The 144,179-nt window shown below is 36.2% G+C and overlaps 5 protein-coding genes across 9 annotated transcripts in view; 3 read left to right on the top strand and 2 right to left on the bottom strand.

Moving 5' to 3' along the window:
- The first annotated feature begins 23,690 nt into the window (after positions 1–23,690).
- Positions 23,691–27,799, top strand: si:dkey-175g6.2 (uncharacterized). Its single transcript, XM_051121821.1, has 2 exons — positions 23,691–23,863; positions 24,867–27,799. Exon 2 carries the CDS (start codon positions 24,900–24,902, stop codon positions 26,667–26,669), a length of 1,770 nt encoding a protein of 589 aa, XP_050977778.1. The 5' UTR covers positions 23,691–23,863; positions 24,867–24,899; the 3' UTR covers positions 26,670–27,799.
- A 15,092-nt stretch (positions 27,800–42,891) lies between these two features.
- Positions 42,892–50,467, top strand: slc25a1a (solute carrier family 25 member 1a). The gene is made up of 9 exons (XM_051120677.1): positions 42,892–43,249; positions 43,796–43,903; positions 45,542–45,641; positions 45,713–45,851; positions 46,806–46,890; positions 47,380–47,484; positions 47,585–47,700; positions 47,815–47,888; positions 49,658–50,467. Exons 1-9 carry the CDS (start codon positions 43,012–43,014, stop codon positions 49,770–49,772), a joined length of 1,080 nt encoding a protein of 359 aa, XP_050976634.1. The 5' UTR covers positions 42,892–43,011; the 3' UTR covers positions 49,773–50,467.
- A 176-nt stretch (positions 50,468–50,643) lies between these two features.
- Positions 50,644–60,902, bottom strand: nle1 (notchless homolog 1 (Drosophila)). The gene is made up of 13 exons (XM_051120676.1): positions 60,826–60,902; positions 60,505–60,645; positions 58,244–58,461; positions 58,042–58,121; positions 57,882–57,958; positions 57,703–57,800; positions 56,246–56,438; positions 56,003–56,138; positions 55,882–55,928; positions 55,597–55,799; positions 52,869–53,028; positions 51,221–51,291; positions 50,644–51,109 (listed from the first exon to the last, which is right to left on the bottom strand). Exons 2-13 carry the CDS (start codon positions 60,637–60,639, stop codon positions 51,097–51,099), a joined length of 1,431 nt encoding a protein of 476 aa, XP_050976633.1. The 5' UTR covers positions 60,640–60,645; positions 60,826–60,902; the 3' UTR covers positions 50,644–51,096.
- On the top strand, positions 60,866–89,869 carry ltn1 (listerin E3 ubiquitin protein ligase 1). The gene is made up of 30 exons (XM_051120675.1): positions 60,866–61,014; positions 61,439–61,645; positions 62,901–62,999; positions 63,383–63,613; positions 63,715–63,767; positions 63,916–64,096; positions 65,674–65,847; positions 66,277–66,467; positions 68,458–68,605; positions 68,679–69,413; positions 70,259–70,300; positions 70,403–70,589; positions 71,022–71,261; positions 71,397–71,550; positions 71,660–71,807; positions 72,137–72,344; positions 73,897–74,056; positions 74,210–74,314; positions 75,188–75,330; positions 75,438–75,573; positions 77,346–77,490; positions 77,779–77,992; positions 78,748–78,985; positions 82,006–82,086; positions 83,657–83,843; positions 84,116–84,287; positions 84,529–84,749; positions 84,840–85,034; positions 87,424–87,591; positions 88,950–89,869. The coding sequence occupies exons 1-30, from the start codon at positions 60,973–60,975 to the stop codon at positions 89,010–89,012; spliced, it is 5,268 nt and encodes a 1,755-aa protein (XP_050976632.1). The 5' UTR covers positions 60,866–60,972; the 3' UTR covers positions 89,013–89,869.
- A 42,644-nt stretch (positions 89,870–132,513) lies between these two features.
- Positions 132,514–144,179, bottom strand: part of cadm2a (cell adhesion molecule 2a) — a 572,131-nt gene continuing 560,465 nt past the window's right edge. For all 5 annotated transcript variants that reach the window (XM_051121608.1, XM_051121604.1, XM_051121607.1 and 2 more), the window contains 2 exons: positions 139,052–139,171; positions 132,514–137,503 (listed from right to left, as the gene is read on the bottom strand). In XM_051121608.1, the coding sequence (XP_050977565.1) occupies positions 137,385–137,503; positions 139,052–139,171 (239 nt within the window). In that variant the 3' untranslated portion in view covers positions 132,514–137,384. The remainder of the gene's footprint in view (positions 137,504–139,051; positions 139,172–144,179) is intronic.

The following is a 144,179-nucleotide window of genomic DNA, read 5'->3' as shown; positions in this document are numbered from 1 at the left end:
CCCACACCTAGCTATTGTACACACTGGATTATATAGATATGATTGAAATATTATTTTAAATATTATTTTAAAATATCAAGATGACAGGGTGGACCAGCACATGATGGGGTGGACACATAAAGCAGAACACACAAAGCATGACAAAATATGACAATGAAACATTTATTGTACTTGGAAAAAAAATAATATAATAATAAATAACATAATTACATTATTTTATGATTTTATTATTATTATAAATTTTAGACGATTTTCAGCAATGTTAACTACAAATGAATGCTATGTCCATCCTGTCATGTGTATATCCACCTTCAAATCTAAGTGTCCAACAGGGTGGACATTTTGGAACAATGACAGGGTGGACATTTTGACCTTCAGTTAGCATGTTAGCTTACTACAAACTGTGACTAGCTAAATAGTTAGTCTGGTTGTTGAAGAGAATTTGGTATATTTAAACATACGTATTTTGACAATACTGTATTCTAATCACTTCCGGTATATTTTATGCCGACAGGGTGGACATGAGTAAATAATATAATTACATTCTCAATCGTATTGATCCCCCCCCACCCCATTCATTTTAGTTTTTAGCAATATTACTTACAAATGAATGCTATGTCCACCCTATCGAGTCTAAGCGGCTGACAGAGTAGACATTTTGGAAGAACAACAGGGTGGACATTTTGACCTTCAATTATCATATTAGCTTACAACAAACAGTGACTACCTAAATAGTTCTATAATAGTCTGGTTTTTGAATAGAGTTTGGTATATTTAAACTTACATTTTGACAATACTGTATTCTAATCACTTCTCACATATTTAATGCCGAGAGGGTGGACATGTTAAGCTTTGGAAAAGCAAGTAAGCAAACTCATACGAAGAAAATTTGTCAGTTGAAAAACTCACCAACTTACTCACCTCAGCCGCTGAAACTCCCACCAATTAAGACACGAAAAAAACTGTTGTCCTGCTGTCACTAAAGGGGTGGATTCACCAATATGACAGGGTGGACAACCATTCAAGGGACATGGACAAACTCTTTTTTTTATTATTACATTATAGTATTATTATTAACTCTTTTAATAATAATTTATTTGTGGGCCTGGACCACAAAACCAGTCGTAAGTAGCATGGGTATATTTGTAGCAATAGCCGACAATTCATTGTGTGGGTCAAACTTATAGATTTTTGTTTTATGCCAAAAATGATCAGGATGTTCCATGAAGATATTTTGTAAATTTCCTACCGTAAATATATTTAAACTTAATTTTTGATTAGTAATATGCATTGCTAAGAACTTCATTTGGACAACTTTAAAGGCGATTTTCTCAATCTTTTGATTTTTTTTTTTTTTTTTTCAGATTCAAGATTTTCAAATAGTTATATCTCAGCCAAATATTATCCTATCCTAACAACACCATACATCAATGGAAAGCTTATAAAATCTCAATTTCCAAAAACAAAAAAATCCTTATGACTGGTTTTGTGGTCCAGGGTCATACTTGTTATGTAATTATTGGGATAATGTCAGCTGCTCATTATATTATATTCAGAGCAGTGTTAATTTTGACAGCAAATTTTGATTTAGTCTTAGTCATAGTCTTTTGACTAAAATATAGTTTAGTTTAATAATCTGAATTGTTTTTATATTTAGTCTAGTTTTAGTCGACAAAATATTATACAATTTTAGTCGACTAAATCTACAGCAGATTTAGTCAGCTAAAATCTAATAGGTTTAGTTACAGTATAGTTAATTTATTAAGCATTTCTTTTCCAAATTGTCCCTCCCTAAAATTTTCGACTTGCTTTTATTAGTTGACGAAAATGTTAATAGATTTTCGTCATAGTTTTTGTTATTTAAAACGAGTTTTTGTTTGGTTATTGTCTTTTTGTCTGTGAAAAAATGTTGTTGATGAAAATTATTAAACAAAATTAACACTGATTCAGAGATTACTTGTAAATCGTAATCCCTTACTGATTCCAAATTACATGACAAAAATTGTGTAAGGTAATATATTACATTACGCATTTGGGTAATATATATATATATAATCAGACTACTTTAAGATTACTTTTGATCTTGTTTATTGCATTGATTTCAATAGGAAAATCTTGTACCATACTGATATAAAAATACAAAGATTAAGAAAATACATTCCATTCATTCTTATTAATGACATGAAGTGGACAAAACTTTATATTACGTTCAAACCCCAAAATAAAAATAAAACACACACACACAAAAAATGATATATATTATTGGTTTACCCACATGTTATGTGACAATAACCAACAGCGAAGAACCATGAACATGCAAATGTAATACTTAATTATTAAAATATTTATTTTGAAATCTAAGTGGTACTTCACTAAATATATTAGGTGAAAGGGGTTCAGATGACAAAAAAGTTTCTAGAATTTTTTTATTTTATATTTATATTTAAAAAATGAAAAAAGAGAAATTAGGGAGAATCAATAATAATTTATTGTAATAATGTAATCCATAAAAAAGTAACTGAGTATTTTAAAATGTAATTTAATCTAATTACAAATACTTTACTTTTGTAATCGGATTACATAATCCAGATTACATACAATCAGTTACTACCCAGTTCTCTCCATCAAGAGTTTTAATAATTTTACTGTTTTGTGATTTTGTGTAGTTTTATTGTTTTATATATGTACATTTTGTTTTAGTTTTAGTCCTTTTAGTTAAACTAAACTAAAACTAAAGTTTAACTAAATTAAAATAAGAAACATTGTTTTATCAAAAAGTGTTTATCTTAGTTAACGTTTAAATTAAATGTTTCTTTTACGATTTAAATTTTTTATATTATATTATATTTTATGATATATTATATTAGATGTAAAACTGTCAAGAAAATAAGCACTATAGTAGACATAAAAATGAATTGCTGGGTCTCAAGAGGATAATTGTCATAAAAGCATTTAACCTCGGGTTCCTCCAGGGGGGACTGCTGCCGCTACACTAAATCACCTCAAACAAACCCATTGACTCTATGACAAGTATTAATTCCCATGGTTAATATTAGGATATAAGATGTTTGTTTGCATTTTCAGCGTCTGATTTAGAAATGTCACATGGGAAATGCAGCAGATGAAAGACGCAAGCGTATTGCGAAATATTTGTGACTTTCTGAATCTGCCTCCACATCATCATGAATCACTCAGGAGGCTGCAGTCCCAGGTGCTTGCTTTTTTTATACAGTAATTAAAAGCCACGTCGTATGAGCACGACAAAATTAATTGTTAAAAATTGGGGCTCTTAGTGTGCAAATTTGCCTTGAAACAACAGAGACTTAATTACTGGTCATAAATGAAGGAAAAGACCCAGTGCCATTAGTTGTAGGGCGGCGGGCACCGGGGCCATTAGTGATGGGCTAAATTGGGCTAATTTTCAGTAAGGGCTGTGTGTGATGGAGAGGGAAAAAGGAAGACAGAGACAGAGGGTGGGGGGTTTGGGGGGGCGGCCGGTGTAGATGGGGGCGGGGGCTCCGTTGGTTTGGAAATGGTGAGTAATGAATCCGCAGCCAAATGAAGTGTATGAGTCAAACATTTAGGAATTAGATGTTCTGTAAATTAAAGATGTTTATCATGACTGCTCTGCTTTCAGCTGCCTTTAAGCATCTTTTAAGCATGTGCCAGTGTTTCATTACAGGCCTGTCTTGACGGAGTCACATCGGCCGTCTAATGATAAACATCTGCTCAGTGGGACAATTCTAATTTATGCACCTTTGTTCTGAAGGATTACTGCTTTCCTGCACTATTTTTGAAAATGCTGGAGGATTATGTACACACTACTCCGAGAGTAATAAAATCACAAACGATTTTAACAGAATATTACAGTAAAATTATTGCAATAGACACTCAAAACCATTTGTAAAATAATTACAGCCCTTTTAAACACCTCAAAATAATGAATTATGTAATATAATATAATATAATATAATATAATATAATATAATATAATATAATATAATATATATTATATTATATTATTAATACATACAATACTCAGTACTCTATTAATAAATAGAAATAATAAGTGTAAATAAATAAAAGTAATATAAATTTAGGCATTCATAATATAATAAACAAATTATATAACTATAAAAAACTAATGGTAACAATGTAAAAAAAAATCTTTATATAAAATATGAAAAATGAGTCTAATGACCCAGTTAAATGCCTCTAATAATTCTATATTATATTATATTATATTATAAATACTCAATACTATGCTATACAATTAATAAATAAAAATAATGAATAAAAGAAAAACAATAATACAATTTGTCATATCCCTTGTTAAATTATTATTATTTAAAAATTTAAATATTTATAATGTAATAATAATTATAATTTAATAATAGCAATAATGATAAATTAATATATACTATTAATAAATAAAATAATTTATAATTATTATTATATTATATTATTATTTATAATTATTATTATATTAAGTATTTATAATATAATAATGCTTTAAAAAACTGAATAATAGCAATAATAGTAGATAAAATAAAAATAATAATTTAATAAGGGCTTTGAGACTATTACTGTAATTATTATTATTTTTAAGAATTTATAATGTAACGTTAATACTTAAATTTTAGAAAACAATAATAATTAATAAAATAAAAATATTCTTTATATAAAAATATGGAAAATAAGTCTCATGGCCAAAATGAACACCTCTAATAATTCTATAATATGTAATCTTATATTATATTTATAAATATTATTGTATTATACTTTTACAATTTATAATAATAAGAAGAAGAATAAAAAATAGTAATTGAAATAAAAACAACAAAAATGCATAAAAGATAATTATTAAACATAATACTGTAAATGAAATATGGAATAAAAGCAGAAAACAAGCCTCACATTCAAACGGCACACTTTCACATACGAACACACACATGCTTCTCACATGGGCTCGTCACAGACGGGCACCTGAGCAGCCAAACACGCATGTGACAGCACTCGCCCGTCATCTCGGCTTCCCAGATAAAGACTGTGCGCGCTGTGATAACGGCCATCGTCTCGGCTCTAGTGCCCTTAGGGTTTTAGGGAGAATGGGAGAGGCTAATCTCAGACACAATAACCAGCAGAGATGACAGACCAGCACACTGCAGCTGTGTCACGCCACCATGCACACCACACATTAGCCATTCACCGAGGGGGAGAGGAGAGAATAAAAACCTCGCTGAATACCAGGATTTGCCAAATGGCTGACTGCTTACGTGTATACGTCTCAGTTTATAGCCTACTTTGATCTAAACGCTCATATAAATTTCTCTGTTTTCATGTCCGTTTGGGCCTGTGACGCTTAGATCGGCGTGTGCAATTATTCCTTTATTGTGGCGTTTTGTGATCGTGTCAATTTTCTCCCATCACAGTCCTTTGACATCTGTCCCTTTTATGTGCTCTGCCTGATAGGAGACTGTGTGTGTGTGCTATAGTAATGGTTTTGTGTGCTTTAATCCTCGTTCTGATGCTATACCTCAAAGCTCAGGATGATAGACCAACTATATAAACAGTTTATGTGTGTATATATATATATATGTGTGTGGGGGACTAAGACGTTGCTCTTTTTCATCTCTTTTCATTCTTTGAACCTGTTTAACCTCCACATTATTGATCAAAGAGCCTCAGATGAAAGAGAAAATGCCTGTCTATGTGTATATTTATGTCTGTCTGTCTGTGTGTGTGTTTACAAACTCTGTTTGTTTCTGAACTCAGCAAGAAAGATTAATTTCTTAGATCTGTTAACCTGCACTTCAAAGTGTTTGAGTGTTGTTGTACGACAAGCGAAAGGATGACAATGAATGTTTGTCATCAAAAAGCCTGAATTCCCACTTAGTTGTTTCTGACCGTTGTTTGATGGTGACTCACCTGCTTCGTGCATATTTCTTTGTCTCTTTGTGTCCCCGTCTCTCTTTTTCTGTATCTGTTTTGTCTGTCTCCCTCTCTCGAAATGTAAAACGAGAGCCCGCCCCCGATAGGTCACTTTACTAATGTGAAAAGACACAATTTCACATGCGTGTTTAGCATCGGAATAACCCGCCATCCAATCACTGGACAATACACATCACCCCTCGCTCTGTCATCGTGATGTCACAGGGTGTGTAGAGCGTGTAAGCGCGTTGCGTAGCGAGTGTGGGCACGCGGCAGTGCGGAGCATCGGCTCAAATCTGAGATTTATTGTGAGTGTCGCCCAGTTCTCTTTTTTTTTTTCCCTCTTCCCCACTCCGCCCTTTTTTTTTTTCCCATTTAACGTCACATTGGCATCAATCATCACTTTTCCTCTTGCCCCCCTCATCCATCTCTCTGTCTGCTCTGTTGCGATTTCTTCTCGCCGTATCAGTCTGTTCATCCTCCCTTTTCCATTTATCACGTCTACATGATTGTTATTGCTCATTTGCACTCTGACAGTATTAAAACACCTCAGGCTTACAACAGCTTGCTGTGCCATTTCGTTTCTGGTGCCTGAAAGCGGGAGCGCGCAAAAAAACGTAAACGCGGGAATTAAACTGTCAGACGAGTAAGGACTATGTGCCAGAGCTGCTGCGCGCGGGTCTGTAATCAGCTTCATTATACTTGTGTGCTACTCGTCCTTTCGGTGGTCTATCAAAAATTATTTTAAAAGGACAGAAAATGCCTTTATTTCACAGCCAGGGGTGATTGCTGAAGCGTTTCAAAGCCATTTGACTGAAAATGAGTGCAGCTCAAGCGTGGAAATGGCAAGCTGTTTATGATGTCACCTAAACCCTGACTCATTCTGTAGGTTCCTATTCTGTATTTTCTGAAATTGCGTGTCGGCCCGCTAGCGCAGATCTCTTTTGAGATAGCGGCTTGTTTTCACAATTAAAAAGTCGTTTTCTTTCGCCGGCACCCTCCTCCACAATTCATAGCGAAATCTGCCTGACATTTGTTCGCCGCGTTTTGAGTGACGGGGCCAATGGCTTCGCACTCGGCTCACCCGTTTCTGATTGAACAATGACCAGAGCCTTGCTTTCCTAGGTCGCTCCATTGGGGTATTTATACTAAAGCACGATGATCCCTTCAATCCAATCAACAGCTGCCATATTAGAGCCGAAATGAAATGGTGGTGTGTTATGTTTTGCTCTTGTGTTCTTTGAGAGCGCGCTGCCGCATTGGCCAATCATCGGCGCAGCGTGCAGTCTCTTCCGTCTTTGTGATTTCTTTGGAATGCTGTTGTTTGCTTAAATTGCTCTCTTCTTGCACAAGAAAGCCGGAACAGAGCGCGCAGCTCGAGAAAGGGCGGCTGATTGCGGCTATTGTCTAGCGAGTGTGGCTCATGGGCACTCACGGGGTAATTGCCGCTCAAGGAGGCTGAGGCGTGCTCCGAAGGGAGAGACCGTGTGTGTGTTGTTTGTTTGCAAGGAGGATGAGGACGGAGCCGGCGAAAGGTTTTCGATTTATAATTTATGATAATTTTCCCAACGCGCTCTCTAGTTAGTAAAAACCCCCCAGAGGGACTCTCAAACGAAACCGTACTAACACACGCTCCTATTGTTTTCCGGAAGATACCGGGTGCTCTGTGAAGGGCGAGTGGGAAAAACAATCGTAATGGGTTTTATACCAGTCTATTGTAACCTGAAGTCCCATCTTTCACCTTGATGTGTGTCGCTGCCTCGCTTGAAGGCAATGTCAGCGAGACGGAAATGTTCAGAGAATAGCCTGCTCCCTCGGAGCCCCCGGAGCCATCATGATTTTTAAAAGACGTTATCTGTTAATGCGATGGTGATGATCTTTGAGGTTTCATTCCACTTGAAGTACGACTTTTGTCAGATGTTGTTTTGTACTATCTGGCAAGACGCATTTGCCTCTAAAGCCAGAGCTGTGATGGGTTTGCTTGGCTTTTTCCATCCATTTTAGTTTAATTTATAGTGTGACACCTGGAATTGTGAAGGTTTACGTCCTCGTGAACACTCTCTCTCTCTCTCTCTCTCTCTCTGCATCTGCACGGCTTTTGACAAAATGCCAAGTTGCCGGAAATCTACATTTGCATTGATGAGTGGTTTTGTGTGCAAATCATTCTGAACGTAGAGACTTTGTGGCCTGAAATGCTATAGATGTGGGGGTCTTTGAACGTTCGTGTTATCATATGTTGGGGGGCCAGCAAGGGTAGAGAGAGAGAGCGAGAGAGAGAATGTGTGTGTACACTGTATATAAATTGGCAGGTTGTAATTAAATGTGCAGACCTCTCTACTATCTCCTCCTCCAGCCCTGCGCCAGTGACGCACAAACGGCTGCAGCAAAGTGAGTCATCCAGCCCTGAGGATCACCAGCCCTCCCTCTATCTCTATATCCCCCTCTTCCCCAGTCCCCCCTTGTACCTCTTTCTCTCTTACCCTCCTCCATTCAGTCCCTGCCACTCCATCCCTCGTCTCCTTTCCCCACTGTCCCCCCTGATTTTTCTAGTCACGTTTTTTTTTCACTTATTGACCGATTCCCCCCAGTGTAAGTCTCTCTGCATTTGTCTTTTTGTCTCTCTTCTACAAAATTTTACTTTTTCACTATTCTCATCTTCGGTCCTTCTCAGTCGCTTTATCATTCTCGCACTCTCTATATTGCCATCTTTTTTCCATTCATATCAAATCAATAAAAAATGGATGTGTTAGATGAAAAATCCAGATGGCTGTAAGGAAGTACATAAAAATGAGTAAAGAGGAAGGAAGCAAAGAAAAGAAGTCAAAAGTGGATGTTTGTCTTGTATGTCACACGTCAAAGATGCGTCACAAGACACTATATACAGGTGTGTATGTATGCTGGCAAGTTACCTTATATGAAATGTTTTATCAGAAGCGTATTTGTATGTAAGAGAGATAAACATGAGAGCTAAACAAAATTCTGACTCAATATATGACTCACTTTTAATCACTACGTTGTCTGAAGTTGACAGTTGCAACCAAAACAAGCAAGAAGCGCTGTAGGAAACTGCACGAGTAATTGCACAGTTGCGTAAACAGGCCACATGATGACTACAAATCGATCAGAAGTGTTGCTTAAATGCTTAAACGCTGCTTAAATTACGGTATTGTGTGGATTTTTAGGTCGTACGCTACTATTCTGTCCTTCAAGAATTTTTGGAAGAAGTGGGAAGAAGGCCGATCACATCCGTGAGTCATGTAATTGTGAGCACTGCCCTGGTTGGCTTTGACTAAAAAAAGAAGTTCATCGGCTGAAAAAAAGCAATTTAGCACCTAACTTGCCGTGGTTATCCAATTAGCTTCATCTAAAACGCAGATATGCATGGGGAGCAACATACTGATGTCGCCATTTAAATGCTCTCAAAGACTTCAGCTGAAACACAATCAAATGGAATCTATTCTTTTATTAAAATGAAAGTGGCTGTAGAATAATGGCTGAGTGGGGAGCTGGCTAGCCATGTCAATGAAAAGAAACCGGAAATTTAACTTTTCGAATTCTCAAAGCGGATACAGCGCTGACTCATTCAGATTGCTCAGCCGTTGCAGCTGTGCCATGACTAGCTAAAGAGTCACGGTAATAAACTTTTGACTTCTCAAATTGTCTCTACTCTCAATTATGCATTAATTTTAGTTTCCTACAAGAGTTTGTGTGTACTTTAACAGTATGTTAAAATTTTGTTACATTCATACCATAATAAAGAATAGGGCTGGGTAGCTTTTTAAAGGGTTAATTCATTCAAAAAATGTTGTCATTACTCACCCTTATGTCGTTCCAAATACGTAAGACCTTTGTTCATCTTCGGAACACAGATTAAGATATTTTTTTATGGAATTTGAAAGCTTTCTGACCCTGCATAGACGCAATTGACACATTCAAGGCCCAAAAAGGTAGTAGGGACTAGGGCTGCCCTCAACTAAAGATTTTTTTTTGGTTGACTAGTAGTTGTTCATTTTAAGCATTAGTCGACTAATCAAACATTTATTAATAAACCATTTAAAACATTATAATTGCCTACATAGCATAATGAGCGCTCAAGCGTAGCGGCAGAAGTAATGATTATGAATGTGTCAGGGAAAAACAGTAAGGAGGTTGCATTAACATTTACACAATTAACAATTTACTGATACTAGTGCTTTCTTTGTTTTCGGCTTAAGAGATTTTTTTTTTTGTACGGTTTACATAATCTGAGAATATTTGCTTTCCATTTGAATTGGTTTATTTGAAAGTAGACATTTTGCCTTTAAAGTAAGTATACACAGAATTTTTCTTGACGTGCACAAGTTCAGAAAGGGCAGAAAGTGCATCGTGTTTGCTTTCATTATTTTACAAAAGCGCAACATTTCATTGTTATTCTGAGTGCACACAAATAAACATAGAGTCTTTACAGATTCAAAAGATGCATTACTGTTATCTGTATGACCAAAAATGACGGAGTATTTTAAGAGCAAGTGACCACACCGGCGTAACCATCTGTTATGCAGTAAGCGCACTACTGTACAGCTTCCAAACACTATAGCGCACATTTTTCTAGGTTAACATTAGATTGAGCGACCAAGTAAAGTTGCTAATACTAAGATGATAAGCCATATTTGATGTCGATAAATGATTATCCTGTCCGATACGATCTGTGTGTCACGGACTGAGTGACTAATAAAATCTTGATAGACCAAGCCTCTTCTTGTCGATTAAAGGTTAGTCGACTATTAGGGGGCTGCCCTAGTAAGGACATTGTTAAAATAGTCAATGGGACATCAGTGGTTTAACCGTAATGTTACGAAGCTACGAGGATACTTTGTGTGCAAAGAAAACAAAAATAGCTACTTTATTTAACATTTTCTTCTCTTCTGTGTCAGTCTTCAACGTGCAAAGGTCCGGGTTCTACATTATTTTTGTTTTCTCACAGCTTTACAAAATTAAGGTTGAACCACTGATGTCAAATGGACTATTTTAATGATGTTCTTACTACCTTTCTGGGCTTTGAACGTATCAGTTGCGTCAATGAAGGGTCAGAAAGCTTTCAGATTTCATCAAAAATATCTTAATTAGTGTTTTGAAGATGAACGAAGGTCGTACGGGTTTGCATCGACATGAGGATGAGTAATTAATGACAGAATTTTAATTTGTGGATGAACTATCCCTTTAATATCACTGAGATATTTACGATGTTGCTTAATTTTACATCGCCGCTGTCTAAACCTAGAAACTTGTAACTACTGCTTTTTTCATAATACTTACCTAGCAGATTTATTGTTTAATAAAGATACATAAGCATTTACAGTTTTTTTAATATTATGGTGATTCAGTATTATAATAAACAAGGGTTGATTTGTACAGTTATTTGCATAAATTATTTAATTAGCACACAACTTATGTGTAGCCTACAGTCTGTTTATTTAAATATTGTGTTATTTTGAAATCTGGTCTCTTTATCCTCCAGAGAGGTTCAGAATGGGGAGGCGGTGTGGGCGAGTTAGTGGAGGTGATGGTGAGATGTAGTGGAGCAGGTATGTCCTTATCAAAACATTATCTGGGACAACAAGGTCGTTGCTTGCCAGAGGACACCTTTCTGTACTTAGAAAACACTGTTAAAACCACCCACCAAGATACAGCTTAAAAAAATATAATCCGACAGCCTAGTCGATTCGGACTGTAGGAGAACACAAATGCATTACGTGCCAACATGTATGTATGTGTGTGTGTTTGTGTATGTGTGTACAAATAATACTGTTCAAAAGAAGAAAGAAGTCTCTTATGTTTAACAAGGCTGCATTAATATGATCAAAATACAGTACAGTTTACTATTTGTTTTCTGTTTGAAGTTATTCCTGTGATGACAAAGCAGAATTTTTAGCCATTTAGTCATTACTCCAGTGTCAGTGTCACATAATCCTTTAGAAATCATTCTAATAAGCTAATTTGGTACTCTAAGAGCAATTTTTTATTATTAGCAATGTTGAAAACAGTTGCTGCTTAATATTTTTTCATGTCTTTCTTTATTTAAAAAGAAAGTTTTTATAGGAACACATACCAGGATTTGTCTCCATATAATGAATTTCAATGGGTGTCAACAGGTCCCAACTGCAGTTTCAATGCAGCTTCAAAGGGTTTTTGTCTAGTGAAATGGTCGGTCATTTTCTAAAAAAAAAATTCAGTATACTTTTTAACCACAAATGCTCATTTTGCACTACGCTTGCACGTCCACGACTTCATGCTTTATGTAATCTCCAGTGATGGGAATAACGACGTTATAAATAAACAGCATTATTTATTTCAGTTTCTCCCGTTACAACGCTGTTACCGTTACTGACAATAAAATGCAGTGTTACTATAATTTTTTATAATATTATTGTAATTTATTTTTTTCAGTTCATCTGAATGGATGCGCAGCATACCTGTATTTGACTAACCGTAAACCCTAGTGTAAAGGCACACGACTAGCCGTTGCTTTGTCTCACACACACGCAAAGAAAGACAGACTGAGAGAGTTTTATAAACCGTGCAGAATTGACACGCTACATGTAAATAATATTCTTTGCTGTATTTTCCTGTCAAAATAACAGAGTTCCTTTGGAATTCTTCAGCTTTTAAGAACTGCCGGTTTCTCTAGTAGTAGGTGGAATTAATGTGCAAACGACAATCTCATTGTCTATTATTGTGTCTGTTTTGATTTTTAGCAAATCAGTTGGAGTGAATACAGACAACATGATTAATATTCATGAATCTAGCAGCTCATTAATCCTTGGTGTGTTTTTTTTTTGTTATTAGCAGTAGAATTCATAGTAGTCTTGTTCTTATCAGTATTATTTTTAGCCCCCCCCCCTTTTTTTTATAGAAACACTAAATTACAAACTATATCTGAAGCTCAGTCAACATGACAAACATGCATTCATAATATGCATTCATACATAGTTATCCTAATTACTAAAGTTTAATGCTAAATTATCATAATGTCATATTATAATGCTTGACTGACTGCTGCTAAGTGTACTTTTTAGATATTTAAAAAAAAACCTGTGCCATTACATCTATCTATCTATCTATCTATCTATATATATATATATATATATATATGAAGAGTCCAGATGCAAAAGCCTCTAAATCCATCTGATGCATTTATTAATTAGCATTTCTTTCTGGCTACTTTGTATAGGTTTCTATGTAAGTACTGGTACTTCTGATTGGGCTAAGGCTGGAATTTAGAGAGTTAAAAGTAAAAGTATTTGATGAACTTATAATATGAGTCAGGAGCATTCACTCAGTATCGTTCTCATTTTTGACCGAGATGGCTATTAGCTGGTTTTGCATCTGAACTCTTCATATATATATATATATATATATATATATATATATAATATAAAAAATAGTATATCAGACATTTAATATTGGTACTGGTGAATAAACTAAAAAATTGACTAGCCAATGGTGATTCTATTGCAAAGATGTCCACAAAATATTTACAATAATTTATTGAATTTGATAGGCGTCTCTCACATTGCCCCACAGCAACATTAAAATTGTGTAGATTAGAGTACAATATTTTATAATAATAACTTATTCTATTTATTTCCCATTTCATTAATTTAACATATTTGAGGCATCCAAGTTAATTGACGTATTTGAACATTTTTAAAAAGTAACACAATAGTTGCTTTCCCTGGTAATTAGTTACTTTAATAAAGATGTAACTCAGTTACTATTTGTGAGAAGTAACTAGTAACTATAACTAATTACTTTTCTAAATAACATGCCCAACACTGGTAATCACAGAAAGGTCACGTGTGGTTAGTTCCTCTGTCTACTTCAATTCAGAAAGGTAGGGTAGGTTGAAAAACTTCTCTCCTTCAACTTCAAAATCGCCCAACATCGTTGTTTTACCTTTTTTACTAAAGGCCGTTTGACTTTTCTTGCATGTCATGCGTGACCTTTCCAACGTGACTACGTAATGCGTGAAGTAAAGCTAGTGCAAGATGACTATTTGTGGTTAAAAAGTTGTTTTTAGAAAATGACTAATCGTTTTGCTAGATAAGACCCTTATTCCTTGGCTGTGATCGTGTAGAGCCCTTTGAAGCTGAAATTTGGACCTTCAACCCATTGGCTCCCATTGAAGTCTCTACATGGAGAAAAATCCTGGAATGTTTTTCTCAAAAACCTTAACTTCTTTTCGACTGAAGGACAGAAAGACATGAACATCTTGGATGACATGGGGATGAGTACATTATCAGGATTTTATTTTTTTTTTTTTTAAAATAACCTTGATGGATTTGTTTCTTACATATATCATTTTCACAGTCCACGTTTTAAAAGTTTTTGACAAAAAGTATTAAAAGGATTTTTTGATGGCTGAAAGATAAAAACAAAGTTACATTAAGTCCAACTCACTGAACTTCTATCCCTCACAGCTTGCTTTGCTTCTGCGTCAAATATGACATCCACGATATGGTTCATTGATATGCACCTGTTAAATCGATTATGTGAGCCTATAGCCAGAGACATCCTGTCTGCTAGTTCTTATTTGCTTACCTAAAAGTCCTACTTTCTATGATGGCATTTACATAAACGCATTGTATCCAGGAAACCTGCGAGGAAAGTTAAGAAGTCAGTGATCTGTAGACTAAACACCACTCATGGAGAAACAAGTAAGCATAGAGAGCATTATTCTGGACATGTTTACAAATCCTAAGAGCGAGCACTCTCCTATTCACATAAAATAAAAGAGATTATAATACCTTTAGAGTGGGGAGAAGAAAGCCATTGTAAATTGAGAGGCAATATCGCTACAGTGAATGCAGATGGAATATCGTGTTTTGTAATGCAGCTCTTGCACAGTGATGGGTGATATTCAGTCAACAGATGAGACACAAAGGCGACAAGGACTAGATGCTTTCATCCTCACAGACGCTGGCCTCCGTCTGTTTCATCGAAACATCCTCAATAAATCTTCTGTCCTTGTGCCGAGGCTTATGCGCTAATCTCCAGTCATAATAGGCCTCATTATTAAACATATTGCTGTAAACCAACACAGCCATCTGGCTCACTGAGTGTAGCACTGAATAGGACAAGAGCTACTGTTCCTTTCATGTCACCTAGTCGTTGCGCACTGTAAAAACACAAGCTGGTACGACGGCTGGTTGGGGGTTGGGGGTGGTGCGATTTGATTGACGAGGGCATGAATGACCTCATAATGGATGAATTTGTATGAGGCGATGCGGAGAGGGCTTTGATGGACTGAATCAGCCAGTGGTAATTAAACGATTAATAGTACTTAGCTCAACTCAGATCATCTCCTGCGCTGGCTCCCGTGGGGCCCGTCATCATGTTGAAATTACACAGATGTTATCGCTCTCCTCGCCTGTAGACAGACACGCAATCAGCGTTCGGTGCGGAGGCTCGCTCACGTACGTTCGTACGCCAAACCAATGTCAAATGACACAAAAACAGATAATGGTGATGTTAATGCCGCGCTGTCCTCATTATCTGATCAAGTCATCTCCGTTTGTGCTGTTTCACAAAGTGTAAAGGCAACAAACATTTTTCTCCACTGGGGCATAGTAACCATTATAACTGGGGGGCCATTAGGAAATATCCATATTGTTTGTTGATAATTTACTCACCCCCATGTCATGCAAGATTTTAGTTTCTGTCTTTTTTTAGTTGAAAAGAAATTAAGGTTTTCGAGGAAAACATTCCAGGATTTTTCCATATAGTGGTCTTCAATGGTGGCCAACGGGTTGAAGGTCCAAATTGCAGTTTCAGTGTAGCTTCAACGGGCTCCACACGATCCCAGCCGAGGAATAAGAGTCTTATCTAATGAAACTATCTGTCAATTTCATAAAAAAATTAAATAACCACTTTATAACCACAAATGCTCATCTTGCACTAGCTCTGCGATGCGTGTCTATGACTTCACACATTACGCAATCACATTGGAAAGGTCATACGCGGTAAGTTCTTCGCCTGTGAACTTCGGTTCAAAACGGTAGGGAAGGGTTTTCTCCTCCAACTTCAAAATCGTCCAACATTGTTGTTTTACTTTTTTGTAAAGGGTGTTTGATTTTCTTTGCATGTTCTCTTTGTAAACACTGGGTCCGTACTTCCTCCTATGTCATGTGTGACCTTTCCAAAAAAACCTTTTAAACAGTTTGCCACTACTGAAGTCCACGACATGGAGAAAAATCCTGGAATGTTTTTCTCAAAAACCTTCATTTATTTGCAACTGAAGAAAGAACAATATGAACATCTTGGATGACATGAGTGTGAGTAAATTATCAGGAAATTTTTATTCTGGAAGTGAACAACTTCTTCACATTCAAGCACACCAGCACATTCATCAAAGTAAAGGCTCCAAAAGTTTTTTTTTTTTCCAATGATGTCATAGAAGAACCATTTTGGGTTCCTCAACAGTTCCTGAACAGTTCTTATAGGAATAGTTCACTTAAAACTGAAAATTAGCAGAAATTATACATACCCTGAGGTATTCAAGATGTAGATGTGTTTGTTTCTTCATTGGAACAGATTTGGAGAAATTTAGCATTACGTCACTTGTTCACCAATGCATCCTTTGCAGTGAATGGGTGCCATCAGAAAAAGACTTTAAACAGCTGCTAAAAAAAAAGAAGAAGAAGAAGAAAAAAGTAATCCACAAATAATCCACATGACTCCAGTACATCAGTTTATATCTTGAGAAAAATAACCCAAATCTGTTATTAAGTTGTGTTTTTTTTATCTTCAAACCATTGCTTCCAACTAATATTGGAGTCTTCTATCCATAATATGCACTATTAAAAAAGCAGTAAAAATAGGGCAAAATGTACTGTATTAATATGAAAGTATTTTCTGTATTGGATTTTACCTGTATTTTGAATTTTGCACTTCATTGTGTTGTTTTTTAGGGTTAACAGAAATGTCCTTTAGATTAATGGATAATATCCTGGAAGAAAATTACCTGTATATTTTCCTTTTGTTGCTTTCTCCAGTGAAAATGTCATCTTGTCTGAAACAGGACAGAAATGCACAAATCAAGGACCGTTATTAGGGGAAACAGTTCTAAACAAACATTTTGGATTTGATGTGAGAGGACAACAGGGGATGGACTTGTTCTCTAGAGGAGAATTATTAGATTATTATTATTTTTTTTAAATGTGCAGTTGTTCACTTTACAAGACATTAATTAAGTGACTTGTGGATTGTTGTTTTTATCAACTGGACTCTCATTGTAATGGCACCCAGTCACTTCAGAGGATTCTTTGGTGAGCAAGTGATGTAATGCTAAATTTCTCAAAAATCTTTTCCAAGGAAAAAACAAACTCGTCGACATCTTGATGAATGACAGCACCGTTACCAGAACATATATAACAAATATTTGCATTATGCCTACACACTTCATAATCCAGACATGATTCTACGGGGGAGCTAAATGAAATGAAACCAAGAGCAACAAAAACAGTACATACCACACAGCAATAAAATACCTAATATGTAGCATATTAAAGTGCACTAGCCTACTCACCATTAAATAGCCGAAGGCGGCTGGTCTCAGTGTGAACTTTATCTTTCCACACACAAAGAAATTTTGTGTTGCAATTTAAAGGCAATTCAGAGAATTGTTTCTAAACACATTATAAATGTTAAAAATGTACTGCTGATAACATGTTACAAAGACTGTGAACTATGTAGTACTGCATTGTGGAGTTAGATCGCTGAACAGTTTTTCACCTTTTTTGTTCAGGATTTTTTTTGGGCGGGACTGAAATCATATCTCGATGACGCACTGGAGCCACTGAGCATGGACCCTCCCCTAACACTAGAATAACTAGAGCGCGTTAGCATCAGTGGTTCATCCGCTTAATCGTGAGTTACATTCATTCAGATTGTAGTGGGCGAGTGGGCGTGGCTTCAGTGCCAACAGCGGACACGCCCCTAGAGTTTGAGAGCAGAGAATACTGCTTATTTTTTCAAGATTTTTAAAACTTATTTTATGCACTTGTCGGTTTTTTATCATTCAAATTTGGCTGGGTGGTAATAACATTTTTCTGTGGTGTGACAAACACATATTTAACATTGCTTTACACAGACTTTAATGTTCAAAATGGATTGCAAATCCACAGTAATACACTGTACACAACTGACACTGTAGGAAAATGTTGGGAATATAGCAAAAATAATACTGTGAAAACAACTAAATCTACAGTAACAAAGTATGCCGATTGTACAGTATAGGGAACTGTCATTATTACTGTGAAAACATCAAAAATCATTTGCAGTGAACATAAACATTTTTCACTATAAAAAACTCTTGTATAATTGAAGAAATCATAGAAGCTAATATAAAAACGTTTATTTTTAGAGTGTAGTACAACATAAGTGATTCATCATTATAAAGAACGTCTTGATCAATATTTCTGCCTGGTATTGTCTATTTAAAATTGTACACGTACAACGATTCCTGTATTATATATGGATACATAATGGAGGGCACTTAATTACTTTCGGAGCTATCTGATCAATAAGAACACATTTAGTGACGAAATGTAAAACACAAAGTGTTGCATTACTAATATCTATGGTTGATTGTATAGAGAAATGTTTGACATGTTTCAGTTAAACCAGTGGTCATGTTCACATGTTAATATCACAACAGGGTCTTCAGACATTGGATTACCAGACATTTAGGGTGTTGAGAACTGAGGGGAAACATCTGCCTAGAGCTCCTCTTTCCTCTCAGGGAATTTTTAAGAAAACGTGACTCTACATTTCACGCAGTTATAAACATTTGTTTCTCTTTTTTTGGCTTAGGGAACGTATCGCATACTGATGGTCTGCTTCCATTCATCTTTTTGCGTTTTCTATCTGCCTCCCTCCCTGTCTCCCTCTCTCTCACACACACAAATTCGTTCCCCTCCCTCCCATTCGATTGATCAGAGGCTTGTGGGTGTCTTGGATGAGTCATATCAGCAATTTACCCAGTTTAAAGCATCTTTCAAATTACTTCCCTTCCAGTCGGGTACCGTGCTGATAACCGATAACAGTTTTCGTACCTACAAGGAGATTTGGAGGACACTTGTGCGCTGGTGTTGTCAGGCGCGCGTGTTTATGGCGCGTAACCGTGTATGTGGGTTGTGCTGAAATGCGCATGCGCGCGTCGCCTGCTCCGTAAACACCGAAAGTCATGGAACATGTGGCTGAGAACAAGAATGATGAAGACGATGCCCTGTTCTGCAGCTTCATAAATGGATTGCTCCACTTAGTTTGACACTGGCGAGTCTATGATAATTGAAGGTGACTTAATTTGTGGGGGAAAAAAACATATTTTGAATAATTCGTTTTTACTTTTTGAGGCTGTAACTCTTGAATGGCCACACTTTTTTCTTGTTTATGTTTTATTCTGCAGTTTATCTTTCTTTGTTTCATCTTAATCTTTATGATACTCAATTGGCTTGTTTGTGCATCCTATCGACTTCAAAAGGCTTTTCAGAAGACGCATAGCCCATATCTTTTTTAAAATCTGTCAACGATAAAAACAGTTTGATAGGCTGTTTTTTCTTCTCTCTCTCTCTCTCTCTCTCTCTCTCCTAATATTTGCCTTGATGCCAACTTTAAATGTGAAATGGGCAACATCACAGAGGAACCATAAGTCACAACGCTTGGAATAACGTAATAATAGCGCCCTCTCCTGGATTTATTTCCAGAAGATACTTATACTCAGACAAAGCAGTTTATTAAACCCTCTTTACTATACACTACTGGCAATATAATAAAGTATTTAATATTGTCTTTAAAGCTACCCACATGACAATACAGCTACAATTTGGAAATCTATCTGTATAGTCCATATGTAATTTTCATTGTAACCTTTCATTAAAATATCAGCATTCCGTGGGGTGTCCTTTGTCTTGAAAAAAATAAACAGAAACAAAGAAAAAAAATGCAACTTGGTTGCAGACCCAGGTATGACGAAACCAAAAATATGTCTAAACACCTAATGTACATTAAATATGACAAAACACAAGAATTATATATAGTCACTATTGTCTTTCCGACTCCATGTAATTTATAAATATCATTTGTAAGACACATATTTGAGATTTCAGCTAATATATGTTTAGAAATAATTTCCAATTTATTTTCGCATTTATTTAAAAGTTGGTCTTTTTTACATTTTGTGAACAAATTGGTGATTTATAGGCTACATACTGGAACCCATATTATCCATGAACCTGCATATTAAGGGATTTGTTTAGTAAATTAAAAATCATGACGAAATATATTAAATCTTTACGTATTATAACAATACACGTGATTTTTTCCTGTAATTTCTCTCTAAATTTAAGTCTGCACTAGTATTCACAACATATTATTAATAATATAGATTGACGACCGGTTAACAGAGGTGTTTATTTGCAATAATTTGTAAGGGGTGAATGCACAAAATACGTAAAATATTTTAAATGCGCTGTCTTGGGCTTTTTGTCCCTTTAAAGGTCGAGACATCACTATTTTTATTTTTTCAAAATCGTAATAACTGAACAAATGTAAATGCGAGTTTTATTTGAACATCCCTTGCACCAAGTCCAAATGTTATGGGCGAGCTGATCCATCCTTTCTCCCCGTGAAAGAAAGAGAGATTGATGGCAGGGAACCGATGACTCTCGCTGATATCAATCGGCTCATTAACTCCAAATACGAAGCCAACCTCCGACGTAATATGTCACTGACCAAAGGGTTTCATCGCATAAATCGGCGAAAATACGCTTTGGTCTGTTCTCTACACAAAAACGCAAGATGTGCTGAACGTAAATATATTTGGAAACAAAATGCAGTTTACAATGAGCATTATTGTCTTTTCAACAACTGTCTTTTTACAAGCGGGCAACCAATCGACTGTGTATTTATTGCAGCGCAAAATGTCGTTTTCTGCAACAGAACATGAGGAACATGTTGGTGTTATCATCTGTCCGTTTAGCCATAAAATATTTTTTGCTGACATAGGTTATCAATTAAAAACGCGACAATACAGGTAAACACTTTTGGTGAAGGAGAAGCGCGCAGAACAGCTGTATGAATGACGACGCGAGCGAGGACGGACTACGCTTCATTCGCAGGGTAACGAACTGTTCAAACTGTAAATATTGAGATATTCCGAGGTCAAACACTCCCCTGGGTCGACATTATTGAAATTGGCACACCGCACGGGATAAATAAAACAAACAGATGACTGCTAACCGCAAGTTAGTCCAGTGGCAGCGGTCAGAGAGCGCGTTCTGGCACAATGAACTCGATGGGTACGGTCCTTCTTTGTCAATATTTACGTGGAAATTAGCTCGCATAATTCGGTTCGAATCGTCAGCCTCAAGTGATTAAATGTGTCACGGGGTTCATTCCGGACTGAGGCACCTTTCAGTCAGACATTTTCGACAAATCAGAGCCTATCGCCTCAAGAGAGCAGTCGCTTACGAGAATTTGCCATCAAAACAGATGCGGTGCTCGTGTGTGGGCGCAAGGCTTGGGCTACACACCATTAAGCTCAAGCCGCAGCTGAGTAAAATGTGAAATGGGAGAATTAATCGATCCCAGGACGATGCTTTTTTTCAGTCCCGTGGGAGTATGAATTCTTTTATTCATGAGCGTGTTATGTCACTTCCATTAGGCGGTGGACATTTTTTGAGTGTATCTGAACATGCATTTTCATAATTGCAGCCAATATGTCTACAGAGCCCTCAAAAACTTGACGAATCTTTTCCTTGTGTAGGTGTGAACAATAACTCTCATCATCCCATGTACCCAGGAAAAACTTCAAAAGCGCTTTTATCTGCTATTTTGCCCATTTCTCTTTGTTTTACCTCAGTTTTTTAACATATAATGTATTCATTCTCTTCTTGAGTGGGCATTTTGGGTCCTGCATGAAGTGCATGGGCAGTTAGGAGGAGGTGAGTCAGCGCGGGGGATGGAGAGCGCTGGTTAAGGGTCGCAACTGCGCTAATGCTGAGTGGCAGTCGATAATGCCAAGCCGTATCAAAATCTGACCCTTGGCCCCTGGAGCTCTTAAATTATTCGCCACCAAGGTAGAAAAGGACACGCATTCACACTCATAGCTAGACGAGCTTTTCTCTGAACCCCTTTGTTGCAAGCCGCATTTTTCTTTACAGAATAAAAGGTCATTTTCCCCCGCCAACTTAAATAACATAAGTTATTTCTCGGCACCGTATATGTTGGAAAATATTGATACAATCAGGTCTTGCTTTTATACCTCTCGGGAGCGTAAAATGCAGCATTTTTTAAGTGCCACCTTTAAAATGAATGGTTTGGCTGTGAATCTGTGCATCATTTTAGTTTTAGCAAAGGTGGCTCTATATGTTTCCTGAACTGCTTATATGGTTATTTAGAATTTTTTTTAAGTGTTTTACTTTTCTTTTTTCAATATTTCGTTATAGATTCTTCAGATTAGCGTAATGGGTTCTCTAAACTACTGCGTACATAATATAAAGGTTCCTAAAAATGTTCTGCAGTGACATCAGAAAAACCTTTTTGGTTCTAATTCGAACCCCTTTTTATCAACCTGATTAAGCAGGCTACCTGCAAATAACAATAACAATAAAAGACAAATAAAAAGCAAACATAGACGATAATAGGGTTAGGACAGTTTCATGCCAATTCAAGAACACGAGTCTATTGGATGCAACCTTTGAAAATATTGAAATAAGGTTCCCACTCTATAATGAGACAGCTTTGATGCTGCCATTTCGAGTGTGGCTCGTGGGACTTCAATATCCGCACTGCAACTAATCCAATTACACGAATCATAAACTGTGATTGGCGGGATTGCTGTTGGCTCCAATGCCATGCGAACGTTTTCCAATTAGGCCTATTCCTAAAACCTACAGTATTCATGTAAAGGTTCTAAACCACGTCAGACGGAATTCTAATCTCGAAAAGCGTAATTGCAAGAGAGAGAACGCCAAAGTATGGCTGCACTCTTTACGAAACGTCTCGACTATTTCTGGATTATTTGTGGGTCAATTGAGTCAACTGAAGGTACCTGTACATGCGTATAATTAAAAAAAAACATGTTAATGTGAAAACATTACATGAGAATGACGTTAGAGACAGATGGATGAAAGTCAGGGGCGGCAGGAGACAAAGAGCGGAAAATTGAACGAGCTCGGGAAATTGAGCGGAAGTAGAGCAGTGAAGCTGAACCGCCTGCGTCACGGTGGGTGCAGCCGTTCGGTCTCTCTCCAGCTCTGATTAAGGCCACCTCACAAACAATCAACAGGCCAAAAGGGTCTACTAAGTAAGTGACAGTGTCAAATTATGCTGGGTACACGGTCTACCCTATAAATACATCCTATGTATTGCGAATAAACGGATATTTAAACTTAAATGTATAATGTTCAAAACAGCAGATTGCTAATGTTCAATCAACACAGCTACAATTAGATTTAGTTTCTGTATGAGTTAATTTAGCATTGGTGCTTTCACTGTGTACCACAGTGCTCCGTTCTTAATGGAGAGACTGTTTCATTCATGCAATCTCTGTTCATTCATCAGAGCACCGTAGCGTACCCTCTGAGTTCAAACGAGACACGAAATTCTTATCAATGGAGAGTCTGACGTCAGCAGCGGCGCGATGACTCGTGGATCACGTGTCCAGACGCGTCTATACAAATGGGAGTTGCGCTGTCCGTGGTGCTGAAAAAAATCACGCTCCGCATTCATCTCTCAACAAGACAGATCGAAGTGTGTTTTAAATAATTCGTGTGGGAAGCAAACTTACTTTAACTCAAGTTTTAAATGAACTTAAGGATAGCGCTTGTTTCCAAACCTCATCCAAGAAGCACAAGGCTTTGAGTTCCAGCTAATTTGTTCGGGAAATCAGGTGAGTAAGTGCACTGCCATTCCTACACGCACTCGATAAATAGTTTATAGTTCCCTGTAAAAACAAAGAGACGCTATGAAGGACTAGATATAAGTTTTCCGCTGATACTTAGCTTGAGATGATGTTGAATCTCAGTGCAAGTCATTCAAGGAGATGCAGGTCGACCGATCAACAAGCGTTTCATTCATAAATTTCTAAACGCATTTTTTCCACCTTTTTTTTCTTTTGCAAGAGTACAAGATTCGCATCAGTATCTTTTCGACAAAGTAATCTTGATATGTGATGTCTATGGTTTTTTTTTTTGTTTAAGCAAGAAAAAAAAAACATTATTTTGGGATCGTGTGCATAGGAATGAAGAATTTTTAGAAATCTTAAGACTAGTTCGCTGGGAGTTTATTCTTTAAAAATCTAAAGAAGGCAGATAACGTACAAATTTAGCCGTAAATGGACGACCATATTGCTTTTATATAAATAAATAAAAAGAAAAACCCATTGACTCACATAATAGGGTTTTTCTGCATGTTGCATTTTAGAAAGCACAGGTGAATTTATAAGGTTTCATTCAGGCATGCTTTCGATTACCTTGCAAGAAAGACAATTTACACTAAGTGTAGTTTTAATATAGTCATTAACCATATGTCGCCTTGCCGTGGTGTTTCGCTAATCCGACTCGAGAAGTAATAGGTGAAGAGGCAACCAGGGAATTCGCTCGCTATTGCCTTTATACATAGTCTCCGTGTGGACTCACTTAATTAAAACAGCGCAATTAATTGAATTTAAAAAGGATAATGCATTGTGTTGACAGCGTACTGCTGTAAAACAAGCGCACGTTGTAATGTTCTATCATATTAATTTAGTTAAACAGATTTCAGATCACGCACGTTACGCTGCTGTAAAGGCGAGATGTTAAAATAAAGTGTCAATAAAATGTACAGTCGTGTTAATGCCCAGATAAATGAAAAAAGCACAGATTAATCACCATTTTTTCTTTTGTCTTTGTAAGGTGCTCCCCTCTCCCCCATCCTGTCCTCTCTGCATGGTCATGTTCTGCTGTTGCTACCCCTCCAGCACCTCAGCTCTCCTGTTAGTCCTCCTCAGCCTCACCCCCCTGCTGGCCCTGGCTGCCCCTGCACTTCAGCAGAGATCTTCAGTCAGCAGCAGCAGCATCGATGTGGCTCTCAACCTGGCAAAAGAGGACCCGGGGGCAGCAGAAGGAGCTGCTTGGACACATAGGAAAGTGGACAGCCTGCTCCAGAAACCCTTGGGACAGGAACATGTCTCAGATATGGACTCTGCCAGTTCTCTAGCCTCGGTTCTGCTTGAGGCTCTTGACCACCCAGTTAGAAACAAGATGACCCAGGGGGATTCTGAAGAAGGACTCGCGATAGAGTCAACAAGGAGTCAGGGAGACCTTGAGCAGGGCACAGAGAAATCATCAGAGGTAGTACAGCAAGGGGAAGAAAACTGGGGACAAGAAAAGCCAAAGGATGAAAGTGAGAGTGTGAAGGAAGACGAAGTGACTACGGCTAAAGGAACAAATGGACAGAGTCAGTCTAACTTGGCCAACCCTCTCCAGCGCAAAACCAGGGGCTATTTCCAAAACATTGACCTTGGATTGCAAGACAATGAAATCCTCCCGCCTCTAAAAGGCTATAAAGCCTACAACCAGCAACTTGCCCAGGCGACCAAGAAGCTGAAGTGGCAGGAGGAGCAAACGAGAAACCCATCCCAGCTTGAGAGAAACTTCATGGATGATTTCGATTTTGTGGAAGAAGAGGAGGAGGAGATTCTGACCCGCAAGGAGGAGGAGGCACGGGCTCGAGCAGAGCAGGAGGAGGTGAGGCGGCAGGAGGCAGAAGCACAGGAGGCACGTGAGGAGGAGCAGAGGTTGGCAGACATCGCCTCTGACATGCTTCTGGAGTACATGGGCAGGAAGCAGAAAGCATCATCCTACATGAGAGACATGAAGAAGGCAGCTCTTCTAAACAATGTGGCCGAGGACAAGCGCTCGAACGAGGTGGAGGACAATGACGATGACGACGAGATGGATCCCCAGACCATCGACAAGTTGATTGAAATTTCCAGCAAGCTGCACTTGCCTGCTGACGACGTGGTCGAAATAATCAGTGACGTTCAGGAGAAGAAGAAAAAGAGGAAGGATTTACCTCCGAGCAACGCCCCTCGTTTCCGCCCTCTAGTTCCTCTCAAAGCCAAGCCGAGGCCTCAGGCATACCAATATCCTAAGTCACCTAAGAAATCCTCTTATACAGTTGATCCATACAAGAAATGGTACAAGGAGAAAAACAAAGGCAAGTTCAGCAAGCAGGACTACTGGTTTAAGCCGCAGAAGCAGTTTCTGGCCTATCCCTCGTTCCCCTATTATCAGAAGCCATATCGAGCCTATTACCCTGTCTACTTCCCACCCCCCAAGCCGCGGTTCTATACGAATCCCGCTCTGTCCTTTGACTACAACTTTGGGGGCCCCATGGGGTATGGTCTGAAGCCTCCAAACCGTAGGTACAGAGACAGGCCTAAGGCCAGGGACTGGAAATGGGCGCAAGCCCCGCAACGCTCCCAGAGCCCCTACCCACAACCGGACACTGTCATATCTAATTATATTCTCCCCCATCCCCGAACTTACCAGGCTCTCCCCATGCCCAAACCACGTTCTCCTCAGACCGGGAGAGCGCCTTCTTACGTCTACCCACCAGACTATGTGTACGATGAGCCGGAGTCTCCACAGGAGAGCGACGAAGAACTGGAGAACTTCATTGAGAAGATTTATTACAACCGTAGGTTATTTTAGTCAGATGGGAGTTCAGGATATTCTAAAGCGATGAAACAAGCGATGAAAGAGTGAGGAGAAAAAGCTGACAGGGAGCTTGAGTGACAGGGCTGTGAAAAGACAGTTAGGTGTTTCTTCTCCACTCTTGTGTTTTGATACATTCCAAATCAGGAACGGAAGAGATGGTGCTGCTACATCAGAACCTCTCTGCGTGCACTCATTTGGTTTCTCTCGCAGTTTACATTTTAATTTGGTGAGAGAATACACAGGTGAATTTGTAAGGTTTCATTCAGGTATGTTTTTGATTCTCTTGCACGTGGAAGAAAAAGAAAAAAAAAGATAAAACAAAAAGAAACCAAAAAACAAGCAGACGAAATGGTCTAAGAAAAAATTTTGGTGCCAACTGCAAGAGACCCATGTTTATACAAAGATTTATTTTCTTTAGGAAACACTTGATTAATTGAAAAGCAAAGCTTGGGGTTGAATTCTTGATACTGCAGGGCACAGTAATAATTGCTATGGCACTAGTTACGCAAACAAGTAACTGTCAAATTATTACAGGCTTTTCCTGAGGGTCTGTTTGATTGTTTTGATCAATGTTCCTATTGCCTTAATACTGATCACTGTTTTAGCTCATCCATGTGCATGCAGGTCTTGCACCACTAAAAAAAAAAAAAAAAAACGATTCTGTCACGCACGCTGTAAACAATGCTTGAAACTAAATCTTCCATTTTATTCACAGAAATGCAAAACGATGAATATCTTTGCTAGGTCGGTGCCCTGTCAATCTACTTGGTGGAATACCTGTACACATGTGATTTACTGTAAACTTGCCAAAATTTGGAACAAATTTGAAAAATGCCCCTGTTGCTATGGGTTACCTCTGATGTTCAACCACTGAGTACAGGATCTTTGTCTCGAGAGCCAACAGAACGCTGTATAGTGATGTTTGTTCCTAAAAATAAGTTTTAAAATGTCTAAAGTTTGTGAGGACTCTAAGGGTGAACAGTTTGCACGTCTATCTGTATTTGCATCTTTAAAAAAACAAAAAAACAAAAAAAGACAAATTTGGGGAAAATTTCCTTGATCAAACTGTGATTATTTTAAAAATTAATTAAAAAAAAAAAAAAAAAAAAAAAACACAAAGACAACTCTAATTACTATAGCAAGTGTTTTCATCAGTGAACTGTCTTGTGAAAGGACTTTGTTGTTGTCAACTTCCCGATTGTAAGTTGTACAGTGTCAAATAAACAAGTGTGTGTGCAATGTGTAAATAACAGCATGTTGATTACTAGTTTTGCTATATGACGAAAATAAAAGCAATTATTTTATTAAAGTCAGTTTTTTTAACAAATGTCTTATTGGAACGTCTTTGATCAGATCCTGAGCAGAAATTAATTAATTTCTGTACCACAGAGGGTTCTTGCCAGGACGATACATGCCGTTTCTTATCTCACCTGTAGCAGAAATTGCATTTGACGTCACAGAGAGTTTGAACCAGCATGCCCAGTCCATCTTTGAATTTTATCTGTATTTTCCACAAGCTTTTTCTCATGCCGTATTACAGCAGAATGCTGAAAACACAAACTGACTGACTACGGAGACAATTTATTCTCCAGTTGCTCACGTACCTACGTGTGCCTGAGAAGATCTCTAATGAAACGGATAGATATGCAGCCCTGTGATTCTTAAAAACCTTTTTACGAGTCACGACTGCATTACTCATGGCATCCTGTTCCGCAACAAACATTCGTCGGAACATGTCGTGATTATGAAGATCGAACGTATTTACCAAACATCAGAGCAAAAGACGTACGGAATTACGTGAAGGAAGATCTGAATCTAGGCATCTAAGCAAATGCATGTTTTCAACCTCCTGAGAATGATGCTGTTCAATAAGACGCCACTAGATGAAAGTCATTCGCTAATAAAAAGAACTTGGAATAATAAAAGGCGAGTAATGCGAAGGGAATAGACATGGAGACACACTGAGACCAAATGAAAGAGAGGGGTGGGGAGAGAGAAAGCTGCAGTGATTAATGAGTCACATGATTGACGGGTGAGTCATCTACTGCCATGCACCACTGCAGAACCTCAAGCACTTATACCCTCTCCCTCTCTCTCTCTCTCTCTCTCTTACACACACACACACACACAGGCACAAACACCAGCCCACTCCCCCACACCCTGACTTTGGACACAATGCAGAACTCAATTATGCTCAAAAACACCTGCATTAGGCAAGACGCAAACACACCTATTGCCAGAAGGCCTTGCGGTCTAATTCCAACTACACAGCGTTTGGTTAAAACACCACTAAGACCTCACTGTGACTGATAATGGTGGGATTTAACCCCAAACAGGCGTTCATTATCGTGCTGATGCACTCTAAACGTCTAGGGCTTCCCATCCGCTGCAAATTAACCATTGCGGTGGCAGACGGCCGCTTGAAAATTTTCCATTAGTGACCAGAGTGCAGCGGCTATGGGGGGACAGTTGTTTATGAGCCTCTGATGTGTTTCTCTCATTCCTTTTCTTTCAGCTTTTGTGTCGAAAACGCAGAGGGCCGTGAATGAGCATAAGTGCGGCGAAGTCTCGCGGCGCTGCTGTCGGAGGCTGGTGAGTCATGGCCACTTACGTTCTGCCTCAACCTCCTTTCTGAAACAGTTTCATTGAAATATGCAAAGAGTCTGTTAAGTTACGGCGGTAATTACTGTAAATGGACGCCTGACTCTTCAAAACCTTCACACGCGAAATGTTCCGAGTCATTAATGTACGCCGCGGCTCCATCTGTTGCTCGGGCACGTGATCGCACGTACGCACACACGCGTGCGCATGCATAAACACAGCCTGATGACAGTGGCGGCAGTACTTCAGAGGTAAAAAGTGGCTGATAATGACTGTGACTCAGACAGCGGCTCTAATGATGCATTCTGCCGAGCCGACCGACCAACACGGCACGGGAAAAAACACTCTCGCATGAAACTTTCTCTAAGGTGCTTCAAAGTGCCTTGAAGCTCTCTGCTGCCTTTGTAGATAGACAGCCCCCATTTATGCCCTTCCTGGATTTCAGTGATTAGCCATAATTGAACAGAATCATTTAAATCTCGGAGAGGTTGTTAAGAAAAAATGATAAAATAAAAAATTCCTCTTCCCCCCGATCCTTTTCTGTATGCCAAACCTTTATGCATGATGATAATTACCATGTAATTACCATTCAATTATACCCTGTGCTCTCGCCGTAAGAGCTGTCAGTGTGTCCGTTAAGAGCTGATTGCCAGAGTCTGCCGTTGTGTCTCACAGGATGTGCATTTACGAGCGATTTTGGCATCTGTCGATTTCGAATGTACCTGCGTTGTCACGTCGCAACGTATGGCGGCGGATACAGCTTTAATATGTCACGTACTAGAGGTTTCATTTTAAAGACTGTGTGAAATGATTTTCTTTCGGAATCAATTCAAAATGTTCCATTTCACCCGCCGGGGGGAGAATGATCTTTGACAGCACTGGCAGGGGAGGCAGGCGTCAGGCTCTCGGCTCCCAGCATGCACCGCCAGTCGTGTTTCCATTAAAGAGCTTTGTACGCTCTGACAGTAAAACAAGAGCAATGCCATCTATCGCGTTATAACGTCTGATTAATGGGGCTCGCTATCTTCATCGAAGTGCATTGATGTAAACGGAAGTATGGAAACGGCGTGTTATGACACGCGAGCTAAAAAGTGTTGATCACGACCGGCGCTGCAGAAACACCTGCAGAAGGTTAACAGCGAGTGGAAAAACAACATCAACATTTCATTCATCTGCCGCTTGGGTCGGTGCCGCATTTTAAAAAGAAAAGGAGGAGGTGAAAAGGGTTGAGGAGCTGATAGAGTCAGAGAGAATGGAGGGAGTGAGTGAAACCGAGAGAATAAAGGTGAAGGTCTGAGTAACTCACTCTCTATAAGTACTTATCCAGCAGCTCTGTAAAGTGGCGGACCACCTTCAGAGTAACAAGCTCATTGCCTGGCTTCTCTAGCACTGAATGCTCTCTTATATACGGGTGTTTCTGCAGCTGTGGGCACTTTTTTGGTCCCAGGGGTTTTTATTAAAGGTAGATTTCAAATAGATTTCAATGCTTTTCTTTTTGTTGTTGTCTGGTTTTTGCCATGTCCTCATCATATTTTTGGTACTTTTTATATATATAAAAGTGTGTGTGTGTGTGTGTGTGTATATATTAATACACACACATTATTGTTGAAAACAGCTGAGTAGATTTTTTCAGGTTTCTTTGATGAATAGAAAGTTCAGAAGAACAGCATTTATCTGAAATAGAAATCTTTTGTAACATTATAAATGTCTTTATTATCACTTTTGATCAATTTAAAGCATCCTTGCTAAATAAAAGTATCAAACTCTATCATTTCTTTCCCCCCCTCAAAAAACACTATAGTGACTCAAAGCTTTTGAATGGTATGTGTATAATGTTACAAAATGTTATTTCAGACAGATGCTGATCTTTGGATGTTTCTATTCATCAAAGAATCCTGAAAAAATGTACTCAACTGTTTTAAATATTAATAATAAAATTAATAAAGCACATCAGAATATTTGGATGATTTATGAAGGATCATGTGACAGATTGAAGATTGGAGTAATAATGCTGAAAATTTAGCTTTGATCACAGGAATAAATTACAATATATTCAAATAGAAAGCAGTTGTTTTAAACAGTAAAATATTTCACAATATTACAGTTTTTGCTGTACTTTGGATCAAATAAATGCAGACTTCTTAAAAAAAAACATTAAAAATCTTACTGTTCAAAAAGTTTTGACTGGTAGCATATATATACGAAGAGTTCATTTGCAAGAACAGATAACTCAACATTTTTCAAAAATCATGTTTTTTTGCATAAAAGAAAAAATAGATCATTTTGAACCATACAGTGTATTTTTGCCTATTGCTACAAATACACCTGTGCTAATTAAGACTGGTTTTGTGGTCCAGGGACGATTTACATTGCCTTTTACCTACTTTTTTTCAAAGAGAAACATTTACAACCTTCAAATATAAATTTTTTAATTTACTTTTTTTTTTTTTTTTTTTTTTAACAACAGTGTCAGTGAAGAACTAGAGATGAAATATGAAGCATGATGTGTGAAGAAAAAAATCGAGGGAATTACGACTAAGCTCAATGTTTTTGGTTAAGCTGTTGCGGTTAAGCAATTTTAATAACTCATATGCTTATGTTACATTTCAGCTATTAATTAAATAATTAAACATATTTAAAATGTACTTTCCATCACAGAATGTTATTAAACACAAATAGATTCCGTTTAACATTTTAAATATGTTTTAAATGTGTTTAGTGGTTACACTTTATTATTAAGGTGTATATTGTAAGTATATATTTAAGTACTGAGTAATATTAATTAACAATGTATACTTACTATAGGGCCAGGGTTAAGATTAGGGTTTGGTTTAGGTTAGCTGCATGTTATTATGCATAATCACTGTAATTACTAGAGTACATGAAACGTGTAACAGTGGCACTAAAATATCCTGTTACCTTTTTATAAAATATGTTTATTAAAACGTAAGATGTGACGAAAATGACAAAGCAGAAAAAAATAATAATATCATTATATCATCTGATGATACGTGTATATATACTGCTGGACGACGTCAGCAGACAAATTAAATGCGAGTGTGAAAAGTGTGCTTTAAGAGAGTCTATTTTCTAAAAGCCCACAGGGACAACACTTGAACACACACTCATAGATATTGCACCACATGCACTCGCACTCACTCTTTGGTACTATATTAGGTCCACACTGTGTGTGCAAACAGCCCTCTTGTCTCGAGGGCGTAATCCATTTGATGTTTACATCAAGTGCTATTGTGGCAGATGGGGTAAAATGTCCCTCAGGGGTGTTTATCCTCAGCTGGGGAGTCCAGACTGACTGAGGCAGACGAGGCCTGACACCTGAGCTCCACTGCTGTCACTCTTTACAGCAAATCTGCTTGTGAGCCATTGAGATTCATCAAATATTAAATAGCCACAGTTTCCGTTTCGTGAGAAGAAGGGGTTAGGGAGAGAGAGGACGAGAGAGCACATAAACAAAAAGAGGTTGCTCCCACGGAAACGGGAGGTCAGTGAGATGGCGGGGACGGTTAACGACGGCCAAGCGGCCCCAGTGGGGTAAGTGAGCTCTCTATAAGTACAACACTTAACTGCTGTTGTTTAGCTAGTGTCAGGGTGAGTTAAAAGGTCTCCGCTTGGGAAATTCAAGCCTCTGAGTGTAATTCGTAGGCAGATGGATTAATTGATAACCTCCCGTTGAGGGGTAAACAGCAGTAATTGAGACTGACTGTCAAGGCACTGTCTGAGGAGACGCACAGCCACGTGCCAATGATTTTATTAAAATGTGAAAACAAATAAACAAAAACAAAAATAGAAACATGTATTTTTAATCTTTACTTGCTCTTTCTTTTAAGTACAGAATGAGTCAGACTGACCAAAGCAACAAGGAACTAATCTCTCCACAGAACCAACATGAGCAGGTCAGAGTTGGTCTTTATTTTCAAATCAGCACACAGATTATTAATAATAAATGATTTTTTGTAGCACAGTTATTCTCCATATAATATTACTCATCCAATGCTGACGTTACACTGATTGTCATTCTATATGGAAAAAAACATTGTTTATTTATAAAGATTTGACACTAGGTGTGTTTCCATTACAGATTTACGCAAAACTTTTGCAATATTTTATAAATGTTAATAAAAAAATCCTAAATGACAGCCTTGTTATTAACCACTGTTATGATACTAAAATGTAATGTTTTTCTTTTCACGATAAGTCATGACGACCGATGTTGGTAGGTTTATGTATATCACAGCCATCGCACTACTCATTACTTTTAATTGAAGTAGACATGTGTCTTTAGAATAAACACAAGCATTGACTAGACTGGCCACGATCAGCTCCAGTGGCTGTGTCCTAACTACACGCGACGCGATAAGTTTCCAACGACAAACAATTTGGCTAACGCCAGACGCCACGCGACAAAATCAATCAATATCACAGCCAGTCAACGGGCAGGCTCTCTCTGGAAGCGAATGGATACGTTTATAATCTAATTCATAAATATTAAACCTTTTTAACATTATTAAATGCACATACTGAGTGACTGATGCCATCTTTGTTATGGAATACGTTTGTTATTTCGCAATGAGTTCGTAGTTTTAACATAACATTTGCTTTATTTTCAAGATCTGAGGTAAATTATCTGTTATGGCTTTGTATAGCTATTGATATTCAAACTTGCATTAGACACTCTTTGTTGCATGTCGCGGTGTTGCGTTGCATGTAGTTAGGATATGGTGTAATGCGCTGCAGATGTGTGCATTGTAAATAAAGGGTTATCCAAGCAATAAAGGCAAGGAAAGCCCCTTATATTTCTGATCGCCCACTTGTGAGGTGTTTCTTGGAGGTTATAGTACATTAAAGAATGATCATGTGACTTTTATGTACGCCAAGTGAGCTGTAAATGCAAAAAAAGTGTTTGATTCCAGTTTTGCAAAATATTCCTTTTTTCGAATTGTCTGAATAACCACCTCATGTGAGCGTTAAAAAAATAAATAAAAAAAAGTTTTTGCGATATGGGAGTTTTTGCCTTTTTCCTGAATAACCAATGTGCGATGCAATGAAAAATTCTAACTTTCGTTTGGGTGCTTTTGTGTTCTGGTCTCCATAGATATCCATGTTAAAACAGGGTAAAATGTTACTGAACTAAAACTTTTTCAATATAACTAAATATAAAAATGTGTGCTGGTTAAATGTTATAAAATTAGTTGATTTGACCTGAAACACCAGAGACCAGAAATGTAAAGCACCACTCTGTCGGGCCGAGATATCCGCGTTCAGAAAAAGGTTGATATCTTGTCTTAAAACGTAACTCTCAGATTACATTTTATTTACCAGTTGACCCTTCACAGGGAGTTTGATTGGCAGGTGATTTGTCTGACGAATAAACCACATTGTAAAAAATAAAAAACATGATTTGTTGAGTCAGCTTAAAATAATTTGTTACCCTGCTGCCTTAAAATTTTAAGTTCAGTCAACTAAAATAAGTTTAGTCAACTTGAAATGTTAAGTTGTACTAAGTAACAACTTAGATATTTGTGTTTGCTAAACTTAACAGATGGGTAAGTAACCCAGCTGCCTTAAATTTTAAGTTGATTCAACTCAAATATCTAAGTTGTTACTTAGTATAATTTAACATTTCAAGTTGAATAAACTTTTTTTGAAATTTTAAGGCAGCCAGGTTACAAATTATTTTAAGTTGACTCAACAAATTGTTTTTTACAGTGCAGACAGGACAGTAGACTGATGTCAGTCAACTTGAACTTGAAAAATGGTGTGTACTGACGTCTTTCCGCGGTTAAAACAAGATGCCTTCTGATGTTTATCCATGTTTATTTCATGCTATATGATGTGCTGCTTTAAAGGTCCACTGAAGTACCTTGAAAAATGCAGCATTATTCTATGTGGTGTCGTAATTTGAACTGAAACAGGAAAACAGGGCCAGGGACATATCGAGCAGTAGTGTTTCGTTTATATCTGCTTTGGCCAGAACCATTGAGCTTGGTAAAGCCGCATTTGACAACCAGTCTAAATGATTACCCCCTAGATTCATTATGAAACTCTTCCTAAAACAAAATAGTGATCATAATCATGCTGAGGCTGTGTAGTTTTAAAAGTGTTAAACATATGCTGACTGCGCATATGATCCGGTCCATGCGACTGCGTCTCTGGACCGGAGGCAAAGTCCGGAGCAGACCATGCATGCTGCCACGGTTCACACGAAACAACGCAAAACCAGACCTCATTTGCCCCAATAAAAAGCATATTTACACTTCCTAATCATTCCCTATTGCCTCCATTGTGCACTACATGCCATTCACCATACAGAAAATACTACCACTAAACAAGTGACAAATTTCAACTGCAGCTTCAGCATCTATTTATAGTGTAGGGGGCGGGACGCTTCAGATTCTAGAGAGCATTTGATTGGACAGAAAGTTTGATGAGAAGCTGAAGTGCAGCTTGATGTCATCAAAATCCTTGGTTCATACTTTTGAACGCTTATAATATCTTGTAAACGCAAATATGTGGTTGTTTTGGAACACACTAGCTTATAGATAACCTTAAGGTTAACATATTCATATTAAAAAACCAAAACTTCAATTTTGATTTCATGGGGACTTCAGGCGCTACAGCTATTTGTCACAACACATTTAAGAGTCGCAAAACGGTATTTATTGTTTGAATTTCTTATTTCTTAATTGTTTGAATTTGAAAGCTGAGACTAAAATAAGACGTACCTAAAATAACCTGCTCTCTCTTGTCTGTCGGCGCGTCGTCAGTTTCCTCTTTGCTCCTCAATGTATTTTTGAGAGCGTCAACAGTAACAAAGGGGGCGGGTCTTTGCGAAGAGTCAGTTAAACCAATTAAAAAGCAGGGCTATATGTATGTATTTATTTATTATTTTTACTTAGCGTATTGGACGTCTTAAAAATAATGCAGCACGCAAAAGCAGCGCAAAACGCAAAATTTTTTTAAAGTTTTAGTCAAAAGTCTAAAAAACCAGCAAGAAGCAGCGCGCATGTTTACATAAAAAACGTTTAAAAGCAGAGCGAGTGAACGCAAAAACGTGCTCTGTGTGAACGGTCCCTAAACCCTGTTTCTCATTCTCTTCTGTTCCGTTTCATTATGGGCTGCTTCACAGGCTGTTTCATGCGAGGACGGGGGCTGTTGTGTTTTACTGGAGAAATCTGAATCCGGCCAGACCCCAAATATTGCACAGGCCTTGGCAGCGACTCCTGTACACACACAGAGTACGTCTAAACCTGTCACTGTTAGCCAGCTGATAAACGCTTGATAATAAGGATAAGGTACATTAAAAACGCTGAACAGTTTGCCCTTGTGCAAATGTTCTGCACTGAAATGCTAATGCTGTTTACTCAGGTGGATGATGGGAAACAATGGCCAGCACACAGGCCTAAATTTACTCTTGGCTATTTTAGGCTGTGTGTTCTGTGACAGTGCTGACATATCTAGTTGGCATAGATGGAGTATGTGAGATCATTAATTTATAATGTGTGTGCTCTTCAATAGCTATAGGAGTCGCCCTTGAACTTTGTTGGTACTGCTTGAAATCTCTTCCCATTGAAGACCACAACATGCTTCAGGTACAGTGACAAACTCATGTTTGTCTTTAATATGTGTCTATATCAAATATAGGGCATGCTATAATAGATTAAAGATCTGGTTTGTCTGCCTTTTTACCACTAGATAGATCCTAGGGTTGGATTTCATTGAGCTGGCATGCATTCAGTATCTTGTTGCAACCATTTCAGCTAGTTGTAAATTATGTAGCTGAGTTAGCTTTGAAATTCAAAGCCTCATTCCCATATGTGTCCACTAGGTGGAGGAATTTAGTAAATGTTTTGTTTTACCTGAAGGGAGACAGTGAGGATCTAACACTGCCCTCCAGTGGTGAACGTTTGCACTATCAGCGGGACCCCAGGCCTCATTTTGGAGTAGCCCACTCTTCTCGCTCTGTATCTTTCCCCCTGTGGGACAGTGATAGGCTGAGGGAGATGAAGAGGGGAGAAGAGGAGGAGGAGGAGGCGGCCGTGGAATCTGTCAGCTGTTGTCCGCACTGCCATCTTGGGCTGCCACGTGATACACTACGCTGGCATGAGGTAAGTAGATACGCCTCACAAGTTGTTTTCAGAATGCAATACTAGTATACTACACTGTATATTGCCAAAAAATAAAATAAATAAACGTTCATTTTACCATGTACTGTAAAATAAAGATCATTTTTTATGAACTGTAAAAAGTCCTAACACAATCATAATCATACAAGTATAATAATAGCATTAAATATTATAATAAAAGAAATACATGTTTAGTTTATTGTATTATTAATAAAAGTAATATAATAAAATACTAATTTTATGTGGATGTTGGTTACTGGAGACAACATAAAAATACTATGATGTATAAAACTGATTTATTTAAGACTTTGCTTTCACTGTTGTTTGGTTTCTGTCTTTTTGTGCAGGCAAAGTGTCTGTTGTTTGATGAACAGAGAAACAATTTGTCTTAGTAAAACCTGTCTCCCGCAACTGTCGCTCCGTCTGTTGATGGCTACCTAAAATAAGCTATGCAATTGTAGATATTTTTGTTCAGTCCTATCTTACCTGTTTATATGTTTTAATATATTTGTTCAGTAATATATTGTAAACAATTTAAGGACTGGACTGTGTGAAATAATAGAATTGCCTTTCAATAATACAGTATTACTGTTCTTTGAGGTCGAGAACAGCGCTCGAATGCTTCCAAGCGAAATCCAATTATTTATTTCAGCATTACATTACATGCTTTTTCATTTGTCGGCAGTGAGATAATTGAACCTTTCAAGAGTCATGGATTTCTTGTCTTTACTGTTCACTGCAGTGCTTATTTTATTTATACTATTATATGCTTGAAATGATGCTAATGCATTATGTGCAATGTTGTCAAATACCATTTAGGATGAAAAAAATGTACTGAATTGCCCAAAATTTGCTAGCAATATGAAAAACATCATTGTTAAATCTATATACACGTGTACAATAAAATTGTTTCAAATAAAAATTTACACAGCCTATATACGACTATATCAGTGTCTGTAGTGTGCTATGGATGCATTTTTAAACCTTTGTGTTGCAGGCGAACAATGAGGAATGACTAGAGACTGAGAGTAGGGGTGGGTGATATACCAGTATACACAGTTAACTGGTAGAAATTTGTCAACCGGTAGAGATTTTTGACTATTCTCCTTATCGCGGTTACAGGCTCACGTGACGTTGCACGTGTTTTTAAGTATTGAACTGAGTTATTTTTGCTGCTTTATAGGCCTTGAAAGGTTAAATACACACACTTGCATGTGTCCAAATGCCCGTCTTTGCAAGTATCCTTGTAAACACAGTAATTTAGGTCTTATGTGAAAGCAAACAGCTGAGAAAGAAAACACATGTGTAACAGTATGTTGGATCCGGGCAGCTCTTAAAGTGACAGCTGTCTAATATTCCTGCTGTCTGTCGTTCATGTTAATTAAACGAGAAAAAAAAAATCTCTCACTGCTTTTGACTAAATTAATTTTGCAACTTTAAAGGAGAAGTCCGTTTCCAGAACAAAGATTTACAGATAATGTACTCACCCCCTTGTCATCCAAGATGTTCATGTCTTTCTTTCTTCAGTCGTAAAGAAACTATGTTTTTTGAGGAAAACATTTTAGTATTTTTCTCCATATAATAGACTGATATGGTGCCCTGAGTTTGAACTTCCAAAATGCAGTTTAAATGCGGCTTCAAACGATCCCAAATGTGGTTGTAAATGATCCCAGCCGAGGAAGAATGGTCTTATCTAGCGAAACGATTGTTTATTTTCATAAAAATGATACAATTTATATACTTTTTAATGTCAAACGCTCACATCCTGTTTTACTCTGCCTGGACTTTTTTTCCGGTTCATGACAGTTAGGGCATGTCAAAAAACTCCCATCTCATGTTCTCCCTCAACTTCAAAATCATCCTACATTGCTGTTTTACCTTTTTTGTTAAGGATGTTTGATCTTTTTTGCATGCTCACTTTGCAAAGACTGGGTTGGTACTTCTGCAGTGATGTAGGATGATTTTGAAATGATTTTTGAAGTTGAGGGAGAAAATACGATTGGAGTTTTTCCGACATACCCTAACTGTCCTGAGTCAGAATACACAGAGTTCAGGCAGAGCAAGACAAGACGAGCGTTTGAGATTAAAAAGTATTTAAATTGTATATTTTTTATGAAAATAACTGATCGTTTCGCTAGATAAGACCATTCTTCCTCCTTTAATAATAAGAAATCTATATTAACACATCCTGGTCAGGATTTCTATATTGTCTAAAATATCCAAGTTTTGTGTTTGTTGCACTGCGCAGATTGATCGTTGTATGACATTAAAGTACCTTGAGAGCTATAGAGAGCAGACAGCTCCTTATGCTTTCGAATTGCTCTCGCTGTACTTTGATGTCCAACACCGATCGGTTTGCACAGTGCCGCTACAAGTCAAACAACAATTAATATGTATGCATATTTGCATTGCTTTAATAGTTTTCTGTAGATCCCACCTTCTCACATGGCAAAATTGGTCGATTTTGTACAATGCCTGCATGTTATTGGTCAAACTACTGTTCTATCATTACCTTCCACAAGTATGAAAACAGGAAAACAAAGTCAAAACCTTTCGATATTTTAGGCAATATAGAAATTCTGGCTATGACGTGTCCGGAAAAATTGGCACGTATGGTCACCCTATCGTATTTCGCACCCCTAACTGAGAAGTTTATTTCTCAAGCACAAACGTCATGTTTCAGGTGTTATCTGAGGCAGCCAAAACCTGGGTGACTCAAAGTTGCCTCAAGCTGAGAGTTCACATGTGGAGTGAATTGTCAACATGGTTGAGTCTAGCAACATCCTAAAGCCAGAAGTGTCCATCTATACACCACTGGCTTATAAGGCAAGACAGGATGCCAAAATGATTTTCATTGGTTTTCTAATTCAGAACAGGACACAACTCCACAACTCACAATCATGGAAACAGACCTGCAGTTTATTATGCTATTAATATGAGCATTTTAAAACCAAGAGAAACATTAATTGGCCATATACAGTTGAGGTCAAAAGTTTACATACACCTTGTAGAATCTGCAAAATGTTAATTATTTTACCAAAATAAGAGGAAACATACAAAATGCATGTTATATTTTATTTAGTACTGACCTGAATAAGATATTTCACGTAAAAGATGTTTACATATAGTTCACAAGAGAAAATAGTTGAATTTATTAAAATGACGTTGCGCAAAAGTTTACATACGTTTGATTATTAATACTGTGTTGTTACCTGAATGATCCACAGCTGTGTTTTTTTGTTTAGTGATACTTGTTCATGAGTCCCTTGTTTGTCCTGAACAGTGAGCATTTTAACCTCTTTTAATAGTCCCTCAGTTGTCCTCAGTGTGAAAAGATGCATTTCACAATACAGTCATTATTGGAAAGAGTTCTAGTACACAAAAATGCTGAAAAACCAAAGAATTTATGTGACCTGAAGGATTTTTCTGAAGAACAGTGAGCGGTTTAACTGTTCAGGACAAACAAGGGACTCATGAACAACTATTACTAAACAAAAATTACAGCTGTGGATCATTCAGGTAACAACACAGTATAAAGAATCAAGCATATGTAAACTTTTTAAACATCTTTTTTGTGAAATATCTTATTTTGGGTCAGTATAAAGTAAAAAAAAAAAATACATGCATTTTGTACGATCCCTCCTGTTTTAGTAAAATAACATTTTGCAGATTGTGCAAGGTGTATGTAAACGTTTGACCTCAACTGTACGTACATTTCTATATATATTAAATATACGTAATATATGCAAAATCTCTTTGTCTGGTATCAGCAGTAACCAGATTATGACTGTGCTGATGACATTTAAACAGAATTTTATGTATGCAATATCAATAGTGCAAAGAATAGTCAACTTAAACTGATGCAAAATCAGTATTGGGATGTGCAAGATAGACGACCAGGAAAGGGTCAAGCAGCTAAAAGACAAAATTCTCAAGTGTTGTCAAATGACTTCTGAGCTCAAATAATCCGTAGCCTCTACTACAGCAAGGGTGCAACAGTAATGTCTCACTCAAAAGTGTATTATGGGGACATATGCTAAATTATACATTCTGAGGACACCGCTGTCTAAATAAGTTATTATTTGGAGTAGGATGAAAAGGATTTCAAAATACAGGGGATTGTGGATGAAACCTTTGAAGATAACTGAAATTGTTCAGTAGGGTTTGGGTACATTTGCTTTTTATAACAGGGTTGTAATTAATTACCATCATGCAAACACTTTGAAGAAAATCACCTTTAAATTAGGAGCTTTAAATGGTTTGACTGGACAAAGCCACCATTTCATTTCTTTATACCTTCTACCTGGTGATTTAAGGTTCCTTTCAGTTGCTAAAATATACTAGTAAAAAATGTACTTTCACTTGGACTGCGGTGTAATCATTGTCATGCTGGAGAACTCTTATCTCCAGCCCTGGTTCAGGCTCTCAACAGGAATGTGTGTCCAAGAGGTGGGGTGCGAAACTGGAAAAATGTTGGCAGCATTTGAGGGACCCTTCTGCAGCCATATTCAGATCCCCCAGTCTGTACAAAGCACAGGAACCATATTACTTTTTCAAAACAGTGTCTGCATTTGAATACTAAACTGTTTGTGAAGTAGTTTTGCATGTGTGTGTGAAACAAAACTTGCATTTGAGTGAGCAATTCACACCAGTTACTCCCAGCTGCTACCGAACAAACACCCACATTCACACAAAAGCCAACAGAATCACATATATATATGTATACAAATATAAGAGGGTATAAACAATCTTAAACAGCTGCAAATGTATTTCATGTATTCAACAAATGGTCAGTGAAGAGAGGTTCTTTTATTTTCAGAAAATGTTGATATTTAAGCTTTCAGTTCAATCTTGATTTCATGATTGTGCAATTTTCTAGCTGCCTAGCTAGCTAAATAAAACAGACTGCAACATTAAATGGAACAATTTACAAATTCAAATAAACATAGATTTAACTTAATTTAGCTTAAATAAGGTAGGGACTAACATTACTAGCACTAACTAGTTTGAGATCAAATATTCATTTATAGGATAAACTTGACATGAATCAACAACAATACATTTGTTCGATTTTTTTTTTTTTAACTTTTATTTTGGCTAACAGGTTTGAACGGCCGATCTTGACAAATGCTGTCAACATTTTAATAATTAAAATTAGTACGTATTTAAAATATTTTATACAATATTAATTCAACATATTACGCAATTGTTGTTCGATTTTAATCTGAATTTAGAAAATCAAGAACCTTCCATTAAACTCCAACCTTCTCTGATGCAACATTTATTATATTTTCAACGCAAACCCACTAGAGTGTGGGTGTGGTTGTGCGGTAATTGGGCCAATTGAATCGGCGAATGTGCCTTATTAATATTACATAAGATGAGTAACGCAATAAATTAATCAAATGTTTAAAACAGACCAATGATTGAGCTCGCTGCGTGACCTCTATATTAATATTCATGAGCTCGTCGCAGCCACGCCTCGCAGTGGTCTTCCTGTGATTGTGTTGTCTCCGTCCTATTGGGCAGACGCATCTTGCGCGTCGTCACACATTATAAATTTTCACTTTACGCGTAAAAGATCTAAAAACATGTCGTCTTTGTATAAACCGTTTTCTGTTTCTGATGGGCCGTGCAAAGACGCGATACTGAGGCGAGGATGTACGCCGTTACAGCATCCTGTAGCGATGACCCGGATTCCCTCCGCTGGCGGGGGCTCGACGCGCACTTTTACCCCAATTCCTAACATTTATCCAGGCCAGAGGAATCTAGCAGCCGCTGCAATCGGAGGGAGAAAAATCACCCATCCGTGGAAGGCTATTCTTGCAGGTCAGTTAACGTTAAATGCGTATTGTGTTTGTGTTAGCTGCACACAAGTGCCGGTGTTTTGGCGAATCACGCGATACCCTATTATGCTCGAGCCCACAACAACAGTCCTGCGTGATTACGGGTCAAATTTCTCCTGTGCGGCCCCTACAGTCTGCCATTACTGTGAAACTCACTGTCAGTCCATGACCTGCGTATCTGTGCTTGGTCACCCAGATGGTAGCTTCCAGAAATCTCATGTATTGACTATTGGCTGATATCAGTCTATACAAGGTTGGACTCTCAAAATAGTGTGTTTTATGAATATAATTGTCAATTCAACTACTTAATCAGATTCCATCATTTGTTACATTAACAGCAAACACTTGTTTGGTTGCAGTGTTCATTCAATAGTGTGTTAAACAACTAAAACAAAATGACCTTATATGGAACTGACTGTCCTTGATGGAAGTCAAACAGCTGTAAGCTTAAGAAATCACATAGATTGCCTCTGATGTCACTGAATGTGATTTAGACGCACTGTTTACTGATGATATTATTTTTACCCAGGTGGCATTGCAGGAGGCATTGAGATCTGCATCACATTTCCAACAGAGTATGTGAAGACCCAGCTACAGTTAGATGAAAGAGCAAATCCTCCACGGTACCGAGGCATAGGTGAGGACGACTGTTAAAGGAATAGCTCGCACAAAAATGCCATTTTCTTGAAAAATGCTCTCACCCTCACGCTGTCCATGACTAAGATGTTTTTAACTTCAAACCATTGCTTCTGGTTAAAATACAGGTCCTATATTTATTGTATTGCTTTATCCAGTGAAAAACTTAGACTTCCAGTCAAAAGTTTTTGAACAGTAAGATTTATGTATGTATGTATGTATATATATATATATATATATATATATATATATATATAAGAATTCTCTTCTGCTCCCCTGATCCAAAATAAAGCAAAAGCAATAATATTGTGAAATATTTTTACTATTTAAAATAGCTGCTTTCTATTTGAACATATTTTAAAATTTTAGCTTATTCCTGTGATAAAAGTTACATTTTCAGCATCATTACTCCAGTCTTGAGTGTCACATGATCCTTCAGAAATCATTCTAATATGCTGATGTGCTGTTCAAGAAACATTTTTTATTATTATTATTATTATTATTATTATCATTAATATTTAAAATGGTTGAGTACATTTTTTCAGGATTCTTTGATGCGTTAAAAGAATCAAAGATCAGCATTTATCTGAAATAAAAAGCTTTTGTAACATTATACACCATACCATTCTAAAACCTGGAGTCAGTATAATTTTTTTTTTATTTTTTTGGAAATAAATTATAGAAATTAATACTTTTATTTAGCAAGGATGCTTTAAATTGATCAAAAGTGATAATAAAGACATATATAATGTTACAGAAGATTTCTATTTCAGATAAATGCTGTTCTTATGAACTTTCTAATCATCAAAGAGACCTGACAAATTCTACTCTGCTGTTTTCAACATAATAATAATAATAATAATAATAATAATAATAATAATACATGTTTTTTTAGCAGTAAATAAGCATATTAGAATGATTTCTGAAGGATCACGTGACTGGAGTAATGGTGTTAAAAATTTAGCTTTAAAATCACAGGAATAAATTACATTTTAAAATATATTCAAATAGAAAACAGTCATTTCAAATAGAAAAAATGTTTCTAAATTTGACCGTTTTTGCTGTACTTTAGATCAGAGAAATGCAGGCTTGGTGAGCAGAAGAGACTTTTTTTAAAAGACATCTTACTGTTCAAAAACTTTTGACTGGTAGTGTATCTTGTCTGAATCAGGAGAGAAATATGCAGAGATCAAGCACAGTTTACAAGTTAAAAAAAAGTTCTAAACAAATGTGGGACAACAACAGGAGGCTTTTTTTTTTTACTGGAGGAAGTGTTATTATTGATTATGGACTGATATTTTGGCCTGAAGCAATCTGAAGCAATTCCTTGATGGATTTGTTTCTTACAAACACACATCTTTTCACTTTATGAGACATTAATTGATAGACTGGAGTCTTGTGGATTACTATGATGTTTTTATCAGCTTTTTGGACTCTCTTTCTGACGGCACCTATTCACTGCAGACGATCCTTTGATGAAGATCCAAATCTGTTTTAATGAAGGAGTAAACTTGTCTACATATTGGAGTTATTTTTAAACATTTTTTGTATTGTTGGGTGAACTATTCTTTTACCTGTATGAATGAACTAAATGTGTGAATGTGTAAAAAAAACACATAACCTCGATTTTTATGTGCAGGCGACTGTGTTAAGCTGACGGTGCAGGATCATGGGTTGAGAGGTCTATACAGAGGGCTTAGTTCACTACTTTATGGATCCATCCCGAAATCTGCAGTACGGTAAGAAACATTGGTCTTAAGCGTTTAAGCTTCAGTAGTATCTCTTTTGCTGACACTCTTCTTTTTGACAGGTTTGGTATGTTCGAGGTTCTTAGTAACCCGATGAGGGACGCCACGGGTCGGCTTGACAATAAAGGAAGTTTGCTGTGTGGTCTTGGAGCGGGAATTGCAGAAGCGGTGTTGATAGTCTGTCCGATGGAGACAGTCAAGGTTGGACTGTTACCGGTTGTTTCAGTGATACTTACACTAGCAGTCAAAAGTTTTTGAACAGTAAGATTTTTGTTTTTCTGCTCACCAAGCCTGCATTTATTTGATCCAAAGTACAACAAAACAGTATAATTTTGAAAGATTTGTACCAATTTAAATGGCTGTTTTCTATTTAAATATATTTTAAAATGTAATTTATTCTTGTGATTTCAAAGCTAAATTTTTAGCATCATTACTTCAGTCTTCAGTGTCACATGATCCTTCAGAAATCTTTCTAATATTCTGATTTGCTGCTTAAACAACATTATTATTATTATTATTATTATTATTGTTGAAAACAGATTTTCTTCAGGTTTCTTTGATGAATAGAAAGTTAAGAAGAACAGCATTCGTCTGAAATAAAAATCTTTTGTAACATTATACATGTCTTTATCATCACTTTTGATCAATTCAAAACATCCTTGCTAAATAAAAGTATTAATTTGTCATTCTCCCCCAAAAAAACTCCAAGCTTTTTAATAGTACAGTGTATAATGTTACAATTTTTTTTTTCCCATGTAAATGCTTTCTAATTATCAAAGAACCCTGAAAAATGTTTTAAAAATTGATAATAATATTCAAATGTTTCTTGAACAGCAAATCAGCATATTAGAATGATTTCTGAAGGATCATGTGACACTTAAAACTGGAGTAATGATGCTGAAAATTCAGCTTTGAAATCACAGGAATAAATTACATTTTAAAATATATTCAAATAGAAAAGTTATTTTAAAAATATTTCAGAATTTTACTGTTTTTTCTGTACTTTGGATCAAATAAATGCAGGCATGGTGAGCAGAAAAAAACATTAAAAATCTTACTGTTCAAAAACTTTTTATGGGTAGTGTATATGATAATATACCACCTTATCTATACTCCTATATTACTCAAAACATCTCTTGTCTGTATTATTTTCAGGTGAAGTTCATTCATGACCAGTGCTCTCTGAGGCCACGCTACCGAGGGTTCTTCCATGGCGTACGAGAAATCATCAGAGATCAAGGTACCAACCAAATGAGATCCAAATGAATTTTGCATGTTACAGTAAAGTAAGAGGAGACGGACCACTCATAGAAAAATGATTAATATGGGGGCTGTAGAAAATAAAAGCTTAACTTAAACCTTTATATGTCAGGGCCTATAGCCTTGTGGTTAGCGCACTGACATATAGTGCAACTGCACCTCTGGCTGACTGGGGTTTGATTCTCGACCCAGGGTCCTTTGCCAAACCCACCCCTGCCCCCTCTCCACCCAGCAATTTCCTGTCAATCTCCACTGTCCTGTCATCTAAAAACACAAAAAGGCCATAAAACTTTATATATAAATAAAATTGTTGTGATAAAATTTAAAATAGAAGTAAAAAATAAAAATATATATTGAATTAAAAAAAAGTAAATAATAGTTTGAGAAATAAAAAATAAATAAATAAATAAAACTAAACTTTATTTAAAAAAACCCAAAATATTAAATATAATACATGTTTTCTTTGTAGGTGTTCGAGGGACATATCAAGGACTGACTGCTACACTTCTAAAGCAGGGTAGCAACCAAGCTATACGCTTTTATGTAATGAACCTGTTGCGCAACTGGTACAAAGGTGAGGATGAGATCACTCTCCTTCATTTAACAGTAATACTTTAAAAATTACTTCATTTCAATATTGCCGTTCAGCATAATCATCTTGGCTTTTTCTTCAGGTGACGACCCCAGTCGTGACATGCATCCGCTGGTTACAGCACTGTTTGGAGCGACAGCCGGGGCGGCAAGTGTTTTTGGAAACACGCCACTTGATGTAGTGAAGACACGAATGCAGGTTAGCAGTGACTGATGCCTATAATTTATTAAATAACAAATTAACATATTCATACCTTTAAAAGAAAATGTCTTTAAATATCATTCACTGATATATTTTCTAATTTCTTTTTAGGGTTTAGAGGCTCATCGCTATAAGAGCACGTTGGATTGCGCATTCCAGATTTTGAAGAATGAAGGCCCTCAAGCGTACGTTTTTTTTTTTCTTCATAATCATTTCCTTTTGGACATACTTTTCTTTTCTTATGCCTTAAAAGGGGTCATCGGATGCAAAGTTCACTTTTACGTGTTGTTTGAATATTAATGTGTGTTGGCAGTGCATGTACAAATCTAGCCTATAATGATAAAAATCCATGCAGTGGTTTTTAATTAATCTGTAAAAATAATATCCCCTTTTTCAAATCGAGCCGTTCTTAGATGCCTGTCGGTGTGGAGGCCGCTCCCACTATAATTGATTGACATGAGCGTCTTACCTCAGATCAGCTGTAACAGTCCAACCTCCATTGTTTTGATGCCAGAGTAGGGATGTAAGTTAGACAAGAAAGAATGAACATAGAGGTTGTCATTTACTCCCGACATCTCAGCCGCTGAAGATGCAGTGGATTAGGTTTGTTTGTGAAGGGAATGCACCTCCAAATTTACATAAATGCATCCATGTTCGTGCAAATCATTTGTGATCCAGCTTCACTTACAGCAGAAGTGAGTGTAAGGGGTTTATGAATCTCTGCAATCACCTTTCCTAATAACATGCTAGTTAGCAACTAAACACCGCTAAAGTAAACAGGCTCGTCACTCTATAGAGAGTAGAGAAGGGCGGGGCGAGCAGAGCTCATTTGCATTTAAAGGAACAGTCCATCAGAATGGGTTGATTTTTGCAGAGCTCATTTTGACAAGGTAAAATGGATGTTGTTTTATACTACCATTGAGAATTTTTAACCAAGTATATTGTAGAGTTTTCATTAAGACCCTGAAGAATCATATCAACTTGTGGAAAATGGGCATCAGATGACCCCTTTAAAGGGACAGTTCACCCAAAATGGAAAATTCTGTCATTATTTACTTGCTACAAACCTCTAACCAAAGAGTTTCTGGACTCTATAGAGTGGCTTCACGACGTGTCATCAGTCGGCCATATTAACAGCACTGAATGTAAACGATGTCACTGAACTGAATGAAATTTGAATATTTTGCTGATTATTGCTACTGAAAATGGTCAATTATTGTCATGTTTTGGGCTGTACTAATCAGTCGCACTGGTAGAAACATTTGGAGTACTATAGACCGCCAAAAGTTATGACAAATCAAAGGGAAGAGTGCGAAAAAAGGCGTTTGTGGTTGGCCAAACTGCACCAGGATTTCCAGGGCAATAATCTTGACAACATTCGTATTTGTTCTTATTACTTCCGGTCAGGTAGGTGAAATATTAGACTGATATCTTAATCAATACTGCTCGTACGTATCTTTACCACAGATTAATTTTAGTTTGTCAAAATAATGTGCCCTTTCCTACTTACTAAGTCCTTCTCTATATGATTTAGCAGCTTCCACATGTTTTTTTTCTGTGGTTTAGACAGCAAAAATTAGCAGAACAACGTCTTCGGTAGTACATTAACCATGCCAGTATGGTAACTGACCAAAATCGTGAAGTAAGTGCGAACCCTCGGTTGACTTCTGTAGTATTTTATTTATTTTTACCATACTATGGAAATCAGTGGGGACCAACAACTGTCTGGTTATCCATATTCTTCCAAATATCTTCTTCAGATTGAATGCGAGTAAATGACATTTTTTCATTTTGGGTGAATTACAGCTCAGGAGTCATTTTTTACTTTTAACTAGAACTATCTGAACCAGAAATTCTTCTTGATTGCATAAATTCTTACTGAAATGACTGAAAGTTAGCTAAACAATTGTAATCATGACCTCACCTTTACACTTTTTTTCACTTTGCATCACAGGTTCTACAAAGGCACGGTCCCACGACTGGGTCGAGTGTGTCTAGACGTGGCCATTGTGTTTGTTCTCTACGAGGAGGTTGTAAAGCTACTGAACAACGTTTGGAGAACAGACTGAAGACGGACCAGGGCGCAGAACTGATTCAGACAGACTGAACTATCCAAACACAGTTGGCCACGTCAGTCAACTCTAAAGATCCAGACTTGAACCGTGACCTCTGGCCTAGAGGATTTAAACCATCCATCTGTGTCTGTATAGTTGAAGCCAGCAGCTTGAGCCATGAGAAGGAACCTGTAGCTTACGGTACATTTATCGACGCACAAAAATATTGATACATGAGCAAGCGTATCATCAGTTTGCACTCTTCAGTGTCTTCTCACCACCATGCTTTTATAGAGGTCGTCGTGAGAATCCTGTGGCATGAAACGTAATAGCACAACCAAGTACGCAGAAATATCAATGTAACGCACATGTTCTTTTGTCCTAGTTTACATGTACAGCTCTGAAATGTTGTCCTTAGTCTCAAAACGAATAGAGGCTCAGACATTCGTGATACTTGATGTAAAACTTGCATGCTGAGTGGCATCTTCAAGACCAGGGCATTCAAGCTTGATGTTTTGTGTTTTTTATAATGCTAAAGGCAGCTTTTTTAGTTGCACAAGCTTTTTTTTTGTCATCAAACGTTTCCCACAAAGGTTGCCTATCTGAAGTAGTTACTCTACTTGGTGTTTGTGTTCGATTTATAAGCAGCAGCGCTTCTTCAAAACCGATTCTGAATACTTCACACAGATTCAATAAACCACATAGGTTCAGTTTCCCGTCCCTGTGACCTTATTGAGTAGCTAACATTGATTAATCGATCCAAACTCTTTGAATTCCTTCTCTTAAGACTCTTAACGTCATACACGTGTTGTGCGATAACAACAAACTGCCTTTGATGCTCTACAGTTGTTCATTCAAGATAAGAAAGCCACACACTCACAAAACGGATCCTATAAAAGTCTTTTACTGCTTGTTAAATGAGAAAACGTTGCTGCTGACGTTGTACGGTCCCGCTGTGACGACGCCGGTTATCTCTCGGCGCTGGAACAGACCCAGTTAATGCCGCCTGTATCGCGGCATTAGGGATTAAGTTAATTACAAAGAATGTGTGTGAGAAAGATTACACAGATTAGACTGGGTCAGTTCGCCTGCACTTGCACAGGGCAATTGCTCATTTGAGCGGGCAAAAAAAGGCAGCGTTTTATCTGCCAGCTATCTGGCCTGACAACATCAGAGAGCATTATATGTCAGCTATTGTGATGCTGTCGAAGCAGTTTCGTTGGATAAATAGGCTAAGGCTTAATGCTCCCACACTGCTGTCCACTATCCTGTGGGGCGATGTTTCGAGGCGCCTGATTGGCTGTTGCGTGCAGAGCCGGGGGCCACTGGTTTCTCCGGGTTACTTCCTCCATCTGAAGGGGGAAAGAAGATAAGACATGCCAGGTGTTTGTACCAGGTGGTGTGACACACCGCATTGTGTCTGTGTGGAAATAAATAATCTGACAGGATGTGGGGTCACTTACATCCTTAAACACTTGTCTTTTCCACCGCTGGCCACTCTCTGTCCGTCAGGACTCCAGTCAACTGCAAAAACCTGTGCAATGAAAGAAAACTAGATTAGCAGTGTTTATGCTCTATGCTGTTACTAATGTATTTGGTGACCTGTCAAAAGTCATCTCTTTATGTGGTAAGTTTAACTATTTTATAAAGATACGGTTTAAAAATGTAAAATATATAAAATAAGCAAAAATGTAAGCTCATTTACCCAAAGTAATAATCCATGCATTTTTATTATTTTTCCTTCTCATTTTGGCTAAATCACTATTTTAAGATGACCTGGTATGTTCTGGTTTTAAATGACCATGAGAATACCAATATTTTGTTTAAAAAAAAAGAAAAAAAAAAAAAAGAATTTTAATTTAAAAATGTAGGTCTGTGAAGTATTACAGTTTTCTTCACAGCTAAAATAGAAATAAATTAAAGCTATATATATATATATATATATATATATATATATAATAACTAATAAAAATGTCAAAAGGCCATAACAAATATATTATAACTGAAATTTACAAAAAGCTGATATAAAGTAACAAAATGAAATTAATTTTCTTAAAGTTGAATAACTAAAATTACTAAAATTAAAGCTATACAGAAATATAAAAACTAATAAAAATGTGACATATGACATAATAAAAAGCACATAAAATTTGTAAAACTTAAAATGAAATAAATATTATTTTTTAAAAAATAAAAATGAAAAACTAGTAGAAATTGGGGTTGAAGTAGAAATGAGCTGAAATTTAAATAAAGCTAATGTAAAGTAATTAATTTTAGGTTGAACTTTTAAAATGTAAACAAACAAGAAACAAACAAATTTCTTAAAGTTGAACAACTTTAGATTGAAAAATTACGTTTAAAAAATGTAAACAAAAATTAGAAATGTTCGCTTGGCAACAAAATGAAACTGAAAAAGCTGATATGAAACAAAATAATTTTAGATGATAAAAATTCAAAACTAGTAGAAATGAAAAAAAAAAAAGTTGAAGTACAATTCTTAAAACTAAACTAAAATAAATTAAAGCTACACAGAAATATGAAAACTAATATAAAAAAAATTACAAAAGCATAAATGTAAAAACAAAATGAAATAAAGCTGATATGAAATAAAATAATTTTAGATGGAAAAAAAGTAGAAATACAAAAAAAACAAGTTGAAGTACTATACTGAAAAATCACTTATACTAAAAAATTAAAGCTATATAGAAATATGAAAAACTAATGAAAAAAAAAAAAGACAAAAGTAGTAAAACCTGAAATGGAAATGAAATTAAGCTGATATGAAAAAATACATTTAGATGAAAAAACGTTGAAGTACTACAATTCTAAACCAAGCTAAAATAAATTAAAGCTATATCAAAACTAGTAGAAATGGAAAAAAGGAAAAGAATATTCTTTTCCTTTTTTCCATTTCTACTAGTTTTGATATAGCTTTAATTTATTTTAGCTTGGTTTAGAATTGTAGTACTTCAACGTTTTTATTTATATATATATATATATATATATATATATATATAGTTATAACAATTATGTCCTGAATAGAAGCTGTTTTAAAGCTCTGCCCCTTGTGTAAGACTCCAACCTCTGAACTAAATCTATTCAGTGTCTTACCTCATCAGCATGGCCGGGCAGATCTCCATTTAGTTTCCCCTTCTTGACATCCCACACCTTCAGAGTGCTGTCACTACTGCCACTGACTAACAGACGGCTGTCTGCCGACCACGCCACCTGGTACACTGGCCCGACGTGACCCCGAAGTGAGGTCAGGTACCTGGAAAAACAAAAAAAAAATCTTACAGTTCTTTCAAACATTTAAAGGGGTCATCGGATGCAAAGTTCACTTTTACATGTTGTTTGAACATTAAAGTGTGTTGGCAGTGTATGTACAAATCTACACTATAATGATAAATATCCATGCAGTGGTTTTTAATTCATCTGTAAAAATAATATTCCTTTTTTCAAATCGAGCTATTCTCAGATGCCTCTCGTTGTGGCGTCACACCCACAGAGGCCGCTCCCACGATAGTTGATTGACATGAGCGTCTTACCTCAGACCCAAATCAGTTGTAACAGTCCGACCTCCATTGTTTCGATGCCGGAGCAGGGATGTAAGTTAGACAAGAATATCTCAGACTGAGTGATTGAGGTGTTGTGTTGCTGGATGTAATAATGAACACAGTGGTCATCATTTATGGCCGACATCTGAGCCGCTAAAGATGCAGTGGATTACATTTGTTTGTGAGGGGAATGCGCCTCCCGATCTGCATATATCCGTCTATGTTCTTTCAAATTATTTGTGATCCAGTTTCACTTACAGCAGAAGTGAGTATAAGGTTTTTTTTATGAATCTTTGCGATCACCTTTCCTAATGACGTGCTAGTTAGCAAGTTTAGCAGCTAAACGTGGCTAAAGTAAACAGGCTTGTCATTCCAAAGAGAGGAGAGAGGGGTGGGCCAAGCAGAGCTCATTAACATTTAATGCAGCCTCGACCAGAACAGGATGATTTTTGCAGAGCTCATTTTGACAAGGTAAAAAGGGTGTTGTTTTACACAACCATTGAGAATTTTTAACCAAAGTATATTACAGACTTTTCATTAAGACCCTAAAGAATCATATCAACTTGTGGAAAATGGGCATCCGATGACCCCTTTAAACATTCACGTGTTTTATGTTATAGTTCAAGAATCTTTCTAGGTTGTTGCCATGTGCAGACAAGCAAAACATGCCAGCGCTAATGTGATTTGAGTGCCCTCTAGTGTACATTACTATAAGTACACTATGGGTGTGTGTCACTATGAATCCATTTAGAGGAATACTGGCCTTTCATATCATAAAATAGTATGAGAAACAGTTTGATACACAACAATAAGCAAGCATTTTTGTCACCTGACCCCACAATGTTGCATGTGTAAGTGGCATTCAACTTTCATCACAGGAAACATATAAAGAGTTAATTTGCAAAAACAGATAACTAGTTTTTAATTTTCAAAAATCATGTTTCTTTATTGTACATTCTAATTAATCTCAATCAAACTGCAGTTTGGGTTATTTTGATATAAAGTAAAAATAACTAAAAAATACAGCTGACTAACACAATAAAACATGGCATAATAAAAACATGATTTTTAAAAAAAAATGTTTTTGTTTTTGCATATAAGCTCTTAATATATACTGTCTGTTTTTTAAAGGGATAGTTCACCCAAAAATGAAAATTCTGTTATCATTTACCCAAGTTTTTCCGAACATATGTTGAGCACAAAAGAGATATTTTGAAGAATACTGGCAACCAAACAGTTGACAGTAGCCATTGATTGCCATAATATTTTTTTTCCATATTATGGAAGTCAATGGCTTGGCTACTGTCAACTTCATTACAAACTGAGGGTGATTAAATGATGACAGAATTTAATTTTGGGGTGAATTATCCCTTTACATTTGCATAAAAATTATTTACACTACCAGTCAAAAGTTTTTGAACAGTAAGATTTTTTTTTAAATGTTTTTGGTAGTTTTTAGAAGTAGTCTCTTCTGCTCACCAAGCCTGCATTTATTTGATCCTAAATACAGCAAAAGCAGCAATACTGTGAAATATCTGTACTATTTAAAACAAATGCTTTTCATTTGTATATATTTTAAAATGTCATTTATTTCTGTGATCAAAGCTAAATTTTCAGCATCATTACTCCAGTCTTCAGTGTTACATGATCCTTCAGAAATCATTTTAATATGCTGATTTGCTGTTCAAAAAACAATTATTATTATTATTATTATTATCAATATTTAAAACAGTTCAGGATTCTTTGATGAATAGAAAGATCCAAATATCATAATTTATCTATAATCTTTGTAACATTATACATATACCATTCAAAAAATTTTTTGTTTCCATTTCAGATAAATGCTGTTCTTCTGAATGTTCTATTCATCAAAGAAACCTGAAAAAAAAAATCGCTGTTTTCAACATAATAATAATAATAATAATAAATGTTTTTGAGCAGCAAATATTAGAATGATTTCTGAAGGCTCATGTGACTGAAGAAATGATGCTAAAATTCAGCATTTGAATCACAAGAATAAATTACATTTTAAAATATATTAAAATAGAAAACAGTTATTTTAAATAGTAAAAATATTTCAATGTTTTTGCTGTACTTTGAATCAAATAAATGCAGGTTTGGTGAGCAGAAGAGAATTCTTTAAAAAACAATAAAAATCTTACTGTTCAAAAACTTTTGACTGGTAGTATACTTTCAAAAATGCATTACAGAAATATGATAGTATGCTAATCTGAACATTTTCTGAACCAAATTAATCAAGGATCTGTGAGCACCCTACTTACTTTCCCGTCTTTCCGTCCCAGATCTTTATAGACTTATCAAAGGAAGCGCTGGCGATCAGCCGTGTGTCCGGTGAGAATAGCACCTCGTTGACCAGCGCCTGGTGACCCGTCATACGGGCCACTGGCTTCTTCTCCTCTGCTGGGTTCCATAAGAACATGGTGAAATCGTCTGATCCTGACACCAGCCTCTCATGACCTTCACCCTTAAGAAGACCAAATGTTCAGGTTTATTTATAAATCTCTTCTGTGACATGTTGATAATATATATAGACTGGTCTCACTTACTCTGACGTTGTTGTAACGCTTTAAAGCCTTTTCCTTGATCTCTTCCACTGTGGAAAGCAGAAACATTTAGATTTATAAAATCACAACTTTGGGGTCAGTAAGATTTGGTGTTGAAACATACATGATCCAGTGAGGTCCTGAGGGTTTATGGTTGCAGTAGCCGGCTCAAACGCTCCTGTGCGCAGAACGTAGTCAGTGCTGAGGGCCAGCGTGTTGACCCAGTGAGCGTGACCTTGCAATGTACGACACTGAACCCCCTACGGCACAGATGTAAACAGATATTCACAACCATAATTCAGTCATACACCCTAGTAAATATTGTTTCAAATTATATTTGACTCCATCACAAGTGAACTTGTCTTACATCTTTGGCTCTCCAGACTTTAATGGTTCTGTCCTGAGACGAGGTGTACAGAAGACCATCACCTCCCCATTTTACACACGTCACAGAATGTGTGTGGCCGGTCAGGATTTTATCACAACGGCCCAAAACTGTATCCCAGATCCGAATCGAACAGTCTTTACTGGTACTAGCCAAATACCGACACTCTGGGTTCCTGTGATAAATCATCATGTTATTTTATTATAAAATGTTCAGAAATATAATTAAATTAAAGGCAACACTTTTTGATAAGGTCTTTTTTGTTAAACTAAGAATGAAAAATAATTCTAAAGCATTTATTAATTAACATTGCCAAAGATTAATAAACACTATAATAATTGAAATTGATCATTGTTAGTTAACTATATATTATAAATTATTAAAATATTACATTACAGTCAAAAGTTTTTGAACAGTAAGATGTTTCATTTTTTTTTTTTTTTTTTTTAAAGAAGTCTCTTCTGCTCACCAAGCATGCATTTTTTTATTAAAAGTACAGCAAAAACAGTAATAAATCAAAATATTTTTACTATTTAAAAAAAAAACATTTTCTATATGAATGTATTTTAAAATGTAATTTATTCCTGTGGTTTCAAAGCTGAATTTTTCGCATTATTACTCCAGTCACAGTCATTTTAATATTCTGATTTGCTGCTCAAAAAACTTTTATTTTTATGCTGAAAACATAGTAGAGTAGAATGTTGTCAGGTTTCGATGAACAGAAAGCTTAGAAGAACAACATTTATCTGAAATAGAAATCTTTTAACCTTACAAATGTTTTCATCATCACTTTTGATCGTCCTTGCTAAATAAAAGTATTAATTTCTTCCCCCCAAAAAACTCCAAGCTTTTGAATGGTATAGTGTATAATGTTACAAAAGCTTTTATATTTTAAACATGCCGATCTTTGGATCTTTCTATTCATCAAAGAATCCTGAAAAAAATTGAACTCAACTCTTTTAAATATTGATAATACTACTAATAAAAATGTTTCTTGAAAAGCAAATCAGCATATTAGAATGATTTCTGAACGATCATGTGACACTGAAGACTGGAGTAATGATGCTGAAAATGTAGTTTTAATCACATATATTTAATTACATTTTAAAGTATATTCAAATAGAAAGCAGTTATTTTAAAAAGTAAAAATATTTCACATTTTCTGTATTTTGAATCAAATAAATGCAGGCTTGGTGAGTAGAAGAGACTTCTTTAAAAAAAAAAACATTAAAAATCTTACTGTTCAAAAACTTTTGACTGGTAATGTATATTACAATAACATTAAATACAAAAAAAAAAAAAAATAAGTTAATTTATTTTAATTTATAATACATTTTATCACAATTAAAAACAGCTAAATTAAACAAAATGAACACATGCAAATTAACACATATAAAACATACTTTGATTACAAGGCAAATTAATTTTTCAAAACTCACAGGTGAAGAGGTTCCCAGCACAGCCAGGTGATCCACTTCGTATGTCCCGTCAAGGTCTTTCCGATCTGACTTCCTGTGACTGGATCCCACAAGAAGATCTGCAAAGATCACAGCAGATATAAAACAACATGTAAGACCTAAAAAACATACACTGTGACTTATACTACACATATGCTCACCTGACTGTTTTTGCACCCTGATGCTAGTTTCTTGCCATCCGGAGACCAGGCAATGGACAAAACCCAATGTGTGTGTCCTTAAAACATGATGAAAAAATGTCAAATTCATGGTTTAACTGGCAGATGTACTGTATTTAATATCACTGAGTGAAAAACTGACCTCTAGCAGTGTGATGTGGCGTTTCTGTGCTCAGATCCCAGAACCTCACTGTCGTATCGCCAGATCCACTGGCAAGATATCTGAGTAACATCCCCAAATTGAAAAAGTAAGTTTTATTTCAATGCATGCGGCCTTATTTGTTATACATTTATCTGTATTTATATAAATTAACATGTAAGGTTAACATGTTTAATTCACTTACTTTCCTGTAGGACTAAAAGCTACAGAAATGACGGCCTCTGTGTGGCCCTCCAAAGAGCTGGTGCACCGAGCCACGGCCCGCACACGAAACACAGCCTGCGGCTGGTACACAACCGGCAGCACCTGCTCAGTCTCCAGGCCCAACGTCTGCACACAGGTGCCCAGGGACGACACCACCTCTGCATCTTTCACAAAGAAAAGGAAGGGCACAGGCTCCTCCTGTAGTAAAAAAAAAAAAAAAGTTATGAAATAATAAAATCTACCTTAAATCATAACCTGACTCATTCACAACCAGCCTCTAGTCATCCAAAATGTAATAACATTTTTACGCAAAGCAATTGTGCAGTAAACACAAAATTAAACAAGGATATTAAACAAGGCTTCCTGAAGTAATGGGTAATTTTGACAAATAACAACATTAACGTTTTTCCCAACATCAAGACTATAGGTTAAAATGTAGAAAAAACAGGAATTTTTTTTTTAGGTACTGGTCATCATTTCTTTTACATTTTTACATCTTTTTTTTGCAATTTACTCAAAAAGTTCTAAGAAAATACACTACCAGTCAAGTGTTTGAACAGTAAGAATTTTGATGTTTATTTATTTATTTATTTTCTTAAAGAAGTCTCTTCTTATTATTTCATCCAAAGTACAGCAAAAACATTACAATTTTGAAATATTTTTTTACTATTTAAAATAACTGTTTTATATTAGAATATATTTTAAAATCTAATTTATTCCTGTGATTTCAATGCTAGATTTTTAGCATCATTACGCCAGTCACACGATCCTTCAGAAATCATTCTAATATGCTGATTTGCTGTTCAAGGAGATTTTTTATTATTATTATCATCAATATTTAAAACAGTGGAGTTAATACTTTTATAGCACAGATGCTTTAAATTAATCAAACGTGATGAAAAGACATTTATAATGTTACAAAAGATTTCTATTTCAGATAAATCCTTTTCTTCGTCATAGAATCCTGAAAAAAAAAAATTCTACTCAGCTGTTTTCAATATAATCATAATAATAATAATAATAAATGATTTTTGAGCAGCAAATCAGAATATTAGAATAATTTCTGAAGAATCATGTGACTGGAGTAATGATGCTCAAAATTCAGCTTAGAAATCACAGGAATACATTACATTTTAAAATATATTTTAAATAGTAAAAATATTTCAAAATTTGAAATATCAAAAAGTCTTCACTGGCAGTGTATATTCCAAGCAACTAATTAATATATATTAAAACAACATGCTATGTACTAAAACATAATTCTGTAAGTATTAAGTAAATACTTTTATTAAAAGTTATTATTTAAATTACATAAAGTAAATTATCTACATTGAATAGAAACAAACACTGAATAGAAATGTTTAAAATACACTGCTGTTCAAAAGTTTGGGATCATGTTACACTTAAGACTGGAGTAATGGCTTTTGAAAATTCAGCTTTGCATCACATTAATAAATTAGATTTTAAAGTATATTAAAATAGAAACCACTATTTTATATAGTAACAACATTTCGCAATATTACCTTTTTTCCCTGTATTTTTGATCAAATAAATGCAGCCTTGATGAGCATAAGTGACTTAAAAAAAAAAAAAAAAAAAAAGATTTCAAGTATTACTGATCCCAAAGGCAGTGTAGTTTTAAATATAGTATGTCACATTGCTGAAACGTCATATCAACTAAATATATGTGCTAAATAAACATATCCTCATGTTGTACAGTATATCTAAGTGTTTTTATACTTTATAGATTGCAATAAACTAAGCATACATTACATAGTTTTAAAGACTTTACTAATTTATTTAGAACAGGTGCATTATGCAGATCAAAACCGACAGTAGAGACATTTATAATGTTGCAAATGATGAATGCTATTTGAAAGTCCAGAAAAACATTTATAATAATAAATGTTTCTTGAGAACCAGGGACCATGTGACACTGAAAACACTTAATATATAATATATAATGTAATATATTTAAATAGATAACAGTTATTTTTAATAACATCACTGTTTTTACTGTATTCAATATCAAATAAATGAAGCATTGGTAAGACTTCTTTCAAAACGTTACAAAATCTTTCAACCCCAAACTTTTGATTACATATATCTAATACATTGTTTCAGACCTATCACAAAAATACATAAAGGTGTTTTCAAAGAATAGATAATTGGTACTATAGTCCAATACATCATGGGCCCTTACAGCTGGATGAAGTGTATATTCCAGTCCGTCATCCCTACCTTCTGTAGCAGTGCGTTGCAGACCAGCTGCAGTTTATCCGGACCAATGTCCAGCGGCACATCGAAGGGGGATCCGAGCACCTCTCCGCTCTCATCCTGGAGCTGGATCAACACACGCTCCACGTCCACGCTCATCCTTCCCTTTAAATGAGAAACACATTCAAGTAACGTTACATGTTATCAGCACGTGAGGTAGGAAAGTGCAAAACAAGCTATTTTTATAAAACATCTGTAAGTAACATATTCTGAATTAAAGAAATAAACAAGAATTCCATTTATATACAGAATAAGTGAATGTCCACATAGTGAAAACAGAAATACCTGTCGTTATTGATCCTACCACACTCCACGCGTGTAACGTAAAGTATTTTGGACGCACGCAAATTGCGTCAGCGTGACGTCATAACCGCGCGTCTAGTGTGACTGTACTGAAGTCGGAAAAGCAGCAGACGCTCAGCCGACACAAAAATGGGTGGCAAAAATAAACAGAGAACGAAAGGAAATGTTCGGGTAAGAGAAATGATACTTATTCGATTATTAAAAGCTTATAGCTACAAGCCAAAGCGGTGAAATAACAGCACAATACAGTATAATTGTTGTAAACTATGACAGCTCACATGGATAGCTCACTGTAACAAATTGTTTTTTGGTATTTCCTGTCACTTGTTGTATAAAAGTTAAGTGTATGTAAAACATTTGATATGACAAGCTTTTTTTTTTTTTTTTTTTTTTTTTTTTTTTATCGTGTTATGTAACGTAACCCTGTGTTCTTGTCCTGACGTCACGTGTTCTTGGTGTAATCAGACAGAAAGTGCATTAGTTGAGCAACTATATATGATGGTGTTGTGACCTGAGTATGCCATGGGATTATAGTCCTCTAGATATGAAATGGTGATGAATGTGTAATGGCAGCTCTGTGTTTTCTGTCTCTCAGCCATCCAGCAGTGGCAGAGCTGCTGATCTGTTGGCCAGGGAGAGTGGCGTTGTACCCGGGTTTGTGGGATTTGGGGTCTCCACCTCCAATGATCCAGGATATGTACCTGCTGTACAGGGGGCAGAGGAGATAGACAATCTAGTTGATGCAGACTTCCGCATGGTTCTACGGAAGCTGTCCAAGAGAGATGCAGTCACAAAATTGAAGGTATCATTTGTTATTGATTGGAAAAAAATGAGTTCATGTAACAGAAATGTGTATTTAGTTTAAACGATTCTTACATGTACATGTGCATGATTCAAAAGTTTGGGATCAGTAAGATTTTTAATGATTTTTTTAATTCTCCTGTGCTCAAAATACAGAAAAGCAGTAATATAGTGAAATATTATTACAGTTTAAAATAATGGTTTTCTTTTTTAATATATTTTAATTTATATCTAAGTATAATTTATTCCTGTGATTCAAAGGTGAATGTTCATCAGCCATTACTCCAGTCTTCTGTGTCACACGATCCTTCAGAAATCAGTGTAGTATGCTGATTTACTACTTTTATTATTTATGTTGGAAACAGTTATGCTGCTTAATATTTATTTTGGAACCTGTGATTCATTTTTCAGGATTCTTTGATGAATAAAAAGTTAAAAAGAACAGCATTTATTCAAACTAGAAAAGTTTTTCTATCACTTTTTATCAATGTAACTCATCCTTGCTGAATAAAAGTATTAGTTTCTTTCAAAAACAGAAATAATAGCAATTTACTGACCACAAGCATTTAAATGGTAGTTTATATTGTTACAAAAGATTTCTATTTGAAATAAATGCTGTTCTTTTTTAACTTTTCATTTATTAAAGAGCCCTAAAAAAGTCACAGGTTCCAACAAAATATTAAGCAGCACAACTGATTTCAACATTGATAATAAATCAGCATATTAGGATGATTTCTGAAGGATCATGTGTCACTGAAGACTGGAGTAATGGCTAATGAAAAATCAGCTTTGGATCACAGGAATAAATTACATTTTAAAATATATTCACATAGTAGACATTTGTTTTACATTGAAATAATATTTCACAATATTACTGGATTTTTGATCAAATAAATACAGCCTTGATAAGCATAAGAAACATCTTTAAAAAACATTAAAAATCGTACTGATCACAAACTTTTGAGCAGCAGTGTATATAGATTTGTCATTAAAATATTGTAAATTAAAGATAAACCAAAGTATTCCATGTTTACAGAATACGACAATGCCAACAGAGTGAAAACAGAAATGTTTTTCAGTTGAATTTAATGGATATACAAGGTATATTGTAAATGCAATCATTTATTTGAATTGCAGTATTAAATAAACTGAATATTGCAATCCTGTTACATATGTATACAAAACGTATTTATATAAAATTTTATTTAACTGACACAGAAACTGAATGGCTTATAAAAGGTTAATGTGTATTTCAGGCAGTACAAGAGTTTGGAGCAATGTGTCAGGAGCGACCGCCTGATGTTGTAAAAGGTGTCCTCCCATACTGGCCTCGAATATACTGCCGAATATCAGTGGTAAGAAAAGAATGACAACTTTGTCATTTGTCTTTGACTTTGTCATTATTTTTTTATTATTATTATTTTTACACTTTTTAACTGTAATTATATTTACTGTTTATATATATATATATATATATATATATATATATATATATATATTTTTTTTTTTTTTTTTTTAATTACTAAATTAGGAAAAAAAGGAAGAACAGAATTTTCTCTAGTGGTTTCAGACTTTTGGAATATTTCTATATAGAGGCAACAAGAATATTTAAATATTTAGTTTAATTTGAATGTTTAATTTAGTTTAGTTTAATTTGGTTGTGTATTTGTGAAAATTAAAGGTAGTTCATTTCCACTGGGTAGACAGGTGTATTTACTATGTAATATATTTGCAACAGGACCACGATCGCCGTGTACGAGAGGCCACACAGCAGGCCTTCGAGCAACTGGTTTTAAAAGTGAAGAGGAATCTGGCCCCCTACCTGAAGAGCATCATGGGTCATTGGCTCATCTCTCAGTGTGACACATACTCTCCTGCTGCCTCGGCTGCCAGCGCTGCTTTCCAGGCCGCATTTCCCCTGAATAAACAACCAGAGGCCATCAGCTTCTGTAAAGATGAAGTCCTTAATGTAAGATAGAACTTATCTTATGCTCATAGTGAGAGAAAAATGATTGAATGTTGTCATTGCTCAGCTAAAGTTTTTACATATATCCTCTGTGATACTCTCAGGTTCTCCAAGACAATTTGCTGAAAGAAACAGCTGACACTCTCAGTGACCCTCAGTATGTAAAATAACCTGATGGTGATATTGGTTTTGCTTTACTTGGTCCTATTGTTATATTTTAAGATATATGCAGTGTATGCCTGATTAATAATAGTAGTTTATATGTAGAATGTTTTATTTTTATTTTATTTTATTTTTTTGTGCAGGAGTGTGCCAGAGGAAGAACGAGAGGCTAAGTACATCCGTCTGTTGACCAGCTCTTTGCTGGCTCTGAAGAGACTGCTGAGTATTTTACCTGAGCAGGACAGAGAGCTGCTAAAGGAGCGACTGCCCCAACTGATCACACAGGGCAAATTCTGGAAGTACAGCAAACACAAGACACCACAGGTGAGTTGGAGTATCCTAACCAAATGTGACCATGACAAGCAACTTTTTATTTATGATACTTTACACCCACATTAAAATCTCACTGCTCAAAATCCCGTTTAAAGGAAGTCCACTTCCAGAACAACAATTTACAAATAATTTACTTGCCCCCTTGTCATCCAAGATGTTCATGTCTTTCTCTCTTCAGTCATAAAGAAATTGTTTTTTGAGGAAAGCATTTTAGCATTTTTCTCCATATAATGGACTAGGGTGACCACCTGGCAATAGGGCTGTTGCGGGACATAGTTGTGATTTTGCGGGACAATGCGGGACACGTATGAGACTGATACATTTTCTACTGTTATGCTATGTAAAAACTGATTACATCCGTTGTCATGTGCGCTGATCTGTGTTTCTGAGCGCGCACAGGCAAACGAGAGAAAGCGCGTCTTTTTTATGAGAGTGAAGAGAACCCACCTGCGAGAGAAGAGATTTGTGCTTGCGCATTTTGATGCATTACAATAATGAGTCAGTGGTTCTAGATCCATTGATGAGGTCCGCAAATCCTTTGTGCAGAAACTATGCCGCAAAAAGAATAAATAAAAAGCTTTCTTAAAAAGGCAAAATAACGCAAGGATCGTTTTCTTAATATGATCATTAAAAACCAACAGACTGACGAAAATGCGGGACATTTTCTCAATATTGCGACGTGCAGGACAAGGGGTGAAAATGCTGTGCGGTACAATGCAAAGCGGGACAGGTGGTCACCCTATAATGGACTGATATGGTGCCCCGATTTTGAATTTCCAAAATGCAGCTTCAAACAATCCCAAATGCGGTTGTAAACGATCCCAGCCGAGAAAGAAGGGTCTTATCTAGCTTAACGATTGGTTATTTTAATAAAAAGAATACAATTTCTGTACTTTTTAATGCCAAACGCTCCTCTTGTCTGACTCTGCTTGGACTATTTTTGTCCAGTTTATGACAGTTAGGGTATGTCAAAAAACTCCCATCTCATGTTCTCCCTCAACTTCAAAATCGCCCTATATCGCTGTTTTACCATTTTTGTTAAGGGTGTAATGAAATTTTTAATGAAAATAACCGATCATTTCGCTAGATAAGACCCTTCTTTCTCAGCTGGGATCATTTACAACTGCATTTGGGATTGTTTGAAGCCGCATTTAAACTGCCTTTTGGAAGTTTAAAAATCAAGGCACCATACCAGTCCATTATATGGACAAAAATGCAGAAATGTTTTCCTCAAAAAATGTAATTTCTTTATGACTGAAGAAAGAAAGACATCAACATCTTGGATGACAAGGGGGTGAGTACATTATACATAAATCTTTGTTTTGGAAGTGGACTTCTCCTTTAACCTAGCTGTATATGAAACATTAAATATGCTCTGAATTGTTATAAAAATGGATATATTAAAATAGACAAATTTTGCTTTCATTGAGAACAGAAAAATTACTTGATTTAAACTTGTCATGGCTGATTAGGGTTTGGTGTACGATGTTACTGTAATCTGCAGTGTTTTTAGAAAACTGGTAACTGATCAGGTGTGATGATTCAGAGTTGTCTGTTTCATTTTCCAGATTCGAGGTGCGTTCTTTGAGCTGATTGCCACTATGTGTCAACACACACCCCAGCTGATCCAGGCAGAAGCGGCCCGAGCGTGTTCTGCTGTGCTGCTTTCCATTGACGACACAGACCCGGTGGTGCTGCCCCCTCTGTGGGAGGCGGTGCTCCATATTCTGTCCTGCGTTGATGTGAGACTTATTTTTTTTTTTTTTTACACAGATTAAAAAAACATTATTGTTGAATAGTGGTCAGTTTCTTGAGCACCAAATCAGCATATTAGAATGATTTCTGAAGGTTCACGTGACACTATAGAATGGAATAATGGCTGCTGAAAATTCAGCTGTACCATAACAAAAATAAATTGCATTTTGAGATATAATAAAATTAAAAACACTGAGAATAAAAGACTATTATTTTGAAAACCATTAAAAAAATCTTACCAACCCCAAACTTTTAAATGGTGTAAGTTAATATTTATTTATAATTTCACATAATAAATCTCACATTTGCCATAACCCACATTCATTCTGAAATTAAAGATTAAAGTGTTAATCTTATGCAATCTAATAGAAATGTTATTGCACCATATTGTCTGTCATGATGTGAACTCTGTGCAGAACTGCTGGACCCTTGTCAGTTCAAGGAAAGGCGTGATGCCAAAGCTCTGGGTGCTTCTTAAAGAAGGAGGTCGGGGTCTTGCAACATCTCTGCATCCGAACCTGCTCCCGTTTATAAGCAAACTGCCAGCAGAGGTCACACAGCCCAACCTGGAGTTCTCTAGGACATTCCTCACATCTGTCATACAGGGGTAAATAATGTCATTTTCTTACTCATATGTGATCCTGGACCACAAAACCAGTCATAAGGGTAAATTTAGAGTTATACATCATCGGATACTAAATAAATAAGCTTTCCGTCGATGTATGGTTTGTTAGGAAAGAACAATATTTGGAATCTGGAATCTGAGGGTGCAAAAAATTCAAAATATTAAGAAAATCGCCTTTAAATTGTCCATATGAAGTTCTTAGCATTGCATATTACTAATCAAAAATTAAGTTTTAATTAAATATATTTACGGTAGGAAATGTACAAAATATCTTCATGGAACATGATCTTTACTTGATATCCTAATGATTTTGACGTAAAAGAAAAATGTATAATTTTAACCCATACATTGTATTGTTGGATGTTGCTACAAATATATGTGACTTATGACTGGTTTTGTGGTCCAGGGTCACACATAGTCACTCATCCTTTAGTCATGTACCTTCAACAGAATTGCTTTTTAAATTTGCTACATTACTAAGTTAATATATATAGTTATGGAAAAATGTGTGTATATATAGTTATTAGAAATAGTAAAGACTTATGTTGTTAGAAAATATTTCTATTTTAAATAAATGCTGTTTGCACTTCTTTTATTTATCAAAGAATTCTGAAAAAAAGTATCACAGGTTCCAAAAAAATATTAAGCAGCACAATTGTTTCCAATATTTATAATAAATCAGCACATTAGAATGATTTCTTAAAGGAGAAGTCCACTTCCAGAACAACAATTTACAAATAATTTACTCACCCCTTGTTATTCAAGATGTTCTTGTCTTTCTGTCTTCAGTCGTAAAGAAATTATGGTTTTTGAGGAAAACATTTCAGGATTTTTCTCCATATAATGGACTTCATGGGTGCCCCGATTTGAACTTCCAAAATGTAGTTTAAATGCAGCTTCAAAGGGCTCTAATCAATCCCAGCTGAGGGTCAACAATCGGTCTTTTTTTTTTTTTTTTTTTTTTTTTTAGAAAAATAAAAATTTGTATATTGCACATGCGCAACATCCTATTAGGTTCTGTACTGGAATTAGTTCACCTGTTTCGAGTCTTTGGGTATTTTGAGTCGCTCGTTCATCTTATGGGGCTGTCACGTGATGAACGAACGACTCAAACCCGAAAACTTGTCAGATGAGGTGAGGTGAGCTAATCATAGACTAAAGACCCAGGTAAACAATGAATTAATCTTTTCTGTTTCTTAATCTTTTCTAAGCTTTTGTGCTTAAAAAGTATAAAAAAAATTTATTCTCCAACAAAAATGTTTCGCTAAGATAAGACCCTTCTTCCTGGGCTGGGATCGTTTAGAGCCCTTTGAAGCTGCATTTAAACTACAAGTTTAGAATCGGGGCACCAATGAAGTCCATTATACGGAGAAAAATCCTGAAATGTTTTCCTCAAAAACCATAATTTCTTTACGACTGAAGACAGAAAGACATGAACATCTTGGATGACAAGGGGGTGAGTAAATTATTTGTGAATTGTTGTTCTGGAAGTGGACTTTTCCTTAAGAAGTAAGGAAACCTTACACCTTAAGAAGTAAGATAAAATGTAATAAACTGTATTATTTTTTTCCTCATAAACAAAAAGTTTCTTACCCCGAATGTAATTATTTAGTTTTACATAACCCATGACACTATGTATATAATATCCTAACGCTGCATATTAATACATAGCAACATTTCCCTACCGGTCGAATGTTTTGAAAAATTTTGAATGATTTTTAAAATGTTTTTGTCTCTTATGCTCAATAAGGCTGCATGTATTTGTTTAAAAATACAGTAAAGCAGTACTATTGTGAAATATATTATTACTGTTTTACTGTTTTTATACCAAATGAATGTAGCCTTGGTGAGCATGAGAGACGACTTCTTTAAAAACATTAAAAAACAATTATTCCAAAATTTTGACTGGTAGTGTATTTTTTTTTTTTTACTTTTTAATTTGTGTTTTTCTTTATTCTTTTGTTTGATCCAGGTTGTCGAGTGATCGTGCCACGTCCAGTCCCTCAGAGAGTGCAGCCATCATTTTTGCCACAATGGAGTGCCTTCGGTTTATCATCCTGCAGAACGCCGGAGAAGAGCAGGAGCAGAGAGACATCCAGAACATGCTGATCTCAGAACAGGTCTGTGGACCACAAGGAAAAGGTCTCTCTCTAAATCTGCTAATGTCTCATGCATTGAACTCTGTCTCCACAGCTCCTGCCGTTGATTGACAGAGCTTTGGGAAACCCATCGCTGCAGACGGGTCCTCTGTTCCCTCAGGTCTCAGATATGCTGCTGTCCTGGGAAAAGCGGGTGGCTGGGAAAGAGGCTCCCACCTTTCAAAGACTGCTGTCGGACTTCTGGGAGGGTCTCGGTCGCCTGTGCACGACTTACGTAAACTGTGAAGAAGCCAAGCAAACTACCCTGGAGGGCATTGCTTCGCTCCTGCAGATTATGTATAACCCAAACAGTGCCAGTAAACAGATTAAGAAGAAAAAAACTGTGAAAGTTTGCTTCACAGACAGGGAAGAAAGAGGCCAAGGCGAGGAACCTCCTAGGGAAATTCCAGCGGTGGAAGAGCAGCACTGTCCCTTGAGAAACGGACACCTGCTGGATTTGGTGTGCCAGCTGGCGGAGCTCAACATGGTGTACGTGAGCGAACGTGAGTCGGAAAGGCACCTGCGCTTTTTGTCTCAGCTGCTCGGGGCGTTCCCGAGTCCTCAGGTGTTCCAGGTGCTGCTGAGGCCAGAGGAAATGAAGCCTGAAATGGGGCCGGAGCTCAGGCCCCTTGCTGAGAACGCAGCTGTCCACTTTCTCCTGCAAAGAGTGGCTGTATGGTTAAAACAAGATGACAGGAAGGACACTGACTTCCTGGTGGACATGGTTTTCAGTTCCCTGCAGTGCTGCAGCTCCAGTGATGAGAAGACACTGATCCTCAACCACATCAGTGTAAGAAGCCCACATGGTTTGGGGGGATTGGGATGCTACAGGCATATATTAAAGCGATAACCAACAAGATGCTATATTTCAGTGTGTATATACACCACATTTAAAGGGATAGTTCACTCTAAGATGAAAATTCTGTGATTTAATTACTCACCTTCATTCATCTTCAGAGCACAAATTAAGATATTTTTTGATGAAATCCAAGAGCTTTCTGACCCAATGCAACTGACACATTTAAGTCTCAGAAAGGCAGTAAGGATATCGAAAAAATAGTCAATATGACATCTGTGGTTGCAGTGCTGTCTATGCAGGGTCAGAAAGCTCTCAGATTTCATAAAATATATCTTAATTTGTGTTCTGAAGATGAACAGAGGTCTTAGGGGTTTTGGGTGAACTATCACTTTAAGGAGTATAATTAGGCATGACATAAAGTAACAACAGCAGCATAATAACAGACACTGGCCTTTAATTATATTTTTTACATAAAATAATCTGAGATTTTTTATCTAAAGTTTTCACAAAAGCCTTGATAATATAATATAATATAATATAATATTGAGCAGCAAATCAGCATACTAGAATGTGACATTGAAGACTGGAAATTCAGTTTCCCAACATGACTGTTTTTACTGTATTTTATTTTTAAATTATAATTAAAAAAAAATGCAAAAAAATGTATTTCAAAAACATGAAACATGAAACATGAAAAAAATCTTAGAAACCCCAAACCTTTGAAAGATACTGTATATTTTTAGTTCACATCTTCACATCTGTCTATCAACAAACATTTTTTTTCTGTTTTACAAACATGAAATTTCAATAATCAGTTATTTGTCTTTTCATAACAGAGGGATTTGAATTGGAGTGTGACTCTTCAACTTATTGAAAAGGTACCTTTATTAAGACATCTTTTTTGTTAGGTTACATTTAGCTTCAGCTTTGTTTTGTATTGAAGAAATATGAATTAAATCTTGTCACTTTCACGATACCAGGCTTGTGCCGATCCCGTCCGTTTGGAGGTGTGTATTGGCTGGCTGAGGGGTCACGTGTTAGGGGAGAGGTTGGTAGGTCTTGCTGGAGATCTGTGTGTGATGGGTCTGCGTGGATCCCCTTCTTCATCATCTCATGCACATGGCTGGCCTCTCATCAGCCTCGCTCTGTCACAGCAGCACAGTAATAGTAAGTCTTCATGTCATCACTACACAAAAAACTACCACCTGATCTCTCACATACTAAAGTTAAAAACAAAACTAACCTTATTTACTTTCTTAAAGGAATAGTTCATTCAAAAATGAAAATTATGTCAATAATTACTCACCCTCAAGATCTTTGTCAGTCTTCAAAACAAATTAAGATATTTTTAATGATATCCGAGAACAGTACTACCACCTTCAAAGCCCAGAAAAGTAGTAAGGACATCATTAAATAGTCTGTGTGACATCAGTGGTTCAACCTTAAGGTGTTACGGGTTTGGAACAACATGAGGGCGAGTAATTAATGACATAATTTACATTTTTGGGCGAACTATTCCTTTAAATGTGCTGCAAATGACTTAACGAGCAGTTCTCTTTAAAGAAAATAATGCTGTTTCACCTTTTCTTCTCTCTGCAGAGCCTCTCATTGGCAAGGCTTATGTCGAGCAGATCATTGACAAGCTTCACGCCACCCTGTCAGAAGCAAAGGGCATGTCAGACGCTGGGAACATGGAGCCGCTGGTCACTTTCATCTCTGATGTGGCTGCCACCTTCTTTTCTTCGGTTAAGGGCTGCCTGCTGCTGGCGTCTGCTGAGGAGTTGCTTATGACTGTTTTCCAGCTTTGTGCACAGGACCAAACCATCACTCACCTCTCAGGTTCTTCAAACCATCCAAAAGTTCAAACTGTTGTCTGTGTAGAATGTAGTTCTCAGTATCTTGGAATATTACACAAACAATGTCTCCTCAATTTTGTGTATTGCTTTTAAATGCATGTCTGGGATTTCCCGGCAGATGCCCTACTTCTGAAACTGCAGCACGCCTACACTGCTGGCATTCAATCACTGATCACTCACCTGGGCGCAGGGGTCACGAAGGGCACCCTCCTCCACAACATTGCACTCTGGGTTAAAAGTCAGCTGCTCACTACACCACTGACAGTCAAAAGGTAGTGGTCTTTGGATAAATGTGCTGGTATACTTTTGTTTTTTCTAAAAGTTTGGATAGCTGAAAGAATTGTTTGGGAACTTGTCTCAATCTACTGTTATTAATGTCAGTCTGCAGGTTCTGGTGCAGGCTGTGGAGAGCCTGGCTCAGACCATCGCCTCAACCCAGAAGACCAGCTATATCCTTTCTCAGTTTATATGCTGTCTTACTCCTACTGAAGAGGAATGGAGTCGCATTAGGCAGGCACTGCCGCCTCAGGTACTCAGCCGAGGAACCAAACATGCTGTCAAAAGATTTTGGGAGGAATCATTGGTTAAATGTTTTGTTTAAATGGTACTTCTTTAAAGTGATAGTTCACCCAAAAATGAAAATTCTGTCATTGATTACTCTACCATGTCATTTAAAACCCGTAAGACCTTAGTTGTTCTTCGGAACATAAAGTCAAAGATAATTTTGACGAAATCCGAGAGCTTTCTGACCCTGCATACACAGCAGTTAATGACAGAATTTTCATTATTGGGTGAACTATCCCTTTATTATGGTAAAAATATGCCATTATAATGAATTATCTTTGTGCATCTCTGCAGTGGGTGAGACACCCTCTGCTGTTTGGTCGTCTCAGAGTCACTGGTGAATACCCCTGCATGGATGTGTGGAGGTTCAGGGCAACTAACCGGCTGCCAGCACATCTATGTGTCAGTGCATTACTAGGAAGAATCATCTTCACCGCAGCTTCACCTGATGACCAGCAGATGGAGGCAGACCTCTCTGAAATTTCTGATCTCAAACACATAGGTGAGACTTATTCATTCATCTAGCTTTGAGTAGCAGTGATTTTGTAAAATAGTAGTTTTTAGTTATGCTTTACAAGTAGACAAAATTCAGCTAAAACACCTCAGTTTTATTTGCAAAACATGCAATTTGGTGCAGATGCCAAAAAGTAAGGTAAATTCTGATAGCTTTTAATGTAAATGAATCTTTATAACAATGTACTACTTTCATGAAAGGCAGAGTTCACCCAAAAATGAAAATTCTGTCATTAATTAGTCACCCTCATGTTGTTCCAATCTCGTAAGACTTTTTGTTTTCATCTTTCGAACACAAATTAAGATATTTTTGATGAAGTCTGAGAGCTTTTTGATCCTGCATATACAACTACTACCATTTATGGTTGAACTCCCTCTTGAAATGGATATAAATATCAGTCACTTTGTATCTCCCAATATGTCTTAAAGGGGTCATCGGATGCCCATTTTCCACAAGTTGATATGATTCTTTAGGGTCTTAATGAAAAGTCCATAATATACTTTGATTAAAAATTCTCAGTGGTTTTGTAAAACAACACCCTTTTTACCTTGTCAAAATCAGCTCTGCAAAAATCATCTCATTCTAAGCGGTTGTTCCTTTAAATGCAAATGAGCTCTGCTCACCCCGCCCCTCTCTTCTCTCTGTGGAATGACGATCTTGTTTACTGTAGCCGGATTTAGCCGCGTTTAGCCGCTAAACTTCCTAACTACCACGTTATAAGGAAAGGCAGTCGCAAAGATTCATAAAAAACGCTTATACACTTCTGCTGTAAGTGAAGCTGGATAATGAATGATTCGCGCGAACATAGACGGGAGGTGCATTCCCTTCACAAACAAACGTAATCCACTGCATCTTCAGCGACTCAGATGTTGGGAGTAAATGATGACCACTATGTTCATTATTACATCCAGCAACACAACACCTCAATCGCTCAATCGGAGAAATTCTTGTCTAACTTACATCCCTGCTCTGGCATCAAAACAAGGAAAGTTACTGGACTGTGACAGCTGGTCTAAGGCAAGAGCTCATGTCAATCAACTATCGTGGGAGCGGCCTCTGTCGGTGTGACGGCACACTGACAGGCATCTGAGAACGGCTCAAATTGAAAAAGGGGATATTATTTTTACAGATTAATTAAAAACCACTGCATGGATTTGCATCATTATAGAGTAGATATGTACATACACTGCCAACACTAATGTTCAAACAACGTGAAAAAGTGAACTTAGCATCCGATGACCCCTTTAAGGAAATATTTAAATGTTTAGTTTTATGGTCAAAGCACTGTAGTTTTTAATGTGGGGGCAAACATATAATGCAATGAAATACTGTGTATCAAAACTTGAAAATTTACATTTTTAAAGTGATACTAAAATGCCTTTTATCTGCTACAGAAGTGTGAACTATTAATCAGAGAACCTGTTTTGCCAGCAATATTTTATCATGTTAATTTAGCAATCTTATCAAATATGTATCAGATATGATAGAGTAGGCTTTATAGACTTAAAATAAAGTGTCACCAATGTTTGTTTTAATGTAGTTTCAGAGATTTTGTATGGACTTCAGTGGTGTGAAGAAATGGAGCTGTCACCCCTCATGGTATCTGAATATCACAAACTGCTGCAGTCCTGGAGTTTAGAGCAGAGAATCCATAACAACAGCCTGATCAAAACCATTCTGTTAGACACACTTTTCACAAGGTCAGCTTGTTCATGTGTATGATTTTTATTTATTTATTTATTTATTTTTAAATGAGCATTTTCAATAGTAATGGACTAGCCTATGCATAAATGCCTTTATTTTTGTTTTTAGTAAGCATAGTTCATAGCCCCTTTTATGTTTTTTAATAACAGGTCACAAGAAGAGGGCTCTCTTTGGTCACTAGCACTGGCAAAATACATGCAGAACAGCAACATGGAACCAAGCCACATTAAGGCTTTATACGGCAATGTAGAAAGGTAAGATATCCGCCAAAACACACTACATGTTGTTTTCATCCTTCCACCATTGTTGGCAGAAGATTTTTGTGTTTTTGAAAAATGTCTCTTATGCTCACAAATTCTGCATACTGTATATTTGACAGTACAGTAAAGCAGTGATATAATAATTTTAAATATAGCTGCAAGCAGCAATTACCGGGGTTAAAGCGTTTTAACGCATTTAAGCACATATGAAAAAGGACATCATTTAGCAAGCCTGTAACCACCTAAATCAAAGATTTAAAAAAAAGCATTGTTGGCAAATCCAGGTAATTAACCACAGAAATATGATGTTTTTTAATGTTTATGACTGTTATAGCGCCAGCTGTGGTCTGATCTCCTTAAAACTTTGCATGCTTGTTTAGAATCACCTGTCTCATGTGTTCAGCAGGTTTTGTGAAGTTTTGAGTTTTCCTTTAGACTTTATAGGATTTTGGGTAAATTTGGACAGGCCCTTTTTCTAAACAACCCCATTATAGCAAATGTCCTCGTAGACACTTGTAGGGCTGGGTATCGAGTTTGAAACTTTTTGGGCACAGACTGAAATGCCTTGATGGATTGGGGCGAGCCTTGGTCACATTGTAGGCGGTGTGAGTACTACTATCCTTCCAAGTTTCAAGTCTCTGCGTTTTATGGTTTGGTCTGCACGATCACTTTTACGTGCAGATCGCTGATCTGTGACCATTATAACAATTACAATAGGGTTTCAGCGTCATTACTCCGGTCTTCAGTTTCATATGCTCCTTCAGAAATCATTCTAATAAGCTGATTTGGTTTCTTATTGTTATAGATGTTCATTAACATTTGTGGTTGTGACATTCCTGTTAATTCTGCGGCTCTCGTGTTTGTCAGTTTCTTTCCCTTTTCAGAGCACAGCGTGAACACGTTGCAGGTGCTGTGCCCATTTCTAGCCAGTGAAGACAGAGAATCCCTCATCGCCTTGTGTGTCGCAGAGCTTCTTAACTGGCAGGACCGGGAGCAGGACTGCATCGATGGTGAGATCCGAATCATAAACACACACCGCACATGATGAGTCATACAGGCTGAGCAACACCGATCTCACTCACTTAAGTGATGTGAAAGAATAATGTTGTGTGTGTAGGTGTGCGGGGCTGTCTGGCCGTGCTGCTCTGCTGTCTACAGGCCGACACGGCTGTGGAGGATGAGATCTTGTTGGCTGTCGTTGCCACGATTGCAGAGTGGAGGAACAGTAGAGAGGAGTGGTTCCTTTTCAACAGGTGAGACCGTGTCTCAGCTATGTGTATCTCTGTAATGAGGAAGACGGTGATGGCAGTCGTGTTTATAATGTCAGCCGTGGCCAAGATGCTCTAGTGGGTGATGCAGGTTTCAAGTCTCAATCCTTTTTGCTCTTTCCTCCACATTTTTATTTGCCGTCTTTATTGTATCTTTCCAATATAAAATATTTAAATTAAAATATTTATATAATGAGTTAAACCCTGTCAGAACAAATTTATCTTGATAATGTCAGATAACTTTGATAGAAAGGTATGTAACAAAGTGTCAGGTCAAAGTATCATATCAAAATTTTAGCAATTTTACTGGTAGTCCACTGCATGAATTTTATATATATATACATATATCTTCAAAATTGGAAAAAAACTACTTTTTCCACTTACAAAAATGAGCTAGTGTCCTACAAAAATATATTAAGAATTATATCTGGTGCCTGAATATTTTTTGGTTTGTGTGTGTGTGTATTATTTAAAATGTATATATAAAAGTATTAAAAAGTGTGTGTGTGTATGTGTGTGTATATATATATATATATATATATATATACACACACACACACACACACACACACACACACTACCGTTCAAAAGTTTGGGGTCAGTACATTTTTATTGTTTCTTTTTTTTTTTTTTTTAAGAAATTAATACTTTTATTCACCAAGGATGTATTAAGTTAATAATTAAAAGTTTATTAAAAGTTAATAATAAATAATTTACATTGTTATAAAATATTTATATTCTGAATAAACACTGTACTTTTTAAACTTGTTATTCATGAAAGAATCCTGAAAAAAAAAAAAAGTCACAGGTTCCAAAAAATATTTGGCAGCACAACTGTTGATATTATCCAACATTGATCATTCAAATAATAAATCCGCATATTAGAATGATTTCTGAAGGATCATGTGACACTTAAGACTGGAGTATAAAGTATGTTAAAATAAAAAACATTATTTTATATTGTAAAAACATTTTGCAATATTACTGTTTTTTTTCTATATTTTTAATCAAATAAATGCAGCCTTGATGAGCATAAGAGACTTCTTTAAAGACTATTACAAGTCTTACTGACCCCAAACTTTTGAACGGTAGTGTGTATATATATATATATAAGTTATTTAGAATAATCCAAAAACAAATATATATATTTATACATGTTATGAAGCAACTTACAATAATACATAACAGTATATAAACATTTTGCCCAAAATGCATTCCTAAAAATAACATTAATACAGAAAAAATATCAAATTATTTTACCTATCCCATCTTTAGTATAGTTTTGAATAAAACATGTAAATTATAAAAACAATAAGTAATACAAAATAACCATCATAACAGCTATCATAAAAAGTTTAAAATGTATCAAGATTGTGAACTTCAAGTAATACATAACAACATTTTAACAATATTAAAATGCTGTTATGTTAATGCAGAAAAAGAGGAAAATCAACAAAAACTATTTCCATCGATACAAAATATAAATTAATACTAAGTAATAATAAATGTAATAGCTATCATAACACAATTTTTAAATGGAACAAGAATGTGAAGCAACTTGAAATGATACAAAACAATATATAAACATTTTCTTAATTTTTAAATGCTTTCAGAAAAATATTCATGCTGAAAAAAATAGAAAAATCAACAAAAACAGTTTTTTATTCCATCTTTACTATATTTTTAAAATAAGAAATATACATTGTATTTATTTATTTATTTATTTATGTTTTTGTTGTGTGTGTGTCCATTTGCAGTGACCTTGGAAAAGTTTCCACCGCAGGCCTCTTATTGGCTGTAGAAATGATGCGTTTCCTGTGCTGGATGGTGCATCATTCTCCTACAGTCTTGGGAAACACTCATTGGGATCTCCTGCTCTGCTCTATGCTGGCATGGCTAGAGGTGCGATTTCTCTCTCCGTCTTCATTCACAGTTTGTATGCAGCAGACAGGCTCGCAGCGACACTTTGCCTGTCCTTTCCAGAAATTTCCACCCCAGTGCACAATCAAATCTGCATTTTGAACAGATCTTATTTTAACACCAGGTGTAAATGAGATCTGAGATGATTTACACATATGGCTGATCTTCTAAATAATCACACCTACTCTGAGAACCGTGCTGCATACAGACGACGGTCTAAGCAAATGTCATTTTTAATCAGCACAACATGTAATTGTGTGTTTTGCGCAGACCGCCAGTGAAAACAGCAGCATGTTCTGGAATCCTTGGGTACAGCTGTTTGTGTGTGCAAACTGTGAGCTGATTGTAAGGCTAAGTGAGTTTTTCACATTGCCCCCTGCTGGTGTGGAGGAGCAGCTTCCTCCAGAGCTGAAGTCGGAGTGGAAGGAGTTCTTTTTGGAGGGAATTCACAACCTTTTGCTCCCACTGCTTATTAGGATACCTGGTGAGTCCCCTTAGCTAGAACCTTCATGGTTGGTTTGTGGTTTAATGATTTTTTTTTTTTTACGCTACCAGTCAAATGTTTTTGAAGATTTTAAATGTTTTTAAAGAAGTCTCTTCTGCTTACCAAGCCTGCATTTATTTGATTCAGAATACAGCAAAAGCAGTAATATTGTAAAATATTGTTACTGTTTAAAATAACTGCTTTCTATTTGCAAAATCTATCTGCTGTATTTACTTCTGTCTTTTGTTTATTTATTTATTTTTCTGGGAAATAAATTATAGAAATGGATACTTTTATTTAGCAAGGATGCTTTAATTTCATTAGTTTGATAATAAAGATGTTTATAATGTTACAAAAGATTTCTATTTCAGATAAATGTTGTTCTTCTGAACTTTCTATTATCAAAGAAACCTGAAAAAAAATGTTTTCAACATTATAATAATAATAAATGTTTTTGAGCAGCAAATCAGAATATTAGAATGATTTTTGAAGGATCATGTGACTGGAGTAATGAATTCAGTTTTGAAATCACAGGAATAAATTACATTTTAAAATATATTCAAATAGAAAACAGTTATTTTAGTAGGAACTATTCAAACTTAGTAATCATCTGTTTGCCCGATAGCATTGTGACTCATCTCTAGCCTTAACCTAGAAGTCATTTTTATACTTGTTCTATCATTTATACTTCTGATATTTAATAGAAACATGTCTGGTGGTTAACAGACTACTGAAATGTCAATCTTTTGTCTCAGTGGACTTTACAGAGCCAGATGACCCCTTGTTCCCCCTGCCGGTATTGAGGGCGGTGGGGGAGGCTCTTACCTACATCCCTGTGGAGCTGCTCACACAGAATAAACTCCCTCCTCGGTTTGTTGCCGACCAGAGGAGCAGTCTGCCAGAGCCCCTCCAGACCCTGCTGAATACCCTCTCACCCCTGCTGCTCTTCAAAGCCCGGCCGTTACAGCTTGCAGTCTACCACATCCTACACAAGTATGGGCTCTCTTACCTTCTTTAACACTTACTTCATTCTGACTTCTCAAAATAGACATCTAACTGTGACATAGAATGGAAAACATACTGTTTTTAAGAAATGGTCACCCAAAAATGAATATTTGCTGAAATTTACATCACCCGCTCACCAATGAATCCACTGCAGTGAATGGGTGCCGTCAGTTCACACAGCTGATAAAAGCATCACAATAATCCACGAGCAATCCCAACCTATCCAGTCCTTCAGTTAAGTAAAAAGCTGTGTGTTTGTAATAAATCATTAAGGTATGTAAGACAAACTTTTAAGCCAAGTAAACGTCCATAATTCACAATAAAGCTTCGTCCAGTTTAAAAAGTCCATCCCTTGCTGTATCTCACATCTATAACACTAGTTTGGACTGTTCTTGCTTATAAATGGTGCTTTTTCACTGAAGAAAGAAATATTATGGATAGAGGACTTGTATTTTAGCTGGAAGCAGTGGTTTAAAAAAAAAAAAAAAAAAAACGTCTTATGATGGATTTGTTTCTTACAAACATGCAGATTTTCACTTCACAAGACATTAAATGATATACTGGAGTCATGTGGATTATTGTGATGTTTTTTTAGCTGTTTGGACTTTCATTCTAATGGCACCCATTCACTGCAAAGGATCCTTTGGTAATTGCGATGCAAGGAAGAAATAAACTCTTTTGGGTCAATACCACCATAGAGTGCCTTTCAACCCTCACAGTACTCAAAAATTTGGGTGTTAATTTCCCATTTGCTTTATGTCGTGTCATAAATAGTAGACACTCAAGTACTATAGAAACATATTAGTTGAGCTCCCACACATTTGTTTTAGATAATTATGGGCCATTATGCGAAGTATATACCATAAGATATGTCCACCCTGTCATGGACATATATATTACTGTTAAATACGTTTTCATTGCAATATTAGGATGCAAATGATATTTTCGGAAAGGTATAATGTCTCTTTCCTAAACGGGGTTATTTGTTTGCTTTCAAATTATAAATACATAAGATTTTATGTAAACCATGTGTTTTTAAAGAAACGTATACAATTTGGACATGTATTTTTTTCTAATTTGTAGAAAACTGTAATATTTGTATGCAGTTTTTTGTTTGTGTGTTATTGGCCCCACACCTAGCTATTGTACACACTGGATTATATAGATATGATTGAATTATTATTTGAAATATTATTTTAAAATATAAACATGACAGGATGGACCAGCACATGATGGGGTGGGCACATAAAGCAGAACACACAAAGCATGACAAAATATGACAATGAAACATTTATTCAACTTCGAAAAAATAATATAATAACAATTAATAATATAATTACATTCTCAATCACATTGATATACCGCCCCCCCACCTGTCAAGTCTAAGTGGCTAACAGGGTGGACATTTTGGAACAATGACAGGGTGGATATTTTAAGCTTCAATTAACATATTAGCTTACAACAAACTGTGACTAGCTAAATAGTCTGGTTGTTGAATAGAATTTGGTGCATTTAAACTTACATATTTTGAAAATACTGTATTCTAATCACTTCCGGCATATTTTATGCCGACAGGGTGGACATGTTAAGCTTATGAAAAGCAAGTAAGCAAACTCATACGAAGAAAATTTGTCAGTGTAAAAGTCACTGACTAACTTAAAATTCCCGCCACTGAAGAGACTAAAAATCTGTTGTCCTGATGTCACTAAAGGGGATGGCCTTTTCTTAAAGGGGTGGATTCCCCAATACGACAGGGTGGACAACCATTCAAGGGACATGGACAAACTCCTCTTTTTTTTTTATTAAATAAAAATATAATTTTTATTACCAAATGCTCAATACACTCAAAATCTCTTATTTAACAAAATATTAGTAGGAGAGCAAAATTTTAAAATTGTATGATTTGACTATATTCTACTCTCATTCAAATTTAATGAGCAGTGCATGGGACATAGCGAAATAAATTCTAGAAAATGTCGGTGGTGATAGCCTAGCAGTTAGCGCACTGGCATGTACTGCAACTGCACCTCTGGCGACCCGAGTTCGAGTCCCGACTCGTGGTCCTTTGCCAATCCCGTTCTCAACTCTTCTTCACCCCAAGCATTCCTGTCAATCTCTACTGTCCTGTCCATTAAAAAGCATGAAAAAGGCCAAAAAAAAAAGAATATAAAAACTTAATATATAATATATAACACACCCTTTCGTAGTCATTTTTATATTAAGTTATCATGGCAAATTAGTTATTTATGTGCAGGACACCAAAAGGCACCCTACAGTAATATTGACCCTTCTACATTTTGGATGGCCTGAGGTTGAGTAAATTTCCAGCAAATCTTTTCCCAAAACCCAGCACAAGTGCCTATTCACATGATCATCACCCATAAGCACATTAACATATGAACAAAGTTTTGAAGGTACAGTAGCTAAAACCACCTGTTTAATACTACGGAGTCAATGAAAGGGCAGAAAATGGTCACGCTAAACTAAATTACAACTGTTTGTGCTGCAGGAAAACTTGTTTAACATTACAATTAGACTTGTGGGTGAAAACAAAATGCAAGGCGTAGAATACCGCATTATGGAGTCAGCACGTGTCTTACCACCTAGACATTATCTTTGTTTTCTACCTGTTCTGCAGCGTCTGCAGAAATGCTATAATGGACTTTCCTGTAAGTTGCTTTGGTGGGAAAGTATCTGTCTAGAACATAATTGTAAATGTAATTGAAATGAATACTCCAAGGGACGGCCGGTTTTTGCATAGCCTTAAGGTCATATTGTACGGAAGAAGTTTAATCCACAATACGTTCCGCTTTGGGTTTAATTAAATATGCTTCATTGAGAGCACAAGCCTCTGGGAGAGAAACATTTTTTATATTCCACGGGGTTAGCTGAGATCTCCTCTGTGCTGTTGCTGTAATGCGATGTCCATTACAAGCCTCTGAATGGGCCTCAGTGCTGACGTTGAATCGTCTCAGGGGAGATGTGAGTGATGTGTTCGTGTCTTACAGGGTGATGCCTTTGTTGCCGGAGAGTGACAGCGAGAGTGCCAGCACTAAATCTGACGACGAAGATGGAGAAGAACCATGCTTGTAAGACACTCTTTCAGAAACACTGGCTCTTACAAGTCTTCGACTGTCTAATGTTGAATAGATCCCATTTGGTTTGATATTTTAAAATCCATCCAACCATCCATATTTAGTTGTTTGTTTGTTTTTTTTATATATATGTCTCTTTATTTATTTTTAGGGCTGTGGAACGATTAATCAAGTAATTGGTCAATTATTGTAACAATTTATCAAGCAATCTGACTTGTTTTGTTGTAATAAAAGTAGACCTAAGTAAACAATAGTCTTTAAATTTTTTTTAAATACATATATAATAGCAATAAGGTGATAATAATTAATTCAGTAAAGTATCAAAAGCAAGTATTCATTTAGTTTTATTGAAGAAAACTGTGAAAATACATGACGTATTATAAACAATATATAAACTAATGTACATTATGCATTATAATGATGGCCTGATGATTTTTACACTTTACAGTGTGATCTAATCCTTATTTAATATTAACTAAACAACATTTAAATAAACAATTTCCACTTATTCTGTCATTTCTTAATGACAGAAATGTTATAGACACTATAATTATTTGAATATATGAACATTAAAACATGTAAAGTCATAGTGAAGGTTTGAGCTTTTATTTTGAAATCAAAAAAAAAAAGAAAATAAGTTATTTATACAAAATATAATCATATGTTTTGTAACACATTGACTTCTGGGAATATCATTTTCCTGGTTTCACCATAAATGTATAAGGTTCATATTTATGTGTTTATTTATATATATTTTTAGTTCTTGTATTATTTGCTGTTATTTATCTGTTTATTTTATTATTTCTAATATAGCTTTTGAAAATATTTTATTTTATTATTTAAAATATCTGTTTTGTTTTATTTTTTAAATTTAATTTTGTTTTTTTTTGTTTTGTTTTATTTTTTATTTCATTTTGTTTTGTTGTTGTTTTATTTAGTTTAATTTTATTTTTGATTTAATTTATTTTTTTATTTTGTTTCATTTTTATTTTATTTCATTTTTTTTTTTTGTTATTTCGTTTTGTTGTTTTTCATTTTATTTCATTTTGTTTTTATTATATTTCATTTCATTTAGTTTTATTTAGTTTTATTTTATTTTATTTGGTATTATTTTATTTAGATTTATTTTATTTGGTTTATTTTTTTCATTTTATTTTATTTCGTTGTTTTAACTTAATTTTGTTAGTTTTTTAACTTCGTTTTGTGTTATTTTGCTTTAGTTGCTTCATTTTCATTTTTTATTTAATTTTGTTTTATTTTATTTAATTTTGTTTTATTTTGTTTAATTTCATTTTGTTTTGTTCTATTTTATTCAGTTTCATTTTGTTTTATTTCATTTTGTTTTTTTGTTCCAATTTATTTTAATTTAATTTAATTTAATTTAATTTTTTAATTTAATTTAATTTTATTTTATTTAATTTTATTTTATTTTATTTTATTTCATTTAGTTTTGTAGCATATATCATATGTCATATCATATATCATATCATATCATATCATATCATATTTCATTTCATTTTATTGCCAACCACAACTTTAATGGTATCTTGGCGACTTCCTGTAGGTCTCCTCCGGCAGCGTTGATGAGCATCCTTTCTGCCACAGAAGAGCTCTTGGAGAATATTCTAGGTGGCGTGCAGGTGGGCGAGTTTGCAGTGGTGCAGCCCCTCAGTATGGAGCACTGCTGCATTCTGGGATATCTTCTAGCCTGGAAACTTCTCTTCACCTTCTTCAAAGCTTCTTCATCTCATGTAAGCAAAAAACAGTCATAATGCTCTATAAAGCTGTCAATCATCGTCTCATCCTTTTTAATACACTTCTAACAGAGACATTCTAGAGGTTAAATGATCTGTCAGATGTGTCTGTCGCATTGTGACACAAATATTGAGTGATAATGTCACAGCTTTCATCTCTCCAGCTCTTTATGATTTTGAGCGAACGTGAGAAAGGCCACAGTACTTATTTATAATGCAAGCAACGTGACATGTCTTTTACATAGTGAAAATGTCTTTTTGTTTTTCAGCTGCGAGCTCAGTACTCATTGCATCTGAAAAAGACTCGTTCTCTTCATAAACTCCTGCTTCACCTGTTCCGTCTGATGCCAGAGAGCCCATCAGTGCCTGGACAGCCGACAGAACCCTCAAGCAAAGAACCGAAAACCTTCTTCACTGAGAGTTTGTCTCTCTCCCCCCAGAGTATGTTGCAGATCATTTAAAACTGTGATTCAAAAACTGATTTTACCACAGGATTCAACACACCAAATAAAAATGTTGCTAAAATCAGACATTAAAGGGATAGTTCACCCAAAAATGAAAATTCTGTCATTAATTACTCACCCTAACGTCGTTCCAAACCTGTAAGACCTTCATCTTTGGAACACAAATTAAGATAGTTTTGATGAAATCTGAGAGCTTTCTGACCCTGCATGTTTTCTAGAAACTGAAGGTCTGCAGTTTGAGGTTCCCCATCTGGCCTGTTCCGTGTACTATGGTGCGTTGAAGGATTTGCCTGCAATGGTGCGTCTGTGGTGGAACAGCCAAGAGAAGCGTGTCTTCAGCACGGTGGATAAATTCACCAGCAAATACGTCAGCGGCGTTTTGTCTGCGCAGGAGATCGCCTCTGTGCAGTCCAGCACACAGACTTTTGAGAACATGATGGTGAGTCGTGGTGGAAAGTTTAAGTGAAAGAAAGTGCTCTGTGCTTAAGTGGTGTTATGCAGGGTAATCTAATGTATTTTGCATTCTCAGGTGAAAGCACGGTCTGCCACGCGGGAGGTCATCGCTACTTACTCCGTTGACGATATCTTCATAGAGCTGGTGATTCAGCTGCCTCAGAACTATCCGCTCGGCTCTATCTCAGTGGAGAGTGGGCGGAGAGTGGGCGTGGCCGTTCAGCAGTGGCGCAATTGGATGCTTCAGCTTAGCACGTACCTCACACACCAGGTACAGGAAGTAGAAATGTTCTCAGTCTAAACCTTTAAAGATACATGCAATAACATTTAGTTGAATCAAAAACTAGCTTGTCAGAAAAAGAAACATTTATATACTACTGTTTGAGATCTAAGGGTTTTTTTTTGTCATTGTAAAATAAATTTCAATATATTTTCAGATATAATTTATTGTGATGGTAAAGTTTAATTTTTATCATCATGACTCCAGTCTTCAGTGTCACATGTTCCTCATCAATGTTAAAAACAGTTGTGCTGCCTTAAATTTTTGTGGAAATTGTGATACATTTTTTTCAAGATTTTTTTTTCTTTGGTGAACAAAATGTTCAAATGAACAGTATTTATTTGAAAAATAATTAAATTATTTTAATTTTAAGTCAATTTTCGTTCAGTTGAATCCATCTCTGTTGAATTATAAAATATTTTTTTAATAATAAAAAATCCTGAACCCAGTCATTTGAACAGTACTCTATAAAAGAAATAAGAAACATTTTGCGAAATTTAAATACTTTTTTTTTTTTTTTTTAATATTCTTACTTACTGTAAAGTATGCTTTTAGTTTCCTAATTTTACAGGTTTTTTTTTTTTTTTTGAAAATCTTTTAACGCATACAATACAAGACATAATACAAGGCAGTGCTGTTATAGAGAAACTACTGGTAAATATAGTTCCCCTAATAGTTATGATATGACGGTATTTGGCGGAGATGAAGCAATTTGAAAATCTAGAAACTGAGGGTGCAAAAAAATCTAAATAGTGAGAAAATAGCCTTTAAAGTTGTCCAAATGAAGTTCTTAGCAATGCATATTATTAATCAACAATTAAGTTTTGATATATTTATGGTAAGAATTTTACAAAATGGCTTCACAGAACATGATCTTTACTTAATATCCTAACGATTTTTGGCATAAAAGAAAAATCTATAATTTTGACCCATACAATGTATTTTTGGCTATTGCTACAAATATACCCGTGCTGCTTATGACTGGTTTTGTGGTCCAGGGTCACATTTTTAAATGATTTTTTTTTGCATGTAGATGACAAAATATCAAACCAAGTGGCATCTGGAAATAAAAGATCCAAGAGCTTTTGTTAAAACTAACTTTTTTAACAAGCTCCAAATGACTGCAACCAAATGGTCACACTTTGCGACCATTTTTTCTGTCAATGCGACTAAATTTTGTGAGCGGTCACACTGGTGCAACCACCACTTTGTTTAATAATAAGTGCTGCCATTTCAAAACGTTTGTCCAAGCTCAGAGCTTTACTTGGGAACAAGAGTTGTTTTCATTGCACTATTACTGCACATTACTGTGAGATCCAGTGAGAAGTGTTTGAATTCACAACAGAATGAATAAGACTGCTGCAAGATCAGAAGTAGTAAAGCTAACTATAACCATGGTTTTGTGGCAGAAATAGCTGAATGTTATTACGTTATTCATTTCAGAGTTTGTACAACCATTTGAGAGAGAAATTCAAGCACTTTTTAGTGACTTTCAATCGTCTCACACAACCATTTCCAGCAATTTAAAGCTCTAAAATCCAATTTGAATATTATTTTTAATGGGATGACCAAAATGTATTTTGTGGTAAACAAATACTTATGTAAAATAAAAAAACCCCCATCAAATCACAAGTATAACCAGTAGATTGCAGCAAAAGAGCACTTGCTGGCTCATTAGTCATTCATTTCTACTTTTTGCTTTATATTTTGAAGTGGTAAAACCACTATTAAATATCAAATTATTAAGAAATCAGATTTTGTCAGAGCTTTTTGTGTATGAAGTAAAAGTCACAAAATGCCTTGAAAAACACACTTCAATTTGCGTCTAAATCACACATAATCACTGAAGTTGTTGGTCAGTTTCATATAATACTATAGAAGAATAATGGTATGTTTAATAAGAGTAGAATACGTTTTCTATATAAAAATTATATTTTGTACATTACTGTTGTTAATAAAAAAGTAAATTTTGTAGACTTCCCAACTCAAGCTTAGTGTTTTACTGTCAAATCTGTATAAATATGAAATAAACAAGAAATTAACATGTAATGATTGAGATATATATATATATATATATATATATATATATATATATATATATATATTTTTTTTTTTTTTTTTATGTATTTTTATTTATTTATTTATTGATTGATTGATTGATTTATTTATTTTTATTTATTTAAATGCAATGATATTTTTGTCTAATGAAGTGGTATTCTGATTTGTCTAAAAGTGTTCAGATACTTTTTGGGGCTGCTGTTAATGTTGCCTCATCTGTTTAGGTTGGATTTGGCCGATTTGGAGTTTTTTTTTTGTTTGTTTTTTTGTTTTTATTAAAAAATAGCCAGACTAATTTAGATGATATCTTTGTGTTTGGTAGAATGGCAGTATTCTGGAAGGTCTGTCGCTGTGGAAGAACAATGTTGACAAGCGTTTTGAGGGGGTGGAGGACTGTATGATCTGCTTCTCTGTCATTCACGGATCCAATTATTCGCTGCCAAAGAAAGCCTGCCGTACCTGCAAAAAGAAGTTCCACTCCGCCTGTCTGGTGAGTGCCACATACACCATCTTTTGCTCTTCCATCATAGTTATTTTTAGATGAACATTTATAAAACACTGAGAGAAGTGTAGTTTTGAGCATTTGCTGTGTTATTTTACAAATTTACATCATCTATAATATCTGCAGTTTAAAGTTAACATGGCACCTGTTTTACTTCTGTAATCTGATGTATTTGTGCAAAATAGGATATTCAATAGTATTCAGAAAGTAAATAAGCTCAGTTTTGATGTCATGTTGAGTTTTAAAGGATTAGTTCACTTCCAGAATAAAAATTTCCAGATAGTTTAATCTCCCATGTCATCCAAGATGTTCATGTCTTTCTTTCTTCAGTAGAAAAGAAATGAAGGTTTTTGAGGAAAACATTCCAGGATTTTTCTCCATATAGTGGACTTCAATGGGGATCAATGGGTTGAAGGTTCGAATTCAGAGGGCTTCAGAGGGCTCTACATGATCCCAGCCGAAGAATAAGGCTCTTATCTAGTGAAACAAACGGTCATTTTCTAAAAAATTAATAAATAAAAATTCTATACTTTCTAACCACAAAAGCTCGTCTTGCACTAGCTCTGCGATGCGCATCGATGACTTCACGCATTACGTAATCACATTGGAAATGTTGCACGTGCTAGTTCTTTGTCTACTCCGGTTCAAAAAGGCAGCATATGCAGGGAGAAAAATTCCATTTCATTTTCTCCTTTTTAATTTTTTTTATTTATTTTTTTTTTGTAAAGGGCGTTTTGTAAACACTGGGTCAGTACTTCCACGTAATGCATGAAGTCAGGCTAGTGCAAGATGAGTATTTGTGGTTCAAAGGTATATAAATTTGTATTTTTGTTTTAGAAAATGGCCAATTGTTTCGCTAGATAAGACCCTTATTCCTCAGCTGGGATTGAGTAGAGCCCTTTAAAGCCGCATTGAAACTGCAATTTGTACCTTCAACCTGTTGGCCACCATTTAAATCCACTAAATGGAAAAAAATCCTGGAATGTTTTCCTTAAAATCCTTCATTTCTTTTCAACTGAAGAAAGCAAGACATCAATATCTTGAATGAAATGGGGGTGAGTAAATCAGAAAATCTTTATTCTGGAAGTAAACTAATACATGAATGTTCTTTTTGGTAGTATGACTGTATCCTTTTCAAATCATAAGTTTAAAACTCTATAGAAGGTCACCAGTGCACTTTTGGAAATTGAAATTGAAAATTGAATCATTTCCCATCCACATTAAAGTTCTCAATCTGTCACCATTTATTACTTCAGATATTTCAGAATCAGCAAAATGTACAGCCTTAAATGATTTCAAATGCTTCTCGTTCCTGACTGACCGCTTGTTTTCATTTCATTCCACAGTATAAATGGTTCACATCTAGCAACAAATCCACGTGTCCTCTGTGCCGAGAGACTTTCTTCTAAGCTCTGTCTCCATGGACACAAATAATAGGTGAATGACGTGCTCTGCAAACAGCTGACTCAGAAAGAAATGTTCTGTGCGTTTGTTTGTACATACGATCTTTGCAGTGCTGCAAATTACCGTGGCCTTTTAGTTTTTGACTCTGACGATGCACCCAACAACACCTGTCACAAACAACGAAACGAGCAAACGGTTGGAATTCCAGAAAACAAAGTACCCGGACTGGATTGAAGACAGCTTGACAGGACAATGAAGGCTGAGCAAGCCTGCACATTCATGGCCTTAAAGGAATAGTTCACCAGAAATCAGCATTTTGTCATTATTTGCAAATACCAATGTCATTCCAAACCTGTTTCCATGTTATTTTTTTCTGTGGAACACAGAATTTTTGTCACTCTTTTCCTTAACACATTTGTCAAGCCCAAAGAAAGTAGTCAGTATGAATAAAAAGAGTAGGCATTGTACAGGATTCTATAAATAGAAGTCAAATGGTAGCTGCGTACAGGTTTGGGCTGACATGGATAAATATTCACAAAATGTTACTATTTCTTTAAATTAAATTTTTATGTTCAAGGTGGCAAGATGGTTCATCATATATCAGGTTGCATAAATTTTGCCATTCACGAGTAGATCTTCTAGTGTTCGTAGTTTCTGCTGATGTGGAATACAATGTATTTTGCTCTGATAAATTTGGGACCATATGGATGACCTGTTTTGGCTTTTAATCTCAGCTTGATATTTTGTAAAATGACACATAATGCTGTATGCAGCAGAAATTTCTGTTTGCTTTGATCTTCAGTTGTCATGGATTGTGTGACATGACACAATCTGTGGTCCTGAAATACAGATGTTTATCATACTTTCAGCTTCGCTGTTTATCATACGTCATTTCGCGTAATCTGCTCCTGTCAATCACAGCGTGTCACACTATCTGTGCCTTTGTGTCTGTTCCTCAGAGTCACGGTAGCTTATCTATTGAAGCTGCAAGGTAAGCTGCAGTTTGCATTTACGCAGAGAAGACATGCATTGAAGAATAATTTCAGAGGTGAAAAAAGGTTGGTGATCAAAGCGCATCTAAATCCATCTGTTGCTCGGCTATTAATATTTAATGGACGTTCCCATTGAAGAGCCACATGTATTGCATGATGCAGAACACTACCTGAAACAAATATGAACAAAACCATGTGTCTCCTCTAGCCATGTTTAAATTTTAAACTCGTTCATGTTATTGAAGCTTTTGTAGGTTGTGAGACAGAAAACGCCTTTGATCTTCAATCCCATATGGCTGTGAGTTTCCTCTACACAACCAGTGTGACCAAGTGGTTTACACATTATGTTGTCAATGACTATGGAGATGGCTTTTCTAGCATATTTTGGCTTAATACACATGTACTACTATGTAATTACACAGTTATTACATTGTAATAACAGTATAATTTAGAAAAATAGTAGCACGTCATGTGTATGTGTGTGTGTGTATATATAAAACATTATATCCAATAACACAAGTATTCTGATGTATGCACAGTCTGCACTGACTTCTATCAGTCATCCTCATTCTGTATTGTTGCCTGTATCTGTTGCCCTATACGGCGTGACTGAGGCTTATCTCCTGAGAGAGGATGGAGCAGAGGTCCCCAAAACCAGAAAGAAAAGATCATTTTCTGTTGCATGCGGAGGAAGCTAATGCCTCTGGGTGAAGAGAGGACGGATTTAGAGCTCTTGGGGAGATTTAGCCGCCTTATCTATGATAAAAATCAATAGCGGTAAAGACTACAATGAGCACCGGAGAGACGGGATTGTCGGAAGGCTCAGGATATATTACGCGAGGAAACGCATACGTTTTCGCCCCTCTCCCGCGCTAATAGGACTGCCTTAATAGTTAACGACGTGTCAGAGGGAATGAGAGGAAGAGAAAAGGTCAACATTCTAGAATTCGCAGGGAAAGTTTTGCAGAGTTCACACGTATAATGAGCACTGTCACAACAAGCTCCCCTGATTTCCTTCTGCCAAAGCCTTTTATCGGATTTATTATGCCCAGGATGCCAATAGCAATTTCAGCGTTACTGTAAAATGCTAACCCCGCAGCTGCTAGTTCTTGGAAGCAGGACCAATTAGACTGCGGCTGCTGGCGCCAAAATGGCAGTGGTTCTCATGTCTCAGGTCTGCCTTGCTGGCGTTTGAGTCATTTATTGTTGTAATGGAGGCTTTGTTTTCATTACACGCTTGTTTGGATGTCATTAGGTAATTAAACATGACACATGCATTCACTGGAGTGGTCTGAGCTGATGCGGTGTTTTAGAAACCTTGATGCCTTAAAAACAGGCCCATCATTGTTCATAACCTTCAAATGTTAAACTCTCGGCTAGTATTTCCACAAGGCAGCTACGGATTTATGTTAACCACTAGGTGGCAGTATTGGATGGTGTCATGGCATGTTTGACATGGGATTTGATGCTGTTTAAAATCCTTCTTCAGAGATGTTTTATTTAATTCGCTCAGCGTCACGACAGGGTTATAGCTCTTAAAAAGTATCAAACCAAATCCATCAGAAAAATGTTTTGTTTTAGATCTATCTATCTATCTATCTATCTATCTATCTATCTATCTATCTATCATATTTTCTTTATTATCTGACCATTCATCCATCCATCCATCCAACTATCCTAATATCTATATCCTATATCCATCCTTCTATTGTTCTGAATTCTATCTATCAATCTACCAATACCAATGTTCACAATATTTACCTACGTATATCTATTTATCTTATTTATCCTAGAATGATGGATGAATTTATGGATGATAGAAAGAAAATGTGACAGAGCGATAGAACGATGGATGGATGGATGGATGGATGGATGGATGGACATATGAATTTATGGATAAAAGATAGAATGATGAACGGATGGATGAATTGATGTATGGATGGATGGATGGATGGACAGACAGATGAATTTATGAATGATTGATAGAACGATGGAGGGATGGATGGATGGATGAAAAGATGAATTTATGGATGGATGGATTGATGGATAGAATGATAAATGGATGGATGGATGGACAGATAGATGGACGGACGGATAGATTTATAGATGAAAGAAAGAAAATACAATAGAATGATGGATGGTTGGATGGACAGGTGAGTTTATGGATGATAGAAGGATGTATGGGTGAATTTATGCATTATAGATAGAACGATGGATGGCTGGATAAATTAATTTATGGATGATAGATAGAACGATAGATGAATAGATGGATGAATTTATGGATTATAGATAGAATGATAGATGGATGGCTGGATGAATTAATTTATGAATGAAAGATAGAACGATAGATACAGTGCCCTCCACTAATATTGGCACCCTTGGTAAATATGAGCAAACGTGGCTGTGAAAATAAATCTGCATTGTTTATCCTTTTAATCTTCCATTCAAACAATTCACAAAATTCTAACCAATCATTGAAGTAAAACAATGGAAAGCAGGGGGGAAATCTCATTATGAAATAAATGTTTTTCTCTAGTTCATGCTGATCACATTTATCGGCACCCAATTATTGAATATTGAATTATCTTATTCAAGATAACAGCTCTGAGTTTTCTCCTTTAATGCCTAAAGAGTTCGGAGAACACCTGACAAGAGATCAGAGACCATTCCTTCATAAACTCTTCAGATCCTTCAGTTTCCCAGTTCCATGCTGGTGCTTCTCTTTAGTTCACCTCACGCATTTTCTATAGGGTTCAGGTCAGGCAACTGGAACGGTCATGGCCCAAGCTTCATTTTATGCTCAATGACAAATTTTTGTGTTGATTTTGATGTTTGATTTAGATCATTGTCCTGATGGAAGATCCAACCACAGCTCATTATATAACTTCTAACAGATGCAGTCAGATTTAGATTTTTTTTATCTGTTGGTATTTGCTAGAATCCATGATGCCATGTATCTGAACAAGATGTCCAGGACCTCTGGCAGGAAAATAAGCCCACAACAGCAGTATATTTAACTGTGAGCACAGGGTACTTTTTGTACTAAACCCATCTGGTGGGTTTGCTGCCAGAAAGCTCTTTTTTTTTTTTTTTTTTTTTTTTTTTTTAGTTTCATCTGACCACAGAAGCCAATCCAGTTTGAAGTTCAAGTCGTGTCTGACAACTGAATATGCTAGAGTTTGTTTTTGGATGAGCAAGGAGGATTTTTCTTAAAACCCTCCTGAAAAACATGTGGTGATGTAGGGGCTGTTTGAAAATGTATTTATTTATTTATTTTTAGTCTTTTGGCCCCAAGACTCAACTAATGTCTGCAGTTCTCCTGCTGTGATCCTTGGAGAGTCTTTGGACACTTAAACTCTCCTCCTCATTATGCATTAGGACGACAGACACACACATCCTTTTCCAGGCAGATTTGTAACATCTTTAGTTGATTGGAATTCTTAATTATTGTCCTAATGATGGAAATTTGGATTTTCAATGCTTTAGCTCTTTTCTTACAACCACTTTCTATTTTGTGAAGCTCAACAATCTTGTTCTGCACATCAGAACTATATTATTTGGTTTTGTTCCTTGTGATGGATGATTAAGGAAATTTGGCCTTTGTGCTCCTCATATTTATAATCCTGTGAAACAGGAAGTCATGGCTGGACAATATCATACTCCTAGTCATTCTAGTGTGCTAAATATATACAAATATCAATGGGAATATATGTCTGAGATATTTTACTCTTTATAATTTCTAAGGTTGCCAATAATTGTGCCCACCATGCATTGGAGAAAAACATTTATTTCATAACGCAAGTTTCCCCCCACTTTTAATTGCTTTACTTCAATGAAAGATTTCTTTTTTGATCTTACATTTTTATTATTAGATTTAGATTATTATTATTATTATTAGATTAGATTAGATTATTAGATTTATTTTCATAGCTGTCTTTGCTCATATTTATCAAGGTTGCCAATATTAGTGGAGGGCACTGTAGATGGATGATGGATGGACGGATGACTTTATGGATGATAGATAGATAGATAGATAGATAGACAGACAGAACGATGGATGGATAAATTTATAGATGGAAGAAAGAAAACACGATAGATGGAAGAAAACAATAGAATAGAATAGAATAGAACAGAAATAGAATGATGGACGGATGGGTGGATGGATGGATGGGCAGTTGAATTTATGGATTATAGATAGAACAATAGATGGATGGCTGGATAAATGAATTTATGGATGATAGATAGATGGATGATGGATGGATGGACGGATGAATTTATGGATAATAGATGGAACGATAGATGGATCGATCGATGGATGAATGAATTTATGGATGATAGAATGATGGATAGAAGATGGATAGGTGCTAGATGGATGAATTTATGGATAGAAAATACGACAGAGCGATAGAACAATATAATGATGGGTGGATGGATGGATGGAAGATTGATGGCTGGACAGATGAATTTATGGATAAAAGAGAACAATGGATGGATGAATTTATGGATGATGGATGAATGGACAGGTGGACAGATGAATTTATGGATGATAGAATGATGGATGGATGGATGGATAGAATGGTAAATGGTAGATGGATGGACAGATGATTTTATGGATGATAGAAAGAAAATACGATCGATAGATAGATAGATAGACAGATATTCAGATAGATAGAACACACTCAGGTTTATGTGTAAATGTATATAATTCTTTATAATGTTCTTTGGTGTAGCATTATGCACCAACAAACTCACTTTGGTACAGCTGCAAGGTCTCTGAACGTTCTCTCTGTCTTACAGCAAATATTTATAATCTTAACGCAATCAGTGTTCTTCCTGCCATTTCAGAATGTGTGTGTGTGTGTGTGTGTGTGTTACAGAAAGCGTAGGCAGGGCCAGAGCTGCATGTTCAATTTTCAGCATAATGCTGCTGCGAGAACTAGTGTGCAGGGCCTAGTTAATATTCAGTCCATCCTGACCCATTTGAGGACTGCTGGTACTTCCAGAGTTGTCACGCCTCAGTTCAGTGCTGTAGGCTTCTTTTCAGCTCTCTAAATAGCAGCATGTCACTGCTGCTCTGCCAGCACAATGAAACCAGGCCAGCTCTCCTCCGCCTTCTTTCCACTTTCATTATTACCATTAAAGTAGCCAATTTGCATGGCCAGTGGTTTGGCTGACCCCTAGTGGAGAACGGCTCTGCTGTTCTGGCTTTGATTTTTTTTTTTGTTTTTTTTTTCATGTGTGTCTAGTTCTACACTTGGCTATATTAGGAAATGCCCTTCTTTGACGAGGAGGTCACTTCTCTACTTGTGTTTTTTTTCTTACCCACTGGCAGAAGAAAAATAAGGATTTATCCAATCTCATCTAGGAGTTTGGCTATTGAATGGACAGGAATTAGCCAGTTGGAAAACAGTCACTTTGCCCAGAATTCACTCTTAATTTCTCTTGATTTCTGTTGCATAACAAAAATTGTAGTTTAGCAGATCAGTGTTTGGGTGTCAGAGGCAAGGGAGGCAGTGCCTCCTTAAAATGTGAGAGAAAAAGATGGATGAGAAGGATTCATAGTATAAAAATAAAACAATGCCAAGATTACAGAATATAACATTAAAAAGTCTATAAATCTCTTATTTTTAAAGCAACATTGTCCAGCAGCAACACCAGCAGGTAAAGTTACAGCAGGCGTCCGGATTTCTCTCGCCTCCTCTGAGCCCATTGAGTTTTAACAGACCCCCTAGCATGCACTGAGTTTGGTGAGGGGTAATGAAGAATGAATGGGGGAAAGCCATGTAAGAGGAGGCAATGCCTCCATTGCAATATGATTGCATATGTTCCGCTGTGATTGGTTCATGAGATAAATCTCTTCTGTTTGTGCGCATTCCGCTTTGACAAATCAGTCTAAATGAACAATATAATTACATTAATGGGAAGATTAATTTAAAAAGTAAGCAAACAACTCTCACATTTAGATATAACCACTTTGTCAAAATAACACTTAAAATGGCATGAAAACATGATCTTTGGTATTTTATCTCTGTCGGTGACCAATATTTACTGAGCTTTGATGACTGATGATCTGAAAAATTCAAAAATGGTTACCAATCCACCCTCTCTCTCTCTTCCACTTCACTTCTTGTCTCCTCTACACTGCCCTTCTACAATAAAGGCAAAAACACCCCCCCCAAAAAAAAAAAAAAAAGATTTAGCTTTTCCAAATCTTTAATAAACAGAAAGAAATTATTGCATAAATACTATTAAATAATTGCTTAACCAAAATTACCTGATAAAGCATTTGCCATTTCGAGTATTTCAGCATGATGTTGCAAAGATCACCTATAAAATTCTAAGTTTACAACGTGTAATTATGAGTTCTACAAGGGCGTGAATGCTTTTTTACAAGTCAGAGCCTCATAATTGCAGTAATTCCGGCATGCTGTTAACTCACTTTTTGTTGTGAGCCATGTGACTCATCCTACCTCAAATCTTCTGGCTTGTTGAAGTGTGCTACGTTTAAATGATCAGAAGATCAGCTTTGCCTGCAGCATGATTAAAATGGCAAAAAAAAAAATTATTTATTTATTTAAAAAAATATATAAATTCTTAGACTTAAAATGCAGGAGAATCAAAGAAAAGTCAATCAAAGAAAGTTGGACTTTTTGGACAACCATCTAGAAACCAACCAAAACACTTTAATAAGTGCATTTTTTGTAAAAACAAAAAACAGTCTGAACACCTTACCAACATAGCCGTCACATTTTATTTTTTCTCAGTTTAAAAATGTCTCTTATAATATTGTTTTTGCATTCCAATCTCATTGGGAAAATGTGCCTGTGGTGATATTACGTTGCTTCTTGTATATATGTAATGTCCTGTAAGTGGTTTGTAAAAGCACATGCTGTTTTATCCCAACGTCTTGTTGTATGTATCGCAGCAGTGCTGTGAGTGCCGTTAAAGGTTGCTCAATTGCTCAGTTGCGTTTGAAAATAGCGTACCATCTACACTAAACTTTAACCTTAAAGGAGAAGTCCACTTCCAAAACAAAGATTCACATATAATGTACTCACCCCCTTGTCATCCAAGATGTTCATGTCTTGGTTTTTTTTCTTCAGTCGTAAAGAAGTTTTTTTTGAGGAAAACATTTCAGTATTTTTCTCCATATAATGGACTGATATGGTGCCCCGATTTTGAACTTCCAAAATGCAGTTTAAATACGGCGAACAATCAAACGATCTCAGATCTGGTTGTAAATGATCCCAGACAAGAAAGAAGGGTCTTATCTAGCGAAACTATGAGTTATTTTCATTAAAATAAAACTGAAGTACTTTTTAAATCTGAAATGCGTGTCTTGTCTTTCTCTCCCCTTAACTCTCTGCGTATTCTGGCTCAAGACCGTTAGGGTATGTTGAAAAACTCCAATTGTATTTTCTCCCTTAACTTCAAAAATCATTTCAAAATCAACCTACATTGCTACAGAAGTACCGACCCAGTCTTTACAAAGTGAACATGCAAAGAAGGTCAAACACCCTTAACAAAAAAGGTAAAACAGCGATATAGAATGATTTTGAAGTTGAGGGAGAACATGAGATGGGAGTTTTTCGACATACCTTAACTATCATGAACTGATAAAAAACAGTCCAGGCAGAGTAAGACAAGACGAGCATCTGACATTAGTATTTAAATTGTGTTTTTTAAATGAAAATAACTGATCGTTTCGCTAGATAAGACCCTTCTTCCTCAGCTGGGATCGTTTACAACCGCATTTGGGATCGTTTGACGCCGCATTTAAACTGCATTTTGGAAGTTCAAAATCGGGGCACCATAGCAGTCCATTATATGGAGAAAAATGCAGGAATGTTTTCTTTAAGAAAGAAAGACATGAACATCTTGGATGACAAGGGGGTGAGTACATTATATGTGAACCTTTGTTTTGGAAGTGGACTTCTCCTTTAACCTAACTGAGGCTATGTTTACACTAGTGCATTTTTGTTTTAAAAGACATAATTTTTGCTATGGTTACGCCTGTCGTTTACACAAGGCGTTTTCAGACCTCGAAAACAAAGACATTTGAAAATGCTGCAGACCCCGTTTTAGTTTGAAAACTCCAGGGTTGTGTTTCAGTGTAAATGGATCAAAATTGAGATTTTGACAACGATGGCGTGGCTGCCCACATTGGCTCTGCGTATCCTTGACGACTGTGTAAACAATAACATCATGCTCATTTTGTACCCATAGATATGTATAGGTAAATTCCCCATTCGACCACTCCAAGCACATAAACACATCCACCATCTAAAAAAAATAGGGCATCTACCTATAAATATCTATGGCTGTACCTGAATGAATGGTCATGTGACATGTGTTTTCAGTTGTGTTGTGTGGATGGATATCGTTTAACGCAGTGAAAACGCCAGTGTAGACGAGGATCGTTTTCATATTAAAATGCTGTTTTAAAAGGAAAACGCACTACTGATAGTCCTCTAAAGACCTATGCGCTATTTGCTGAAGCAAACATGCCATTCTGGCTTCCTGGTACAAGTCGTTGAGCTTTTTTAGTAACTTTTGTTTCACAGGAATGCTTTGCATCACATGCAGTGCTGTACCGGGTGCACTACTGAGCATGTTTACTACATCAGAAAAGCCATTTAAATAGAGCAGGTTATGTGATTCGAACTTCACAAATCATGTGCTAAAGTGTTTTGAGGTCATAACATTGTACTGTGCAAGGAATTGTGCAAATATAATTCTTTATTAATCAATAATCTGACCCTTATTCATCATTTGCATGAGAAGGAATTAAAGTCGATGTGCTAGTGTGACGTGCTCATTTGAGCTGAAAACTGCAGTAAATTGTATGTGTATAGGTGTATTTTTGTAGTTTTGCCAAAATGTAGGTAAAAGCACATTTTCCCAATGAGCCTAGGTGGAGTTTTCTGTTGAGCTGCTGTATGTCCACTGTGTCTTCCAAACCCCTTCAGCTGTGATAATACACTCCGTGTCTTATTGCTTTATTAGAGCTGTCTTTAAATTCTGCATGCATTCTGCCAGACTCACCCCTCTTCACAGACGTCTTTGTCAGCACATGCAGCTCGTCTCCTTTCTTCTGATTGGAGGGCGGGAGGAAGCGGGGTGGAGAGGCTGTGATATGTACCCAGATGGCTTCTCGCTGTGGCTGTAGGCCGACTCCCATGCGCCACACTCTTTAATCTCCCTCAGCTGTGAAGCCGGGATATCTAAATTAGAGAGGAGAGGAGAGCGGAGCTGCCATTCTCCATGCTTCAGGTTGTTTATTTGCCGTGACTGGGTTGCAGAGGTAGAACAAATGGAGAGCCCAGGGAGAGGCTTAGGACTGCGACTCAGCTAAGAGCCTTTTAAGAGAGGGGCCATTAACGCCGGTCCTCCGCTACACGGCCCGCCACGTGAAGGAACAGCCACGGGCGGGAGAGGATAGGCTGTAACAATGCATCCGAGGCAAATGCGACGCTACTTACCCTAACGGATTTGTAAACAGAGAACCAACTCAAGACCGTCCGCATTCCCCTAAATCGAAACTCTATTCATTACGAGCGAAACCTCTCGTTCGGCGGGTGAGGACGACCTCTGCTCGCATCATCCGTTGCTCGCGCCGAGCGAGGCTGTTGTTTACCGAAAGCATAGTCTGTTTACGGGAGTATGCTAATGAGGTCATAGCCTCTAGGTCTTGAGATCAGAGAGGCTCAGCGTGGAGCAGGAGCCCGAGGCGGCCGCCTCACGGGGAGCTGAAGGGAGAGAGTGTCTTACATGACAGTAATGCTGAAAACAATTTTTATAAGGCCCTGTTTATGGCATGCTCGGTGGCAGAAAGGCTGTTTGCTGTCGAGACAGCTGAAATACTTATGAGATGCTACAATCAAAGTCAGCGACACAGCTGGGGTGAAGGGATGCTTTTTTTTATTCTGAAATGAGAATTATTAGGCTAATCTAAGTAACTTTGTTTTTGTTCTATACCATTAGGCAAATCCTAATTGCCAATTACCTTGATTTATAATCTAAAATGCTCCTCAAGAGTTCATTTAGTGGTGCATTCGTAATTGAAGATGGTAATTGCTTTCTTAAAAAAAAGAATGAGGTGTCGTTTTGGTTTGGTATGTTTTTTTGTTGGTGTTAAGCACCCAGAAATGGGATGTAGTGGTAGATTCTGTGTTTTGGTGTGGATGCATTTAGCTGAGATGACTGTACTATACACTTTTAAAAATTAAGATTACTATTGGGATCTTTTGGTTCTATGAAGAACCTTTAACATCCATTAAACCCTTCCATTGCTCAAAAGGTTCTTTATGCTGAAAAAAAGGTTTTTAGATCATTAAAATGTTCATCACTAAGAAAAATTGATTTTTTTTGTGGATCCCAAAATTGTAAAAAAAAAAAAAATGTAAATAAAATTAAAAAATGCATCCTTTATTTTCAGGAGTGTAACGTTAAGGCTCTGGGGCTGACGGATGCAATTCCCTGCCAGTATCAAATATACCGCTGATTACATTTCACACAGCATAATTATTCCTAATGTCTTATTAGAGCAAACTGAATTGCTAGACTCAACCGTGAACTTGTCATGAAGATCTTTGAACTTCTAGTGAATCCTTTATAATTCTATTGCCATCATTAAATGAAGGAAAACAAAAACAACAAAGTCTTCTATGATAGTTTCTGTGTATATATGTCTCTCTTATGTCAAGGGTAGAACTAGTGGGAAAAAATGTAATATAAGACTTTGCAGTTTTTACGACTTGAAAGTGGATATCTCACTTATAGATTCTAACAAGGTCACAGTTGTCAACAAGTGGCAAGGCCGTAGAGTGATATACTGTGGCCTAAAGCAAACAACATTTCTCATCACCCTATTGGAATGCTTAGTGTACGAGCAGCCCAGGAAATCTGGACGCCCATCGCTGGGTCGAGATCCAAGGTGCTCCGAGCTCTGTCACAGGCCAACTCATTCTGCTGATATATGACTGGCTCAAAACAACCTTCAAGCTGTAAGATATCCAACAATTTCTCTCTCTTAAAGTCTCTATGCCTCTTTTCATCAAAAATAAATAAATAGAACTCCTTTTTTTTTTTTAATCCAATTTTGGATTATATACAGTAGTCAACATTTGAAGTGGATCAAAACCTTTCATCAAAGTTGTCCTAAAACCAAAATAAAACCTGCTCTTGTCTTGGAACAACTTTACTAAGCTTTTTTGATCCACTTCAAATGTTGACTACTATATACAGGTGCATCTCAATAAATTAGAATGTCGTGGAAAAGTTCATTTATTTCAGTAATTCAACTCAAATTGTGAAACTTGTGTATTAAATGAATTCAGTGCACACAGACTGAAGGAGTTTAAGTCTTTGGTTCTTTTAATTGTGATGATTTTGCCTCACATTTAACAAAAACCCACCCATCTCAACAAATTAGAATACTTCATACGACCAGTAAAAAAAATATTTTAGTGAATTGTTGGCCTTCTGGAAAGTATGTTCATTTACTGTGTATGTACTCAATACTTGGTAGGGGCTCCTTTTGCCTTAATTACTGCCTTAGTTTGGTGTGGTGATATGTCTGTGCCACTGCTGAGGTGGTATGGAAGCCCAGGTCTCTTTGACAGTGGCCTTCAGCTCATCTGCATTTTTTTTTTTGGTCTCTTGTTTCTCATTTTCCTGTTGACAATACCCCATAGATTCTCTGTGAGGTTCAGGTCTGGTGAGTTTGCTGGCCAGTCAAACACACCAACACCATGGTCATTTAACCAACTTTTGATGCTTTTGGCAGGTGCCAAATCCTGCTGAAAAATGAAATCAGCATCTTTAAAAAGCTGGTCAGCAGAAGGAAGCATGAAGTGCTCTAAAATTTATTGGTAAACAGGTGCAGTGACTTTTCAAAAAAACACACTGGACCAACACCAGCAGATGGCATTGCACCCCAAATCATCACAGACTGTGGAAACACTGGACTTCAAGCAACTTGGGCTATGAGCTTCTCCACTCTTCCTCCAGACTCTAGGACCTTGGTCTCCAAATGAAATACAAAACTGTCCATTGTCCACTGGGCAACAGTCCATTTCTTCTTCTCCTTATCCCAGGTAAGGCGCCTCTGATGGTCTGTGGTTCAGGAGTGGCTTAACAAGAGAAATACGACAACTGTAGCCAAATTCCTTGACACGTCTGTGTGTGGTGGCTCTTGATGCCTTGACCCCAGCCTCAGTCCATTCCTTGTGAAGTTCACCCAAATTCTTGAATTGGTTTTGCTTGACAAGCCTCTCAAGGCTGCAGTTCTCTCGGATGGTTGTGCATCTTTTTCTTCCACACTTTTTCCTTCCACTCAACTTTCTGTTAACATGCTTGGATACAGCACTCTGTGAACAGCCTGCTTCTTTGGCAATGAATGTTTGTGGCTTCCCTCCTTGTGAAGGGTGTCAGTGATTGTCTTCTGGACAACTGTCAGATCAGCAGTCTTCCCCATGATTGTGTAGCCTAGTGAACCAAACTGAGAGACTATTTTGAAGGCACAGGAAACCTTTGCAGGTGTTTTGAGTTGATTAGCTGATTGGCATGTCACCATATTCTAATTTGTTGTGAATTGGTAGGGTTTTGTTAAATCTGAGCCAAAATCATCACAATTAAAAGAACCAAAGACTGAAACTATTTCAGTCTGTGTGCATTGAATTTATTTAAAACACGAGTTTCACAATTTGAGTTGAATTACTGAAATAAATGAACTTTTCCACGACATTCTAATTTATTGAGATGCACCTGTATATATATTAGAAAATCAGAGAATGATCTTTAAATTCTTGGTATCTTGAAGGAATATCAGCTGTAGACATATTACTGTACTACTAACAGGTTTAACAAAGTAACCAAGGGATTTCAACAAAAACTTTAATTTGTGGAAAACTGATCAAAATTAAAGAACAGTAACCACTGTAGCACAAAAGAAGATTACAACTAATTACTGAATTACTTCAGTACATCTGTGGCCGCAGGACATCACTAGTTTCTCACACTGTGCTGGTGTGATCTTGGTCCACTCTCTTCTGTAGTTTGGTAATTGTAGTGGGTTTTTTAGCCATAACTTTGTTGCCAAAGATTTTCCAGAGACTTTCCATCGGGTTCAGGACTCTGGGCCAGACATTTCAAGATTTCAGTGTTCTTAGCTTCAAGGAACTGCTTTAACTGTTTTGCAGTGTGACAGGGGCATTGTCTTGAAAATTGCAGCCTGATTGGGCAATACTTGCAGGGAAGGAACCACATGTTGATGAAGAGGCCCAACTCCTGCTGCAGAAAACATCCCCCAATCCATGACACCTTCTTCTCCACCTTTCACTGACTTCTTTATGCACTTAGGGGTCTTTATTTCCCCAGTTTGATGCCAAACAAAATTCTAAAGTGAGATTGGACTAATTGTCCTTTTTCCACACAACATACTCCTCAGCAAAGGTGAGCCTAGCCATTTGATTTATTCTGCTGATGAAAAGCTTAGTCACTGCAGAGTGTGCTTTCAGTCTGACTTCCCTTGAACATGCTGAAACCTTACCCTGTTCAGCACTAAACTGGCAAGCAATTCCAGCTGCAGTGCTGAACCGATTCCCCATTGAGAGTCTCTGCATTATCCTGTCTTCTTGTGTAGTTGTCTTACGTGGACGAACAGCCTTTTGGGGGGACTTGAATGAATTAGTGTTATTGAAAGGTCCTTACCCTGTTCAGCACTGAACTGGCAAGCAATTCCAGCTGCAGTGCTCAACCAATTCCCCATTGAGAGTCTTTGCATTATCCTGTCTTCTTGTGCATTCGTCTTACATGGACGAACAGCCTTTTTGGGAGACTTGAAAGAATTAGTGTCGTAAACGTGCATTATTCACAAATTTGCAATGAACAGCTTCTCTTGTCTGAAAGTATCATCCCTTTTGCCTTCATTGCGGCAACCTCCTGTTGCAGGGTTTCAGTCACCTTAGAGCAGCCTAACATGTTGCAATCTCATTGCCAGAAGAAATGCTGCCAGTAAAACAGGGTTTGTCATACAAAGGAAAATTAGCAGGAGGTGCCAGATTAACACCAATAACTTGGAGGCATCTGTAAGTGTTCTCCAATTTTGAGTTCTTTTTCAAATATCTCAATTTTTTTATACTGTTTCAGAATACAATTAATTAACGCCCTACTACTCCTGTTAGGATAACTTCAAATCTCAGGGTCTAATCAGTGACCTTGAAATTTAAGAAATTGCTGATTTTAATGTCCACTGTACATATTTCTGATATGTATTTGTTAAACTTCTGCAAATAGTAAAAAGTCCATGTGGGACCTGCATACTTAGGCACACACCTGAACATGATGTCTCAACAGTTGTTTCCTTGCCCAGGTACGTCCCTCTCCCCAGGTCCTAATTAGTTTTAACGGAAAGCCATTATGCCATGGCAGCGTGGACACACCTGCAGGTGGTTGGAATCACACACTAATTGAAAAACAGTAATTAAAACCCCAGGTAGCTGGCCACAGCATTCACCAAGAAAGCCAGAGTGACCAAAAAGTTGCAAAGTTGGCATGAGTGTCACAAGTCGCTTCCTAAAAAAGAGAAACCTGTCCATAAAATCTCACTTTTACAACCGGTCCAATATTACTTTGTGTAATTGCCCCCAGCTCAGCAAACCCGGCTGTTTTCAGAGAAAGGGATCAGATGGAGGACGAAGTGGTAACTTCGAGATTGATAGGCACCAGACAGGCACAGGACTCAACCGAATGAGAAAGTGTCAGTCAGCCTGTTTATTGGTGGTCATTATTGAAAAGGGAGTTGCTCTTCTGCATTGATTTACAGCTGACACCAGCAAATCAGCTCTAGTCACTTCCAGTCTAGCAGGGCATCAGCTGCCATGTGAATTCATGGCTTCGCGGCTAATGTTTCACATCTCTTGTAGACCATCTGATCGCAGTAAGTTCATTGTGCCATCTTTAGTTGTGTGATGTCAATAGCAGACACGGTTCTCACACAGCTCTGCTGTCAAACATCTAAAGTCTATAAACCTCAGGGACTGGGCCTTAGATTCGCAGCCCATATGGTGTGAATGCAGTAAATAATTTGCTCAGTCAAGTGAAAAAGTATCATCGGAGCAATCTGTTGTTATGAAAGTGTGAGCACGGGGTTGAACAGGTATTGCTGTCGGAACTGTTTGGAGCTATTGAACAAAACATGATGTGCTTATTCCACATCTGACACCTAATTGCTAAAGCCAGAGGGGGAAGTGAAACAATGAACAACACACTGTGAATGTGATGATTGGTTCACTCAGATCTTTCACTGGTGGCCAGACCAATCCCAGCCAAATGAATTCTGCTGCTATCACTCTAAAAGAAACAATATCCGTGTTCTAAATATCATTTTAACATACTACTTGTAATGTTTCAGCAGTATGCAGTCTGAAAAGGAAACCCATGGACTTGGCAACATTGTCCACACGGCTCCAGGGTGTTAAAAAAAGGCCTCTTGAAGTCAATTGATGTGTTTGTGTAAGAAAAATATCCATATTTAAAACTTTATTAACTGTAATCTTTAGTTTCCACTAGCTGTCATACGCCTGTTCATGAGAAAGTGGCGTATCAGCAAATGATACGTAGCATAAGCTCCGGTGAGAAGTGACCGAACGAGGAAGTGCAGCAGAGAGCGAAACAAAACACCAGTCACAAATTAGAAGTACAATATGAGGATTTGTAATGAAAATTACAGTGGATTTCGATATAAGCCAAGAGGAGACTAGTTTTCCTTTGCTTTAAATAATACATAGTTGTCGTGAGACTAGCATATTCTCACCAGAACTTACACTACACCTACATCCTATGGACTCTCTCGTAAACGCACGTATGACAGTTAGTGGAAGCTAAATATATCGGTTTATAATGTTTTAAATACGGATATTTTTCAGAAATGCATTGATTTGCTTCAGAAGGCCTTTATTAACCCCCCGGAGCCGTGTGGAGAACTTTTATGATAGATGGATGCACTTTATTGGACTTCTATTGGACTATTGAATCTCAAGAGCCATTCGCTGCCATTACAAGGCTTGGAAGAGCCAGGACATTTTTTTATATAGCTCTGATTGTATTCGTCTGAAAGAAGAAAGTCATATACTCCCAAAATGGATTGAGGGTGAGTAAATCATGGGGTAATTTTAATTTTTGTCAACTATCCCTTAAATAAGTATTTACTTTGTGACTGTTGCAAAAAATGTGTACTATAAAAGTAATCTGGATGTATTACTACTCTCCTGTGGCCTGATGGGATAATAAATTGTCCATTAGATGTGCACTTCAGAATCTTGTAGGTACTTCTTACTTTGCAACTGTTATACTTTATATGTTATATATTCTAGAAATGCGTGTAGCTTGAATGTAATCCAGACAATAACTTTCCTAATGTTATCAATTATCATATGCCCTACAGTGTTGGTTGTGTCGCACCTGTCATTCACAAATCCTCTCCCGTGGCCTGATGGGATAGTAAAGTGTGTGTCAGATGCCCATGTCAAAATCAAGCCTAAAATAGTAGGTTATCTGGGTACTTTTTGCCTTTTTTTTTTTTTTTATGAATACTGGACATACTTTTCTTTTTACATACTTGGCCATGGCCTACTATATTAGGAGAGATGGCATATTCAGATGCAGCCTTCTTAATCACTGTATCCCACAATGCAGTGTGTTCAACCTGACCTTTTTTTTCCTGCGTGATCAATGAATCATTGTCATACAAGATTCTGTCCTCCTTCCTCAATGCCTGATAAAAAAACGTAGCACATTGTTGAGAAAATCTTGTCCAAACCAATCAAGCGTTTGTCTTAAAGGAGAAGTCCACTTCCAGAACAACAATTTACAGATAATTTACTCACCCCCTTGTCATCGAATATGTTTGTCTTTCTTTCTTCAGTCGTAAAGAAATTATGTTTTTTGAGGAAAACATTTCAGCATTTTTCTCCATATAATAGACTGATATGGTCCCCTGAGTTTGAACTTCCAAAATGCAGTTTAAATGCAGCCTGAAACGATCCTAAATGCAGTTGTAAATGATCCCAGCCGAGGAAGAAGTGTCTTATCTAGCGAAACGATTGGTTATTTTCACAAAAATAAGACAACCGCGCAGAACCTGATTTTACCAAGTACGACATGTTCCTGGATCAACATCTTTGAAAAAACAGTTTATAGTTTTTGTGAAGTTTAGGTTTACAATCAGTGTTTGGTGGTTGTACATCAGTGTCATTCATCTATCATTTCCTCTGATTTTAGGGATTACTCATGGGTAAGTTTAGGTTTAGGTGTGGGGATGTGGTCAAGATTAAAATTTTGGATTAAAATGTTGTTCCAGGAACACATCTAACTCAGCAAAATCAGGACGTGCAGACAACCACATTTGGGATCGTTTGAAGCCTCATTTAAAATGCATTTTGAAAGTTCAAACTAGGGCTGCACGATAAATCGCAGGCGATTGTCAGGCATGTTTAGTCAGTAAAGCCGGTACTTTGATTAATAATTGCAGATGAATTGCAGTCATTATTTGGAGAAAAATCCTGAAATGTTTTCTTCAAAAAACATAATTTCTTTAGAAGAAAGAAAGACATGAACATCTTGGATGACAAGCGGGGTGAGTGCATTATCTGTAAATTGTTGTTCTGGAAGTGGACTTCTCATTTAAAGGGATAGTTCACATAAAAATGGAAATTCTGTCACTGATCGCCCTTATGTTGTTACAAATCTGTAAGACCTTTGTTCATCTTCAGAATACAAATTAAGATTTTTTTTAAGAAATCCGAGAGCTTTCTTGACCCTGCATAGACAGCAACACAGCTACGTCATGGTACTCTCATGAACACATGTTGAAGACTGACACGTAAGAGCAGAAATTATTGAATGAAGTCATTGTTTTTGTTTTCTTTGTGCACAAAAATATTCTCATAGCTTCATAAAATTATGGTTGAACCACTGATGTCACATGGACTATTTTAACAATGTCTTTACTACATTTCTGGGCCTTGAACGTGATAGTTGCATTGCTGTCTATGGAGGGTCAGAAAGCTCTCAGTTTTCATCAAAAATATGTGTTCTGAAGATGAACGAAGGTCTTGGAACGACATGAGGGTGAGTAATTAATGACAGAATTTAAATTTTAGGGTCAACTAACCCTTTAAACAGAGCTAATATGCTAAGCCAGTAGGCTAACTGTTAACTAACAAATAAAGGAAGGGAATGTTTAATTTGACAATTTAGCTTTGAGAATATAATCTGACATGTAATTTAAAAGTCCTTAATGAGCACATTGCCATGATTAAGAATAAATACTGTATACCAGTCGTTTCCTAACATTTCTAATCCGGCTCTGTACAGAGCAGCCCATAAAAAGTTGTACTACTGTATAGAAAAGGTATTTATAAGGCAAAATTTCATCTTTTTTATTTTGTCAATATTTCCGGTTCCAAAAATAAAAGATTTACAAGTTGTGTCAGGTGAGCAACTTTTTAATCTTTTATTTTTGGCACATTTTACAAAGCCAAGGTTATTTATTTTTGTAGCAAAACATGTCCAGTAATTTTGTCCTGCCCCTGTGGTAATCTCATTTATCTTTGACTGAAAGATGTTTTTAATAAAAGTCCAACCGTTTTCCTGAGCTGTCCTGCACCGTTTGAGTTCCCGAGTTCCCGGTCTATGAAGCCCTCTGAGCAATAATGCTACCGTTGACAGGTGATTTACGGAGACTGTTTCCAGAAAGCAGGATTAAGTAAGGACACATATTCAGCTGCCGGACACAGATAGCAGCCGCCGCTGTGTTTATGGATTCTGCTTAAGCAGTGGCTCAGGAATAGTCAGAGGCTCTCAGCTTCACAAGTGCACAAACACAGCACTGAAGTGTAAGCCATCATGTCCTGCTGTGTTACACAGAAATAAAAGGTCTCTGTGCACCACAGATTACAGAATTTAGAACGAGCCGGAAAGTGTTATGGATAGGGATGAGAAGCGTGAGGAATTTTACGATTGTGGGAGCAGTTCAGATTCTTATTAACAGCTCTAGTTTGGTCATGATTACATTAATGATTCTTTTAGAACTTTTAAGAAAGAAATATATAGGGAAAGGACACTGAAAATATAAAAACTTGACCATAAGGAGCCGTTTTTTACCTAATTTGACCCATAACAAGTACCTAATGCAGAAAGGATGGTTTAGTGACATTTAATGTAATTATAATTAATTATTTATAGTAAATACACATTAGTTAATAACTTTTTTTTTTTTTGGCACAAGAATTGATTATTTTAGTACTTAAAAATACAAGGAAAAGGACACTGAAGGACACTAAGGAGCAATTTTTATGTCATCTGACCCATTACAAGCACTTTAAATAGTTTAACATATTCAATAATTCAGTTACATTATTATTATTATTAATTTTAATGAAGATAATTCAAAAGGCAAAATAGTTTTTTCACAAAACTGCTTGCTATATAAAATAAATTGATTCACTGATATTAAATATTATTATTAATTATAATTGATATATTTTATAATAGTAAACAATATAGAACATTTTATATACTTAATACATTTTATATAATTTTAAAATTATTACATATTAAAACTTTAAACTTGAACGAAACAGTTCATTAAGATGCTCCATTTATTTTATTTTATTCTATTTTATTCTATTTTATAGTATTCAATCAATTTTATAGAACATTTTCTATAATTAAATTATGCATTTTATATAATTTTACATTTATGAAATATTAAAACTTTTTAACTTCAACAAAACAGTTTATTAGATGCTCCATTTATTATTTTATTTTATACAATCAATTGTATAGAACATTTTATATACTTAATTATTCATTTTATATCATTTTAAAATGATTAAATATTTTTTAAAAATTAACTTGAACAAAACAGTTCCATTTGTTTTATTTTATTTTTTATAGTATACAATTATTATACATTTTATATACTTAATTATACATTTTTATATAATTTTATTATATAATTATAATATCATTTATTAAATATTAAAACTTTTTTAACTTGAAAATAGTTCATTTAGATGCTCCATGTATTATTTTATTTTATTTTATACAATCAATTGTATCGAACATTTTATATACTTAATTATTCATTTTATATCATTTTAAAATGATTAAATATTATTAAAAAATTAACTTGAACAAAACAGTTCCATTTGTTTTATTTTATTTTTTATAGTATACAATTATTATACATTTTATATACTTAATTGTACATTTTTATATAATTTTATTATATAATCATAATATCATTTATTAAATATTAAAACTTTTTTAACTTGAAAATAGTTCATTTAGATGCTCCATTTATTATTTTATTTTATTTTATACAATAAATTTTATAGAACATTTTATATACTTAAACATTTTATATAATTGTAAAATTATTAAATATTAAAAAATGTGTTAACTTGAACAAAACAGTTCATTTAGATGCTACATTTATTTTATTTTATTTTATTTTTTTGCTTTATTTAATTTTATTTTATACTATCAATTGTATAGAACATTTTATATAACTGTAAAATTATTAAATATTAAAAAAAATTTAACTTGAACAAAACAGTTCATTTAGATGCTACATTTATTTTATTTATAGTATACAGTACATTTTATAGAACATTTTATATAGTTAATTATACGTTTTATATAATTTTTAAATGATGAAATATTAAAAACTTTTTTTAATATTTAACAAAACAGATGCTCCATTTATTTTATTTTATTTTATTTTATTTTATTTTCAATAATCTCAGTTCTTAGTTTTAGGCCAGTTTCACCTCCAGAGCTCACAAGAAGCTCTATCATTTAACATCAACATGAACCGTCAACAGTCTTCATTCCTGATTGACTGTGATGGCAACATTTCAAACTTCTGCTTCAGCTCTTGTTTCAGGTCAATGACGTTTGATTATGTGACTACATGTTGAAGAAGAATCGAGTCTGGAGATGGTTGGCTGGCAGGTGGTCTCTTGACTAAAGATCTTAACTACTTTGATTGTTCCATATGCCAGGTGGTACTTGTGCCTGTACCCAGAACAGTCATACTAATTTGGCTCAGAATTTGAAGTGGGTAATGGTTAGACCCTCGTGCGGCGACCGCGACTGCGCATGTGCAGACCAGCATCCGCACCTGCTACGATTTCAACTGAGTAATATTCTCCCAACACGTGCAGATGTGATTAACCATATTATGATGAATCCACATCTTTGTCCATGGCAAACTAGGCCGTGCAAATGCCACTTCCCAAATTTTCCAAGCACTGATGGAATTTGATTTCTCGAGGCAAACTTCGAATACACGTGAGAGTAAACCACAGGTGTCATGAACCTTAAAACATTTTCACTTAAGCGTTTTACAAAAGCCATCTTTTTTTCTGAGGTCTGAAGGACTGGGAAGTCAAACAAAAAGACATTGGCTGGAAGGAGCAAACGGCCTAGTTCTCTATGTGGTTCTGTCACCCGAGCAGTAAATGTGGACCCCGCTCCGCCTGGGGGGCCTTTAGCCGTACCTGCGCCCGCATGAACCAGGGTGGCCGCGCTTCTCCCCTTAGCCACTGTGGAAAATGCACATTTTAATTGAGTCCCTGCTGAGTCTCGGGAAAGATATTCAGACTCTCTTGCTTTAACAGATGGTGCACTATTTTTACCCCCACCTGCTGTTACACTCGGTGGGGAGAAAGGCTGCAGCTTAATGGTCTCCCATGGGCTTCCTTTCCCTGACACGCTCCGTGGCAGGTTTGAGCACACCTGGAGGGAGAGGCTTCAGTAGCAACACAGCCCGCTCAGTAACCCAGAAAAGAGAACATGAATCACAGAGTGTGCTTTAATTGTTCGAGAAAATTGTCGACAGTCAGTGGAAGACCTGGTTATTCTACCTGTCGTGGCGGTGACGGCCGCAGTGGTTAAGTCAAACCCCTTCGCCCATCCGCATCAGAATGGGGATGGGGTTGAGACTTTGCGAAAGCTGAGCGGTGCATGTTCGGAGAGCAGTGCTGGAACTTCCTTGACAGCTTAACTGCAAAAGTTGGATTTCTCCTGATTTTGAACTCATTTGACTCCTCCTTAAGCTTTTAAAGTGATGATTATGTAAGGAAAGTCTAATGCTGCTTCCATCAGCTTTCATCAGATTTTTACCCATTTGTAGGTTATTTTTCATATCTGCCTTTTCTTGCTTTGCAAGGACACTCTTAAAATCTGCGCTCTGCTTGGAAGCCAAAAAATGACAAAAGTGGTGTTTTTAATGAATCATTTTTGGTGCTTTCACATTGCATGTACAAGAACTGAATAAGTGAAGAGCTGTAGGCCTGTACTTTTTTTAAATATTGCTTTGAGCAGCTGCTTTGAGAAATAATACAAACTTGGTTATCATAAAATCTAAAACTCTTTTTTGCAAGAAATTAGTATTAAATTGTTCAAAAGTGACATTTACAGTTGAAGTCAGAAGTATACATACACCTTGCAGAATTTGCAAAATGTTAATTGTTTTACCAAAATAAGGGGGATCATACAAAATGCATGTTATTTTTTATTAAGTACTGACCTGAATAAGATATTTCACATAAAAGATGTTTATGTGTAGCCCACAGGAGAAAATAGTAGTTGAATTAATAAAACGGTTGATTCTTAATACTGTGTTGTTACCTGAATGATCCACAGCTGTTTTTTTGTTTAGTGATAGTTGTTCATGAGTCCCTGCTGTTCTTCAGAAAAATCCTTTAGGTCTCACAAATTCTTTGGTTTTTCAGCACTTTTGTGTCTTTGAACTCTTTCCAGCAATGACTGTATGATTTTGAGATCCATTTTTTCACACTGAGGACAACTGAGAGACTCATATGCAACTATTACAGAAGGTTCAAACGCTCACTGATGCTTCAGAATGAAAAACGATGCACTAAGAGTCGGGGGGTGAAAACTTTTGAACGGAATGAGGATGTATACATTTTTCTTATTTTGCCTAAATATCATGTTTTTTTTTTTCATTTAGTACTGCCCTTCAGAAGCTACAGAAGATACTTACATGTTTCCCAGAAGACAAAATAAGTTAAATTTACCCTGATCTTCAAATTCAAAACGTTTTCACCCCTGGCTCTTAATGCATTGTGTTTCCTTCTAGAGCATCAGTGAGCATTTGAACTTTATGTAACAGTTGCATATGATTACCTCAGTTGTCCTCGGTGTGAAAAGATGGATCTCAAAATCATACAGTCTGTTGGAAAGGGTTCAAATACACAGAAATGCTGAAAAACCAAAGAACTTGTGGGACCTGAAGGATTTTTCTGAAGAACAGCAGACAGTTTAACTTTAGGACAAACAAGAAACTCATGAACAACTGTCACCAAACAAAAAAAAAATCCACAGCTGTGGATCATTTAGGTAACAACACAGTATTTAGAATCAAACTTTTGAACTGACTCATTTTTATAAATTCAACTACTATTTTCTCTTGTGGACTATATGTAAATGTCTTTGAAATATCTTTTTCCGGTCTGTACTAATTAAAAAATGCGTTTTGTATGATCTGTCTTATTTTGGTAAAATGATTAACATTTTGCAGATTCTGCAAGGTGTATGTAAACTTTTGGCTTCAACTGTATATTTATATTTCCAATAATGCATTATAATGTTTTCACAAAATCATTAAGCTGCTGAAAATTCAGCTTTGACACCACATGAATAAATTGCATTAGAAAATAGAAACCAGCTATTTTAAATTACTAATATTTCACAATATGACTGTTTTTACTGGATTTTTTGACCCCAAACTTTTAAATGGTACTCTATGTACTTTAAAGTCATAATTACTGTTATGTAACTTTTATAAAATGTATTTTTTCTAAAAACCCTCCAAAATCTAATCAAATACCTCCAGGGCTGTGGGTACTAATAAATAGCTATGTGTGGTATATCTCTAGATATTTATAAGTGGCTAGCAATTCCCTGCTTAGATTCCCTTGTTATTATATAAGCCTCATTTATATTGTCCTAATTTCTCTAATAACGTCTTTGGCATGCATTAGGATCCTTAATTTATGTCACAGCAGCAGGCTATAAACGATCATCGTTTAAACTTTTAATATTGCGATGTGTTCAGGAAAAAAAAAAAAGACATCATCTCCAGTCCTTTTTAATATTACAAGGTATAATCAACAGATGAGAAGACTGGTGACATTCATTTCTGCTGAAGAAAGTGCAAGGCATCCAAGAGCCCAATTTTGTCTTTGAGCTCTGGGCAGATCAATACATTGAATCAAAAATGTCCATCAGCATTCAGGAAGTTCGGTGGCACTTGAAATTAATAAAGCCGTAGCAATAAATCAGCGACATGGGAACGCGATGTTGAAAGATGATGAATTCAAGCTTGGCACGATGGAAACCATCAGCATAACAATCAAACTATAAAAGATTCAGTGGAGTTGGAATAAGCTCTTGTGACTTTCAGAAAACCGCCATCAGCTGATATTTGATGGGGTACTTTAGAGAAAATAATCTTAGATTTTGCTTAGATCAGATGTAATGAAATAGAATTGATTAGTCCATGAAGAGATTCATGAACCAGATTCTCTTATTGACTAGTTACACTCAAGCCTCTTAGGCTTTACCTGCGAAACCAAATTACTGAGGTTAAACACGAGCTGTTTGCAGATGATCTGGGTCTGGGACCTCTATACATGATCTTAATAGGACATCATCTATAAATATTTACAAAGGCCATTGGGAGGCTATTACCGAAGCATTACTTTCGCATGACTTCAGTGCCCTTTGAAAATCTCTCTTGATATGGATCTGAATAGTTAGTAGACTGTGAAAAATAATGGACATTTGTTGGTCAGTGCACGTTAGCGTGACGACATGATTGATTTGTGTTTGGCTGGTCTCTGCTGGTAGAAGCTATAACTCTGTTATGCTGGCAAAACCCTATAAATCACATATATTTTATTTCACTTAGTTCCCATGAACGAAGATTCTGCTAATGCCAGCCAAACGACTGCCATTGAGATGAATGGGAATGCTAATGGATGGCTTTCTCTAGGTATTATAGGCCTCTTTGGATTGATGTGGGCAGCCAAGCGTTTTTTAAAAGTTTCCAGATGACCACTTCCACGGGAGATCTTTTATTCTCTGTTCCTGCTCCAACTGCATCATTTGGAGAATCATCCCGGCTTCCTGTTTTCCTGGACAGGCTTCATACTTCATGCAACACACTAGCGAATTATTTTAACTAAGCAGCCAACTCGTTTGCATTCTGAACCTCATGTCGAACGGTGCGTTCTTCAGTCAATAAAACTTAATATTGGAGACATTTCCTTCAATCCCATCTCTCCTCCTCTTCCTCCACCTTCCTCCCTTTGTTGAATGGATCACACAGTCATTAATCAGCCAGTATCAACAGAAGCTCAGTGAAGTTTGCTGAGGCTAAATTTGGGCCATCCATCACCCCGCTGGGTTGTCTCATAATAAAAGACTGCATACATTTTTCTTGTGTTCAGTGTGGCAGGCCCTGATAGGATCTCTTTGTAGAGTTTGGTCCACCCCTGATTCATTAGCTTGCAGAGTGGTAGCGACAGAATAAACGCCTGCTGGATGTAGATGCTATCGGAGTGTGATAGATACCCCTGCCTCTGAAATTAGGCAGGTGGACACAGAGAATTTAGAACGGAGCGGATCTCAATTGTGTGCCAGTCATTTTAATTCAGATAACTGTTGCGGACACTTGAGAAGGAGGGAAATATGACAAAACCTACAAAAGACCAACCTAGATTTAGAACATGTGGTGCAACGTTATGGTTTCTCTACGCATGTTGTTTTACCAGCGGTTAAGAGTGGACACGGCCATTTGCAAATTTAATGGGTCTGGTTTCTGGTCTCATCCGCATCAGCTAACAGCTAGTTTTGCTGCTTGATATTACAAATTGGTGTGTCTTTATAATAACCATGTTATTTTAATGTATTATCTTAATTATGAACACACTGTACTGTAGTGCAAACAGTTTTACAGTTTACTGCACGTTTTTATTCTTCTTGTTATTTCCCTATAGTGGCCAATGAACCGGAAGTCTTCCATAGGCTTACTTCCATGTTGAAAAATAGGGTGCATAGAATCTACTGTGTAGATGTAGTGTAATATTATGGTTTCTGTTTAAAATCTTCTGTTCATGTGTGATGCAACATTATGGTTTCTCTATAGAATCTACTATAAAAATGTGACGCAACATTATGATTTCTCCTTAGAATCTGCTTTATAGATGTGATGCAGGATTTTAATTTATTTTAGAATCTACTTTATAGATGTGGTGCAACATTATAGTTTCTCTATAGAATCTACTATAAAAATGTGATGCAACGTTATGATTTCTCGTTAGAATCTGCTTTATAGATGTGATGCAGCATTATGATTTATTTTAGAATCTACTTTGTAGATGTGGTGCAACATTATAGTTTCTCTGTAGAATCTACTATAAAAATGTGACGCAACGTCATGTTTTCTCATTAGAATCTACTTTATAGATGTGGTGCAACATTATAGTTTCTCTGTAGAATCTACTATAAAAATGTGACGCAACGTCATGTTTTCTCATTAGAATCTACTTTATAGATGTGGTGCAACATTATAGTTTCTCTATGGAATCTGCTGTGTAGATGTAGTGTAACATTATGGTTTCCCTTTAGAAAGTTCTGTATATATGTGATCCTGGAGCACAAAACCAGTTGTAAGCAGCACACGTATATTTGTAGCAATAGCCAAAAATACATTGTATGGGTCAAAATTATTGTTTTTTCTTTTATGCCAAAAATTATAAGGATATTAAGTACAGATCGTTTTGCATGAAGATATTTTGTAAATTTCCTACTGTAAATATATCAAAACCTAATTGTTAATTATTAACATGCATTGCTAAGAACTACATTTGGACAACTTTAAAGGCGATTTTCTCAATATTTAGATTTTTTTTATGCACCCCCAGATTCCAGATTTTCAAATCTGTATCTCAGCCAAATATTGTCCTATCATAACAAACCATGGAAAGCTTATTTATTCAGCTTTCAGATAATGCATACATCTCAGTTTCAAAAAATTGACCTTTATGATTGGTTTTGTGGTCCAGGGTCACTTTCTAGATGTGGTGCAACATTATAGTTTCTCTGTAGAATCTACTATAAAAATGTGATGCAACGTCATAGTTTCTCTATAGAATCTATTATGTAGATGTGGTGTAACCTGGTTTCTCTTTAGAATCTTCTGTATAAATGTGATGCAACATTATGGTTTCTCTTTAGAATCTGCTTTTTAGATGTGATGCAACATTATGGTATCTTTTAGAACCTACTTTATAGACGTGGTGCAAAATTATGGTTTCTCTTTTTAGATTTAAAACGTGCATCTATATTGCGTTTTTTTAAAGTATGAATCTCATACCTTCACCAGCCATTCTCTAAATAATTTACAAGATGTGATCAGCCTGTGTACTATTGAATAAAAGAAAATGTTTGATTGAAAAGAGCCTTTCAGACCATAGATGGCAGTAACTTACCACGAGGCTGCACTGACCTGCAAAAAAGGAGACATTCCCTAATGGTTTGTGCAAAAGAGCTATGTTATGTCAAATTAGTCGCTTATTTCTTCTAAAATTGCAGTCCCAGCCCACCACGCATTGCACTGAGGATTCAAAGAGCCGTCATTTAGTGCTACAAGCAATGTAATTACATGCAAGAGGGAAAAGGGTCTTTCCACTTCCAAATGACTTGATTCGTGCAGAATATGATGTTGGTAACCTGAAAATAGTATTCACATTTTCAGTGACCCCTAGACTGTTAAAATGTTTGAATTTCCTTTTATTTTTATATATATGTGTGTATATACTACATTTGTATTTATATATGTACACACACACGTATGTGTGTGTTTGTAATTTACAAATCAATGTTTTTGTCTAAATGATGGAGTGTTTGTATAAACAATGATTTATTGAAATAACTGGCACAACTAATAGATGAAATTCAGCAAAGTGTGAAAGAAATGTGTTACATATCTTCTGGGTTAATTCCATGTGCTACTGTAGCAACTATAAAAAATAATTTACACCAGGCCTAACTAACATACATGGTGGTCTGAAATGAACTAACATGCTCTTTACACAAAGTCATTAGTTCCCAGTGAGGAAGCAGCAAGCGCATGATGAATTAGGAAGAGCTAGAGAATAGTTTAAATATAGAGATGAGGGGATGGAAGTTCTTCATCTTGTTGACAGCACGAATAAGAAATGGAAAATCAAGAGGGAGGATCGATCAAACTGTGTGCTTGTGTAATTCTAGCTGCCCTCTCATCACTCCATGGCTGGGTTTGGAATGGAATACTAGTTTACTAATTGAATACTGCTCAGTATACATTTGAGAACTACAATGTGGAAGTGCCAGACATTTTGCTGTTATTAACTTTTCAAACATCTCCTAACTTCAATTTAGAAATATATAAATGTTTATATATACATTTATTTTTGCTTCATTGTTATTTTGAATTTCATGTTGAATTGCCTTAGCTATTGACAAAACGATTATAATTAGTGAAAAAGTTTAGGACTAGTACTTTAAATTGAGTACATTGCCTTGTGAGATATTGTCAGTGCAGATATAGATGTGTGTGTTGTATACTGCATGTTTTGACAAGTACTAAATTATCTACGAACATTGCCCTGCATTTATATTGGCACCCTTGATAAATATGAGCAAAGGCGGCTGTGAAAATAAATCTGCATTGTTTATCCTTTTGATCTTTCGTTAAAAAAAAAAAAAAAAAAAAAAAAAAAATCACAAAATTCTAATTTTTATTGACGTAAAACAATGGAAAGTGGGGAGAAAATCTCATTATGAAATAAATGTTTTTCTCTAGTTCACACTGGCCACAATTATTGGCACCCAATTATTGCGACGTAATTTTTCTCCTATAAGACCTGATGAGTTTGGAGAACACCTGACAAGAGATCAGAATTGCTTTATGCAGAATCTCTCTAGATTCCCAGCTCCATGCTGGTGCTTCTCCTCTTCAGTTCACCTCAGGTTCGGAAACTGGGACGGCCATAGCAAAAGCTACATTTTGTGCCCAGTGACACATTTTTGTGTTGATTTTGATCATTGTCCTGATGGAAGATTTCTAACAGTCAGGTTTAGATTTTGTATCTGTTGGTATTTGATAGAATCCATGATGCCGTGTATCTGAACAAGCTGTCCAGGAAAAAGAGGCCCACATCATTAAAAATCCAGCAGTATATTTAACTGTGGGCATGGGGTATTTTTCATCTCTGTTTGCACCAAACCCATCTGGTGGGTTTGCTGCCAAAAAGCTCTTTTTTTTTTAGTTTCATCTGACCATAGAAGCCAGTCCCGTTTGAAGTTCCAACCGTGTCTGACAACTAAATATGCTGGAGTTTGTTTTTGGATGGGTGAGGAGGTGTGGTGATGTTAAGGCTGTTTGATATCTTTTTAGACGTTCTGACCCCAATTCTCCAGATGTGATCCCTGGAGAGTCTTTAGCTACTTAAACTCTCCTCTTCAACATACATTAAGGCCTTTGTGTTACTCATATTTACAATCCTATGGAACAGAAAGTTATAAGTGGGCAATTTCAAGCTCCTAGAAAAAATGTGCTAAAAAAATGCAAATAAGAATGGGAATATGCTTCAGAGATATTTTACTCATAGCAATATATATATATTTGGATTTTTTGGAATCTTCCTGGGATTTTTGGGAAGTTTCCACAAATTTACCAAAATTTTCCACCCCTTTGCAACCCTAGAAGTAACCAGGTGTAAAAAGGCCCTATATTACTTATGATTCTAATATAATGCTTTTATGAAGACTTTTTAAAAATCCCTATGGGAAAAATGAATGGAAAAATATTTCCGAAACTGAGGAGGAGTAAATTTACAGATAATGTACTCACCCCCTTATCATCCAAGATGTTTGTGTCTTTCTTTCTTCAGTCATAAAGAAATTATGTTTTTTGAGGAAAACAAGCCAGAATTTCTCTCCACATAGTGGATTTCAGTGGTGCCCCCAAGTTTGAACTTCCAGAATGCAGTTTAAATGCAACTTCAAATAGCTCCCAGCCCAGGAAGAATGGTCTTATCTAGCAAAACGATTGGTCATTTTTGAAAATAAATTGATAATTTATACTTTACAACCTCAAATGCTTGTCTTGTCTCGTCTCTGCGATGCGAATGTGTAGTCTGTGTAATCCTGTTCAAGACAGTTAGGGTATGACGAAAAACTCCTGTCTCGTTTTCTTCTTCAACGTCAAAATCGTCCTACGTCGAATTTTTTTCATAACATAATTTCTTATCGACTGAAGAAAGAAAGACACGAATATCTTGGACAATAAGGGGTGAGTACATTATCTGTAAATTTTTGTTTGGACTTCTCCTATAGTGGGTGGGCACTAATGTACTTTATAACTGAAAACATTGCATTTGTGGGATACAGTATTCTGTGCTGTTTTCTCTTGAGCACTACACATTATGGCAATTATATGAACACCTAAAATCTGCATACTGTCCACAGTATACACTTCCTTCACAACTGTACAAGCAGCATTGTAATCTGCCAATTTGGTAGATGGTAGAGTAAAAAAACAGAAGTGGCTTTAGAGGAAAAGCGAGAAAACAAGTCAAAGGATAATGTGTGCTGGGAAGGACGGCCAAAATGAGGCATTTCACATTTTTCCCCTGGGAGGGCAATGACTTCCCAAACGTGTGTCGAGGTTTTCTGGCATGCTTGCGTGTATTGCAGTGCAATGACAGAGAACCGAATCATAAAAAAGTAAAGGATGAATAGACACGAAAGACCGCAAATACAGGACATGACGAGCTGGTTTCAGTTTTATGTAACGCGGTTTTACCAGCGCCTCCCCTCCATCAGCAGCTGTTTACCAAAGAACAAAGTGACTTTGCTTGTTACCCTTAGGCGAAAAACTAGTTAGATCGATGTTGAATCAACTGCTGTTATTGGCGTATTATCAATGTGAATAAAACGGTTAGAATGGATGTTGAAATTGCTTTCGATTGAACACCGGTGGTAGGGAAGGTTAACAAGCATTAAAGCACCTCAGTGGTAATTTGATTGAATAAACCCCTGCATGCTAAACCGGCCAGACTGGGAGAGCCTCCATCTCGCATCTTGAAAATGGCAGCACAAGACAGTTGAGAGAGTTTTGCGCTGAAGGTCACGTCTGGGTTGGGAGTGTCCTACCGAGAGCGGGCTGACACACCTCGGCCTCTGCCAATACTTCCTGCAGGGGGTCTTGTTTCAGGAAGTGATATTCGTCAGGTTAAGGTGTGAGGTGATAAGAAAGGGTGACAAGCCGCCCGTATTCATACAGATACCATCTGCTCAAGTCTGACACGCCATACATAAAAATGTAAAATAAGACGCCGGCTCTCTAGACAGGCCCAAGGTGAACGAGGCAGACATACGCTCAATGGAGTTGAACTGTTTTAATATTAATAGTTACATCTCTTACGTCCTTTAGAGGGTAATGACTGTAACTCTGCCAAAATGGCGTCAGTCAGATGAGAGGATAAAGAGAGGGTTATGTAAATGAACTCTCTGCAACCACAAATGACTCTAGGGAATATATTTACAGAGTGAAAAAATATATTGTTTTTCCAAACCCAATTATTTTTGAAACCTATTTGATTGTTTCTTCTTCTACAGAACCGGTATTATTTTAAAGCTGTTTATTATAATGTTTATTAATATTACGAATTAATTTTGTTTGTATATTTTCAGTTTTCATTTTAATTTAATTTTCAGTTAAGTTTCAGTTTTAGTAATTATTGTGCTCCAACTTAAAATTATTTATTACATTGTGATCTGTAATAAATAAGGGCAACATTTAAAAAAATCTCTAATGTTTATATTTTATTTTATAATATATATATATATATATATATATTCTCATCTCGCAATTGTTTTTTTCCTCTGAATTTTTTGACACATGACCTGACTGCATACACATGCAGAATTCAGAACAGAAAGTCTGAACTGTCAGATACAAACTTAGAGTTCTAAGAAAAAGCAGACCAAAATTGAACTGAGATGTAAACTCATAATTCTGAAGAACAAAAAAAATCTGAATTATGAGACGTAAACTTGCAATTTTAAAGAAAAAAATCAGAACTATGTGAAAAAAATCTGAATTATGAGACGTAAATTCGTAATTATAAGAAAAAAAATCTTAATTATGAGACGTGAAAAAAATGTGAATTATGAGACAAACTTGCATTTCTGAGGAAAAAATTCATAATTATGAGACGTGAAAAAAATATCAATTATAAGATGTAAACTAGCAATTCGGAGGAAAACAAATTGAACAAAACTGAATTATGAGACGTAAACTCGCAATTCTTAGAAAAAGTCTGAATTATGAGGCATCAACTCGCAATTCTGAGGAAAAAATCTAAACTATGAGATATGAAAAAATCTGATTTATGAGACATGAAAAAAAGTGAATAATGAGACATAAACTTGCATTTCTTATGAGAAAAATGTGAATTATGAGATGTAAACTCGCAATTCGGAGGAAAAATATCTGAATTATGAGATATGAAAAAAAGTTAATTATGAGACATAAACTCGCATTTCTGATGAGAAAAATGTGAATTATGAGACATTCAAAAAAAAATGAATTATGAGATACAAACACAATTCTGAGGAGAAAAAAATTGAATTATGAGATGTAAATTCGTAAGTCTAAGAAAACAATCTTAATTATGAGATGTAAAAAAAATGTGAATTATGAGACAAACTTGCATTTCTGAGGAAAAAAATTGTATTATGAGACGTGAAAAAAATATCAATTATAAGATGTAAACTAGCAATTCGGAGGAATGTGAATGTGAAAAAAAGTGAATTATGAGACATAAACTTGCATTTCTGAGAAAAAAGAATGAATTATGAGACATTCAAAAAATTATGAATTATGAGATACAAACTCACAATTCTGAGGAGAAAGATTTGAATTATGAGACGTGAAAAATCTGAATTATGAAACGTAAACTCACAATTCTGAGAAAAAATTCTGAATTATGAGACATGAGAAAAAGTTATGAGACAAACTCGCAATTCTGAGTGAAAAAAATCTGAATTATGAGATGTAAGTGTCACAAACTCGGTCTCTGTGGCTCCCTCCGACCGCCGTCAGCGGGAACCATCCCCGGACTTTTAACACACTACATTTCCCATCACCCCGTACCTGGGACCCTGCCTTCCGGTTCCGGGTCGCCCGGGTCACTTCCGCTCTGTCGGCCATTTTAGGACGCTGCTTCGGCGGCTTCCTCGCGAAGTTTTGTTTGGCCATGCTAGCAATCCTGAGCGTTATTTTCACGGACTGCCTTCTCGTTACCGACTGGACTGTTTATTGTTTATGTGAACCTGTGCTGCCTGCCTTGTACTGTATCTCGCCTGTTATTTGGATTATCCCCTTTGATTGCCGCCTGCCCCGACCTTCCGCCTGGACTATTGTTACCCCGTTGGATTTGCCTGCGCTATACCAGTCTGCTGTTGTCGAACTCTGCCTGTTTAACTCCTCTTTGTCTAATAAACGGTTGCATATGGATCCTACGTCTCCGGATTCATTCATGACCACGTTACAGTAAGCTTGCGATTCTGAAGATTTTTTTTTATTATGAGACGTGAAAAAAGTGAATAAGACAAAATCTGAATTATGGGATGTCAGCTCGCAATTCTGAGAGAAAATTCTGAATTATGAGACAAGAAAAAAGTGAATAATGAGACAAACTCGCATTTCTGAGGAACAAAAAACTGAATTATGAGACATGGAAAAAATCAATTATGAGACGCAAACTCGCAATTTTGAGGAAAATTCTGAATTATGAGATGTAAACTCGCAATTGTAAGAATTCAGAATTATGAGACAAACTCTCAATTCTGAGTGAAAAAATCTGAATTATGAGATGTAAGCTTGCAATTCTGAAGAAAAACATTTAATTATGAGACGTGAAAAAAAGTAAATAAGACAAACTCACATTTCTGAGGGAAAAAAACTGAATTATGAGATGTCAGCTCACAATTCTGAGGAAAAAATCGAAACTATGAGATATGAAAGAAATACGAATTTTGAGACACGAAAAAAGTGAATAATGAAACATAAACTAGCATTTCTGAGGAGAAAAATCTGAATTATGAGACATGAAAAAATGTGAATTATGAGACGTAAACTCACAATTCGGATGAAAAATATCTGAATTATGACGTGAAAAAAAGTGAATTATGAGACTCTGGAAAAAAAAATCTGAATAATCAGAGGTAAACTCGAAATTCTAAGAAAAACGACTCAGATAAAATGTGGAAATTACCTTTTTTATTTTTATTCTGTGGCAGAAATAAGCTTCCATAGTATATGTCACACAAAGAAATGTGACTTCAGAAGACAAGAAATAGTTGCATGCGTTTTTTTTTTTTTTTTTTTTTGCCTTTTGGAACTTGATAGCCCCAGTCCTCATTCACTTCAATTATACTGAATTTGATATTCTTTAAAAACACACCTTTCCACAGAAGAAAGAAAGTCCTACAGGTTTGCAACGACATGCAGGTGAGTAAATGATGACAGGATTGTCATTTTTGTGCAAACTTTCCCTTTAAAGTATATTTGTGTATGAGGGAAAAGATCTCTACTGTGCAGCCTGACACAGGGACTCAGTGACGGTTCTTTTTTTAGTGGCGGATGAATATGTATGACATCATCTCTCTGAATGTATACTCCCCATGTGTCTGTGCATGTATGGCTGTGTATGTCTGAGCAGCATCTTACTGCTAACAAGAAGCTGTCCATCTCCTTTGTTTATTTGTATGGCGCTGGTTGTTGCTTCAAGCTCAGGCCCAGGTGAGGGAGAAATTCTGGCAGATGCACGGCCGCATTAACATAGACTGCAAAGGCAGGCAGGCAGACATTTCACAGGAGACACACTACAGTCTCCATCCTGCTGCTGTGGCAAAACACATGCAGGCCAGAGAGAAAAAGAACAGTGAGTGCCGCAAACCACTCCTGTACACGCGAGAGCATTGGTTTTTATGCATGTTTGTCTGCATTCTCAATTCAGTGTCGTTCAGTGCATATAAATGTGTTCAATCAAAAGCTGCTCTCACATGATATGTCTGACACATGCCTAGACTACTAAATCAGTGCATACATCCATACTGACAGATGCTTTATGCTGCTCGTGACATCGTATTTAATTTCAGTCAAGTTAAAAAAAAAAGATCTGTGTTCAAAAGGCTGCCTCGAAGAATGGTGTGGGATGATTGATAGCTTCGGTTACTGAAAAGGGTGGTGAAAGTCTTTTGTGGTTAAGGGGAGGTGACTTCGGTGGGGTCAACTTGTGAATTGGAGCGATATTGAGAGATCTCTATCGCCATTGTGCCCTTGAATGAGCCACTTTCCAACAGATTTCTCCAAGGTGAGCACTGACTGTAGTTATACTGTAAGTTGCCTTGGATAAATGAGACGTTAGTCAAAGAAAGAAATGCATTGAACATGCTATTTATCCAAGGCAACTTCTGTAAGTTGCCTTGCTAAAATAAGAAGTCGGTTACAGAAAGCTATAGATTCACGATTAAGAAAAAATAAAACCCTATGTATATAAAATTATATTCATATTTAGTCAGTAAATAGCATAGACCACACAATTAACACACAAAAAACTGAATTATAAGACGTAAACTTGCAATTATGACATGCAATCTCTATTCTGAAAGAAAAAAAAAGCATTATGAGACGTAAACTTGCAATACTGAGAGAAAAAAAAATCTGAATTATGAGACAAACTCACAATTCTGAGAAAAAAATCTAAATCATCATTAAATAAATTTTGAGATGTAAGCTTTCAATTCTGAAAAAAATTCAGAATTATGAGACGTAAACTTGCAATTCTGGGGAAAAAAGAAAAAAAAATCTGAATTATGAGACAATAAACTTGCAATTCTGAGAAAAAAAAATTGAGTTATGAGATGTAAACCTTGCAATTCTGAGAAACAAGACAAAAAATCTGAATTATGAGACATAAAACTCTCAATTCTGATAAAAATTCTGAATTATGAAAGGTTAACCTGCAATACTGAGAAAATATTCTTAACTGTGAGATGTAAACTCGCATTTCTGAGAAAAAATTCTGAATTATGAGGACATAAACTCACAATTCTGAGAATAAATTCAGAACTATCAGATGTAAACTCAATTCTGAGAAAAAAAATCTAAATTATGAGACATAAAATGTGCAATTCTAAAAAATTCTAAATTATGAGATGGAAATTCACAAATTTGAGGAAAAAAAAAAAATTTATTATGAGATGTAAAACTCTCAATTCTGAGGGAAAAAAGCTGAATTATGAGACAGACTCGCAATTTTGAGAAAAAAATTGAGTTATGAGATGTAAACCTTGCAATTCTGAGAAAAAATGTAGAATTATCAGACGTAAACTAGGAATTCTGAGAAAAATTCTGAATGATGAGATGAAAACTTGCAATTCTGAGAAAAAAAAATCTGAATTTTGAGATGTAAACTTGCAATTCTGAGAAAAAAGAAAAAATCTGAATTATGAGACAAAACTTGGAATTCTGAGAAAAATTCTGAAATATGAAATGTACATTTGCAGTTTTGAGGGAGAAAAACTGAATTGTGAGATGTAAAACACAACTACACTCACAATTCTGAGAAAAATTCTGAATGATGAGATGCAAACTCACAATTCTGAGAAAAAAAAGGAATTATGAGACAAACTTGCAATTCTGAGAAAAATTCAGAATAATGAGACGTAAATTGCAATTCTGAGAAAAAATAAAAAATCTGAATTATGAGACAAAACTTGCAATTCTAAGAAAAATTCTGAATTATGAGACGTAAACTCGCAATTTTGAGAAAAAAAATTGAATTATTAGACAAACTTGCAATTGTATGTTGATGTTTTACATTATATCATTCTAAAATTTCTTATTATTATCATCACTGTTGAAAACAGTTCATTAATGAATAGAAAGTTCAAAAGAACAGTAAATATTTTGTAACATTATAAATGTTTTTTTTTTTTTTGTGTGTCCACAACTGAAGTACTGTATTAATTTCTTTTTACGTAAAGTATTAATTTTTCTTTTTTAAAAGTTGTTTTAATAGTAGTGTATATACATTGTATTTTTTTTCCTAAATGTTATTTTTTTACTTATCTTTTATAATCTTTTATCTCTCCAAATCCAATTTAACACCTGCTAATGATCCAATTCCACAGATTTCCACAGAAAGTCTCAGAGTATCTATCTGCTGTCTGTGGCTCCTGCCTCCTGAGTTCCAATCCTCTGAAAGATTGTGGGTGTCTTAAACCCATTTAAAAGGTTTCTTGCCATGAATGGCATTCCCATCACTCCAAAGTACCAGTGGAGAAGGTCACATGTCCGGTCAATGATTGATGGGAAAGGTGAAACTCTCATACCTTAGACACTGCATCATTCACTTCTCTCACACCTGACACAAAACACATTCAACTCTGCCTCCATATTTAACAGCATGTTCTAAGTATAGGGATGAACACATTGAAACTTAAGAGTCCTGTAGGAAGACATCTTATCTGGTATTGATAGTTAGATGGACAAGATGTCCTTTAATTCCAGAAATCTTGATGTTATTTAGTTTAGTTTAATTCTACCTTGTCGATTTCAAGGAGCATTATGATTACTCAGCCTCAGAACAATTATTTTAAGTAATTGAGTTCACTCAACTTGCCTAATTAAAAAGTAGTTGATTCTCACTCTGATAATAGTATTATTAAAGGAATCGTCTGGGTTCAAAACAAGTTAAACTATATTGACGGCACCTGTGGCATGTTGTTGATTTACCACAGAACACTTGAGGAAAAAAATCTGTTTTGAAGGTGAAGGAGGCATTTAAAGCACAAAAGTAAAGCCTTTATTTTTTGCTGAAGTGAGTCTTGTTCACGAAGATATGTTTTGTCCTGTTTGCAGTAGTACTACTGTTAATAGATGAAGATGAACTTCTGGTTATGTGATACAGGTGTAATTCCTGTGGGTCAGTTGTTCTTTATGTAAACAGTCCTGTATTCTTAAATGTATTATTCAAAACTATAGCGTTTATTGGCTTTACACTATCATGCAGTATAGAGTGTTTGTAAGATTAGTGATTTTTGGGGTGCAATTGGCTTCCTTTGTTCAGTGAACACCATTTATTATATTATATTATATTATATTATTTAATAGTTAAACTTAATGGTTTTGTTAATTGAAATAAACCTTAAACTAGAATTAAAACTTTGTATTATATATTATATAAGCTCATTTAAAGTATATATGCTATTGTAGTATAAAATTAGTACTAAAATAACATTTAACATTTTTTAGTTTTTGTTATTTGTGTATTACAGATGTTACATTTGTGCCTTTGTGTCTATTCTGTTTTGTTCTATTCTATTCTATTCTAATTTATCATATTCCATTCTGTTCTGTTCTATTCTAATTTATTCTATTCAATTCTGTTCTAATTTATTCTATTGTAATTTATTCTATTCCATTTTGTTATGTTCTATTCCATTCTGTTCTATTCTATTGTAATTTATTCTATTCTATTTTATTCTATTCTAATTTATTCTATTCCATTCTGTTCTATTCTAATCTATTGTAATTTATTATATTCTAATTTATTCTATTTCATTCTGTTCTGTTCTATTCTAATTTATTCTATTCTATTATGTTCTATTCTATTGTAATTTATTCTATTCTATTCTATTTTATTCTATTCCATTCTGTTCTATTCATTTCTAATTTATTCTATTCCATTCTGTTCTATTCTAATCTATTGTAATTTATTCTATTCTATTCTATTCTATTCTATTCTATTCCATTCTGTTCTATTGTAATTTATACTATTCTATTCTATTCTGTTCTAATTTATTCTATTCCTTTCTATTCTATTCTATTCTATTCTATTGTAATCTATTCTATTCTATTCAGTTCCGTTCTAGTCTATTCTGTTCTATTCTATTGTAGTTTATTCTATTCCATTCTGTTCTATTCTATTGTAATTTATTCTATTCTATTCTATTCTATTCTATTCTATTCTATTCTATTCAGTTCCATTCTAGTCTATTCTGTTCTATTCTATTCTAATTTATTCTATTCCATTCTGTTCTTTTCTATTGTAATTTATTCTATTCTATTCTATTCTAATTTATTATATTCCATTCGGTTCTATTCTAATCTATTGTAATTTATTATATTCTAATTTATTCTATTTCATTCTGTTCTCTTCTATTCTAATTTATTTTATTCCATCCTGTTCTATTCTGTTCTAATTTATTCTGTTCTATTCTGTTCTTTTCATTTCTAATTTATTCTATTCCATTCTGTTCTAATCTATTGTAATTTATTCTATTCTATTCTATTCTGTTCTATTGTAATTTATACTATTCTATTCTATTCTATTCTATTCTAATTTATTCTATTCCATTCTGTTCTATTCTAATCTATTGTAATTTGTTCTATTCTATTCTATTCTATTCTATACTAATACTAATTTATTCTAGTGTATTCTTATTCTGTTCCATTCTGTTCTGTTCTATTTTATTCTAATTTATTCTATGTATGGGATATGTTACATTTGTGCCTTGTGATTTTTCTGGATAGTAAAATATGTCTTATGGCTACACCATTAGAACTGTGCTTATTCAAGCAAACGAAAGAAGCAGATGAAAACCATTACAACAATTATGTTTCTCAGCTAAATATATTGTGTGGCTGTTCTGTCTGGTCTTAATCTGCAGAGTCACAACAGACCCAAACCATGAGGTCGTTTTGAAATGGCAGAGCTGGTTTTTGTGGTGTTGTTGACCTCGGTGTGAGTGTGTGTGTGTAGGAGTGGAGACACGTCCCCTGTGGTGATTTCACAATGATGCCGGTTTCCTGCCCTGAGGGCTGCTGTCTCACTTCCCCTCAGGTGTCTGCTGCTGTCTTCATCTTTTAGAGTCTGTATCCGTCTCCATGCAGCAACCATGTCTGTACAGTCCAGAACATTCTGCAGCTCCGACAAACCTATGCTGTGAGTCTGCAAGAACTACATGTTTAAAGTTTAAAAGCAAAGCACAGTTTGTGTAGAAAACTTTGACTGATATGAGTGGTTGTCAAGGTGTTGCTAGGCAGGTGTAAGTGGCAGCTTGTTATAGTCTTCTTGATGGCTATTGCTAATGTGTTCTAGGTGGTTGCTGGGGTGCTGCTATGCTGTTCTGTGTGGTGGCTTGCTGCCAGGGTGTTGCTAGGCAGCCATTGCTTGTTGTTAATGTGTTCTTGGTGGTTGTTAGGGTGCTGAAAAGCAGTTCTGTATGGTAGCTTGTTGCTAGGGTGTTGCTAGGCAGATCATTGCTTGTTGCTAAGGTGTTCTGCGGGGTTGCTAGGTCAACTGACTATGAGCACCATAGCAACCAATGTGTGGTGGTTTGTTGTTAGGGTGTTGCTAAGCAGGTCATTGCTTGTTGCTAAGATGTTCTAAGTGTTTGCTAGGGTGCTGATAAGCAGTATTGTGTTGTGGCTTGTTGCTAGGCTGGTCATTGATTATTACTAAGGTGTTCTAAGTGGTTGCTAGGGTGTTGCTAGGCAAGTCATTGCTAAGGTGTTCTAGGTGATAGGGTGCTAACAGGCAGTTATATGTGGTGGCATGTTGCTAAGGTGTTCTAGGTGGTTGCTAGGGTGCCGATAGGCTGTTCTGTGTGGTGGTTTGTTGCCAGGGTATTGCTAGAAAGGTCATTGTCCATTGTCCAGATGTTCTGGGTTATTGCTTGTTGTTAATGTGTTCTTGGTGGTTGTTAGGGTGCTGAAAGGCAGTTCTGCATGGTAGCTTATTGCTAGGCAGATTATTGCTTGTTGCCAAGGTGTTCTAGGTCATTGCTAGGGTTGCTGACAGGCAGTTCTGTGTTGTGGCTAGTTACTAGGGTGTTGCTAAACAGTTCAGTGCTTATTACTAAAGTGTTCTAGGTGGTTGTTAGTGCGCTAACGTGTGGTGGCATGTTGCTAGGCAGTTCATTCCTTGTTTCTAAGGTACTAGGGTATTGATAGGCTGTTCTGTGGCTGGACAGGTCATTGTTAGTGTGTTCTGGGCCATTGCTTGTTGCTAGGGTGCTGATAGGCAGTTGTGTGGAGGCTTATTACTAGGGTGTTGCTAAACAGGTCATTGCTTGTTGCTAAGGCATTCCAGATGTTGCTACGGTGCTGATAGGCAGTTGTGTGTGGAGGCTTATTACTAGGGTGTTTCTAGGCAGGTAATTGCTTGTTGCCAATGTGTTTTAGGTGGTTGCTAGGGTATTGATAGGCAGTTGTGTGTGGTGGTTTGTTGCTAGGGTGTTGCTAAGCAGGTCATTGCTTGTTGCCAAGGCTAAGAAACCAAATGAGGTGGTTGCTAGGGTGCTGACAGGCAGTTGTGTGTGGAGTCTTATTATGAGGGGTTGCTAAGCAGGTAATTGTTTGTTGCTAAGGTGTTCTAAGTGGTTGATAGGGTGCTGATAAGCAGTAGTGTGCGGTGGCTTATTACTACAGTGTTGCTAGGCAGGTCATTACTTGTTGCTAAGGTGTTCTAGGTCATTTCTAGGGTGCTGATTGTGTGTGCAGGCTTATTACTAGGGTGTTGCTAAGCAGGTCATTGCTTGTTGCCAAGGTGTTTACTAGGGTGCTGATAGGCAGTAGTGTGTTGCTAGGCAGCTCATTGTTTGTTGCCAAGGTGTTCTAGGTGGTTGCTAGGGTGCTTATAGGCAGTAGTGTGTTGCTAGGCAGGTCATTGCTTGTTGCTAAGGTGTTCTAGGTGGTTGATAGGGTGCTGATAGTGGTGGTGGTTCATTAGTAGGGTGTTGCTAAGCAGGTCATTGCTTGTGGATAAGGTGTTCTAGGTGGTAACTAGGGTGCTGATAGGCAGTAGCCAGGGTCCTATATTGTGTGTGCAGGCTTATTACTAGGGTGTGGCTAAGCAGGTAATTGTTTGTTGCTAAGGCGTTCTAAGTGGTTGATAGGGTGCTGATAAGCAGTAGTGTGTGGTGGCTTATTACTACAGTGTTGCTAGGCAGGTCATTACTTGTTGCTAAGGTGTTCTAGGTCATTGCTAGGGTGCTGATTGTGTGTGCAGGTTTATTACTAGGGTGTTGCTAAGCAGGTAACTGCTTGTTGCTAAGGTGTTCTAGGTGGTTCCTAGGGTGCTGAAAGGCGTGTTGGTGTGGAAGTTTATAACTAGGGTGTTGCTATGCAGATCATTGTTCTGAATGTTTTTTTTTTGTTTTGTTTTTTTTCTGGGTGGTTGATATTTCTGTGGTTATACAGATACATGGACAGACAGCAAAAATGACTGGAGCTAATCCAAATGAATTGTGTTACGTTTAGACAGAAAGAAGCACAGACAAGAAAATTTTGGCATTTATTTATTTAACAATTTCATTCCATACATGTGAATTAGGCTTAAAATCGAATTTCGAACCAAATGAATACACCAAGGAACACATTTAAAAAATAAAACAAAAAGAAAAGAAACAAAATGAGGCGTTTTCATTTCAGCTTGCTACAAGAAGCACAAACCCTTCGTGTTCTGAAGCCACTATCATTTCAAGAGCTAGGGAGGCCGTTTGCTTAAAAACCAGGTACTCCATCTACCAGTGCACAGTATGCTACCCACTACATCTGCTTCACTGGCACACAGAATAGTTTTGCAACGTGAGAGGAACATGGTGAAATTTAAGTAGCGCTTGTCTGTTTATCTTTTACATCTGAACTACAGACGTTTCTGGATCTGTGTGCATTGTGGTGTCGTCGGTGCAGCTAATTCTAGCAAGGTCATGCGAAAAACTGTGAGAACAGCGTTTCCTTCAAACTATTTGATCTTGACCTACTTGTAGCGTGTCCTTATTATGACAACTGCCCGCTTCATGTAACACATTTACAAGCTAAATTAGAGTGCATCTTTTTTCTGGTCTAAATTTCACAACGGATCGTTACAGCAACTGGGCAGCCTTGCTTTATTATGCGGATATGTTTAAACAATATACAGCTTGTGTGATATGAATAAACAAGCATATATACACACACTGGCATGGAAAAAAGAGCATTAAATAAACACTAAGATATTAGTGTGAATATAATGATGGTAAATGCAGCATGATTAATAAAATCAAAATAAACTGGTATGAGGTCCCTGTATGTGTTAAAATAGAAAGAAAAACGCTTCATACCTGAGATGCAAAGAATGTAACAGGGTGACATAAATTAACATTTTTGATTAACAGTTACAGTTCTGTTTTAAAAACAGGGCGGTTTGTTAAAAAAGATGTTTTTATAAACAAATGCTTTTATTTCATTGCATGAAATATACCAAACCCTAAGCCTTTCAGTAAATGAAAAGAAAGCAGATGAAAGCAAAAGCATTATACGATTTTCAAATTTTAAGGTAATCATAAATGGTGCATTTTAGATGGTTCTTAGGGAAACTTTCATTACTTTGCTAGTACTGGTACAGTCTATATTTTTAACATCTGTCAGGAAGAAAAACAAATTCGAACATATGAAAACTTTTTCCCCCAGATCATAAAGTTCAGTCTGCATCCACAACATAGTGCTATAGCAGTTGTACATGAACTGTCACTTGCAGACTCTCAAAAATGTTTCTGGCTGACAAAATTTGATCTCTCTTCCAAAACCTAGTGAGCTGCCTACATAGAGAGCATCATAACTTTTATGTAATCTCATAAGTGACTAATTCAGAACACATTGATACAGTACTATTCAAATCAGTACACCATAATTGATTTCAATATACCTTGCCGTTATTAAAATTGTATGGTTTGTATTTTCATAATCACAATCTTTCCATACCAGCTATAGTATATATACTGGGGATTTAAATGGCAAATTACAATACTGATTCGCTGAATAAATCCCAGGTTTTATCCAAAACTTTAAATGTTAATGTTTAGGCCATCAATCACTAGCTGAGCAAAAAACTTCAAACTTGAAATGTGTTCTGGTGCATTAAAAAGCAAATATGAGGTGACAATAATAACATGCAATGTGTAAAGAAGAGTTTGAAGGAAAAGAAACAAGCAGGCATTGGGTAACCAGTCTTCAATGAAACAAGAACCCATAACAGCTGAAACCAAACAGCATGAAGCTCCCACTACAAACACAAAGGCAATTATGGTGATAAAAGAAGCTGATTTATTTTTTCTTAGAAACGAGTATGTCCTGTAACGGGTCAAAATCTGAGCAAGTGGATGTATTTTCTTTATAATAGCATGTGATTTACTGACCACAAAGGCAGCATTAGGTCAGCGTCACAATCAGACAGACAAGTACCAAACATAGTTAGCAGTTATTATGCCAGGCAGACGGCTTTGAGAAAGCGAAAGTAGCAGAATAAAGAAATAAATTAAAGGTAATCGTGGCTTGAATAGCATGTCAGCGGTTGTTTCATAAGGCTTAAACTGATGATTTTTTTGTGCACTGATAAACGGTTTGGCCTTAAGAAGTATGTAATCTGATTGATAACACACAGCCCAGTGACTCCTTTATTCCTAGCCATTAATATATTCACACATATTAGGGATACATGTGACGAGACAATAACATTTGAGTAACATACTTGTATATGGAAGTGATATGTGTTATAGTGGTGCATTATGACTAAAATGAAAAGACGTATTGAGATATTACTATGAAAAATTAAAGCTTGACCATCTATTGGTTTGATAAGCTTCAGTGATATTTCATATGTGAGAACAGACTGCGAAAGCAAGTATGAACACTATTCGTCATCATTTACAAACGAACATCAGGTAAAAGTGTTTTAAAGTCTCCCATTCAACAAGTACCCATCTGATCTCATGACAAAAATGTACCTGTGGGAACAATTTCGCGAGACGCGAAATCCGTACCAATAAGTATATAACTGCAGTTTCTGCTTGTAACCGTTTTCATACAGTTATGATTACAGCACCGTATGTTTCGCTTTCCACGCATAACAAGCTTGCTCGGTAGCTCAGCCGGTAAGGTATTGGACTCAGAATGTGGAATCTTTGGGTACGAATCCTGTGAAAAACATGACTTACGATGAAAGATCTGAAAGATGACAGATCGAAAAACAAAGCTAAACCGGCATGCTCGCGATTGCGTTTTTACGTCACATTCACTTTTGTTAATATTATCATTATACTATATGTTAGCATTAGAGTTATAGCGCCACTCAATGGACATTTCAAGTCAGAACTGCGGTGACGTACAAACCCATGCCACATATGTACGTTCATCTTTTAGCGCCACTCAGTGGACATTTCTGTTGGAAACTGCAGTGATATGTACTTATTGGTACATATTTCATGTCTCATGAAAATCCACAAAACGTTTTCGTCCTGAGATCAGGTGGACAAATATTTAGCGTTGCCGTTTCCATTGCTGTCACAAATGCCGTCGAACTCATCGAGTGGTTTTCGATTAAGTGAAATTAAATAATTTACATTGTGAGTCGAACAAAAACAATCTTTCAAAAATGCTTTACCAAAATGTGATACTTGTACAGTATATACACGCCTTGAGCTAAAGCAAAGTTGTCGAGAATCTTTTAATGACAAATAGGATGAAAAAATTAACGATTTTTTTCCCCACCAATATTTAGATCAGCTAATATACAAACTTGATGGAATTAGGGATCCCAAGGTCTAACAACAATTTTCACTAGTTACCACATTTAGCAGATATATTATACAGCCTTAGCAAGGTTGTCTATTCATCATAGAAATCAAGAAAAGAACAGAAATAGATACCGTAATTTCAAAAACACTTCCAAACATTAACATAACCTGTGACTTCAGTGACCATAAAGCGTACTGATGTCCAGTTTTGGGTGGTGAAAATCAAAGTTGGTTCTTTTTACCAATTCATGACTGAGTTGATGTGCATTTGTGCTTATTTTTTGATTGGCCTAAAACTCGTGCTGTAAAATGAGTGAGACTTGCACATTATTACAACGTTTGTGAAATGTTTAGGTTTGCATAAAACGTTTTTGGGATCTTTCATGGACTGTATATAGATCTGACCGGGTTTAAGAGCTTTGAAATAGTTGCACACTACTTGTTTGTGTTAAATATGACTTTCTGTGTTGTGAGATTTCTAGTGTTCGGCACAACGGTTGTGTAAACAGCTGAAAGGATGACATATCAGATGGTTCCCACCTCGACCGTGGATCTGTTGTTATGACAACGCTGCGTATGGGGAGGCTCGCAGACCGGGGGCCGATCAGGAATACACAGACTGCTGCAGAAGCAAGCAGTGGAGATGCATCATCGTACTACACAAACACACAACTGGGCTTTTTCTTTCTTTCTCTCTTTGCCTGGTTGCTAATTCACTATGGTTTATTTGGTGACCAGAGTTGGTAAACCTAACGGTTTCAACTAATTTAAAAATACAAGGTGATTTTCGGTGGAACACACTGAGACCTTCTGTGGAGCTATTCATTTACGTACCAATATCTACAGTTCAAGTACAAAATACTGATTTTAGCCATAGTGTGAGAGCTGTCGGTTTCACATCATGTAATGGTTATTTGGAAAATGGAGCGTCTCTACGTACCGATAACATTATTAACACCTAAAAATCTGTAGAATAAAAAGGGAACCTCCCTCACTTCAAGTCTGAGTATATTTTTACTACTGTACATCATTTTTTTCTTTTGGGAGAAACATCACAATAATGGATTCAGCATGAATCACAACCAAAATCAAAGTAGAAATTATTAAAAAAAAAAAAAAAAAGTAACAGCACAAAACATTTTTTTTAAAAATCATAACGCTGAAGATAAAAAGCAAGCAACCAATCAGAGGCCTGACAAACATGAAGGCATTGACTGAAACTCAGCGGACATCTGTATATTTAGGCACTGTGAGAGAATGAAGGGCGAGTCCTTACTGAAAAATGGCTGCTGACTATTTTCTTTTCTTTTTACATATTTGGAGATTTCGACTTTTTTTGTACTACTTTGGGGTGTTTTACAGCTATTTAATGATTACAAAAGGTGACATCTTCAGCAAATAAGTTGCTCGTAAAAAGTAGCAGGTGAGCTGTTATCGAAAAAAAATTAAGCAAAAGAAATCCGAACTGAAATGAAAACAAACTGAATGGAAAAGAAGGATGAGAAGAAGCTTCCGCTGCTGTCTGAAGAAGTTCCTACACGGTGCAGGGAAGGAGGGAAGGAACGAGAGGAGAGAGAGAGAGAGGAGTGCAGTGCCACTTGCAGTCTAAATGAAATACTCTTTCTTTTCTTCTGCGTGTGCGTGGTTGCCGTCAGCATTGATAATGGCTGTGTCTGCGTCCGGGGCGTCATCCGCTCCTTTGGCCTCGTTTGTCAAATACGTGCCTGGAAAAAACCCACAAGGTCTTGGATTGAAGAATTGTTTTACATGTCACTGAAATTTTACAATACCTATTTATGCGGAATATAGTCCAAAAGAGACCACTTGTGAAAATGAAACAAGTCAAAAGTTTAGAATAATCAAGATTTGAAATGTTTTTTAAAGAAGTATCTATGGAAGCTTGTTTCTACCACTGAATAATAAAAAAAAAAATGCAATTGCGACTTTTTATCTCACAATTCAGATTTTTTTCTCAGAACTGCATGATACAATCTTGCAGTTTTCTCAGAATTGTGAGTTTATATCTCACAGTTCTGACTTTTTTTAAATTGTGAAAGATAAATTCGCAATTGTGAGTTATAAAGTCAGAACTGCAAGATTTTTTCTCTTTTCTTTTTCTGCAGTTCAGACTTTTTTTTTTAATTGTGAGAGACAAACTCACAATTGTGAGTTATAAAGTTTTTTTTTTTTCAGAATTCTGACTTTTTTCTTAGAATAGCGAGTTTATATCCTGCAATTCTAACTTTTTTTTTGGAATTCAGACTTTTTTTAGAATTGTGAAAGATAAACTCGCAATTGTGAGTTATAAAGTCAGAATTGCTAGATGAAAACTCATAATTCTTTTTTTCATAATTCTTTTTTTCAGCAAGACTTTTCTCTCAGAATTGCGAGAGATATCTCGCAATTATAACTTTTTTCTTAAAGTTGTGAGTTTATATCTTGCAATTCTGACTTTTTCCAGAATTGTGAGATATAAACTCACAATTCTTTTTTCCTAATTTTTTTCAGCAATAGTTTGTATCTCACAATTCTTTTTTTTTTCTCCTCGCAATTGCAAGTTATATCTCACAATTATGACTTAAAAACTTGCAATTATGTTTTATAAAGTCAGAATTGTTAGATACTGCAATTCCGAGAAAAAAAGTCAGAGAACCTCGCAATTATTTTTTTTTCCGCAGTTGAGTTTATATCTTGCAATTCTGAATTTTTAACTCACAATTGTGAGTTTATATCTTACAGCTCTGAGGAAAAAAAAAGCTAGAATTAAAAGTTTGTATCATGCAATTCTGAGAAAAAAGTCAAAATTGCAATTTAAAAAGTTTCAATTACCTTTTTACATTTTTTAATCAGAGCCGGAAATGGGCATCCATAAGTATTTTATGGCCACCAAGACTGCATTTATTTGATCAAAATATAGTAAAAACAATAATATTGTGAAATATTATTATACTTAAAAGAGCTTAGTTTTCAGTAGCAATTACGCTAGTCTTTAGCATCACATTATCCTTCAGAAATTATTGTAATATTTAAGTGTATATAACTGTATTATGCAGTAATAATGAAAAATATTTGAAGAAAATGTATATACATTTCAAAATGTCTCAGTTGTGCTGAGTATTTTGCTTTGATGACTTTTACTAGTTTTTCAAAACGTTCCTTTGTTTTAAATTTGAAATATTAAAACTGCTTCTTTGCAGGTTATGAAGCCCACTATAAAGGATGTATTTTTGAGTATTACTTTATATACATTTTACAGAAATTTAAGATCTTACCTTTATGCCGTGCCAGGTAGCGTCCCAATACAATAATTAAGCACAAAGTGGCAAAGACGACGACAGCGACTATTCCACCAATGAGAGCGTGGTCTGGCGGGCCTGGCAGGGCATTAGGATCTGTAAGAGAGAGAGAGAGAGAAGAGGAGAAAGCATAGTTGGTAACCTTCCTCATTTCATCATACTTTTACCTTCCGAAACATCAGAAGGTTGACAACAAATAGTTTGGACTAAAGCTAAAGCCCTCTCCTGTCTGCTCAACTGCAGTTAGGGCTGGTCAAAGAGTGTAAAGTCTCTCTGAACTGACAGGTCAAGCCATATGGCGGTCTGACAGGGATCTATGCATGCCCAGAATGAAAGTAAAGAGGAAGACTTGGGCCACAACAAACACACCGTCGTCAGCTGCTCGTAACTAACAAACACATGGTCAAAAGTTGTTTCAGAGGAAAATCTTTCCAAAAGCTGCTGAGGAAGGTCATCGTCAATGGTTTTGAGATGCAATGCTCCTCATGTATATATTGATGAGGCATTTGAGTCCATATTTCCATTTTTGACTATACACTCTTAAAAATAAAGGTTCCAAGAAGTGGTTTTCATAGCAATAGTAGAACCACTTAAAGAACCTTTCAGTGAACAGATTTGTTTGTTTGAACATTTAAGAATCTAAAGATTCTTTTTCCACCATTTGGAATGGAAAGGTTCCATGGATGTTAAAGTTCTTCATGGAACCATTTATTTTTAAGACTGTGCAGAGTAGAATAAAGCTCTTGAGTCGTTGGCCAAGGCACTTGGTTATGGAAGACAAGACCTGCTGTTCAAATTGTGGGCGACTTTATTTCATCCCCAACCAGACAAAGCATTTGAACCTCCAAGCGTATTGTTAATTTATAAGATGGGCTTGTCTCCTTTCTCTCTCTGAGCTGTGGTTTTTTATTATGTCCCTGCTTAGTGCCATTTGGAGTGGTATATTATAATTGACAGCATGCGTTGCATCTGCCACAGTGTGTGCGTTTAATCCGGCCTGCGCTTTGTGCTGCGGGAGCTTCCTAATCACTGCCTGCAATTACTGTATCAATCGCACAAAGCCGGGATAAACTCAGGGCCAGAGAGGCATTCAAACAGTCCATCAGCTCTCATTTCGGTAATGGAGAATCCCACCTCGGTTCGACATCGGCCGGGCGCGCCGGCTCCATCCCTCCGACTGACATCTCATAGACTTGCTGTTTTTTCTCTCTCTCAATAATAGCATTTCTTCTCTTTGTTGTGTTTACAGGAGGAGTATAAAACCTACAAGCTGCATCTGACTTCCTTGTGACAATCAATCACAATAAAAAAAAACAAAATATGTGCAGATCTCTATCACCCTTTTAGCGGCTCGCTGAAATATGAAATGTGGAACGGCTACTCGTATCTGACAGGCGCATGTTTCTGAATTTCCAACGGTGAAAGGCCGTGGTATTAAACTCTCTCAATTTTTATGACATCAATAAATCAAACTTAAGTCTTAAAAAGTATCGTCACTGCAGGTGCGTGTGAGTTTTAGTTCGGCTATCAAACAGCCTTGCCTTTATGCCTCTTCAACTAAAATGAGAGCGTTTTCACACCAAACTCTAATTTTCCAAATGAGAAATGTAACAAAACTAATTCTTGGCACTGCTATATGAAATATCAGTACTGTGTACAGACACTTTTGTCCCTGAACAATACACTGTGAATCTCAAGCACAACCCTCAGTGTTGTGATAATTAGCCCTTCTCTGTCCTCGCTCTATTTTTATCAACACACAGTGGGGTTGCCGTGCTGAGTGCCGTACTAGGGCGAGTCCACTGACACTGTGAGAGGGCTGGTAATCTCTAACTATATTAAGGATCATTTCTACAGTTAGAGAGAAGGAGTTACACAGTTCATTTCATTAGTCAAAGCAAAACAAGAGTAGCAAGCAGTTCCAGATCTCACACTTTCACAGAGTGTAAATTATACAATGACTTTCAGAGGGGGGTCAAATTTTATAGGATTTTAAACAATTTTAAAGTAATATTAACTTTTTGAGGTCCGTGGAGGTGTTATGCAAGCTGTATTGTCTTTATATATACTTGTAATGAATTATATTAGTAATATTATATTAGTATTAGTATTATATTAATATATTATAATATTAGTAATAAAGTGATAAATGTCACAATGTTCAGAAAAAGATAAGATAGATAAAGATTAGATAAAGGTCTAATGTTCAGAAAACTCCACAGTTTTTCCTCCAATTAATCATGCAACCTAACAATACAAAAGTTTTGATTTTTAATGATCAAAGTCCATTTTTTTTAATTTTCAGGGAGTGAACTTTTAAGGTTTGTCTTATGCAGCCTGCATTGTCTTGTGGTATACCTACTTATAATAAATTATTTATAGAATAAGATTTATTAAAAAGGGGGGGACAATTTTTTAGTTTGACCACTTTTCACCTCCATCTAATTTTGAACAGAACCCCATGTATTAGGACATGCATGGCTATGTTATTTTTTATTTAGTATTGTCCTGAGTAAGATATTTTACAAAAAAGATGTCCACAAGACAAAAAAAAAAAAAAAAAAAAATTATAAAAATAACCAAATGCAAAAGTTTGGGAACGCTTGGTTCTTAATATTGGGTTACCTGGACAATCTACGACTGTTTTTTTCTTTGTTTGTTAAACTGAGCACTGTTCATCAGAAAAAAAAAAATATTTTGTTAAGATTTTCACATATTCTTCAAGGGGTTCCACAACTTTTGCATAAAACTGTAATGTAGAAAACCTATGAAAGATTTACGTTATTTAAAAAATACACATCGTTTTATACATATTTTGGACTATAGGGGCGCCATTATTTCAATGATGTTAAATGGTTGCACTCAGTGAGCTACTGGCACTACCTGTTGCTATTTTCACCGCAACACAACTCTTAAAATATAATACCGACCACATATGACCACTGATATGACCACAGCAACTGAAAGAGCTTACAGGTAGTGATGGATATAACCATAGGCGTAAACCAAATGCCGTACCATCGATTTTCCCACCACAAGGAGTCTAAACGCCCCAAGTATCAAGTGAAATCTTCACTGATAAACTCCTTCAGTGGCTGCGGCATCATGACAAGCGTCGGCATGTCTGCCAGGATGGTATCTAGCATTTCTTGTCTACGCTGTTTGTAAGCTTTTTTAGTAGCTGTGGTCTACTTAAAGCCTCAAAGGGCTAAAGTGGAGAGAACAAAGACTTTCTTTAGGAAGTTATATTTGTCCACAGACATCTTCCCATTCTCTTCTTCTCTTCTTATTGCTAAGAAAGCAGTGAAGACTTACATCGCTTCTCTTGTTGCCGACTGAAAATTACACCCAAAACCCCACAATGAGGAATCGTATCAGTATTTTATATTTCGATTGTATATGGTGTATATATTCCAAGTTCAAAAGCAACAGGGAAAAAAAAAAAAAAAAATTGAGTCAACTTAAAATAATTTGTTACCTGGCTGCCTTAAAATTTTAAGTTTTGTCACTTAGTACAACTTAACATTTCAAGTTGACTAAACTTATTTGAGTTGACTAAACTTAAAATTAAGGCAGCCAGGTAACAAATTATTTTAAGTTGACTCAACATTTTTTTTTTTTTTACAGTGTACAGCCAGTAGCTCGCTGAGTGCGACCATTTCATGTCATTGGAATAATAAAAAATTCATACTTCATATTTTACCTACAATAATCATGCAACTTAAATCAGCATGCAAGCTATGAAGTGTTCAAAATCGGCTAGTGTCAAAAATCGAAGGAATCGTTACTCATATAAACTTATATTTGGATATGCACTTTCATCTTTTGTTTTGACTTCCTAGATAGAGTTCAAGGTTGAACTTCTTACCCAAACCCCTTGCAATTCGCATCCTGCATTTTGCTTTCTTTTCCTCTTCTTCTGCACCGCACACAGGCTCAACTCATCAGAGCGTTTGTCCTTAGACATGCAGTGGGCTTAACATAGTGGGATCCACCAGCAGAGAACTGATATGTTTCCTCTCCCCCAGCACACATTATCTTTTAATAAGGCCTGCGACAGTCCTTCCCTTATGATTTAATATTGAAGAACCACACGCACATTCTTATTTTAATATTCATAATTTCATCCCCTGGCCCCTGCATTGTGTGGCTCTGGCAAATGTAACAAATTAACGTCAGTGAAACTGCACCACTTCGATGGCGTGGGATATAAACTCGCCAGCGGCGCATCTGAGAAGAGGCTTTCAATCCGGCAGCGGCTAAACAACGTTGAACAGCAACAGCACCCAGCGCGAGTGCGAACCCCTGCGGTCACATGAATTCTTAAAGGAAACGGTTTCAGAGGAGAAACATGCAGGAAGCAGTCTTTTAACAAAACCACATGGCAGGGGTTACAAAGAGGCCTCAGGGGGCAGGAGCAGCAGGGGCGGCCATGTTGCGCTCTTGTCGGGATGACATTTCAAGGTGAGCGTTACCATTAACTCCACATGCTAATTCGGGAGACTGGCACATGCTGTCTAGGAGATTATTTTTACGGTAATCTCCGAGATATTTGTATAAATGCCTTAAAGGGAGACGACGAGCGTGGGCTGAGTGTAAATGGATGTACGAAAGTGAACGTCAACGCTTCGGTGATCTTCTTTACATCGGCGAGCTATTGAAAGACAGTAACAGAGAAAGTGCTGAACTGGAAAGCTTCACCTTCATGGTACAATCGAACACTGGAAATTAACATTTACAGGGCGACCGCTGATGTGCTTCCAAATTGAAAGGTGCAGAAAGATGGTCGGCCTACCGAAAGAATTGTAACATATCAAAACATCGCCCTCTATGCGGAAGGCAAATTCAATGGAGAGCTCCCAATAAATCACCTTATATGAAAACCCTGCACAAGCTATTCAATGGCATTTATGATTTGATTGCTGCACGCATGATTTGCTCTGACTCTTGGATTCAAATGTTCCGCCACAATCAACCAGAAGCAAACCAAATTACGCATAAATTGTAAAATGCAGTGGAATGGAAAGATAGTGTTATTAACCAAATTATGAGTTTAAGTGTGCGCTCATTAGACTTGATTAGAAACTCTGCTGGATATTAAGCT

Source organism: Labeo rohita, chromosome 10, assembly GCF_022985175.1.
Source record: "Labeo rohita strain BAU-BD-2019 chromosome 10, IGBB_LRoh.1.0, whole genome shotgun sequence".
In the NCBI taxonomy this organism is placed as follows: Eukaryota; Metazoa; Chordata; class Actinopteri; order Cypriniformes; family Cyprinidae; genus Labeo; species Labeo rohita.
This window is presented reverse-complemented; position numbering and strand designations above follow the sequence as displayed.

Bases quoted from the DNA above. Each gene is read 5' to 3' on its own strand.
- si:dkey-175g6.2 (XM_051121821.1), top strand. From the start codon at position 24,900: ATGGTCATGTTCTGCTGTTGCTACCCCTCCAGCACCTCAGCTCTCCTG.
- slc25a1a (XM_051120677.1), top strand. From the start codon at position 43,012: ATGTCGTCTTTGTATAAACCGTTTTCTGTTTCTGATGGGCCGTGCAAA. The intron at 43,904-45,541 runs GTGAGGACGACT...TTTTATGTGCAG, and splicing joins TCCACGGTACCGAGGCATAG to GCGACTGTGTTAAGCTGACG. The intron at 47,701-47,814 runs GTTAGCAGTGAC...ATTTCTTTTTAG, and splicing joins TAGTGAAGACACGAATGCAG to GGTTTAGAGGCTCATCGCTA.
- nle1 (XM_051120676.1), bottom strand. From the start codon at position 60,639: ATGAGCGTGGACGTGGAGCGTGTGTTGATCCAGCTCCAGGATGAGAGC. The intron at 56,139-56,245 runs GTAAGACAAGTT...TCTGTGCCGTAG, and splicing joins AAGTCTGGAGAGCCAAAGAT to GGGGTTCAGTGTCGTACATT. The intron at 53,029-55,596 runs GTAAGTAGGGTG...TTGTTTTTCCAG, and splicing joins TGGGACGGAAAGACGGGAAA to GTACCTGACCTCACTTCGGG.
- ltn1 (XM_051120675.1), top strand. From the start codon at position 60,973: ATGGGTGGCAAAAATAAACAGAGAACGAAAGGAAATGTTCGG. The intron at 61,646-62,900 runs GTATCATTTGTT...TGTGTATTTCAG, and splicing joins ATGCAGTCACAAAATTGAAG to GCAGTACAAGAGTTTGGAGC. The intron at 71,808-72,136 runs GTACTCAGCCGA...GCATCTCTGCAG, and splicing joins GGCAGGCACTGCCGCCTCAG to TGGGTGAGACACCCTCTGCT.